General features: G+C 46.0%; 1 protein-coding gene and 1 non-coding gene across 2 annotated transcripts; both read right to left on the bottom strand.

Moving 5' to 3' along the window:
- Window positions 1-42,454: 42,454 nt before the first annotated feature.
- LOC148522967 (FERM domain-containing protein 4B-like) lies at window positions 42,455-109,950 on the bottom strand. Its single transcript, XM_088473434.1, has 6 exons — window positions 109,789-109,950; window positions 90,416-90,481; window positions 85,052-85,146; window positions 76,622-76,714; window positions 45,582-45,666; window positions 42,455-42,550 (listed from the first exon to the last, which is right to left on the bottom strand). Exons 1-6 carry the CDS (start codon window positions 109,948-109,950, stop codon window positions 42,455-42,457), a joined length of 597 nt encoding a protein of 198 aa, XP_088329560.1.
- An 11,605-nt stretch (window positions 109,951-121,555) lies between these two features.
- Window positions 121,556-121,628, bottom strand: TRNAR-CCG (transfer RNA arginine (anticodon CCG)). The gene has a single exon. It is a non-coding gene; the product is annotated as a tRNA-Arg (tRNA).
- Between the last annotated feature and the right edge of the window lie 17,946 nt (window positions 121,629-139,574).

Below are 139,574 nucleotides of genomic sequence, written 5' to 3'. Positions count from 1 at the left end.
GAAGTCCACAGGGATCCTAGTAATGACCAGAGCCATCTAAACTAAATCTCCTGTACAGTAGCACAACAAAGAGCGTCAGCTCTGCTGCCGTGAAGTACCATAGGTATGGCCTGAACAGTTGGCAGTACACTCATGACTTCTTCAGAATTGTTCTAAAAAGGTTATACTATGCCATTAGTCAGCCATAACTGCTTTTCAACGATTATGCCCCCCCTCCCCCAACCCAATCTGTTTGTATATATAAACACAAATTTGATTCCTATATATTATACAGCCCTGGAACTACACGGATGGGTGGGAGGGTGGGTAATATAAATATAAATATATATATATAATTATATATATATATAAAAAAACATAATTTTGATATGATATGCAATAATTTAATGAAAAATTGCTTAACATTCTTATCAGTTACTATGTTTAAAAAGTATGTAAGTAATTTTCTCTTTTCTTTAATTAAACCAAGAAAGAACAAAAAAATGTCTGTTTGTTTCGGAGCAGTTACCATATAGAAATAGCTTTTATATCCACCCAAACATCTTTCAGAAGTTTTAATCACAATGTTAAACTTTGCAGTTTTTATAGATATAAATGTTATCTTGCTTGCCATTAACACTCTATACAAATAAGACATCTTACACAGATATAGTTTACATTTTAATAAAGTTTTTATTTAGAACATTGCAAGATAAAATATACTGCTTGAGGTTTTGTGTGGGATTGATGGATCTACTTGAAAGATGTAGTGTAACATAGAATATGTACCGAAAACATTCTAGATCATCATGAATTACAAACGTAATGATAGTCCCTGGCCTAGCTCACGTCTGTCTGCCATGGACAATACGATGCATCCGCTGTGTTATGTTGTGCCAGGCAATGGGTTATCTCCCCAGCACAAAGGCTGGATTGGAAATCTTATGTGTCAGCTATTTAAAGAAAACATCCCCGTTTCGGGTTCATCTGGATCTATTTCAGTCTCCTCAGCAAAAACTACGTGTTTTTTTTGTTTTGTTTTTTACGCTCTCCTGATTTATACCTGGTTATTTTAGTCTCTGTAACAGATTTCCTGCAGTATCTCAAGTAGCATTCATGGATAAGATTATATTGTCTATCACACGCTCGCTATATAAAAAATGACATGGGGCCCCTGAGTCACGGCTTTCCCCAAGATGTGAACGGACCAGTGCGTTTTGGTTTTGGATCTGTTTTCATCTTTGTATTTTGGTTTTGCAAAACCACCCTCAAGTGCTTTGGATTAAATTTTTTTGTATCTGGATTTTGATTTAAAATAAATTAATAATATTATTATTATTACTACTAATATAAAAAGTTGTTAAAAACAGCTAAAATCCAAAATCCGAAATTCAGATTTAAAATCCGAATTCCGAACCGCGACTCGGATGTATTAGAGTTCACAAAATTCGGGTGGATTCGTATTTCTGGAAAACCGAAGAGCACATCTCTAGTGTGTATACAGTATATGTAAACTGTGTGTCAGGTTGCGGCCTGGGATCGGCCGTTACTCACCACAGTGCCAGCTTCCCCATATCTCCCGGGCGGTCAGACGTCAGGTGCAGCGGCGAGTAAAGCGAGGATTACTCATAGGGTCCGCTAGGACTTTCTTGAGTTACACTGTGACTTGGTTCCTGCAATTACCATCATGGACGCAGCCATGACAGTACATATCACCTAACTACCTTTGTTCCGTGGTAGTGTCGTTAGCTACCAGCTGACATGGTCCTCCAATGGACTGCTAGCTTAGGGTATTTAGCCGGGCTCCGTGCAACAGGAAGTTGCCTGAACAACTTCGCTACTTCAGTGTTGGTTCGCTGTGGTTTCGTTCCAGGCTCCACGTTGGTCCGTGCAGAGTTTATTCGCAGTATCCTCCAGTGTGTCGTCTAGTGTTACCCATGTCCCGAGTGTGTCTAGTGTTACCCATGTCCCGAGTGTGTTTAGTGTTACCCATGTCCCGAGTGTGTTTATTTTTTCTTTGTTTCAGTCTCTCCCTGCTTGTGGCTACTCTATACCCACCCTGTACCAGAGACCAGCACTTTGGACTAGAGCTCAATCTGCGTCTGGATCCCCAGTGCATTTCTAACATATACTTGCATCTGGATCCCCAGTGCACTTTAACCCTACCAGCGTCTGGAGCCCCAGTGCACTTGTAACTTTATCTGTGTCTGGATCCCCAGTGCACCTATAACTTATATCTGCGTCTGGATCCTCAGTGCACTTCTTCGCTACCTGCAACTGTATCAGAGTTATTATACTCTTCCAGCACCTCTCCTGTGTCTTCCTGTGTTTTTGTTTCTTACCCGCTAGTACCGGATACCTGACCAAAGGGCTACGATCTGCTTGCCGGGTGCAGCTAAGCCCGAATTCCAATTGGAGAGGTTACTGGCAAACACATCCCGGTAAGTTAGACTCCGCGCCTTTGGTTAGCTCTCGTCAACATCCGGTGCTATTGGATAAGGAAGTCATATATACAGGCCCCCTGTCTCCTGCTATCTCCATTCCACAGGGCCCAGACTCCAAGCCCTCCGTCTGAGGATCCCAAGAACGTAAGCGTGACACTGTGCTATATGGATGGTGAATATCTAATATTTTTTTTATATAGCATATTTATACCTTAAAGTGATGTAAACTACGATGTGACCGGGCAAGCCAAGAAACAGCCTACTAACATAAAGAATAGCCGAGTGGGACGCGGCATCTGACGTCATCACCAACAGCCGCGGCAGCAAAGAGTCAAGCAAGCCCGGGGAGGACTGTAGCATCAGTCTGAAGAACCCAGACCAGGTAGGGTAAAAGATAGGGAAAGCGAACAGTTATCGATTCTGGCTATAGTCCAACATTAACCAAAGAGTATAAACATCATTGTGCCGCATTATTTTATTTTTGTTTATTTATGCTTATTTTATTATTTTTACGTTTTATTTATTTTTTTAAACATTTTATTGAAACATTTGAAGAATTCACAAGGTTATTAGTGACCAAATAAATTTGAATATATTCGAAACAGACATAACCTCATATATACTATCAAAATAAGGTGAATTTTTATGTTGTTTTTTTTTTTTTAACTTGTTCCCTACATAATACAATATTATCAGCTGAGCTTATTTTTCTTATTATAATTATCTTTTATTACCTTTATTCACTACCCGACTATGTAAATATATCTACTCAATTTAAAGTGGCAATTTCTTACTTCTGTCCATTTACAACCGTTTAAATACAATTTTTACAGCAGATATATTAGTGCTCAATCTACCCATATCATGATTTTATTACTTTTTCATTTTTTTTTTATTTTTTAACGCCAGTAAAAAAGCATGCAGACAACCATGAGGGTGGCATCTATTCATTCCCAACCCTACACCACAGCTCCATTCACTGCAATTAATACAAGGGATTCTATTGAATGCCCTCCATTGACAACCACCCTGCCCCCCACTGCAGGTGTGAGCTTCACATGAAAGGTTTCACTGGCATTTTCAGCAGTGAGTGCTTGGCCTTACATTGTCAATTTCTATCCTGTTTTAATTCTGTAATACTTTTATGGGATGTTCAGATAATGATTGCAATACTGATACCATTTTGTTATTCTACGTTATAGATAAGATACTCAAACACATAGACACTCAAACACCACTTACGCATTACATAGACGACATTTGTGTCCATAGGAATGAATGAAAAAAATGGATGCTCTGTCTGGGTAAGAACAATTGGAGTTTTTGGTCTGTGTGTGCTGAGGTTGTTAGGTTAATCCCCCTTCAGTCCTCAGTAAGTAGTCATGTACTTTGTCAAGTCAATGAGTCACCATGAACTTATCAGTTGTAATATACTGTAGCTGATTATAGTTGTAGTTTATCAGACTGGACACAAAGCATTGCAGACTTCTTATAAGTCATGTGCAACAATCGCATTCACTTAACCAATGTCTAGATACTGGTTAACAGATGATGTATGTGTGGCCCCCCAAGGTCATGTAGTATCTGTGTGCATTACCACTGATTCATTCCAGGAAAAGTTTAGTCAACATTGACCAAAACACTTTACATACCAGTCTAATTGTTCTCACTATCTACAAGCATTAAGTACTTAGTAGAGACATTATCTATGTATTGAGTGATCATTCCAATAATCTTTTTACTGGTGATCTACTCACAACCACCTTTTGTTACTCTACATATCCATCCTGATGCTTTCACACATTGCACCCATTGTGCTAGAAGCGCACGTCTAGGTGTAAAAAAAAAAATATATATATATATTTTTTTAAAAGGCGTTTCTAAATTTTTAATTTATTTATTACCAGTTATTTATATAGCGCACGCATATTCCACAGCGCTTTACAGAGAATATTTGGCCATTCACATCAGTCCCTGCCCCAGCGGAGCTTACATTCTATGTTCCTTATCACATGCTCACACACACTAGGGTTAATTTTTGTGTTGGGAGCCAATTAACCTACCAGTATATTTTTGGAGTGTGGGAGTACCCGAAGGAAACCCACGCAAGCACAGGGAGAATATACAAACTCCGCACAGACAGGGCCGTGGTGGGAATTGAACCCATGACCTCAGTGCTGTGAGGCGGTAATGCTAACCATTACAACGTCTGTGCTCCCCAAATGCAACGTTACCGAGAACAGAATGGCGGGAACTAGCCCATAATAAACCATTCATCCTATTATTTACTGCTCTTTCAGGCCCTCTCTAAAGCAGATAGTGAATTGAGGACCTGATTCACTACGGATCACTATTGCGATCGCAGCTGCGATTACGCACACAGATTTGCTGCGAAAATATGCTAATGAATGCAATAGCAAAAGGTGTCACACTGCCAGCAAAGAGACGCCCCCTACGGCTATCTCGCATCCGTAATACCTTGCAGCCCTGCGTATACATCGGGAACATCGAGTACTGATGGGTCCACATACTTCTAGCCTCCTGGCACGTTAAACAGCCCTTCTATGCCGTGGCGTGACTCAGTAGCGCCAAGCGTCTTTTCTTGCGTCTTTTTACCTTCAAATACGTCTTATTCACACAATAATGCAAATAGATATAATTTTATTCAACAGAAGCTGCTTGTGCTATGTGGCATGCTTATGTTCTGTGTGTGACTGTGGGTGTATCTAAACATGCTAAACACTACGTTACAGTATTACAGAAGCTGACACTGTAACGTAGCATTACACCCGCACTTGCTCAGAGAACACAGGCATGCTGCATATCATTTTATTCAACAGAAGCTGCTTGTGCTATCTATCCACATCGGTGTGCGAATAAGACACATTTGAAGGTAAAAAGACGCACGAAAAAATGCTCAGCCAAGTCACATGGAGCTCACGCGTTGTGTGGCGCGACTTGTAGCGCACGGAGGATAGATGTATGTGGGCACATTTGTAACATTGGCCCCTCACGCACAATTACAACAGGTCTGACCTTACTCAGAAATCGCTAACCTCGTCGCACGCAGTGAGCATGCCGTCGCAGTGGCTAATTTATGCACGCCCATGCAACGGCGTTCAAACGGACAGGCACGCCTGCGCTTCTCCTACCACTCCCCAAACGCCAACGTCCTGTCCCTCGGTCTGCGATGACTTTGTATCTGTGTAGGTGATCGCAGTGCGATCGCAATGCTACCTCACGCATGCTTACTGTGGTGCATACGCAGTACGCACCATCGTCCGATCTGCGTATGCTGTTGCAGTTGAGATCCTTCATGACTCAGGCCCTGAGATTGGAATAAACTGGATTTTTAGGGACTGAGCAAAGGACAAGCTCAATTCAATCTCTGCAGGGTGGAGACTAAACTAAGAATACAAATGAGCATGAGACGGGAAAAATAACCCCTATTTAATCCAAGATAGAAGCCAAAGGGGACCAGCCATTCCCATCCTGGATATTGTAGAGGACCTTAAAATTAAAACTATTTACCAAATCTAAGGGATAAATTCGATTACATGTGAATCCCCGTGCGGCGCGAATATGGTGCATCCTGACCTGCAGATTTTTGTTCACAGCCCCATAAATTGGCCTACAAAAATCCACGAGTCAGAAGGGCGAGATTGGGCCTCACGGCTAATTGAACCGACCTCTAACAATATTTCTCGAAAATTCCAAGATGGCCAACGAGGTCCTGGAATTTTTTTTTCAAAAATCAGTTTGCCGTCTAGAAGTATGTGACATATTGACTTATTTATAGTAGTCTATTCTGAACATCAAAGTTAAAATGAAATAATAAAATGTTCTCAATTTGATTTTCAAAGCATTATTCCCTTGCCAGACGTTCCGTATTTCAAGATAACTACAAATGAGGTGTCAAGTATCGTCGCAAATTATAATTCCCGCTGACTGTACACTTTTATGAGCTCAAAATCTCCTATTAAGTGAGTAATGTGGTTTACTAATGTTGTGTTGTGGGCTGGGCGAGTGCCAGTGGTTTGTTGGCATAAAGGACGAGGAGGTAGAGTTCCCCTCTATAGAAGCATCTGCGTTCCATACAAGGGCTGGCTCTCAGCCAGGTGATAAAGCAATGTATCTGGGTAGGAGGCAGGTTCTCTCCTCTAATTGTGCCTAAAACCAAGATATGTTAGACACTAGTGAAATGACATCATACGCTAAGATATGTATACATAGTGATGTCACCTTAGTGTGTCTGCAATTTTGTACAGGCATCAACAGATAATGGAGGTTTTACTAATGAATTTAAAGTAAATTGATGAATTTTGACAAGACGGTGAACCCCTGGAGAAATGTGGGTGTTTGAAGTGCAGAAAAAAGGATCTGTTATCCAGAATGTTTGGGATTTAAAACATTTCTGGATCAAAGTTTTATCTGGAATTGGGAGCTCCTTGCATATGATCTACTAAAGTCCCCTTCTCAATAAATTGTTTAGCAGAGCTCCTCATAGTTACTGTAGAAGTCTGGCCCTGATTCAGAGCTGAGCGCTCGCTCTGAATCAGGGCCGTCCTTCTCTTTTTTTAGAGTGGCCTCCTGGCCGCTCGCATAGCTGTGGGTGACCACCCACAGCTATAGCGAGCGGCCAAAAAGATGGTTGCGATGGTCAAGACCATTGCGATCATAGGGCTTGCAACGAGACCCTTGTGGTAGGGTCTCGTGGCCACAAGCCCTGGAGTGCTTTCGGCTCTATCAGAGCCGAGAGCACTCCGACTGACATCACTTGTGATATCAGTGGGGCCAGCCCCAGACGGTAGGCGTTCCCATGGGAACGCCTCCGTCTGGGCAGCCACGCCCCCGCCACGCCCACCAAAGGGGGCGTGCTGTCACTCACCATCAACAGCACGCCCCCTTTGTAGCGAGACCTGGAGCGACGGCTTGCCCGTCGCTATCCGGGTCTCGCGCATGCGCACGACGGAGCCGCCTCTGTCGTGCACATGCGCTCTGCCCCAACATCGACCCGCTTGCGAGCGCACAGCGCTCGCGAGCAGGTCTGAATTAGGCCCTCTGTGTGTAGGACAATATCACTGAGCAGCAGCAATTAACTTAACATTCTTTTTCTCTGTACAGACCTGAGTAATATAGTAGCGATATATATTAAACAATAATGATAAATCTATTTTTACAATGGATAGTATCAGTTATCCAGGATTCAAGCAACAGACACAATGCAGAGTAAAATAACATATAGGACCCCTGACAGCAATTTAACTGAGTCATGATGAATTTACATTTCGTGCTCAGCAACGCCAGGGTTATACATCTTGTAAACTGCATTTATAAACAGACAAAACAAAATTTACAATAACTGAAAATCGGTGTGGATTCCTGGAAATATATATATGGTGCAATACTGCATATTTACACACTGGGCTTTGTGGCCTCCCCATAACCGGCTTCTGCAAATTCTTTTGTAAGTTCACCATGAAAAGTGTCAATACAAGAACTCATCGGAGAAGCACCAGGAAGGTGACGGATATTATGTTTTATGCTTACTGTAAAATTGTCATTTCAGACTTGGCCCTCTGATACCACTACAATCCCCACAAAGATAAGGAGGTATGTTTACTGAAGTGCAGGTTTTTATAAGTGGAGTTGTTGCCCATAACAACCAATCAGATTCTACTTCTCATTTATCTAACACCTTCTAGAAGATAATAGCTAGAATCTGATTGGTTGCTGCTATGGGCAACACCTCTACTTCTTTAAACCTGCACTTTAGTTAAATATACCCCCATGGCCTCTTTAGTGTCTGACTGACAATATAGCCAATACAGAGTATGGAGAACATATAAAAATACTGAAAAATCTATTTATTTAAAAAATAAAAAAAACCTACCTCATTAGTACCTCACACCTCACACATAGGAGGGGCAGGGATGATATTCTTCCCTGTATGTTCTCACAGTAGCTGGGGACTGCTGACCTTGGCTGTCACAAAGGTGCTAAATGTGGTTTATAAAACCAGGTTATTATGTACAGAGCTGCAGGGATTTGATGTGTGGCTCCAGGATACCTTCAATTATTCTATTGTAGTGTTATGGGAAGCAGCCCTTTTTATGTGCAGTGACACCTGTACACTCATACAATGGAGCAGTCCCTATCCGCTTTCTAACATTTGACCATGACAGAAAAATGAATGTACACCCGTTGGTGTAGCTGATCTTGCATTATTTTGCAGTGCAGAAAAAAAAAAGCACATGCAACTACGAGAAGGCAGAGTGTGATAGGAGCACTGGAAAAGTTGTGGATGGAATATATGTGTGTCCCAGATTTCTCACATATGTCTTTTAAACCCCCAGGAAAAGTCTGTTCTGCTGAACAGATTGGAATGTCGGCTTTGGTGAAAAGCCGGAATGGGTCCTGGGGGTGTGGATGTGGAGAGGGAGGGCTCCATCCACAGGCCACTCCGGGTGTTGGGCCTTTCAGCCTGGTAGCAGGCTCATTAAGGCTTGCACCTGGGAATGGCTGTTATAAGCTGGATTTAGTTCTGGCTGAGTGTCTGATACCTGGGAGAGCAGGCCCGCAGGTTAGCTTGCTTTGAGACACTGTTGGCTACAAACCAGAAGGTACAGTGGACGGGGATTTGTTTACTGTTCTTTAGTGAGGGAACTTACTGTCTAGTTAGTGCCAAGCCGGGCTAGGGTTTATTTTATGTTTAGTTTCTTTGATTATTGATATTGTACAATAAAAAGTGGCGCCGAGCAGCTTGTATGAAAGTCCACGACTGGAGTGCTATTTCCTGGCTGCTGTGTGTAAGGTGGTGTCCATCTACCCCATCAGAGGGACCCCCTACCCAGTCATGCAGCCCAGCACATAAGCCTGTCAGGAGACGTATCTTTAGCCCCTACTTATAAGGCAGGTGTAAGGCCACATGATCATGATAGTAGCTAATCAATGGTATTTGTGAGCGATTCAGGCTCTCAGAGGCATATGCACCTCAGTTTGCGCACGGATCTGCATATGTGCAAAATTACATTATCTTTCAGAGCTCTTTTCTTTCAAGTAATGTGCGTCCAGTTGTTTATCGGCACCTATTTCCGCTTACTAAGTCATTTACAGCATAAAAGCGTTGGTTGATTACTGCCACCACTGGTGTGGTATATAGTTTGCATGCGTGTGTCGAAGCCGGATGATTGGCTGAGACCAAATCTTGTAAATTAATATCTGGCTACGCCATTTTGTGTCGCCTCTAACGACGCCATTTGCGTCCTCAGTACGATACCATTGTGTACGATGCTATATTTGATTATTAGCGTCATGCGTCTGTTTTGCTACCGCATAATGTTGAAAGTCCAATCAAAACCTATACGCACGTTAGATAATACATATAAAATATATAAGGCGCACAAAGCATAGTTGCGCTGTACATCAAAGCAGATAAGCACAAAACACATAGACGCACAACGCATACTAGTAAGTTTACACAATATTCTCACACTCACACATGCAATCACTTATAATAAGGTTCCCAAGCATTAAGGTTAATATTAGAGGTTTTATTAGCAAATACTTATGTTGTGAAATGTAATGTATATGATATTTAAGGTACATAAGCTAGTAGACATGTCATGTTTGGTACCATTCTAAATCACAGTTTATTTGCAGATCTATGGTTCTATCGTCAAGAAGATCGCATCATGCATCTGCAAGTTATGAATCATAGGAAATTAGTGGTCAGAATGTATATCTGTATGTAGTGTCTTTTGAAAAGTTTAAACCAGTTCTTCGGCGGGAAAACCACATGAAGCAACGTCTGAGGAACTGGGACATACCCCTAGCTGTATGAACTGTCCAATGACCTGCATCGTACCAGAATGTCCTGGAGCAAGACCCAATAGAAATCTGTCGACTAGTTTTTTGTTCTGTAAGGTATATAACCTGAGTACTGATTATAATATGCTGCCATTCTTCTTGGATGACCACAGGCTTCAGGATAGACGACTGTATACTGGGACCAGTGCGCACGCGTATGTATCGGCTTGTACCTTTGTATTTACTTGCTTTTTGCGCTAATTGTCTAGATCACAGCACGTTATACTTTTCATTGAATAATATAACTTTTTGTGCTTTGGAACCACAATTGGATTGGAAAACAATTATTTCTTATGCGACTTGTAGCGCTAAATAGCGACATATAGAGATTTAGTGGTATCAATGCGTGAAAAGGACCTACAGACTCCACCTTGTGTTGTGCTATTTATGAACATAAGAACTACAAATGGTCCGCTGGCTTTTCTTTCACTCCTCAAACAAAACACTGCCCGCATGAGAACTTCATAAGAAACGGAAGGAGAGTACATAGGAAAAGACCCAACCCAATGTCAACTTGACGTGATCAGGAGTATAAAGTCAGTCACTTTTTTTTCTTTTTAGAATTGAGCTGGTGTCATACAGATGAGGGAGGAGAAAAATGAAAAGGTAAGTATTACAAAAGTGAAGAGTATGAGAATGTATGTACAGCGTCAGTAGTAAGTATAGTAATTCCCTCGCCCTAAGTTAATTTCTATATATAGTCATTTCCCCTTCCCTAGTGCAACAGAACAGCAGCTGTTTCCGCTCCCTAAAATTACTTACTCGCATACATTAACTCTGCGTAAGATTCTATGGTACAGGTGGATTTAAATTGTTTTATTGCAGCTCTGGTGTAGTGGGCGCCCTACAGAGCAATTCAATTGTTGCTGGAATGTTGGGCGCGAATAACCGCAGCAGCACACATTTTTGCTCGCACCCTCCTAAGGTGGCAAGCAGAAATGAGCGATAAATCCGTGGTTTGGGCACGCTAACCAGGACTTTAGCCGTTTTAGGCGGCTAAACTCAGTCTAATTGGGCGCGACAAGCATGATAAAAAAAAAACAAAAACAAAAAAACAGCTGAATATCGCCCCGTCATTTATTCAGTTGCTTGGCGTGCAAAAACAATTGAATCACCCCCTAAAAGTGTAGGTCAAGTATATATTTTTGTTTTAGCTAATGCTGTATTGTGTTTTTTTTTTCCTTTTGTATTTAAATAAGCTTATTCAGGTTAGAGCATCTGAAACACATCAACCCAGCTGAACACTTACAGCCGTCTTAGTGAAAGCATGTTGTAAACGCAATGAGATGCATCTAAAAAGTGTTTACGTGTCTTCAGCGTGAACAAGATAACACATTTTATGCTTTGAGCCGTATTCAATTTGAGCGGACCCGACATTTTCGCCTCCCGGACTTTCCGCCTACTTCGCCTGTTTTGTAGGCGAAGAGTATCGCGCTCGTCCCAGCGTATCCCCGTATCAGCCTGACATGGGGGTTAGGTATGGTACCCCCCCGATTTGGCTTGCTGAAGGTATTTGGTGTTTTTATACGGGCTCAATAGCTGCTAAATAGCGTTTCTGTATAAGTGGCTGCAGAATAGTATTCAGAAGTTTTTTGCAGAACATAAGTTAAATTGGGGTACTTGAAAATGGGGGCCAGCATATTTAAAAGTTTCTAAAGTTAAGTTTAAAAAAATCATGAAAAATCCACGTCATCTTGGCCCCATCCCCGCTGTACAATGCCAGTAATCGTGGCTACATACAGCGGCGGGGGGGGCGAAGTCCCCCGCCACCGCAGCTGCTCCACCTCCACCCGGATTACGTGTTTGCATGTTCACGCTCTGGCACCGCCCACTGCAGCTGCTCCACCCCCCCCCGCGCAGTGCCGACAGGGAGGTGGCAGCCCAAAGGTCGGCACGCATGGCTATATGTGTTTACGCTTGTTTAAACATTGGATATACACATTCCATGTTCCATGCAACATCCACTGGTGCCCTCACTCCACGTTCACTGTAATATCCATTCATTCCCTCTCACTATGTTCATTAGACTGCACAGAATTTTCTCTATGTTAGGGACATATAAACATTCTCAGGAAGAGACGAGTGCACTGCAAAACTGGTTCCCCATTTACCCAAATGTTATTTCACACACCACGAGTAGGTCTCCCTCTACAGGTAGGGGAAGAGTATTTCAGAATGTTTTTGTTTAAACACTGATAATTGAGTAAGCAGCGCAGTCTAAAGTTCAAATGGTCACTGGTTATTATATTAGCAGACCAGCCACAATCTATGGGCAGCCATTTTATTTTTTATCAGTCCTCACTTTGACAAGGAAGGAGGTGAATCATTAACAGGCCAGCGTGTGACCTTTATGATCAGTATTTAGTAGTGAGTCTTTCCTAATGGGCCCATTCACCTCATGCCTGACAGTGTTCTGCAAAGCCTAACTTCCCTGAGACCTGCATGTTTGTCAGGTAGAAAGTGAATTAAAGGGTAAATAGAGGTAGAAACTACAATGTAAACCTATGATTGCCATTCCTCGTGCCAGCTATTATACAGCAGCCAGGAGAGAGCAGAGGGAGGGGCGCACAGAGGAGTTCAGAAGACTAAAAGAAAGTTAAATGAGGGCCATTCCGCCATGCGACAGAACGGGACATTTGGATAAATTTTAAATTAAGTCCCATTCAATGAATAAGGTGAATAATGAATCTAGAACTTTCTTTCTTTTATCATAAATTACTTAAAGCTTAAAGTTGATTCTAGTAAAACAAAAGTAAAAAAAAAAATAAAAGAAAAGTTAATAATTGTTGGAAAAAAAAAAAAAATTACAAAACATGTGACGGAACAGAATACAAAATACAGGCAACATAGAAAATCCTTCCGAGGTAACATAACATTAAACTTTTCTAAATTAGACTGTGCTGGGCTCTGATTTTTCCCTGTGCAGGATAAGCAGACCCAATGGTTTAATAATATATTCATCTAAATATTTGTGATTTTGTTCTTTGTACAAAAAACCCCCAATTGTTTTGGTGACTGAGTGGGACATCCAGTGCGATGGAAAGGGACATGTGCAGTTTCGTTGTGCAATGTAGCATGAACGTAAGTCATACAGTTAATTTTATATACATTAGTAGTAAATGTACTAACCTTTTAAACTTCCTCTTGAAATACTGCTATTCGCGTGCACTAATACTGCTTTTCACGTGCATTTGTTTCCAATAGTAGCTAGCGTCAGGATTAGCATTTACAGAAGTACTAATGTTGTCACATATCTCCTCACTGGTATAGGGAACACTGATGTTTTTTTTTTTTTTTTACCAAATCTACCTTGAAAAAGCAGTGATTTTGCTAAATTATTTTTTGTCAGTTTGGTTTCACTTTCTGTGGAATGGACCCCGAGTATAGCAAACTCAGGGGGAGATGTATCCATAGCAACCAATCAGCTAACTAGTTACTATCTGATTGGTTGATATGGGCTACACCTCCACATAGGGTTGGCCATCAGCGGGTTGTCCATCGATGGTCACTATGGATGGTTCCATCAGTGATTACCATCGATGGCAAAGAAACCATAAATGGTGAACAGTCGATGGTTTGCACCCCTGCTAGGGGCACAGTGGACTGCAGGCCAATCATAAACAGGGGCGGGCTAAGCAGTTGCTGCAGGCGGGGCTAATCTCCACCCTGGAAAAAACAAACAAACAACCATCGGGTCCCACTCGGCCATCGATGGCAAAGAACCATTGACTCTCTGCCATTGATGGTAAAGCATCGCCATTTAATCATCAATGCTTGTTAACTATTGATGGTCGATGGCCATCCCTACCTCCATGCTCCACATGTCCTCTTTAGAAGGATTGATACACCTTCCCCTATATCTTCGTCATTAGTGTTCTTCTATATTCTGGATTGTCTCAATCAGGGCCGGCTCCAGGAGTAGCCGCGCCCTGTGCCGGAAGAATGTAAAGCGCTCTATAGTCACGCGCTACAAAGCTGCGTGCATGTCTGAAAATGAGGGTGTGGCCTAATTCCCCTAGTCAACGCCCCTATGTGATGCTATTTGGGGGCGTGACTGCACGGCACGCCTCCCGTGTAACGTCAGGCTGGGGGCGAGCCCAGTACTTCAATACTAGCTGGGCTTCCCCCAGCCTTCTCCTGGCACCGAATGGATGCCACGTACATGCGCACAGCATTCATTCAGCTACTCCAGGGTCCGGGACCACCGCGGCGGTGGGGGTTCCAAACCTCCCAAACAGACCACCTGCGCGACACTTTGTTCCACGGGTGGAACAGCGGGACAGTGCTGTCCTGCTGAAATCAGGATGTTGGGAGGGGTGCCCCCTCTATGGGGTGGCGCCCGTTTGACCGCACTGGTCGAACAGCCCAAGACCCGGCCCTGGTCTTAGTTGTACCCCTTTCAAATTGTACCAGGAACTCAATTTTAATATCATTATAAAAGTCAAGAAGATTTCAAATATAAATGTATCAGTCTTCTCTTCGCTCCACTTCAGAAAGACCACTGGTAATGTATGCGAATGAGAGGGAGGAGTCACTGAATGCATGTTTCTTCATACTAGACATATCAGTAACATTTTCAAATCTTTATTTAAACATTCAAGTACCTTACCAGAAGTAAAGGAAATTAATAAAACCTGAAGATGACAGACAGCTCTAATGCATTCAGTGTCTCGCTGAGCTGATGTATTTTGGGTTGAAACCTAGGAGATGTTATCCTAACCTATTTTTGGATTGTCAGCACACTTTCCCCTACCAGCCCCCTCACCGTCTGCAGATTACTCTCCCTGCACTGCAGACACAACACTAAGTAGCCTGGGGGGGGGAGTGAGAGACTTTGGCAGCTATGCCGACCATTGATAAACCAACACTGAAGATGAACATACAAGAGACAGTGATTAATTACCTACTGTAGTCTCCTCGGGCCTCCTACGAATGAAAAAGAAAAAAAAAGAAGTTAGGAGCGACTCCTGATGAGACAGTAGAGCATGCTTGTGGCTCTCCAGCTGCTGTTGAACTACAAATCCCAGGTTGTCCTGCCAGCCTTGTAGTTCCCCAACAACTGGAGAGACCTATCTTTGCTGTAGAGTCTTGTGTCTGAATTTGTGTTTTATACAAATACTGATATACAACTATCAACCAGCTATTGAGCCTTTGGTTTTTATGTTCTCAGTAGTAGGTACCATCATGTGGTATGTCCAAGCAGACGGGCTGCAGGAGAGATGTATCAAACCTTTGAGAGAGCTACAGTGGAGATGTTGCCCACAGCAGCAACCAATCAGCTTCTGTCATATCTAGCAGCCTATATAAAGACAGTTAGAAGCTGATTGATTGGTTGCTATGGGCAACTTCTCTACTTTATCTCTTTCAAAGGTTTGATACATCTGCCCCTGTGTCTTACATTTGTTATGAATGGAACTGCAGAATCCTATTGAGTCCTTTTTTTAATCCACCATTTGAAAATGATTATAGAAGTGGAGTGTGAGCAGGTGGTCTGCTCAGAGCCATGATTGTGGCTTCTCCTGGAACGTCCCATTCATACACAACCTCTTCATGCAGCCCCACCCCTCATCAATTCAGCTGGGGCTTAGGTATTAACTATGGAGCCCCTGGAACAATAGCTGCACAGAGGGGGGGGTAGAGCTAACAAGCAACATGCGATTGTGCAACTTTAATAACATGGTGCAAAATGCACAAATGTGCTGTAACACATGGCAACCAATCAAATGCGAGCTTTAATTTTCTAAACCAGTGTCCAAAATTTGACAGCTGTAATCTGAATGGTTGTCATGGGTTACATTGCACCATGTTAATAAATGAGATCCATTTTGCTAATACAGAAATCTATAATAAGACAAAAAAAGATAGGTGGTCAGGAACCTAACAAGGGAAATGGAAGACTTATGGGCCCCATACATCAGCGACGGAATGTCGCAATTCCCCGGGCCCCAGACGCGGGGGTCAGTACCAGGCCCACCAAGAGCCGTGCCGGGCCCCGGTAAATAGGGGGCGTTGTCTAATCGCGGGAGATGTGGCCCCGCCCTCTTAGGTTAAAAAAACATCACAGTTTTGCAGCGAAGCGACGCTGCGTGCTGGCGAGGAGGGCGCAGTGAGCCCCCTCAGCCCGGCGTATAGCCAGTGCGATCAGCTTGATCGCTCCCCACCCACAGGCATAAGAGACTGCTGTGGCTGCCACTTAGCAGCCGTGAGCAGTCTCCCAGTGCAGCCCAGCACATAGCAGCGTGTGCTGAGCTGCTGTGATGTAAGAGGGGTGGGGCAGTGCCGGACCTGGGCCCCCACCGGGCCTCTCCAGGAAGCCGGGTAATTAGTACCCGCTCCCCAGGTCAGGGCATCAGTGAAATTCAACATGTTAGATTTCCCTTATTTGCCAACCCCGACCAAAATATGATCAGGATCAGCAAATCTGAGAGTTTTAAAATGAAGAATTTCCCCTATTCCCGGACGGATCGGTGATCATCACGCTACAGCGTCACAGCCGCTGGCACTGTAACGTAGCATTTCGCATGCAGATGCAGCCGCAGTCGCACACTGAATATACACGGCGCATATCATTTTAATCAGCAGAAGCTGCGTGTGCATCCTATTCGTATCGCTGTGCAAATAAGACGCAAATGAAGGCGAAAAGACGCTCAGAGCTACCGGGTCACACTGCACTTAAACATTATGTGTAATGCGACTTGTAGCGCACGGGGGATAGATGTATGTGGACACATCTGTAGTGACATGACACATTATTTTTTCAATGGCAAGAACCTGGATCGAATTTGTTAACCTATGTTAAAAATGTTTTTTAGCGGAGATTCAGCCCAGGTGCAAATGGCAGACAAGTGTAGCAAGCAGAAGTGGAATACTTTCTCACTGAAAAAGAGGCATGTTTGTAGTTAATAACTTTCAATTTTGGGATCTTGGGACAAAATGACTCTCATCTCCACTCATCGCTACAGAGGTTATAGAATATTTATATCCCTAGGCTGCCTCGGAACCTGTACTCTACAGTATGAATGTTTCATAAGCTCTCTGCATTTTACAGGAGGACTGACGGTAATTTTAAACATAGATACATGTCCAGAAGACTCACTTCATCAAGATTATAGGATCTTAGCAGTCAGGAATGGAAAATATGTCACAGGATCTGGGCTGCAAGAAAATCTTATCTACAACATGTTGTATCTTTGAAACGCCCCGCAGGATATTAAACCAATGACACAATCTCAAGATGAAGGCGGACCAGCTCCATTACGTTTGGCCGTAGAGATCACAAGAAAAAAAAAAATCTATAGTGGGTTACTGGCCGAAAAACAAAAAGTTACTTGAAGGTGGAACGCAATACAAATCAGTGTTTATAAGCAGCGGTAGGCCACCTGTGACACCTCAGATGCTGTAAAACTGCACATCCCAGATTGCCCTGCCATGTTTGGCTGTTAAGGCATGCTAAAACTGTAGCAAGGCATGCTGGGATGTGTAGTTCAACAGCAGCATCCGTGCTGCTGGTTGCCTACCTCTGTTTTATTACAGCTTACCAACCTGTTGCTCTGCAGCTGTGGTGGAGGAAACAGTCCCAGAATAAAACTGCCTGGCTTGCTGGGACTTGTAGTTTTTCAACAACTAGTCGGCTGAATGTGTCAGGTAAAACAGCAATATTTTTGGTGGCGATTCATTTTTTATTCTGTTCTGCTTGTAGGCAACAGGAAATTTGCAATCTATATTCTTTGTGATGCTTTCTGTACCAGATCACTGGCTCAGTGACGCAAAAGCTGGAACACAGGCCCTCATTCAGAGCCCCTCGCTATTTGCGGTCGTTCGTTCTAAAACAAGGGGTGGCTATTCAAATAAACCGTTCGCAAATTGCGGTCTGTTCACGCCTCTAAGTCTGAACGAGCGAGCAAAACTTGCGGTTGTAATTTTGAAAAATACGCCCCCTTGCCGCTCGCACCATACGTCATGTCCACTATTTATTAGATTAATCGAGTACATCGAACAGCGTATGAACTGCTCGCTATTCTTGTGGCTGGTTTTTTCAACCGCTATTTTGCGAGCAGTTCTGAGTAAACAAAAACCAAGTGACGTGGTCAATGACGCTGCTGTATTAATTATGCACTCCCTTAAAACGCCCGTTTTGACCTTTAAGCACGCCTGCGTTCGAATTCCACACCCCCGTTTTCAAGCACATTCCCCTGTTACCACCCACATACGCCTCATCCTGTCACTCAAAATAGCAGGCATTCGCAATATAGCGAACAAACGATTTTCGGCCGCACTGACTGGTTCGCGCATGCGTATTAAAATCCGTACGCATGCGCAGATGTGCGAACATCGGTCAGAACGAACGAGCAGCCGCTTACGAGCGGCTCTGAATCAGGGCCACAATACACCATTTGTTGTGCTATCAGGGTACCTGCACACAATTCAATTGTGTGGTTGCATCGTCCAATCTCAGGTGCTGCACATGAGATAGGAGGAAGAGATGTACGACGCGGTGTGATTACTTTAACTATATAATGATATATCGTACCATCATAAAGCGGATAGCGTAGTGTGCATGAAGACATGACACATGGTGTTGTACCACCGCTGTATCAAATGATTGCTGCAGTGTGTATCCAGCTTAAGCTTATTCTACGAGACACAGAGCATCATCTATATCTGCATATTAAAACCAGAATTTGCCTTCCATTCCAATTAAAACTTCTCTCAGCCTGTCACTTTTAATTATACATAAATACTTGCAAAATGTAATGTCCCCCCCTTCGCCTTGAAGACTAAAGTTTAATTAAAGTGACTCCCCAGGGGTGTCAAGGTCAATGTTAACCCAACTTTTGTCAAAACATTTCAAAAACATTTGTAAATTGCACATAATAAAACAAACATATATATATATATATATATATATATATATATATATATATATATATAAACAAACACACACACACATATATAAATGAGATGCTGGTAAACTATAAGACAAGAGAAGCTCTGAATACAAAGTATCAAATAACTTTTGCTGGTTGCAACTATCTTTAGAGACAGATACAGCATGCATAGACTTCTTACCTGGAGAACGAGTGCGGCCAATTTAAAGACGGTCTCACTGTCCACTTGAATCTGCCCCTGTTAACACACAGTAAGGAGAGTAAGCTGAGCCGGTGGGTGAATTGATCACTATGGTGCATGCCTAGCACTGCCGTGTACCTCCAAGTCCAACAACAGACTGTACCATTCTACAGAGCAGCCAGGGGGTGGCCACCAGTCCTAGTGGATGGAATTACATGGAAAGGTGTGAGCCTCTCTGCTCTGCACCTCTACAGGCAGAGTGCTCCCAAAGTCACTGTAAGGGGATGCAGCCTGCAATTATATGTCCATGGAAGGATTCTGCGAGTACATTTAATGTATAATGCAATAGCAGGGTTCTGTTTTGTGTGCCCAGTGTGTGCAGATCTACCCTCAGCAGATGGTCTCGCCCAATGCCCAGAGATAAGGTTGCACAGCAGTGCAGAGGTTACAGCACAGACAACAAGTGCAGGGAGGCACAATGCCAGCTCTTGTGTGTCCAGCCAGGGGCTGTCATGCATACAATGTTTTCCTAAGTCTTATTCAGGGCTGGATAAGCCAGTGGTAACTGCAAACTACAATACAGCAAGATTTATTAACCCTCTGCTGACCATACAAATGCTCAAAGAAGCTGATTACTGATTGTAATCAGCCCCATCAGCATCCAGTCATATATTAGTACTCATTTGTGCATTGTTATATTTTCCTTGATAGATGCTATGGTTTATATATAGTATACAGTAATAAAACAAAGAGGTAAATTTAGCCAGCAAGTCGGCACTTATTAAAACAAATTTAAAACAACATAATTCAAAGCAAAACTGACGCTTTGTATATTTACTAAAGTTATTTTGTTTTCATCTGTCAACCTGAAATGTAAATATTATTAAGAATTCACAATTTCAACATACAAAAATGAAAGCTCAACCATAACATTTCTCTTGCTGACGTTTGGACTGTGTCAATATTTTGCAGGTGTCAACAGTTTAACCATGTTAACATTATGTGGGAGGTTCCCAAACTCCATCCTCAAGGCACCCTAAAGGGCCCCATACACGGTGCGATATGCACCTAGCGATGTGATCCACGAACCGATGGCCGACATATTGAGCAATCTCCACACACAGAGCAATCGGCTGCCTGACCACCCGATATACCTCCCCCCCACATAGACTAGCATGGAACGATATAGCAGCGATATCGTTCCAATCCGTCAGATCGACCGCTGTATCACTCCGTGTGTGGGGCCCTTTACAGGGAATCGGTATGATTTACCGCCGGACACATGCCCAGCGGTTGGAATCCCAACAGCGGCATCCCGGCAGAGGAGGAAATCCCGATCGCCAAAGGTAAGTATATACTAACCTATTTCTACCCCCTAACCCTCCCTTAGGGGTGCCTAACCCTAACCTTCCCCCCAGTGCCTAACCCTATTCCCCTTCTAAGTGACTAAACCTAACCCCTCCTTCCCTGCCGCCTAAACCTAAGTCCCCCGGGTGGGTGCCTAACCCTAAGTCCCCTTGGGGGTGCCTAACGCTAACCGCCCTTCCCCTAGCCTAAACCTAACCTCCCGGGGGGGTACCTAACCCTAAGTCCCGCCCGGGAATCCTAAACCTAACCGTCCCCCCCCCACCGCGGCTATCCGCGCTCTGCGTCCCTTCGATCTGGATGCTGGGTGACAGGCGTCGGCATATCGACGCCTGTGTTTAGACCCTTGCCGGGATATGACAGTCGGTAAGCCGGCTGTCGGGATTAGGTCCGCTGGCTTCCCTAATGCATACCCTTTACAGTCCAGGTTTTAAGGATATCCATGATTTACTTCATTAGTACCTCAGTCAATTTTATTTAACCAACTGTGCTCAACCATGATTATCTCTAAAGCTGAGCTGTTGGGGACCATGTTTGGGAACCTCTGCATTATGGTGTTGACCTTTCGATTGCTTATTAATGCTGCGTACACACGTAGAGATCTGTCAGCGATACGATATCACTGACAGATCGTTATGCACCCTCCTTGGTGTGCTGGGAGATTGATATCGATCATCCAGCACACCACATACTTACCGTCGACTATAGCATCATGGGTGATATCGAGCAAGTTGACAGGCATGCACGGGCGATGGACGTTATAGCTATCGTCCATACGTGCCCACGCATCGCTGGTCGAAGGTAAGTTGGTATGGACCATTTAAAAGGACAATTTGATCAATAACGATATCGTTCAAATCGTCCTTTTGAATCGATACGTGTGTACGCACCATTAGACCTATATATCTCACCAGCTGTTCCTGATTTTAACGAATAGTTTCAGGTTTTCACTACAAATATTTGTCACTTTTTAATTTTTTTTTTTTTATATATATTGACCTAATACTCAGTGTTTGGTATTTCTGCTGTATGTAGGGTACAATTTACAGTATATATTCGGTGGCAAACGCTGGATTTGCAAGGGTGATCTATCTATCTATCTATCTATCTATCTATCTATCTATCTATCTATCTATCTATCTATCTATCTATCTATCATATATGTCACGCACTTACCTTCAGAGAAAAGATGCAAAGCAGCAACTCTTATTGGGGATGAGCCAGGTAAATTGTGTAATCTGGCCCCGCCCCCTCACAGCATAATGCCACATGGGTGTATGGGCATAAATGTCACCCCCGAACTACCCGGCGGCTGTGTATTTGTGTTAGCAGCCAATGAGAGTCAGACAGACAGTTTTTTGTGTCTTTGACTGTTTTTTTTGTGTCTTTGTATTACATATGTAAGGGGCACTGCATACGGGGGATCACTACTGGGGGCACTGCATAGGGGAGACCTCTACTGGGCGAACTGCATAAGGGGGACCACAACTGGGGGCACTGCATAAGGGGGGACCACTACTGGGGGCACTGCATAGGGGGGGACCACTACTGGGGGCACTGCATAGGGGTGGCACTCCTGGGGGCATTGTATAAGGGGCACTACTGGGGGCACTGCATAGGGGGGACCACTACTGGGGGCACTACATAAGGGTGCACTACTGGGGTCACTGTATAAGGGGCACTGTATAAGGGTACACTACTGAGGGCACTGTATAAGAGTGCACTACTGGGGGCACTGTATAAGGGTGCAGGAGCGGGGAATCAGATAAGTGTTTTTGTTTGTTTTTTGTGGAAGCATTGTATAAGGGGCACTGCATAGGGGAGACCACTACTGGGCGAACAGCATAGGGGGGACCACAACTGGGGGCACTGCATAGAGGGGGACCACTACTGGGGGCACTGCATAGGGGGACCACTACTGGGGCACTGCATAGGGGGGGCACTCCTGGGGGCATTGTATAAGGGGCACTACGGGGGCACTGCATAGGGGGAACCACTACTGGGGGTACTGCATAGGGGGCACTACATAAGGGTGCACTACTGGGGTCACTTTATAAGGGTGCACTACTGGGGTCACTATATAAGGGGCATTGCATAAGGGGCACTGTATAAGTGGCACTAACGGGGGCACTGTATAAGGGTGCACTACTGAGGGGCACTGTGTAAGAGTGCACTACTGGGGGCACTAAATAAGGGGCACTACAACAGGGGGCACTGCTACTGTGGACATTGCATAAGGGACACTACTACAGTGGGCACTGCAAGCGGGGCACTACTACTGGGGGCATTAAGGTGCATATGGAAATGAAAGAAATGATCCCAGAGTGACGAGAAACGGTGGCGTGTCATGTTGACACGCCCCCATTTTTCAGTGGCCACGTCCCTTGTGGCATGTGACCACGCCCACTTTTCGCACAGACTTAGGGGGGAGGGGGGGCTTCGTTTTTTAACTTGTCCTGGGCTCCAAATATCCTAGTTACGAATCATGGCATTACGTTGCAAGAGGGCTAGGTTTCTAGGTACTCTGAACCCCCCCTCGTACACCACTGATATTTCTATGTTGTATGTGAAGGCTATTGCATACAGAAGCCATTTTTTCTGGGCTGAAAAAAATACTCATTGGAATGCAACCTATAAATACATTAAAAAGCTACCAGTGCCTATGTCTGGCCAAAGAATCCCACCCTTCAATTTCAATTGGCTGCCAGCCATTACATGACCCCACTAGCACCGCCCACTGATGTCTTGAACCTTGTATGGTTTCCCATTGACGGATTCATACCATCGATGGTAAGGATTGATAGTGACTATTGATGGTTAACCATTGGAGGGGCAATACTAATTGCTGGCCTCGTTTAGAAGGCCTAAATGTTGGAATGTTGGAAACAAAGATATCTGAATAATGATATTCTGAACCGGTTTCCTATGAGTTATTTGTATTTAACGTCTCCGTTTCCTGCTAGCATTTTCTATAATGTCATTATAATGCTTGAATCCTATACTGATGAAGTGAACTTTATTAGTTCACCACGTGCCATTCATTTCAGGAGACAGACTGGCTGATTCAGAGTTGAACGCAAGTCTATTTGCATTGCGTATCTTACGTGGTGTAAACAATCAGAATGCATCTCTACTTGCGACTGAATGGGCGTAACAGTTCTGTGACACGGCATTCTCACATTGGCTAAGTTCGGTTGCCAACACAATGGCGTGCTCTGCAGGAAAAGTGCGGTTACGTATATGGCCTGTTTTCAGATGGATCTTTTGCGCCAAGGCTAAAGCTAGTACAAGTGCGCACGGACAATACTGACGGCTATGAAACCTAGCGTACGTATTGCGGCGTCGAGCCACATATATGCCTTACATCTGCATGCGGGCGAATATCTGCATTTATTTCTGTGCGCACAATGACGCAATTAGGGCCGACTTGCGTTCAACATCTACAAATCAAGGTGGCCCCTTCAATTCTGGCTTTGCTCAGGGGACATCAAGACAATTCCTTCTAATGTAAACTGTCAATGGGTCATATCCTGATTTATCCTGGTGCTGTGGCCTAATGCGGGATGCCAGCAGCGTACGCAATTGCAACTACGTACGCAGATTGGCCGATTGTTCGGTAATGCGCATGCATATGCACCACACTGCAATCGCACTGCGATTCCTCATGCACATAGGAATCCATCGCAGAGTGAGTGACAGGCCATGAGCGTTTGGGGAGTGGTGACGGGGGAGTGGTTGGAGAAACGCAGGCGTGCCTGTCCGTTTGAACGCCGTTGCATGGGCATGCATAAATTAGCCGCTGGGATTGCCTACGCAGCTTGAGAGCCCTCTGAGTGCAAGGAGACTTGCAGATTCTATGGTCAGACCTGCTGCAATTGTGCATGCTGGACCGATGTGTGCGCAGGACTGCGAGGTATTACGGATGTGAGAAGGCAGCAGCGGACGTCTCTATGCTGGCTGAGCTGTGGTAGGCATTTGCATATTTTAGCAACTAAATTGCGTGCGATTATGCAGCTGGGATCGCGGTTGCGATCTAAACGGAATCAGGCCCTGTAACTATAATAATTACTCTCCATCTTTGCTGTAGCGGGTGATGGGCTGCTCCGCTTAAAATAAATGAGAATAGTAATAGCATAATTATTTTACTTGGACTACAACCAAGGATCACAATGTATCTGATGACATTTTCAAAGGGCGCCAGGCATTATGTTGTTAGCCAAATAAAACTTGGGTATAATTTTAGCAAACTCGCTAGGTCACCAGTTAGAGCTTAATTCTAATGGATTTGCCAGACTGGTTTAAGGGGAATTGGAAGAGTAGGGTCAGGTTTTGCAAATACCCCTCTACCCCTGCTGTGAAAAATAAGGTCCAATGCTGGCCACATACAAGCTGATGTCACTTGTGGTCCCAATTCTTAGGGCCCCAGTGATGTCTCTAGTAGACTGATTTGTTATTGCCACTGGAAGACATAGAGGTCTAGTTACTCAGCAGTGTTAGGAGACAGAGGGCCTGATTCAGAGCCGGACGCTCTGACAGAGCGCTCGCTCTGAATCAGGGCCCTCCTCCATGAAAATGGAGCGTCCTCCTGGACGCTCGCATAGCTGTGGGTGACCACCCACAGCTTATGCGAGCGTCCATGATGATGGTCGCGATGGTCAAGACCATCGCGACCATCGGGCTTGCAACGGACACCCTGCGGTAGGGTCTCGCTGCCGCAAGCCCTGGAGTGATTTTGGCTCTATCAGAGCCAAAATCACTCCCACTGACATCACTAGTGATGTCAGTGGGGCCGGCTTCAGACGGTAGGTGTTCCCATGGGAACGCCTCAGTCTGGCAGCCACGCCCCCGGCACGCCCACCAAAGGGGGCATGCTGTCAATCAACATCGACAGCACGCCCCCTTTGGTGCGAGACCCGGAGTGACGGAGAGCCCGTCGCTATCCGGGTCTCGCGCATGCGCAGTGGGGCAACATCGACCCGCTTGCGAGCGTCCTGCGCTCGCGAGCGGGTCTGAATGACCCCAAGAGTGAAAAGTGATAAGGTGCCAGCCAATCAGCTCCTAACTGCCATCTCACAGGCTGTGTTTGAAAAATGACAGTTGGGAGCTGATTGCCTGGCACCTTATCACTTTTCACTGTGTCTCCTAACACTGCTTAGTAACTAGACCCCTGAATCTTGCCGTACTCGCACTGTAAGTGAGCAAGTCGTACGGCTGACGTTCTCCTGGCCCATTAACAGGGTCACCTTCTGACCAGCTTTATCGATATGTCTGATAATGATCCAATTGATATAATTGTAATTGTTATGCGCCATTGAAATTGTTTTTAAACCACGGACTACCGTGATTTATCGCCCACTGTGTTGATATCTGTTTAAACTTGAAACGATAAAAAAGTTAAAAATAGAAAAATTGAAAATGGCTGCAGGGTTCTGCCGTACATACCCTTATACCAATGTAGCAGAATAAAAGAGTTTATTGTTCAAAATAATCTATTAGTATTTGCAGACATGGGGCCTGATTCAGACCCACTCGCGAGCGGCTGTCCGCTCGCAAGTGGGTCGATGTTATGGACTGAGCATGCGCACGATGGAGGGAGCTCCGTCGTGCGCATGCGCCAGACGCGACGAGCGAAGGAAAGTCCTTCGCTCGTTGTGTCCGATCAAAGGGGGCGTGCTGTCAATGTTGATTGACAGCACGCCCCCTTTGGTGGGCGTGCCAGGGGCGTGCCTCCCTGACGGGGGCGTTCCCACGGGAACGCCTCCCGTCAAAAGCCGGCCCACTGACATCATTAGTGATGTCAGTGGGAGTGATTTTGGCTCTGATAGAGCCAAAATCACTCCGGAGCTTGCGGTTGAAAACCTCAACCGCAGGCTCCGGCTCGCAAATTCGATGGTCACGATGGTCTCGACCATCGCGACCATCACAATGCACGCTCGTATAGCCTGTGGGTGGTGACCCACAGCTATACGAGCGTCCAGGAGGACGCTCCATGAAAATGGAGCCCGGCCCTCATTCAGAGCGTGCGCTCTGCTCAGAGCGTACGGCTCTGAATGAGGGCCATGGTTTCTAAAGCCGCCAGTACGAATGCAAATCTGGGATTTTATACGTGGCACAGGGCTTGATTCATAGGTGGATGCAAGTGGTGTTGGTGCTGCGTCTTCGCCCGCAGCGGAGCAGAGGAGTTATGGTAATATTATAGGTGGCGTCTTGTATAATGAGACGCCCACTTCCGAATTCTCTGATCCACTGCCTGCGTTTGGAGACGCAGTATTGTATCACCATTGGCAACATTGCGGTTATCATCGGACATCTGCGCAACTCATAGGTTGCTCAGAATGTCCACCGCAAGTAAGCTGCCGAGGGCTGTGAATCTACGTTGGAAGACGCAGTGCCTGACTTCAGCATGTGACATGCCTGCTTCTTAGGCGCTCTTCTCCATCGCCACCCCCAAATGGCACAGCCTGTCACTTCCCCTGCATTCTGACCAGGGCCGCAGCAGCATCGCTGCACATGTGCACTACGGCGCAGTAAAGAAATCATAGGACAGCTGCCACCGAATCAGCCCAGCTTCTGTGGCTGGATCATGCCCAGAGTTGGCTGTTTGGTGCTCGGATTGTATCACATGATTGCCAATTAGTGTGATTGGATGATTACTTAAGACACCTAGAGATTAGTCTTCATCCAGCTGGAGTTTTACATGCAAATTCCATCCAGCTCTGCACGAGCCACTTGAACCTTAAAAAAGTACTCCCCAAAGTTGGAGTTCATTTACATGAGAACTATGGGCCTGATTCAGACCCGCTCGCAAGCGGGTCGATGGTGGCCCAGTGCGCATGCACGGCGTTTGCAACGTGCATGCGCGAGCCCCGTAGCGAGTGAGACCTTCACTCGCTCTGGAGCTCGCAGCAAAATGGGGTGGCTGTCGATGTTGATCGACGGCTCGCCCCGTTTTGTAGGCGGGTGGGGGGGGTGGCTGAACAAACGGAGGCGTTCACGAAGGAACGCCTGCCATTTGTGGGCGTCCCTACTGACATCACTCGGCATTGCGAGTGCTGATACCCTACCTTAGGGTCTCCTCGCAATGCCGATGGTCGCGATAATTGCGACCATCTCCTGCCCGCTCGCTCTAGCTGTTGGTGGGCTCCCACAGCTTAGCGAGTGGACAGGAAAAAAAACAAAACTCCCCGCCCTGATTCAGAGCGTGCGCTCGCAAATAGCGAGCGGCTCTAAATCAGGCCCAATATGTTATAGATAAATGCTGCTAATGTATTTAAATACAGAGAGCCACAGCCGCATGTAAGTTATAACTGTGTGTTTGTGGGCTGAATACTATGATGTCATACATTACATAGACTATAGAGGCAGACAGCAGTGGTAGGGGATGTAGTTACCATCCTAGACGGTCAAGATGCCAGCGCTTAGAATGCCGGCACCGGAATCCCGACAAGTCAGAATTCGGGCTCCAGGATACTGACGGTAAGCATTAGGGTTAGGCACTAGGGGAGGGTTAGGCTGCAGTGGGGGAGGGTCAGGTTTATGCTGCAGGGGGAGGGTCAGGAGTAGGGTCAGAGGACCTCATTCAGAGTCGGTCGAAGCGGCCGCACGGTCGTACAGAAAAAGGGGCCGGATATTCAAATGATTCCCTCGCAAGTTACGTCCCTAAGTTCGGATCGGTAGTTGGCCGACCAAGGGGAGGAAGCGGTCGGAAGATAAAAAAATACGCCCCCTTCTTGTACGCTTTGTACGTCATCTCTGGGCATATAAGGATTAATTGAGACCATTGGGAACCATCGGCACTGGTCGTAGAGCTTAAGGTTGACCATACCCTCTCTTAAGCTCTACGATCATGTCAGTGTAAAAACCTCCCATGTCACGTGCCATGACGCTACTTTGTTAATTATGCACTCCCATAATCCGTATGCACTCCCATAAAACGCCGTTCGCATAATGAGGCACGCCTGCGTTCGGATCTCCACTCCCCCGTTTTCAAGCACCTTCCCCTGTTACCACCCACAAACGCCTCCATCTGTCACTCAAACTACCGACCTGGCTGTGTTCAAGGAGAGAGAAATTTCTGATCGTAGCGGCTAGTTTGCGCACGCGCATTGTGAACTTTACGCATGCGCAGTATAGTGAACATCGGTGACGTACGACCGTGCGGCTGCTTCGACTGACTCTGAATGAGGTCCAGAGTGCATCGGTGGCGTACGACCGTGCGGCTGCATCGACCGACTCTGAATGAGGTCCAGAGTGCTTACAGTACCTACAGGTGTCAAAGCAGTCGGGGTTCCGGCGTTGGGCTTCTGAGCGCCGGGATCCCGTACCCAACCCAGTGGTAAGATACCAGCAGAGACACATGCAAACGGTGGGGTGCCAGTTGTATAGATGGGTACTATATAGCCTGCATTAGCTGTGTATAGGAGTGCCTATTTGCCCATGAACCCTCTCGCTTTCTACTGCGCCAGACGGTAAAATCTCTCTTTTTATTGTCACAGCAGCTTCTATGACCAGATATTTTAAAACATTACACTTGTACCCATTAGCGAGGTGCATAATGAATACACCATAGATTTTCTGTCTTGACTGACTTGAGTTATGAGGGAGCCGACTTCCAGGGCAGTAAATACAACATCATTACAGTGCAGCAGCTATTACTAGGATATTCATGGGATATTATATCTACACTGAAGTAGTTATCAGAGAAATGGCCTTAAGTGACATTACCGAGCGCAGATCTACAGCACACAGTCATGCAGTAAAAGAGGTTTCTACAATTCCACATTAGTCCTGATTCAGCTTCCTTTCTGTTATAAAAAGACTGAACCGTCAGTGCTGCAGTGATGTCACTGGTACGCAATGATGTCACTGGCAGGGCTGGGTTAAAGACCACATGGGCCTGGGGCTGAAAATGATTGAGGCCTATTGTGAGAAGCGGAGGATGTGTGACCAGTTCTGTGTGGGTGTGACCAGTGCTGTGTGGGTGTGGTCAGTGCTGTGCGGGTGTGGCCAGTATCATGTTGGCGTGTACTCCCCCCTACACTATCAGCTCCAATGTCTCACTAAGGGCGGGATGCATGACGATCCCTGCAAAGGACCGCTCTGTCGGTAAGAGCGGCCCTTTGCGGTGGAGGTACTTCCGGGTCTATGAGCCAGAATTCCCTCCGGCATCCCTTTGCGCATGCGCAGAAGGACACGCGTGCCGCAGGGGTGCTGGGAGGGATCCGGAGAGAAGCCCATAAACTTCTATGGGTAACGCCATCAGGAAGATGGCGTTACCCACCGCAACCAAGTCCATATGAAAAATGCGGTCAAACCTGCATTTTCGGGGTTTAAACGCATTTTTACCCTTGATGCATCACACCCTATATAGGTAAAAAAGTTACATCATTTTTGTGTGGAAAGTAAATATACAATTTTAATACTCATTATTTATGGCCGTTCGTGTGGCCTCATGATGCTGTCATGTTGATGGCCTATTTTTAAGGCCTGGAGCTATAGTCCCATGTCATGTACCCCATTGTTAATCTGGCCCTGGTCACTGGTTCCTAGTAAATTGATAGGCTGCATACTGTTTATAGGTGGTTGTATACTTCAACTTACACTTGTCTATTCTTCTGGAATGTCCGAGACACTCACAAATATCAGTGAGTTCTCCCGGACTCCCAGGAGAGCAGCGCACCCATCCGGATCCCGCCCACCGCCCTATTGAAGATGAAGCAGCGGGACCTCTATGGCGCAAATTGCGTAGAATTGTGGGACTCATAATAAATATTCTGCGTGATGCAGCAAATCACTAGGGCCTCCCCTCCGTGGCGGGGCCGTAGCTAATGGTGCGCGCAAGTGGTGCTGCTGCCCAGGGTGTAAGGTCAAGTGGGTGGCACCATCCCAGCCCTGCTGACACCTCTATTTACATTTGCAGGGTGCTTAGAGAGCCTCCTGAGAGCAACTCATTGCATCCATAGGTCCCAGCCTCTCGGTCCCAGCCTCCTCTTCCATGACATCATCTGTGTGGATGACGGGGGGGGGGGAGTTGAGTCAAGCCCAGGGCGCTTTATTGCCCTGCTATCGGAGCCCATGGCCCTGCATTTGTTTGTTGATACAATCCCCCAATAATAAAGTTTTATATTGCCACAAAATGCGGCGATAAAATGTAATTATCGGGACACATTTTGCAATAATACCACAACAAAACAATGGTGATGCACTAATAAACACATAAATAATATACTATGTGATTCCCGAAATGGCAGAAAAAATTCTCAAGACACCACCGATGTAATATTAATAATCGTTATAGGTGGTGTCTTGAGAATTTTTTCTGCCATTTCGGGAATCACATAGTATATTATTTATCTGATTATTAGTGCACCACCATTGTTTTGCTGTGGTATTTCTATATTAGTAGTGGGCAGACACAAGCCCAGTGGGTGAATTTGCTGCTATTTCTTATAACATTTGATTCATTGAAGAGCGCCCAGTTTTCTTTGTGTCTTTTTATTTTGCAATAATAGTAAATATGCCCCTAAGAGAGAAGTAGAAGGTTGTTGCAGCAGTGTAAGCTTGTCTGAATATATAGGCCCGTATTCAATTAGCTGCCAAAAGTCCTCTGTTTGGGACGCGAGTTCGTGGCATGCGCGTCCCTACGTTTCGCCCTATTCAGTTACAGAACAGGTAAAAACGCAAATAGGTGATTGCATAACAAGCGGAAAGTACTGAATACATTGGGGGAATCAGTCTGTACCCCATAATAAGACGCACTGACACTGGAAATCATTACAGATGTGTACTATTAGCCCTAATATACGTACTTTGTGTCTTTAAGTTGTGTTAAAAGCTTTCAAGACGTATTTTTGTAAAAGTGCTGAAGAATGACAGAAAACAGTATTTTTTGGTTAAAATAAATAGTCCAGTCAAATTTGGGGTACTTGAAAATGGGTGCTAGCATATTATTGTGTCTCTAAAGTGCACTTTTAAAAAATTTCAAAAATCCATCTGCTGCAAGCACCTGCAATCCTAAAAACACCTTCCCCATCCATACAGTCCCCCCAAAAAATAATTTCGCTAGTTTTTAGCCTTCACCCCCCACTTTTTTAATTTTCGCCCCAAAAATGACATGTCTTTCATATGGGTGTTCTGATATTTTTTTTTCTTTTGCTGATTTGTCCTTTGGGGGGGAGGTCCTAAGGGTTCTGAATCAATTCCCCACATTTGCACCCCAAAATAGAGATTTTGCACTTTTTACACCTGCCAATCATTGGAGAAACTTTTCTACCTGATTCAGTGCATTGAGTTTCCGCTTAGGCGAAAACGTCCTGGGATTGAATTCGGAGATAAGATGCAGACAGGTGAAAGGCGGCAATAGGCGAAACTTTTTCGCCGATTTCGGCTTTTCGCGTCTAATTGAATCTGACCCATAGTGGTTTATTACACCCTCTGCATAAAGGATCGCAGCAATGGCCCTTAACTTATAATTCCTCATATTACATTACCGTGTCCCCTATTTTCAATCATTTTTGACACGACTACTCCAGAGGGCCAGTAGCATATATCCCAGAGGGCCAGCACCTGTCCCAAAGGGCCAGCACCTATCCCAGTGGACCAGCTCCTATCCCAGTGGACCAGCTCCTATCCCAGTGAACCAGCACCTGTCCCAGTGGACCAGCACCAATCCCAGTGGACCAGCACCTATCCCAGTGGACCAGCACCTGTCCCAGTGGACCAGCACCTATCCCAGTGGGCGAACCTAATGAGTACAAAGTGACTTCTCAATGGGTAATTCGCGCCCACAAACACACTTTTCTGCATTATAGTCAACTTCCTCCCTATCTCCACCTGGACAGTAGAAAACAAATGAGAATAATATTTCATTAAGAGTTAAACTCTGGTGTCAGCTTCTATTCTTTCTAACAGGAGTTCATGTGAAGTTTACCACACCCATGTAACAATAGGGAATTATTATAGGGTGTGTTAAATCTGTTTTGTGACCTGCAAGAGTAGCAGAATGTGAGCTGTGGGTTCAGCCGGTCTGTCTACATCAGCAATGTACCGGCATGAAGGATAACATGGCAGAGTCAGATCAAGAGACAATACAATGAGCAGGAATCACTGGATCGCAGGAAAAACTTGAATATATAAAAGCTGATTTTTTCTTTTAGAAAGAGAATCCTTATACTTACCCTTTTACCCAGGTCGCAGCTCAGTGTAAAAGGGTCCCTGAAAAATAACCCGGGTCAAGTTACCCAGCAATCCAACCCAGGTAGCTATCAGGGTCAAACCCAGAATGGACCTGGGTAATGGTGCTGTGTAAACGGTGCAACCCAGGTTATCTGACCTGGGTCATGCCTAAAATGAGTTGATTGGTGGTTGTGGAGCAGTCATCTCTCACTTTTTATGACTTCACAAGTTTAGCAGGGCAGACCCAGATTCAGTGTGAATGGGGATGACCTGAGAATAACCCAGAACAATGGTGCCGTGCAAACGGGGTCTGACCTGGGTTGGAAGTTGGAACCATGTCTGAAAACCCAGGTCGGACCCGGGTTTTTGGTGGAAAAGAGGTATAAGGGCCTCATTCAGACCCACTCGCAAGCGGCTGTCCGCTCGCAAGTGGGTCAATGGTGTGCACTGCGCATGCGCACGACGGAGGGAGCTCCGTCGTGCGCATGCGCCAGACGCGACGAGCGAAGGACTTTCCTTCGCTCGTTGTGTCTGATCAAAGGGGGCGTGCTGTCGATGTTGATTGACAGCACGCCCCCTTTGGTGGGCGTGCCGGAGGCGTGCCTCCCAGACGGAGGCGTTCCCAAGGGAACGCCTACCGTCAGAAGCCGGCCCCACTGACATCACTAGTGATGTCAGTGGGAGTGATTTTGGCTCTGATAGAGCCAAAATCACTCCAGGGCTTGTGGTCGAAAACCCAGACCACAGGCTTCTGGTCGCACTGGCGATGGTCAAGACCATCTCGACCATCATCCTGCACGCTCGTATGAGCTGTGGGTGGTGACCCACAGCTATACGAGCGTCCAGGAGGACGCTCCATTTTTATGGAGGACGGCCCTCATTCAGAGCGAGCGCTCTGCTCAGAGCGTCCGGCTCTGAATGAGGGCCTAAGTCTCCTACATATTTCTAGTATTTCTGCACATCTATTTATTTTTCTGTTTTGAATAATATTCTAATATATGTTTTGCACTAATATCACCATCCTAGTGGTTCCTGACTGTGGGAGTCAGCTTAGGACGAAATTGCAAAGCTGCACACAAGCAGCTTTGCAATTACGTCCTTGCTATTACTATTACGTCCAATGCTGAATCAGCCCCTGTGTTGTTTGTTCAGCAATTAGTACATTATTACAAGGAATTCTCAGGCTTTAAAGTCTTCCCAACTTGATGAATTAATATTTTTCATTGCAATATTTTAATAGCTACTTGGTCACGGTACCAATGGGTGTGGTATAGTTTGTCAACAGCTATAATGTCGACAGCATCATGTTGACATGCTCTGAATGTCGACATTCAATATGTCCATAAGTACAAAATGTCGACATAATGTAAAAATTGCCAACATATGGTAAACAACAGGGTTTCCCGTTTACTTTTATCCCTAACCGTAATCTAACCCATGATGCAGATTAACCCTAACATCAGGTGTCGATATTGTGGCCATTGAGATTCACTATGTAAACATTATGTCAGTGGCGACATATCAACATTCAGTCAGACCTTGTCGACATACATTCTTAATGTTGACAAAGCGACTACATACCGTACCAATATGTTTTGTAACAAGCACCTATAGCTCTTACAGCCTATATACAGATAGCCCTCTATTACACTAATACAATTTATAGGTCAATGGTAATTACTTAGGATTGAACGTATATTTGCAAGTACAATTGATCAGTAGCAATTGTAGGCCGAGTGGCATTATATGGTGCAGTTCTTGATATATTTATCCTGCCATACCTTTCACTGGAGCACATGAGAATATCCTTGTTTTATTAAACCATAAACATTCTTTATAGCATCCGCTGTTATCATTACTTTCTCTTTAATGATTCTAAAAGGGCACAGTGTATCTTTATTGCTTGTTAGAGGAAAGAGCTGTATTAGCTATATGGGAAAATGTTGCAAAATCATCACAGTCTAACATGGGTGCTGTAAACCTAGAACTGAAGTTACTCCCTGCCCAGTATCTGCAATCAGCAGGGTCATAATTCTTTAGGGACAATTTAACTGTTGAGTAGATAAAGATCATGCATAGTATTTAGTATTATATGATGTCCTCACTAGGGGCAAATGCAGGATTCTTAGGGAGGGGTTTCCGGTATATACATATATATATATATATATATACACACACACACACACACACACACACACACACACACACACACACACACACACACACACACACACACACACACACACACACACACACACACACACACACACACACACACACACACACACACGTCGTTCAGTGCAGGTACAATCAATCATATGCAAACATGATAAACCTGACGTTACCGTCAGGTTGACCAGCATGTTTGCCCGATGATAGATGTCTAAACTACCAGCGGGTACGTGCATCGCTGGTCATTTTAGAAATTTTTTGCAAAACATTTATGAAGTATTGAACGATATCGTTATCGTTCAATCGCTCAATTAAATAGTCTAGTGGATGGGCACCAATACTTTCAGAATTCAGGAAATCACTGGATAGTTTGCAGCAACATCTTTACACACTCCCTAGGTGCCGGGCTGCTGGGCGGTCGCGCCAGTGAGCCTCCCCCTTTCTAGCTCCCTCTGGAGGGCTGTGATAGCGGCACACTGCCCGGCCTCTCATGATTCAGCTGCCAGCGCTTCCGCGTCAGGTGGTATGAAAGCCACCTGACGCGGAAGCGCTGACAGCTGAATAGGCAGCGCCATTCGTGGGTGGCGCGAGGATGGTGCAAAGATGGAGACAAGCCTGTCTCCATCTCTAAAAAAAATAATTTGATTGGTCAGGAGGGGTTTCTGGGTACTTAGAAACCCCCCCAGTGTGCGCTAGTGCTCACCCTGCTTCTGCCCAATTATCTCTGTGTTCTACTATTTACTACTTCTGCAGACTAAGGCCTGAATCAGCAAGGATCGCAACTGCTAAAGCATATGCAGATGGCCGATTATTGCGCACTGTGCATGCATCGCAGTATGTGTAAGCACCACTGGGATCGCAGTGACTACGCAGCCCCATCGCAGAGTGATTGACAGCAAGCACCGTTTGGGGGTGGTGACAGGGGGGTGGTCGGAGAAACGCAGGCATGCCAGTACGTTTGAACGCTGTTGCAGGGGTGTGCATAAATTAGCCACTGCTATGCCATACGCAGCTTGCGTGCAGGAATGTTAGCAATTTAGTTGTAGGGTCCAACCTGCCTTAAATGTGCGAGTGGCCCCGATGTACTTCGATGTTACCGATGTTTTGTCTGGATTGCAAGGTATTACGGATGTGCGAGAGGGGAAGTGGGCGTCTATATGGTGTCAGTCAGAGTGGTTTGCGATTGCAATTATTAGCATACTTTCGCAGCAGAACCAGCGTGCACGGTTGCTACCACGATCACAACAGCGATCCTTGCTACATCAGGCCCTCTGCGCTTAGAACATTTTGGGGTATATTTGCTAAAGTGAGAGTTTTTAGAAGTGGAGATGTTGCCCATAGCAACCAATCAGATTCTAGCTATTATCTTCTAGAAGGTGCTAGATAACTGTTACGTAGAATCTGATTGGTTGCTATGGGCAACATCTCCTCTTGTAAAAACTCTCACTTTAGTAAATACACCCCTTGGTCTTTTATCTGTATTGCTGAAATGATGGACAATGTAACACTCTGTTATGAAACAACACATTCAATCAGGGGGTCGGGTTTGTTTTGTCGGCATCCATAATGTCAACATGGTGGTAATGGAAACATTTCATGTTGATACTGATGAAATGTCGACACAATTAGAATGTCAACCAAAAATGTTTGTCCCGGCGGTGTGGAGAACACTTACTTGGTAGCAGTTCTGACGGCTCCACCATCTTATCTAGAGGCGGTGAGTAATGCTAAACCCTTACCCTTCCTAACCCCTAACCTTCCCCCTAGTGCATAACCCAAACCCTCCCTTCAATAATGTCGACAACCCAACTGTCAACATTGTGGTGTTGATGTTACGATTGTCGACATTTTGAAAGTCCACATGGTGACTGCATCTCCAATCAGGTACCCGCATAGTATTACCATTGTATAATTCACTAAACAGAGAACTCAAGAGGGTTCAGAGGTGGATAACCAATTAATAATGGGAATGAAGGGGTTAAATTATAAAAGGTTAGGAAAACTTTTACTCTGCAACTCATCCACCCCCAAATGGCTGTAGGGCGCCGTTCCAGACACCCTGCTAGCCAGAAGCAAGGGCCGTAGGGCCCTGCCCTTTGTGCGGCCGCAGTGATCGCAAACCCCTAGCTATGGCCCTGACCTAATTAATAGGTATCTGAAGAGAATACAATGATTTCGCTAATAAATACCAAGGACAAGGCCTTATGGTGCTACACACGGTCAGATTTTTCTTCAGATCTGAACTACAACGATTTAAAAAATCGTTCAATCATTGATATCTGTAGGAAAAACTGACATATCTGACATGCCTGAATGATGGACGATGAACCATGCGCGTTCCCGATGGTCAGATAACGATATCTGACATCTGATATGTTTGCAGTCAGACTTGGACGATTCCATTCATTTTAATGCAATCAAAAATCGTTCAATCGTTCAAATCTGTGGTAAAATCGTTCAAATTGTTCAATCGCTCATCTGACAGATCTGACCATGTTTATGCACCATTATTCATTTTGGCTGAAAGATGGTTTCACCGTGAGCATAGAGGGGAATACTGTGGGTAAGGGTGCTTAGGCTGATTCATTCCTTACCATAGTTTGATTTTGTTTTTAGTAAAAGAAAACAGTGGACCTGATTCAGGCCCGTTTGCTAGCAATCGCTCGCTCGGAGCTAGCGATGTTTTTCAATGTGCGCATGCGTACGCTTCGTATTGCGCGTGCGTGAACTAGTACGAGCGATGGGGAAACTCTCGCTCGCCAAGCATAGACAGCCCAGCTGAATGAGTGACAGGTCAAGCCGTTTGTGGGTGGTAACGGGCAGGGGGAGTGGAGGTGCGAATGCAGGTGTGCCTGAGAATCCGAACGCCGTTTCAGAGGCGTGCATAATTAACAGGCAGCATCATAGGACACGTCACTTGGTTAAAATATACACAGTGCTTGCGGCAGGGTATAGTCAACCTCAAGCGCTGCGATCGCTTCCGATGGTGTTCGATGTACTAATGGTTTCATGCACTTCCAGGAGATGACGTACGCAAGTGGGCGTCTTATGACAGGCTGGTGGGCGTCTACAAGCACAAAGTGATCGCTCGCCAAGACATAGTGGGGCGTGCTTATGACTTGCCCTGCGAGCGGCTGCCTTGACGTTACTTAGCCGAATTTCCATATGCTGGGAGCGAGCGAGCGCATCTAGCGAATGGGTCTGAATCAAGTCCAGTGTCCCAACTACTATGGTGCACTGGGTGGGGTCACTATAGGACTCAGAGTGAGGTGGGGGGAGCCCTGAGATGCTACATTGCGTGCCCCTACCTACCTACGCGGATAAACCCTTTAATAACAGACTGCAAGATCACACACCATGTTACACATCATAATAATAACCAATCATTAGCTGTGAGCAGACTAGTTACAGCTAATCCCATCTAGCTGGTTGCATTGGGCCGCAGACGGCTCCGCCATGCTATCTTTGTCATGTTAGTAAATGATCCATGCTGGCTTGTTTTGCTTTACCACTATTTTCCAGTCTGTTTAGCTGGAAATGAAAAGCACATCCGATGTCAACGTGCACACAGAAGATGACAGAGATCCCATTAAAGAGTTGGATAGGTAAAAAAAAAAGAAAAGTCTAATAAATGTTATGAAGTCTGGCTGATATATTGTCCGTGTACCAGGAAGAAGATGGAACTGTTTACATATTTCTGCTGAGAGATCGCCTAACCTCTCCGAGCAGCTGGGACGCCCTGTGTGCCAGCAATTGCAGGCATGTTTCCATCCTAGGATGAGAACCATCTAATAACGTGAAACATGTAGTAGAAAGTACTGCAGCCAATCAGCTAGCAGCTTTTATCTGTCTCCCTTGCACTTGGCTGTAATCTGTTTATTGATTGGTCACTAGAATATACAGCACATGAGTGTTATGTGATATTAAGTGTAGCCTTTCCCGGGGCAGGGACGATCCGACAAATGGAACGATCGCCTCAGTGGTTAAGGATATATTGAGCGATTTCTCCTACGGTCTGATCGATAATCTCACTCTAGTGATCATTGTTGTTGGGAGAGTTCAGGTGAAATCGTACCTCAGGTCGAATTGTGAACACATTGCTATGTGTGTAGGCATCTTAAGGGGTTGATGTATCAAGCAGTGAAAAGAGGGGAGAAGTGGACCAGTGGAGAAGTTGCCCATAGCAACCAATCAGTTTTTGCATTCTACAAAATTGTAGGTAGGTGACTTTTGGTTGCTATGGGCAACTTCTCCACTAGTGCACTTCTCCATTCTTTTCACTGTTTGATACATCAGCCCCTTAAGATGCCTACACACATAGCAATGTGTTCACAATTCGACCTGAGGTACGATTTCACCTGAACTCTCCCCAGGCAGCTCCCCAGCAGTCGTGATCACGATTTGGAGTAAAAAATTTCCAATCTGACTTAAGATCTATCGTGCATCCAGAGCCGAAATCTCTCTGGGGCTTGCGGCCACGAGACCCTACCACAAGGGTCTCATTGCAAGCTCGATGGTCGCGATGGTCTTGACCATCGTGACCATCAACCTGGCCGCTCGCTATAGCTGTGGGTGGTCACCCACAGCTATGCGAGCGGCCAGGAGGCCGCACAAAACCCCCCCCAAAAAAACGCCCTGATTCAGAGCGAGCGCTCGTTCAGAGCGTCCGGCTCTGAATCAGGCCCTCTGTTCTAAATCTAAACAAAACAAAATAGTAATAATAATACAATAAAAAGTTGGGATCAACCCCTACGTTGTAACCAGCACTAGTGCTTTAAGCCAGGGCTAGTGAAACCATAAATACCCGCAGTGTAGGAGTTCCCCCACCATGATTAAAACTAGGCCTGTCAGTTGTGTCCCCCCACTTCCTTCTAGGGGTACCCAGCCCTATTGCCAATAGAGCTAAGGCTCTTCATGCGCCCATGATGCTGTGGGAGCAGGGTAACAGACAGAGGGGTCAGATTACTAAGCCTTGGATGGAGATAAAGTACCAGCCAATCAGCTCCTAACTGTCATTTTTCAAACACAGCCTGTGACATGGCAGTTAGGAGCTGGTTGGCTGGTACCTTATCTCATTTCTCAATTCACTTTATCTCCATCCAAGGCTTAGTAAATAGACCCCATAAAATCTAGAAAGATTACGCTGTGTTCTTGGAGCACGACAGGTATAAGCATTGCCTGGTGCCCAAAAGAGCTGCCAAGGCATGCTGGCATCCACAAGTGCCTGCATGCTCTGGCACCCGTTTCCTGTGCTAGGGAAAAATGTAAACAAAACAAAAACACACACACACCCCCTAGTTGAATAAAAAATACACTTTAGAATGAAAACACAAACACGGGGGTGCAGAGGAGTTTAGTACTCAGCTCAGTAATACACAGCCTCTGATATTATATATTCATTCCAATAGTGGCTTTACTCGCTCTGTAGGTCTGCTGAGATTGTAGACTGTGAAACTCAGTAATTTAGGAGCCTTTAATGCTGTGGTTTGATGACTATAATTATATTTCAGTAAAGTATGGCCTACGGTATGTTTGTAGATGTTGGATTTCTGTGTTGTAATACGCTCCAGCAATGCAATAGTTATAAAGAGGAGGGGCTAAGCACACCTGAAACAGCACAAGCTGACGGCTGACGGCCGAGTCTACAGTCAGTCAGGACTCAGGAGCGACCTTTCTGCATCTTTTGAATCCTCCTGCCATGCTCGACTGACACCAACGTTCAGAGTGCAGCGCGCCCCTGACGTGCAAACATCATTTATTCAGCCTGGCAAGATCCCAATATCAGAGTAACACATTTGTACACCTGAAAAGAGGGACAAGTCCATCAAATTCCGCCTCCTGGATTTTTCAGCTGATCAGCTAAGATCTCTCCTCCTATTCAGTTGCCTGTCTTTTTATGCTTTTGCAAAGGAGACAAATAGGCTTTCTGCGTGCATGCAAAGCCCCTTCCCATTGAAAAGCAGTGACAGGGCTATTTAGTCTATTACATGCCTTTTTCATGCGTCCACTGATTTGTTTTCAGCTCTTCCCACTTAGAGCCGTATTCAATTAGAGCGGATCCGCGATACTTTTTCGCCTCCCAGACTCTTCACCTACATCGCGTCTTTTGTAGGCGGAAAAGTATCGTGGCCGTCCCTGCTTTACTCCGTATTCAATATGGAGGTACGCGAAAACGGGACCCGGCGAAACTTGAACAGGCGGAAAGTCCTGTCAGATTTGGGGAAATTAGCCTGACACCTCCCACAAGATGCTCTGACATGGGGGTTCACTATGGTACCCCCTGATTTGGCTTGCTGAAGGTATTTGGTGTGTTTTAAACGGGCTCAATAGATGCTAAATAGCGTTTTTCTATACGTGGCGCAGAATAGTATTCAGGAGTATTTTTTCCAGAAAATAAGTTATCCCAGCAAATTCGGGGTACTTGAAAATGGGGGTCAGCATATTTAAAATTTTCTAACGTTAAGTTGAATAAATCGTAAAAAATCCACCTGCCGCAAGCACCTGCAATCAAAAAAACACTTGGGGCATACTTGGGGACCCCCCCAGAGTCAAGTTCGCTAGTTTTTAACTTTGTCCCCCAACATTTTTTTTAAGCCACAAATTCATAGTCATTTTTTGGAAGTGTCCTTAAGTGTTTTTTAAACATTTTTTTTTTACACAGATTACCTTTGGGGGACTGTCTGAAGGCTGCAGGGGGGTTCCCGCAACGTTGCACCCCAAAACCCCAATTCTGCCCTTTTTTCCGCCTGGTATTCGTAGGCGAAACTTTTTCGCCTATTATATTGCATTGACTTTCCGCCTAGGTGGAAAGTCTTCCAAATTGAATACGGAGTAAAACCAAAACAGGCGAAAATGACGTCATCGGTGAAAAGTTTTTGCCAAAAACACACGAGCACGGCTTTTCACTTCAAATTGAATACGGCCCTAAGGCCAATAACAAGACTCAAGAACTGTGGGATTGTGCTGGAGTCCCACACTAATATGCACACAGATATACATGTGTCCATTGTGTATATGTTTTTTTAAACATAGTGCTTATTTTAGTTAAATAGACCAAGCCTATACAACCTGCGGATCTCCAGGTGTTGTGAAACTACAAGTCCCAGCATCCCCTGCAGGCTATCAGCTAGCAGAGCTTGTTGGGACTTGTAGTTTCACAACCCCTGCAGAGCCACAGGTTGCCCAGGCCTGAAATAGCGAAACATTACAGGCTGGCGCGACATAATTTCTGGGATCTGTAGGCGCCATTTCCAAGCTGTAATTGGCAATATTGGCACCGGACATTATAGAACCTTGTTATTCTGAGCTAGGAAATATACAAATGTCTAAAGTCCATTTGACTTTAAGAAGCAAAGAGGCTGAATCTTATTGTGGGGTTATTTTCAGTCCATCTTTGTTTCTGGCAGCTCATGATAAGCATTAGAGAGGCAGAAATTATGATTTATTGCCACATAGTTACCTTCCATCATCAGACACATCTAGGAAGAGTACAGGATTAATCTGAGGATAAACATCCCCACAACGTGCAGAGACACAGTCTCATTCCTCTGCAGTAATCTTTCACAACGTATTACAATGCTGTCTCTGTTACTGGTACCCTTGTCCTTGTGCAGGTGGTGTACAAATTGTACAACGGTGCATTATTATTTATTGGCTAGGGGCCTGACTCACTACGGGTCTCAATTCCGCTTATACGCACGCAACGCAGTTGCTAATATCAGCGGGGATATGTAAATGTTTCCATTCGCAATGCGATCGCAGCCTGACATAAGGACGTCCACTTCCCCTTACTCACATCGGTATACTTTGACAAAATAGCGATACAATCGGTAACCTCAATTAACATCGGACCCAGACGTACACTTGCACAAGCCCTGACCTTACTCAGCCACTCATGCTATGAGACCTCAGGCTGCTTATGGTATCGCACGCCTGCGTTCGACCGCCCCCCCTTCACCCCTTCACCACCCACAAACGGCACTTCCTGTCAATCACTCTGCCATGGGTCTGCGAACACACTGCAAACTCATTCTCGAATGCAGTGACTGGTTCACGCACGCACACTGCGATGCATACACAGTACACAACAATCGTCCGATTGCGTTCATCTTAAGGCCCCCATACATCAGCAATTGATTGCAGCAATCGTGCAATTTGCAATCAATTGTGTATAAATATCTTTCCCTTTTTCAATCGATTGTGGCATCTCTGCAATCTGCAATCGATTGAAAAAGGGAAAGATTGTGTATAAAAATCGACTGCAAATTGCACGATTGCTGATGTATGGGGGCCTTGAGTCTGTAATGAAGCGGGACCTATGTCTGGAACGATTCCTGTGCTGTAAAATGATTTTGGATTTATGAAGGTACAGATTGGAAACTGGAAACGAATGACCTTTTGCACAGTCGCCTAAAAATTCTTAAAAATCTACAGGTACTAATTACTGGGCCCGGCGTTGTTTGATGGGCCCAGCGAGCTGTGGTGGAAGAGGAATTAATGTCCCCCTCTGCGTATTTCCAATTCATTTTTTTCAGAGCGGGCGTGTCCACACCTCACCGATTTGGCCACACCCAGGCCTCCAGAATGTCTCCTCCCACTCTTACAATGAGGCGTATCGGGAACAGCCACCTACTCTATGTACAACGCATCTCCAGTGGCGTGCTACACTTACGTGGGCTCGCCCCTTATTGTAAATAACTTATGCTCGCACACATTTGATCTACCACTCTAGAAGTGGGGGCGGCAAGTTTTCGGGAAGCCCAGTTGTCCGGGAATCAACGGGGGGAGGCTGGGGGGCAACTGTGGTGTGTGGGTGGAAGACTGGGGCCAGCCCAGCAATCAGGTTAGGGTGGAAGAGGGGCCAGCCTGCCAATCAGCAATGAGGGGCGGTTGGAAAAACCGGAAGTGATAGTTGGGTCGGCTAGGTCAGGTGACACTTTAGCGTCACGTGTACCCATGGTCCCCGGCCGCCTGTTATGACGTCATGGCCCTGTCCCACGGTGACAGAAGTCACTCACTCAGTTGTAGCCGATAATCTGTGTCATTGTGAAATGTGCTTTAAATCTCCATACATGACCAAAATCTATGTACAGCCTGTAATGTACCTTCACGGCATTGTAATTGCCATATTATGGGGTTTACGTAATAGTGTGCGGTGCGGCTTTACTGCGCTGGTGGAATCCCCACAAATGTGTCCCTTTTTCTTAATATAGCAACCCTAGATGGCTGGGACCGATGGATCGTGCGTACACACTATTCGATGATCCGCGTCAGAACGATATATCATATGATATATGGCCTGATTCAGACCCACTCGCTAGATGTGGCCGCTCGCTCCCAGTGTATGGAAATTCAGCTAAGTGACGTCAAGGCAGCTGCTCGCACGGCAAGGCATAAGCACGCCCACTATGTCTTGGCGAGCGATCACTTTGTGTTTATAGACGCCCACCAGCCTCTCTTTAGCCGCCCACTAGCGTACGTCATCTCCAGGAAGTTTAAACAACCATTGGTACATCGGGAACTATCGTGGCCGGGCTATGATGAATAATTAAGGGTAGGACTGGGGGCGTGGCCGCACGACTGCGACATCGTGGCCCCACCTCCTCTTCACAATGACGAAGATAACGGCATTGTGAAGCAGGGGGCGGTGCCACGATGACTCGATTCAGTGCGAATTGCGTCACGGCCCTCCCCCGCTGCGGGGGTTTCTAGTTTACTCTGGGCGGTGTTGGGAGGGCTTGCCTGCCTTTCCGGGGGGCCGGGAGTGGCACCCGATATTTGGGAAGCTCCCAGCCAAATCGGGAGGGTAGGCAAGCCTGCAATCAAATTGTACTTAACATTTAACTAGCACCTTCTAGAACATAATAGCTAGAATCTGATTGGTTGCTATGGGCAACATCTCCACTTCGAAAAACTCTCACTTTAGTAAATTTACCCCCTAAGGCCCCCATACACGGTGCGATAAAGCAGCTGATCCGACGGATTGGTGCGATATTGCTGCTATATCGTACCGTTTGTGGGCATGATATCTGATTGATCTGGGGATGCGATGTACGATCCCATGCAGCGCTATACGGGTAGGGGAGGGGGGTGCCGGCATATCGGGTGGTCGGCCACCTGAACGCTCTGTGTGTAGGGACCGCCCGAATGTTGGCCGTTGGATCGCAGGTTGCGGCGTAAGGTGCATGTTGCACAGTGTATGGGCAGCTTAAGAGTTACACATAGAATACACAGTCACATACTGAATAAGAATATAATACTACATTTACATTCTCCATACAGGAAAAGAGAGCTGGTGCCCAGTTTTTAAACAATAGAGACAATAGATGTAGCACTGTGCAATTAGCGAATATTAAACAGGGACAATATTAAAGAGGGACATGTACAAGACCTTTTCGGGGACAAATCTGTAAAACCTGGAACTGTTACGCTGAAATCGGGCACAGGTGTCACCTATATAAATGTGTAAATGCCTTCTGTGAATAATATTTCAAGACACTAATACATTACCTTGATGACACAGGCCTTTGCATTGAGAAAAAACAACTCCACCGTTGTGACTTCCTTCAGAAACGTTATACTTTCAATGTAAAACCTGCAAGACAAAAATAACGAGTTAGCTGATTCCACCATCTCAACTATCCACAAGAACAATCCAAGACTCACTCCTGTTACATATATATATATATATATATATATATATATATATAAATGGCTGATTACAGTGAACATTTGTATGACCATTAAATGGCTCCATGCTGGGTCATTCAATGGGCTTCATCCTTAATGAGTAAAAGTACGGGGTTCTACCCTTGGATGACTTAACTTGTAACTTGAATTGAATACAATACTTTCTACTTTTCTACTTTCTGTGCTTTTCAGACGGTATACAATCGGGAAGCCAGCTGCCTTAATACCGGCAGCTGGCTTCCCGACTGTCATATCCCGGCGAGGGTGAAATGCCGGGCGTCTAGATGTAGATCCCTGACATTTCCCCGATGCCGGGCGCCGCGAGCGGACAGCCGCGGGGGGGGGGGGGGAGGGTTAGGTTTAGGGCACCCGGAGGGGACTTAGGGTTAGGCACCCCCCCCGGGAGGGTTAGGCTAGGGGGAGGGAGGGTTAGGCACCCCTGGGGGGGATTTAGGATTAGGCACCCCCCGGGGGACTTAGGTCTAGGCAACAGGGAAGGGGGGGTTAGGCACATGGAGGGGGGATTAGGGTTAGGCCGTTGGGGGGGGAGGTTAGGCACCCCTAAGGAGGGTTAGGGGGTTAGGTTAGTCAGTACTTACCTATCGACGATCAGGATTTCCAGCGCTGTCGGGCTTCCGCTGCCGGGAACTCTGCTTTGGTCGGCCAGGCACTGCCGGGAATCGAACCGCCAGCCGCATGTCCTTTCAGGCATACTTATATCATCAGGTATAACTATTTATTTTCATTTGTCTTTTGGTCACAATGCAAATCTGGTCTCTGGATATTATTTGCAATATCCTGTGGATTTGCAGAGCTGCTAGGGATTTGGGCTGTCCATCCTGTTGCACAGGGTCTAATAGGAACTCTGGTATTCTCAAGGGACCCCCTAATAGAAATGATGGTAAAAGTTGGGCCGGCCAACACAGTGTAAAGGGTTATATACATCAGGTGGCCGTAAAGTTAATGGTATCTTCAGATCTTATGGGTCCCATACATCTGCAACGGATTGCCGCAATCCTGCGATGCTGCAACCCGGCATTGCAGGATCGCAGAAATCCAACGTGTTGGATTTTGGCAATTTGACGTTCGCGAACAAACAATTATCGCAATCGTCAAATCTGGGACATTTAACATGTCAAATGTCAGTGATCCAGCAACGGATATCAGAACATCGATGGTGGGCGATCGGAAATTTCCGATGGGCGATCAGAAATTTCCGATCACATCCCTGCATCGCGACAGATGTATGGGCACCTTTACTTACTGCAGTTAAGATCTGGCAATCTCTTTAACGAGGCACTGGAAATAGGACGCACGATAGGTCATTAGTAGATCGTTTGTCAAAATGAACACTTTATGCACTATATCGTGTGTCCAGGACTGCCAGAGAGCTGCCGGGGAGTTCAAAGGAATTCGTTAACGGCATTGCATCGTTTGTGAGTCGTTTAGTGTGTGGGCACCATAAAAAACACTTGCTTAATAATATTGTACTGTTTGCCTAAGTCTCTGCTATAAGATATCTCCAGTTAGATGTGATCTAGGTAGAGCAGGAAATGTGGAAATGTAGCAGTGATGCATCTTACTGTGCGTTTGTGTATTGTGAAATGAATTTCACTGTGGTCCCTGGTAGCAACACAAATCATCCAGCCTTGCAGATGATATCTTTTCAATCTATTCTACACATGCAAATTCCAGCAATCATTTTTAGGATTGCTAAATGAAGCCCCAACATCATGGAGTATTACAGAACATGTATGGTTAATCCATTTGCTCTTCCAAACAACAAAATAAATTATCTCATTGATTTCTAATTTCCGTTATGAAAGGTGCAAGGCGTGGTCACATAGATTTAGCTGACAATCTGACTATCAGCAATATTTTGGTTGGGTATCGGGTACCAGACTATTATCCCTGAAAGGCACTACTGAGACACAACAAATACCCCTTTTACACCGGGGCTAAAACCCGGTTAATTGCAGTTTTAACCCGGGTAGCTCCTTGGTGGAAAAGGGGAGAGGGTTGGATCGCCGGGTCAACTGACCCGACAATCCAACCAAGGTAACTTGCAGGGTTTAACACGGGAGTAACCCGTGAAACCCTGCAGTGTGAACGGCGCTCCGGGTCACGATGACCTGGAGTGCGCCGCATGCCGGCCGATTGGTCCAGCTTCAGTGGCGCTTGGAGATGACATCATCTCCAAGCGTCCACTTCAACGCCGGAAAAGCCAGGTCTATGCAGACCCGGCTCCGGTGTGAACGGTGCCGACTCGGGAATATCCTGGGTCGGCGCCGGCTAAATTCCAGGTCTGATCCGGATTGGAACCCTGTTCCAACTCCGGGTCACACCGGGAATTTAGGTGTAAAAGTGGTATTATTGTACCCTAATAGGGGTTCTCCATCAAAGCTTGTACAACAGGAGGAGGGGGGTACAGCTGGCTAAGTCCTGGGCAACAGTGCATAAACCTCCACAACTGCCTGAATGATGGAGACCAAGCTGTCCTCATGAGATGGTGGGACAGACCCCATAAATCAGGACTGGTTTGGCTACGTTATACGGTTATTAAAAAAATAGTAGGTTATGTAGAAAATGTATTTTATTCCACTCATTAAAAATTCTGATATCCCCTAACTGAAAATACAGATGATCTGCAGCTGTTATTTACATTTCTGCTGCCTCTTGATGGAAAAGACTGACATGTATCAAAGTTGCTTATAACATATCTACTTGTGAGCTTGAGATTTTTGGGCATATTTATCACAATCCGCAATTTTAATGCGAATGTGATATTTTTTTGCGTTTACTCACAGTGAAGATAAATATCTTCACGCAAATTTACTAAAGTCCCGTGTCTCCGATAAGAGCCTCTCCTGGCAAACAGCTAGAAGCAGCGTGATAGCGTAACCGCAACACACTGCTTCCTGGCTCCGGGTCCCAGGGGTGTACTACGGATGGCAATCGATGATTCGTAATCATCGATGGTTTATGGCTGATGTTTTTTTTTTTCCTTTTTAAAAGGTGCCCGGACACGGAGCATAGCTCTGCCGACACCTGCGAAGCCACGCCCCCTGGTTCTGATTGGCCCACGGGCCAGTCAGTAATAGAGCAGGGATGACCATCGGTTGGTGAGACATAACCCCTATAGCACTCGCTAAAGGGGTTATGTCCTTCCTCCTTTCAGTATTTAACAAACAGCGCTGAGCTTAGCTTATCGCTGTTTGTCAATGTACCGCTTATGAGCGATACGGTCCCCATTGCGCATACCCCCATTTCGTCCATATTTAATAGGGGCCCCCACAGACCTTAATCCGGCCCTGACTGCTACATCTGAGAGTCATGTCATAAAACTGATTTATATCCAAATGTAAATGAGCCCCAAAGCAGTTAGTATGATCTACGTGTTGAAGAAAACACACTGATACTTTTCAGAAAAGGCCTTATAACCAATGCAGGGTAATGAAACTAATGATCCCATTTGAATGTATATATCTCTGTTTTTTTCTTTTATATATATTCCCACTACGGCCCTAACTGTGTGGAGTTTGTATATTCTCCCTGTGCTTGTGTGGGTTTCCTCTGGGTACTCCGGTTTCCTCCCACACTCCAAAAATATACTGTTAGGTTAATTGGCTCCCCACAAAAATTTACCATAGTGTGTATGTTTGCGAGCATGTGATAGGGAATATAGATTGTAAGCTTCACTGGGGCAGGGATAGATGTGAATGGTAAGATATTCTCTGTAAAGCGCTGCGGAATATGTGTGCGCTATATAAATAACTGGTAATAATAATAATAATAATAATAATTTATAACAGCTATATAGTGGGAGTAAGGTGCAATCAGGGAGATTACTAGACTCTTCGGGGAGTCAGGGAGATTGCTACTATTTCAGGGAGTCTCCCTGACAATAAAGGATACATTTACCAAAATTCGTGTTGGTCCGAGATTGCGATCTCGGTTGAAAAGAACACTTTTTTGCTTATCAGGAATTTACTATAATTAAACTCGGGTGATTTTATCATCTTTTGTTTTGGGGGTTAATGCCGCAAATTCGTCCGTTTTTTTCACTAGAAATGAATACACCATCAGCTCAAATTGGAAGTACTTTTCATTAATTTCAGCCTTTTGGGAATTTACCATTATTCGTTTTGCTATAGTTGGCCATTTTTACAGCCACATCGGGGACTCAATAGAAGTTTCAAATGCACCACCTCCTGAGCTGCGAGTTGCCATCAAACATACACAAATCGGTGTGATTTCTGTATGTTTAATAATGAATAGTGTGTTTTTAAAGGGGGGTGGTTGGAAAAAAAATGACATGGGGTCCACCCCAAAAGCATAACCAGCTCTGGACTGGTCAGCCAGTGCTGGTTCTGAAAATAACGGGGAACAAATCGTGTAGGGTTCCACGTAATTTAGGAACCAGCACCTGGCTGCAGGGCCAGTGCTGGTTTTAAATATAGGGGGGGAAAAATGCATAGGGGTCCCCCTATATATAAAACCAGCACCGGACCCAAACCAACTGGGGAGTAATGCCACAGCTGATCAAATACACCATCAAACAAAACGATCCTGTCAAAACCGGGAGCTTTGTAAATTCCCGATTTTTAAAGTGAATAAAACTGCCGTTTTTGATCGATCTTATCCGAATTCAAAAATGGGACAAATCGGGACCAACACGAATCTTAGTAAATTTACCCCTAAGGGAGAGTTGACAAGTATGCTGTAATATGTATGGGAGCACTACGCATCTTGATTGGCTGAAATGTGAATAAGTGCCATCCATACAGGAATACAGCATCTGGTGGTGAGATTATAAAACTGTAAACGACATGCCATTGACCTCAAAATGTACAATATTTACAACCTAAATACTCGTAGAGCCTCTCTCACACATGTGGGATTACTAAAGTGAGAGTTTTTAGAAGTGGAGATGTTGCTCACAGCAACCTATCAGATTCTAACTATTATCTTCTAGAAGGTGCTAATTAAACGTTAAGTAGAATCTGATTGGTTGCTATGCATTTCTAAAAACTGTCACTTTAGTAAATATACCCCTTATAGTTTTAATCAATAGGAAGAGCTATAGCATATGTTAGTGCAGTCAGTGTTAAAATGTGAATAACTTGAACCACCAATGAGTATTTCACTTTAGACTTCTATGTAATCCGTGGCTGGTCACTCATCAGATTATTCAACGTATTTAAATAAAAAGAAAAGAAACAATTGTGTCACTGTGAATCAGTTTACGTGAAAAAAAAAAGTTGGTTGAATCATTTCACCTGCTTCAAATCAGTGTTGCACTTCTCTTAAACCACTCCTCTAACCCACAAGGGATCACTCTGCACTGGATGAGAACAATTGGTGCCAGTCTGCACCTTTTCTCGCTTTCAGTCTGTAATCTCTTTTCAGTAAAAAAAAATGATTTAACCAGACAGCATGCCTTAAAGAGGCATTGCCTGAAAAATTTATAATGTGTATTTATTTATGTATAAAACATAGCCAATAGAAGATTATAGATGGGATGTATCAAGTATCGTATATACTATGCAATACATTATTATTATTCTCCTTTATTTATATGGCGCCACAAGGGTTCCGCAGCGCCTTATAAACATTGCTGCCAGTGGAGTCATCTACCTTGGTGACACCTGGTGCGGGCGCTCTTGGTCCTTCTGCGCGCCGCAGGCGTGCGATCCCGAAAGGGGGCGTGGCTTTGCGATAATGGGGCATGGTCTCACCCATAAAGTCACGACCCTTATGTGTGCCGATCTTGGGGGCGATACCGCCTCCCGTTCTAGGCACACAGTGGGATTCCCCAGCGCTCCTGCAGCTGCTGGGGCAGCCCACAGTCTCTCCCTGACTCTCTCCGTGTCCTGGCATCATGGTGACACCATCCGATGGGGTGACACCAAAATAGCAGAGCAGCTCTGCTATATTGGTTTCACCCCCTTCGGATGGTGCCACGCAGTGCGGCCCGCACCCTCCTTGTGACGCCAGTGATTGTTGCATAACACTTAAATAAGCAGCATGGTGTCAGCAACCAAGTGTTAGGTGCTGTTGTAAATTAAAGTATAAATAAGGGAATGAGAAGCATGTGAGTGAAGAGGGCAATATTCCTGAGAGCTTACATTGTAAAGGGGAGGGGTCAGACAAACAGGGGTGACACAGATGGACTGGATTGTGAGGAAGGGACATGGGGTAATGGGTTAGGATGAGCGCTGGAAAGCTTTGAGGAAGAAAGGGGTCTTGAGAGCCCATTTGAAGATTAGGAGCCAAGAAGCAAAGTTATCAGGGAAGTTTGAGCTAAGTCCATGGGGACGAAGAAAGGCAGCTACTCGAGGAAGTTGGAAGAGGTGAATGATATGAGCAATTGAATGGAAATAATGAAATGGAGAGTTTAGAAGGTAAGAGTTGGTGAGAGTGACCAGACGATAGAAGTACCCCAACACCAACACTGAGGCAACCCCCAGACCAGGTAGTGTGAAAGAATGTGAGGCCCCTAAAGCAGATAGCTGCAGGAGAAGTGGTGTCAGATGGGTAAATCCAGGATTTGGTGATGGATAGGAGATTCGAGGAGTTCTAGATAAAGCTGTCATGGACTAGGACCAGTTGATTATAGACAGAAATGGCTTTCCAGAGGAGACAGGAGAGAGGGACAGAGTTGGGAGGAGAGAGAAGGAGATTGTTAGGGTTGCTGTAGTTGGTTGAGATTGATTTAGTGCAGGGGGATAAGGATAGTGTGGGTATGTGGTGGGCTTCTGAATGAGTAAGGGTGACTGCTGGTGGTGGACAAGGTGGAGGTTTAGTGTGGTGTGGGTTGAGCAGAGATGTAACTTGGAGAAAAGGGAGGGTGCAGTGCTTAGTAGTTATGGGAGATGCGGTGGAGAGTATTAGATGGAATGAAAGGAGACAGAGCAGAGGAAGGAGGGAGAGGAGAAGGTGGTGGAGACTATGGAGGGAGGAAAGAGATGGGAACTGGTGGTAGAGGAAAGTATTATGTACCTTCTAAGTGATGTGCGGAGCAGAAGAAAAGAGAGACATAGTGTAGATGAGGGAATTGGGAGAGAAAACGCAGGAATAGTGATGAGAGTGAGATACAGGAACAGTACAGTTAAGATGTTAAAAAAATCAGATAAAAGGAAGAACAGTGCTGGTAGATGTAAAGGCACAACTACAATAGTATATAATAAACAAAATTAGTTTGGAGCTGTTAAAGTTGCAGGACTTTAAATTAAGGATAAAGTATTCTTAAAGATGTACAGGTGTTGAACAAGGTAGATACTACAGTGGTATTGACATAAAATGACAGTGGTACAGGAATAATATAAACAGTGTAGAGTCGAAAAACATACATACAAAAATTAAAATGCAGCAAACGAACTGGTAGTCTCTTGCAATGCTGAAGAAGGGTGTTGGCAAAAGGTGTGTCCAGGTTATAATGAAAGCTGGTGGCTGAGTTGCAGGGTATCCAGAAGCTCAGAAGATCCTTTTCAATTGTTTCTGTTGTAAAGAGTTCTTTTTAAATGTTGTCCTCCTGTTTAACTCCTGTCTAACTATTTAAATTCTGCTGTGTAAATAATACCACTTAGAAAAAAAACACTTTGAAATAAAACCTATGCAGCCTGTAACGTAGCATAGCCTGATACATCCCATCCCCTATCGCGTGCATTCCGGCGTTTAATAATTTTCCCATATAGAGCTATCCCGGCAAAGTTCTGACTTCCAGGTTTACGTTCCGGGAGTCCTATTGCTTCCACGCAGCCGTCAGATCCATCTCCGGTGATGGCAACCAGGGCTGTAACTAGGGTGGTGCAACCTGAGCCATGGCACAGGGCACCGTAGAGCAGAGGGCACTGTTTTGGCCTGTCAATTTTCCAGTTTATTATCATTCTCACTTGTAGCTTCTTTTATCTCCAACATTTCCTGGCCTCCCCTATCTCTTCTCTGGCCTTTCCCCATGAGGCCATGGCCCTTTTGCCGGGTGCACTATGTTATGTCCCTATTTGAAAAATGAAGGGGGGGGGGGCACCAATGCTCTTTCTGGCACAGGGCATCAAAAAGTCTAGTTACGGCTCTGATGGCAACACCATCTATAGATTGAGTTGTCTATCATACCAAAGTTTTGCTTTCCAGAGCTTACTGCATACCGGCACATCACAGTGCCATAGAATTCTATGGGGCTTGAAGTGGCCATTTTAATACATATGGGGAACTCTATATACAGATGTGTCCACATACATCTATCCTCTGTGCGCTATAAGTCACGTTACACATAACGTACAGTCAGGTGCATAAATATTGGGACATTGACAAAATTTTCATATTTTGGCCTCTATTCACCACCACAATGGCTTTGAAATGAAACAAACAAGATGTGCTTTAACTGCAGACTTTCAGATTTAATTTGAGGGTAATTACATCCAAATTAGGTGAACGGTGTAGGAATTACAACGGTTTCTATATGTGCCTCCCACTTTTTAAGGGGCCAAAAGTAATGGGACTATCAACTCAAAAGCTATTTCATGGACAGGTGTGGGCTATTCCCTCGTTATTTCATTATCTATTAAGCAGGTAAAAGGTCTGGAGTTGATTCTAGGTGTGACATTTGCATTTGGAATCAGTTGCTGTCAACTCTCAATATGAGATCCAAAGAGGTGTCACTATCAGTGAAGCAAGCCATCATTAGGCTGAAAAATCAAAACAAACCCATCAGAGAGATAGCAAAAACATTAGGTGTGGCCAAATCAACTGTTTGGAACATTCTTAAAAAGAAAGAACGCACCGGAGAGCTCAGCAACACCAAAAGACCCGGAAGAACGCGGAAAACAACTGTGGTGGATGACAAAAGAATTATTTCCCTGGTGAAGAAAAACCCCTTCACAACAGTTGGCCAAATCAAGAACACTCTCCAGGAGGTAGATGTATATGCGTCAACAATCAAGAGAAGACTTCACAAGAGTGAATATAGAGGGTTCACCACAAGATGCAAACCATTGGTGAGCCACAGAAACAGGAAGACCAGATTAGAGTTTGCCAAACAACATCTAAAAAAGCCATTACAGTTCTGGAACAACATCCTATTGACAGATGAGACAAATATCAACTTGTACCAGAGTGATGGGAAGAGAAGAGTATGGAGAAGGAAAGGAACTGCTCATGATCCAAAACATACCACCTCATCAGTGAAGCATCGTGGTGGTAGTGTCATGGCATGGGCATGTATGGCTGCCAATGGAACTGGTTCCCTTGTATTTATTGATGATGTGACTGCTGACAAAAGCAGCAGAATGAATTCTGAAGTGTTTCGGGCAATATTATATGCTCATATTCAGTCAAATGCTTCAGAACTCATTGGACAGCGCTTCACAGTGCAGATGGACAATGACCCGAAGCATACTGCAAAAGCAACCAAAGAGTTTTTTAAGGCTAAAAAGTGGAATTTTATGCAATGGCCAAGTCAATCCCCTGACCTGACTCCGATTGAGCATGCATTTCACTTGATGAAGACAAAACTGAAGGGAAAATGCCCCAAGAACAAGCAGGAACTGAAGACATTTGCAGTAGAGGCCTGGCAGAGCATCACCAGGGATGAAACCCAGCGTCTGGTGATGTCTATGCGTTCCAGACTTCAGGCTGTAATTGCCTGCAAAGGATTTGCAACAAAGTATTAGAAAGTGAAAGTTAGATTTAGGATTACAGCCGCACACAGAATATAGGCATGCCGCATATCATTTTAATCAGCTGCTTGTGTGTTCTATACACATCGCTTTACAAATAAGGCGCATTTAATGGAAAAAGTCATATGAAAAGAAGCTTGGCGCTACCGAATCGCGCCATCACGTCATAGTGCGACTAGAAGGGCTGTTTAACGTGCAAGGAGGCTAGATGTATGTGGACACATCTGTATTAAGCCCTATGTAAGACGCCCATTTTCAGAGGTTTGACTGCATTTATTTTTGCTTGATACATCTCTCCCTATACCAGACAGCTCTGGGCCTGACTCACGGATAGATATCCCGTTTTTTGAGCCGACTGCACGTGTCAAAATCACAAACACCGTGTGCACGCGCATTGTATAGTGAGGGCGATTCAATTGTTTTATCCGCGGCTGCACACATTTTTGCTTGCAGCTCAACTGTTTGGGCAATCAAAGCAGGTACTTAGACAGGGTTAGCTGCTATACATGGCTAAACCCCGTGCTTATGGGCGTGCACACTTGGCACTGGTACCCGAACGGAGCAACTAATGAATTGCTCCGTCGGACGTCCATTACGTTTGAGCATCCAAAAAAACATTTGAATCAACCCCCAATGTGTCCAAACTCGCAAGTAAGTGTTACTTGTGCGAATGGAGACCAGTGTGAAGGAGGCGTTTCTGGGCAGTAACGAGGCAGCGTGCGTCAAGACACCTGGATCGGCTATTTCTGATGGGAGTATCGTGGGCGTTTTTATACAGCTCTGTGCGATTCTTAGTATAGGGGGAAGAGGGAGCCTGTTTCTGCGGGGTCTCTAGCACCTAGCATGGGGCGGGTGCAAGTGCCGATACTTATGATGACGGCTGCGCCTGCGGACACTAGAACAGTGGGCGACATAGGCCTGCACTTTCAGACGCACATATTTGTGACTTGGTTCAGCTTGTCGCATTAGCTTATGAAAGTGCGTACAATGCCGCCACGGCTATAGGAAGAAAGAGGCGGCAGAAGTGTGTCAGCCTATGGGCCTGATTCAGACCCGTTCGCTATCTGCGTACGCTCGCTAGATGCATATGCAAATTTGTCAAAGTGACGCCACGGGAAGCGATCGCTCGCCAAGGCATAAGCACGCCCACCATGTCTTAGCGAGCGGCCACTTTGTTTATGCGTACGCCCAATCGCACAGGCAGAGCCGCCCACCAGCAACACGTCATCTCCAGGAAGTGTATTAAAACTTTGGTACAACGAGCACCATCGGATGCTAACGCAGTGCTTGTGGGAGCTTTACCCTACCGCAAGCATTGCGAGGAAATCAGTGTAAAAAAAAGGCAAGTGACGTGTACTATGTCGCTGCCTGCTAATTATGCACGCCTCTAAAACGTTGTTGAAACACTCAGGCACGCCTGCGTTCTCATCTTCACTCCCCCATTATTAGTGTCCTGTCCCTGTTAACACCCACAAACGGCCTCTCCTGTCACTCATTACCCTGGGCTGCCTTTGCTGGGCGAGCGAGAGGGTTGCGATCGCAGTGTGTAGTTCGCGGACGCGCAGAACAAAGCATGCACATGTGCGTACACAGAACATCGGGCCGCTTGCGAACGCACAGCGCGGGCGAGCGGCCCTATGTGCGGACAACATTATCGCACAAAACGCAATGTTCTGTTTTTTGCTCTTGTCGCTGCAAATGTCTTTTTCTGTTGCACAGTGCTGCAAACTACTGTATACTTAGCATTGTGGCTAATTAGCTGTTCATAAAACCCCCTTGTACACACAGGAACAACACATCAGCTTACTGACATCCAGAGAGGGAATAAGGGAAGGTGCATTGGGAACAGTCAATGTCGTTTCACACTTGAATCGTGCTTCATCAAGACTGAAATGTACACTGGGCGCTAAGCCGATGTTTTGTTCCTATGTTTACAATTGGATTTTATGGATTTGTGGCTGCGTTTAAAAAATGAGATGAATAAAGATTGGAGGATTCTTAAGTGCATGACTGTATATGTGCTATAGTTTGTTCATCTTTGTTTATCACAATAGATATTTATCACCAATTGCTCTAATTTTTTTTTTTTTCACAGAAAATAAGAAGCTGGTAGCCCACCTTTCACTAACAGATTATAATGGGGCTGCAATTACACTCACATTGCATGCAGGGAATTACATTTTGAATGCGATACATGCTAACTGCATGCATAGCGCCATTTATTAACGCCATAAGTCTGTACCATTCCAATTAAAACCGTAAAGGGCATCTCTTCCAATAAAAGCAGTCTTTTGCGGTGTGACGACTTCCGAGTCTATGAATACTTGCCGAAAATCGCCGGCATTTTTACCGTCAGGATTCCACTGCCGGCATTCCGACCATCGGGATGCCGTACCCAACCCCAGATAACATTAATATAGAAACGACGCCGACGGGCAAGATTTGACAACAGTGTCCTCCTTGACTCCTTGGGCACCCCCCCCCCCAGTATCTGACTGCGCAACAAATGTGATATCACGTTGCGGATGTGCCGTACAGAAAGCCCTCTGACCAAAACACCGGGAAGTGGAGCTGTTTTGACCAGGCATCCAGCAGTTGGCTCATTGCCAGAAGTGCCAGGTAGCCAGATCCACCCTGGTGGCCAGTGCCACATGGACGTGTACACCCCCTACGCTATCAGCAAAAATGTCTCCCTAAATATGTATATAGTAGAAAATATAAATATAATATTCATGATTTATTGCCAACCGTGACCAGCTAATTATCATGATGCTGCTATGATGATGAGCCTATTTTTATGTGGAGTCCTCAGAGCTGCCGTACCATCGGCATCAAAACCCCTTAAAATACACATATAACAAAAACCGTCCTGATGTCCCCTCACTCGCATGGTTTATTAAAGCTATAAATAAGGTGGAATCAAGCAGTGTTTTAGGAGAAAAAAATAAACACATTTTATTTAATAAAAGAGGTAGTTCTAAAGGTTACACTCTTTGCTTCCTCCCAGCACACTTGTGCTAGGTACCAGGGCCGTAGAGAGGGTGGTGCGGCCGGTGCCTCCACACAGGGCGGATCCTGCAAGGTCACCAGCTGCTACCTGCCGGGCTCCGGAGATCTGCAGGAAGAGACCTCCTAGAGTGCTACGGGGCAGAGCAGAGCAACTGTAAAGGAATCCCCGCCCTCCACCCGATGGCCGGGTGAACAGGTATGCGCTTAAGGGAAGGAGGGGGCGGGGGGGAGCGAGAAGGGCGGCAGTGCAGCACAGAGCGCACTGACGTCCTGCTACGGCGCAGCTGGGTACACTTGTGCTGGGCACACACTTAAACGACTGATCAGTCAGCAGACCGATCCGCCGCCCGAGCGGCCGATTGATAAGCTATACACACTTCCTAACCGGCCGCTCCATGCATTTAAATTTGCCTGCCCGGTTGTGATGTCAGTGTCGGCGGTCCCTGCAATCAGTGTACGGGCAGTCGGCGGGTTGCTCGTACACACAGCCAGACGTACCGATATATCGGCAAGATATAGCTGCATTGGCTGTGCTGAAGGGCCAATGTGATATGTCTGTGAACTACACTATTCACAGACATATCGGGTGGCACTTGCCATATATTGCTCACCGAACAAACAGCATATATCGTGACTAACATACGGTGGGCTAGTAAATAATGGCCACTGATTTCAAATCAATAAAGCTGAAAAAAGTCAGATTGAAATTTTACTGTTTTTTTTTTCTGCTAGAAATATTAGCTTGATTGTTGATTGTTAGTAAATAACCCTCAGTGTCTCTAGCAGGAAGCAGGCTGAACACTGGGAGCTGAAGGAAGGGGAGCATGGAAAATGAATGGGGCACTTGCACACCCCATTAAAACTAAACTGAATCTTCCCTTTCTGCATACGATCATTTGTCATTTTCTAATCATTAGCATATGGACAAATTGCTGCATTTGTCATCCTTTTTTTTATTTATTTATTTTGCAAATCAGATTAAAGTCATCTTATTACAGTGCCAAAATAACAATCAGACTCTTGAGGGATAAAATTATCTGGATTTCCTCGTTCACTATCATTTATTATCAACCACCAATAAAACAATATTTTTATTGTTACAAAAAGGCCCACCAGGACATTTAAAGTCTATTGTCATGAAATGTGTGGATTTTATACCAGTGGGAAACAATTAGGAGGCTGAGGTTTGTGTTCTGCCTGAGTGTGACACTCCCAGTGGCGGTATTGTTATGTCAATGGCGGAACTGACAGCGTTAAACCGGTGTTCTATAAAGATAAGTGAGTTCCTATGCTTGGGGAGAAGAGTTGCGGTCTAGTAATATAGATTAGAGGTTCAGTCTGGCCTTTTCTGTGCACCATTAGTATAATTAAAGCATAAATAGTAATGTAGCCTCCATATGGTATTAGTAGATAAGATTAAGACTGTCATTTTAATGATATGCTAAAATGAGTCATTATTATTCAAATATGCGAGCAGTTGTTATCTTCTTTGCGCCAATAGGCACCGTAATGTATTGTATTTAATTTCTCTGGTACAGCCAAAACAAAATTTAATAATATAATAAAAATAATATAATATATTTTTAAAAAAAGAGATCAAAGTGTTGTTGAAACTGGATCTATTTATTCATTAACAGTTATTTGATAGCTGCACACATATCCCAATCACGGCAGTGTAATCCCGGCAAGGGATCTAACATAGGCGTCAAAATACTGATGCCTATGTTAATCCCGACACCGGGACCCCGTCAGGACGCCGGACTGATCGTCCAAAGCCGGGGGTAAGTATCCACGTAGCCGGGGATGGGGGGGGGGTTAGGTTTAGGGACCCCCGGGGGGACTTAGGGTTAGGCACTCACCCGGGGAGGGTTAGGGTTAGGCTAGGGGAAGGGGGGGTTAGAGCTAGGCATCCCCGGGGGGAGATTAGGGTTAGGCACTAGGGGGGGGGTTAGGGTTAGGCATCCCTAAAGGAGGGTTAGGGTTGGGGGGGGGGAGGGTTAGGTACTTTACTTACCCCCGTCGGAATCTGCGCTGTTCGGCCTACCAGCGTCAGGATTTCAACCGCCGGGCTCTCGTCCGGCGGTCATTCATACCGATTCCCACATATTATGTAGCGCTTTACAAAGTATATTTCAGACATTCACATTAGTCTCTGTCAGTGGCGTCACAAGGGAGGTGCGGTCCGCACCCGGGTGTCACCCGCCGAGGGGAGCACCAAGGTACAGACTCCCCCTCAGTGACAGGAGCCGGATGCTGCACTGTATAATTAAGTGCAGCACTCGGTTCCTGACACTGTGAGGGAGCCGGCACTGCAAACAGGACAGTCACTCCACCCCTCCGGCACCCCCTTCCCCACTGTTTGCACTTTATTACAGTAACCAAGGGAGTTCGGGCCACACCCCTTTCCTGCATGGCTCCGCCCTTGCATGCAAGGTCACACACCCTTTTTGTTGGCGCGCGGCACAGCCGCACTTACAGCGTCCCTCCCCGCACCAGGCGACACCGCGGGGAGGGACGCCACTGGTCCCTGCCCCAGTGGAGCTTACAATCTATGTGCCTGATTGAGAGTAGTATGCTGCTATGGCCCCCATACACGGTGCGATTTACAAATGATCCAATCTCATTTGCGATTTCCCTTGAATTCCTGAACTCTCCCGGTCAAACGATATTGTGCCCACACACGGAACGATTGTACAAAAGACCCATCGATATAGATGGGTCGTAAATGACGTATCGTCTGTAGCAAACAACCTCACGATGCTGGAATTTAAATAATGGGAGGAAAAGTGACAACATATCGTCCATCGCATCAGTCATCACGCATACACACGAAACGATGTGTGCCAAATCGTGAAAGATAGGTCGATATCTTCCTGCAGGTTCAATTGATCAGCAACGACGATGTACGATGGCGGGGACGCGCTTCGGCATCGTGATCATCCTCACACACAGCACTTTTTGCACGATTGGTCGTTTCAATCGGTTGAAAACGGCCAAATCGTGTAAATAAAAATCGCACCGTGTATGAGGGCCTTTAGATCACCGCTGCATACTTGAACACATCAGCAATGCTAACATATGCTAATGCAGGAGGAGGCCTCTGGTGTAGATAGACGCCTCTTGCATGATCCGCTGCTGCGTCCGAGGAGACTGTGGGAGACCATCGGCCATCTGTGTAACTCTGAGGTTGTCTCACATCCATAGCCGAAGCCAAGGAAATCTGAAACAGAAGACTCTCCCAGACAACGGCCACTCCCCGCCCCCAAAGGGCGGCAGCCTGTCTGGGTATGAGGAACTGCGAGAGATCTCGCAATAGAAGACCGGCGCATGCGCAGTACATTACCTGCACATGTACCGATCTTCTAACATTGGAGCAGTATGCAAACCATCAGGTTTTTTTTTTTTTGTAAGTTAATTAATCTACCGGTATATTTTTGGGGTGTGCAAGGAAACTGGAGCACACCCATGCAAACACCAGCAGATAACAACTTGCTTTTGCCTTTTAAATGATTGCTGCTTTAAAATGGGGATCGGTATGATCCCTACGCTGGAAGACCGGCAGTGAAGATCCTGATAGATAAGTATTTTAACTATTTACTAACCTGACCCCCCCCCTAACTCTAACCCTTCCTTAGGGATGCCTAACCCTAACCTCCCCCCCAGTGCCTAACCCTAACCCCCCGTGTAAGTGTCTAAACCCTAACCCCCCCTTCCCGTAACCTAACCCCCTCCCCCCGCAGCTGTCCGCGCCCCTTACTTTCGACCGGTATGTCGTGCGTCGTGCTCCCGGCATAGGTAAAATGACAGGTTTCGGGATTTAGTCGCCTGTCATTAGACCCCTGCTGGGATTAGGCAGTCGGGAAGCCGGTGGTCGGCATTTCGACCGTCGGCTTCCTGACTGCATCCCTTAAAATGGCACTGCTTCTGAAAACTCATACCCTTTTACATGGCCCCCATAGTGTCTTGGTAGGAATTAAACTCATGACCTCAGTGCTGTGAAGCAGCAATGCTAACCACTAGCGAACTATGGCCCTCATTCAGAGCCGTACGCTCTGAGCAGAGCGCACGCTCTGAATGAGGGCCGGGCTCCATTTTCATGGAGCGTCCTCCTGGACGCTCGTATAGCTGTGGGTCACCACCCACAGGCTATACGAGCGTGCATTTTGATGGCCGCGATGGTCGTGACCATCGCGACCATCGAAATTGCGAGCCGGAGCCTGCGGTTGAGGTTTTCAACCGCAAGCTCCGGAGTGATTTTGGCTCTATCAGAGCTTCTGACGGGAACGCCCCCGTCAGGGAGGCACGCCCCCGGCACGCCCACCAAAGGGGGCGTGCTGTCAATCAACATTGACAGCACGCCCCCTTTGATCGGACACAACGAGCGAAGGAAAGTCCTTCGCTCGTCGTGTCTGGCGCATGCGCACGACGGAGCTCCCTCCGTCGTGCGCATGCTCAGTGCAGACCATCGACCCACTTGCGAGCGGACAGCCGCTCGCGAGTGGGTCTGAATCAGGCCCTATGCTGCCCAATCTGTGCTTTTACTTGTCTGCATTACCCAAACTAGCTCATTTTCTAATACACGTTCTTGCCTCAGACCGGACACACACAGCATTACATCTCTGCTGGAATACCAGGTCTCCCTCTGTCGGCAAGAGAGATCCAGTTGGCGTAATGGTTACTGCCTCACAGCACTGAGGTCTTGGGTTCAAGTCCTACTAAGGTCTTCATTGTGTGGAGTTTGTATTAGGAGAGTAGTAATGTCACTGTTGTAAAACATAACCTTATTTTAGGATAGTAGTGATGTCACTGTTGTAAAATATAACCTTATATTAGGAGAGCAGTAACGTTACTGCTGTAAAATATAACCTTATATTACTAGAGTAGTGACTCACTTTTTAAAGTATTCACTGATGGAGTCCTTCCCCTTCAGTGAAGGTAAAAACCACCTGAATATAAGGATCACCTCCTACAAGAACATCTTTTTATTTGAAAATTGCAGCCAGTGTGTGATAAAGAATGATGGCTGTATGGAGTAGTGTGTCAGGGACCCTCCTGCCTACCTCTCCTACACCAAATTTATACGGTACTTCAGCCTCAACACACGTCTCCACCAGGAGCAGAGAGATGTACTTTGAAAGGGGAAAAAAATGATGTTTACAACAAAATGAACATTTTCTCATACAAGTCATAAAACACCAGGGAGTAAAACACTGAAATTAAAGGTCATATTTCAGCACGATGCGGATATAATGCCTCAGCATTGTCAGAAAACAATTTTATTTAGAAGACAAAGAAATAGCTTAATTTAAAAATCACTTGTCAGAGTAATGTGAGACATGCAAATTGAGTTCTTTCCATTCCTTCTGTGGAAGAGAGAAATTCCATTCAGCGATAAATTGGTTTTCTGTTACATTTCAGACAATCGTATGCGTCTGCCATGACATGTGGATACCTATATCAGTGTATAAACCCATCTGCCCCGTGGCTGTTAGGTAAAATGTATGTGTGTCTGTCTGTACAGTATACATATTTAGTCAGTGAAATACTACTTTAATAATTCACTATTGCTGATTGTAATATCCACATTAATGGTAAATTCACTAAAGTGCGGGTTTACAACAGTGGGGGTCATTCAGACCTGCTCGCGAGCGGCAGGACGCTCGCAAGCGGGTCGATGTTCCCCACTGCGCATGCGCACGATGGAGGGAGCTCCGTCGTGTGCATGAGCGAGACCCGGCGAGCGACGGGCTCATCATCGCTCCGGGTTTCGCACCAAAGGGGGTGTGCTGTCGATGTTGATTGACAGCACGCCCTCTTTGGTGGGCGTGCCGGGGGCGTGCCTGCCAGACGGAGGCGTTCCCATGGGAACGCCTACCGTCTCAAGCCGGCCCCACTGACATCACTAGTGATGTCAGTTGGAGTGATTTTGGCTCTATCAGGGCTTGCGGCAGCGAGACCCTACCGCAGGGTCTCCGTCGCAAGCCCAATGGTCGCGATGGTTAAGACCATCGCGACCATCATCATGGACGCTCGCTATAGCTGTGGGTGGTAACCCACAGCTATGCGAGCGTCCATGAGGACGCTCCTAAAACAGGTAGGAGGGCCCTGATTCAGAGCGAGCGCTCTGGTTAGAGCGGTCAGCTCTGAATCAGGCCCAGTGTTCCTAGTAACCAATTAACTGCTAGCTATCATTTTCGAGAATGTACCAGATAAATGATAGTATGTGTCGACCATATGACACGGTCAATTTAAATCAATGTCGACCTATTAAATTTCGACAATTTGTCCCTGTCGATCTTTAGACCCTGTTGACCTATTGCCAGACGACGTTTATGGTGTTGACCTATAGACTGTTTATCTAGACACTGTAGATCTTCCATCCGGATTCCGTTAATTTACCCCCAGGCACGGATAAGGTCAAAGGTCAAAGCAAACAGAGGAGACTGTCTTTAAGTCCGTAGCATATAAACAGGTTAAAACGTTTAATAAGTTATTCATTGTCCCCACACCCAGTATTATCACAACTTGGCCTTGGACTTTTGTGCACCATGATTTAAAGGAAGTCACCATTTCAGCGCTGGTAATGGCAATTGCCCCAGGCAGTGGCGTAAGTTCATCCTAGATGCCCGGAGGCAAGTTATAAGTTAGTGCCCCCCCCCTCACAGCCGCTGACACTGTAATATAGCAATTCGCATGAAGACAGGCTATAGAAGGCAGCAGCTGATGGTCTGACACGGAGCTCTCCACTAGTGTATGGCGGATTCTCAGGTGCCGTGAAGGGCCATGATGGTACACTCCGGGTATATAGTTACAGACCTAAGTGGGATGAATATGTTGTGGATAATGGAGGAGGTGCCCCTTCAGAGCTGGAGCCCGGCGGCAGGCGCCTCCATTGTCTCCCATAGTTCTGCCCCTGGCCCCAGGGTAACTGAATACACTGGTCAGAGAAAATTTACAGATACGGCTAATTTGATAGCTGTCGTTGAGCACCAGCTGGATGTGTCTCATCTTACTAATTGAGAGTTTAACCACTAAATTAATATCAGCTGAGTTAAGAGTGTATGGTTATGAATTATGCTTGCCTACTGACTCTGACGCCCAGGGCACGAGCCGCGCTCTAACCCCTCTAGTTACTCCACTGCCTCCAATTCCCCAACTGGAAATGCTGACCAGCGGCCATTGATGGTCGTTGATCCGTCGGTGAATCGGTAAAATTCTACATGTTAAAAATCCTCAATTTGCTAATCACGATCATATTTTCATCGTGATCGGCAAACCAGTGAATTGCAACATGTTGTTGGATTTCACTGATGTGCCGACCCAGGCGTCTGGGGATTGGTGAATTGGCGCGATCTGTTGCTAGTGTATGGGGACCTTTACTCTCTCTGCACATTTTACATTTGCCCCATCTGCAATGCAACATGGTCTTCCCAGGAGCACAGTCACTTGCTCTTTATGCTTTGCTTCCAAATTACCCCCAGTGTGTATACAAGTTACAGTACCATATTTTAAAGGAAAAAAAAAATCTTAACTCACTTCTACGAATATTCCTATTAGTGCATGAAAACCCTGAATTCAGCTGGACGCACAATGTGCTATTTGTGTGTTTAACAAACACAATCTTCTGGAAACCCTGTGGCTAAATACATAGGAAACCAAAGACATGATCCCCTCGGCCTGTTATTATCATTTAAACAGTAGAAATGTGTTGCGATGTGCAGGATACAGAATAATGAACAGACGTCTTTATTGTTTGAAACTGCATATGAAGGTCATCTCGGTTTCAATTTCATGTTTAGAAAAGACGGCAATGTATCAGACAGGCACATTCTTGTAGCTCATCTACAACCTGATCCTGCACACTACAGGTAGGGAGACATTTATATTGAGAACTTTTACGGGCAGATTCAATTACAGAATGGCTTCCGGCGGCTTTACGTGTTGTGTTTGAGAGTTGATTCTGCGCACAGTCTATGGCAGTACAGGCAGATAATGTCTACAGTAATGGCCCAATATACACACAATGCCAGCTGCTGGAAGGAGCTCAACACTAATTGAATCTGCCCCTTTGTGTCCTATGGAGCATGTATCAAGTGTTGGGTGCCCTAGACCCTTGCCTAGGCCCACCTCCATATAACGGCATGTAGCCTAGGTTGTACGCCATGTGATCAGCTTTTGGGATGATTATCAGGGTCAGCCCTAGCCATAAAGTGTGTTGGCCCTGCTGGTGCTCTGCTTCAATGCGCTATGGTGCGGATCAAAGATCAGTTTCTGTCCCTCCCCGAAAGCCCATTTATTGCTTCATGCATCCCAACCATCCCAATTTCAATGGGACAGTCCCTACTCCCTAGCTGAGATATTTGTCCTGTTGTCACTGGGGAGTTGGGGAAAGTATGTTCATCCACAGCTACTCAGATCTGTCACTGGTGCACATGGCAGTGAGGGGGACGGGCATGAGACAGGGTGCAACCTAGCACTTTGCACAGCTAGACATGCTGGCACAGCCCCTCAGTGATGCAGACTCGCTCGCTTCGAGATGTGGCCACGCCTCTTGCCCGAGATGCTGACCTCCAATGCAGGGAGGAATTCTGGTGCTCTGCATAGCAGACCAGCAATAAACGGGTGGCCTACGCGCCAACATTGAGTGGCAGCCCTGGAGTTGTGGCCACGTCCATTCTCATGCATGCTTTTCAATTTCCCATCTTCAAATATTGGTAGGAATGTACTTATAACATGTGTAGCTGACATTGGTCAAAATACATCTCTAAATATAATTTCCACTATAAAGTATGCCAGGAAGGTGCAATGAAGAGTAAAGGCGTAAACCTGCAGCCCACCAACTAAGATGGCATAGGAAATCTCCCACCAAAGCGCCTTTTGCCCATTTTGAATCTCATTGGTCCATACAATTAAATCTGATTGTCACATGCCTCAGCGCTAACAGCTCAGAATCACCCAGCTGGTGGGAACGGAATCAGTATGTTTGACTGCTGGACGTGAGCCCGGCGGTTCAAATCCAGAAGCTGGCAACCCGATGGAGGAGATCCCGACAACGGAAGTAAGTTTACTATTCCTAACTCTCTCCCCCCCTAACCCACCTTTAGAGGTGCCTAATCCTAACCTCCCCCCTTAATGCCTAAACCAAACCCCCCTCCCCACACCCTAAACCTTACCCTAACCTCCCCCTTAGTGCCTAAATCTAACCCCCCCTTCCCCTATCCTAACCCTCTCCAGGGGGGTGCCTAACCCTAAGTCCCCCCGGGGGGTCCATAAACCTAACCCCCCCCATCCCCGGCTACGTGGATACTTACCCCCGTCGTTGGACGATCGGTCCGGCATCCTGTCGGAGTTCAGGCGTCGGGATTAACATAGGCGTCGGAATATCGACACCTATGTTAGATCCCTTGCCGGGATTACCTTGTCGGTATTGAGACCAGTGGTCATGCATCCGCCGGTCTCATAACTACATACCGGTGGGGGAACAGGTCACTTTCCATTAATGCAACCATCTACCATTCCGCACTGTATTTATACATTCACGTTTTACAGAATGTACAGTCTGAGAATAGAGATAGAGGACGGGGGGGAGATGTATCAAATAAACCAGATTCTAGCTATCATTTATCCAGCACAGTCTATAAAATGACAGAAGCTGATTGGTTGCTATTGGCAACCTCTCTTTATTTCCCTCTCTTGAAGGTTTGATACATCTCCCCCAGAGTGACTACAATGAATGAATCCTTCTATATGGGAACAAATTCCGATCAGCGAAATGCCGGAATGTGGCTCAACCACAGCACAACTTTCTTATTTATTTTATTTTATAAAAATATATTTCTACCAGTGGCTGATGGCAGATTAAACTGGATCTAAATCTGACAATACCAGTAATACCAGTCTGCTTGTTTAAACAAGATGCCCTTTCCTCTAGTTAGGATATAATTGTATTTAGGAACTGTGCCTATGTAAATGTATTGTGATACTGTGGGCGGATACCAGCAGACTGGCTGTGTGGCAGACGAGTAAGTAGCCCATCAGACCATCATTAGCCTACTCACTTCCATCTATAAAGAGGAAGCGTTAATAAATGCACCTGATTTCCAAAACAATAAGTTTATACGTTATTAAAATCTACTATAGAATTTAGAACCACTTCTGTCAATCAAAACCACCCATATTGCAATGGTAAAATCATGTGCCAACTATATACTGTACTTAGCCTATGCATCTATTGAAAGGGGCAGACATTAGTTGTAATTCATTATTTTTCTGTAGCATTCAAAAATAATTTCCAGATTTTTTTTTTATTATTATGACATATTTACGAAGTACAAGCTAGGAGCAAAATTCTTTCTGGGGAAGAGGTGTGCCTTGATTTGTGCAAGTGTGTCTACTGTAGATTTCATTCAAAGCAGATAGAGTTTTGGAGGAAAATGGCACAATCTGAGGATGAGCAGGCGATTCCTATGCCCAATCAGAGGATTTGGGTGAATTGAGGGTGTATTTTATTTTTTATTTATTTATTAAGTTTCTTATATAGTGCAGCAAATTCCGTTGCGCTTTATAATTTGAATCAAGATTAACATTATACTGGGTTGTAAAAGACATACATACATGACATACATAAGGGTAAGAGGGCCTGCTTGCAAGCTTACAATCTATAGGGAAAAAGGTGTTGATACACAAGGAGAGGTGCTATTGCAAATTGGTCCAGCCCCATTGCAGATGTTCTTAGTGAGCTACATGATCCAGTTACACTGGGAAGTTGGCCTAGGGTTAGGAGGATGTTCAATTGAAGAAAGAGAAGATGTGATAGGTGTTTACTATAAGAAGAGAGTTAGATAGGGAGCTATAAAAGGTTAGGTGGGCGGTCCTGGAATCTGATAAGCTTGTCTAAAGAGGTGAGTTTTCAGAGAATGCTTGAATGTTTGGAAACTAGTGGAAAGTCTTATTGTGCGTGGGAGGGCATTCCACAGGGTGGGTGCAGCCCGAAAAAAGTCCTGTAACCGTGCATGGGAACAAGTAATGCGCGGGGATGAGAGACGCAGATCTTGTGCAGAACGGAGATGTTGGGTTGGAAGATATTTTGAGATAAGTGAAGAGATGTATGTTCATGATGGTGTGGTTTGGTTAATAGCTTTATGTGTGAGTGTAAGTATTTTAAATTGAATACGGTAGAAGACCGGCAGCCAATGGAGGGACTGACAGAGTGGATCAGCAGACACTGAACGTTTGGTGAGAAAGATCAACCTCGCAGCTGCATTCAAAATGGATTGTAGTGGGGAGAGCCTGTTTTTGGGAAGACCAATAAGGAGACTATTGCAATAGTCAATGCGGGAAATTATGAGTGCGTGTATAAGTGTTTTTGCAGTGTCTTGCGTAAGATATGGTCGAATTTTGGCTATGTTTCTTAGATGTATGTAACAGGATTTTGAGACAGATTGAATGTGGGGAACAATAGACAGTTCAGAGTCAAGGATCACACCTAGGCAGCGAGCTTGTGGGGTGGGGTAGATTGTCGAGTTGTCAACAGTAATAGAGATATCAGGTTGGTAACTGCTATTGGCTGGTGGAAATATAATTAATTCTGTTTAGGATATATTAAGTTTGAGGTGGTGAGATGACATCCAAGATGAAATGGCAGAGAGACATTCAGTGACACGGACCAGCACAGATGGTGACAAATCTGGGGAGGATAGGTAAATTTGAGTATCGTCCGCATACAGATGATACTGAAAACCAAAAGAGCTGATTAGTTTGCCAAGAGAGGTGGTATATATTGAGAAAAGCAGAGGACCTAATACTGAACCTTGTGGTACTCCAACTGACAGAGGTAGCGAAGTGGAGGTAGAATCAGAAAAGCGAACAGTGAATGAATGATGCCTTCTAGTGAGACTAGCCATACAAAAGTTTTCAGTTTGCGAGATGATAGAAATCAATGGAATGGAGCGGGTGGAATTTTCTATGCTGGTCTTTGGTGCAGAGAAGTCATAAGTCCAGTTCCTTTTGCACCAGCTAGTAGATTCATCCAAGATTTTTTAATGAGATGCATTTTTCATCTTCAAGTTACATTTATGTGGAAAAACATAGAGCTACATGCACTTTACCCTAATGTATAAAAAAATTCTCCAAACGCAGAGAAGGAATACATTGTGGAGTATGACAACTGCTACAGGCTAAGTAATCCGCCTCTTGAGAAAGCCGCCAAGTGCGGAGAAACGCGTTGAGGACACGGTTGTGTTTTCCGGTGGTGTGACTCCATTCCTAACTGCATGCTGCAGTGCAAAACTTTTGCCTGTCCTTCCTTTCCCCTCCAGCGGCTGACACGCTGGTTGGAATACAGCGGCTTGCCAGGATTCATGTGAGGAACGCAGGTGATTTGCATCATGGGATCAGTGCCGAAGAGGGGTCAGTCCCTGCTCCATTCACCTCTCAAGGAAGCTTTAACGGCCACGGACGCCGCAGACTGCTGACCACCGGAGCGGTTTAGAGAGAGGGAGACCCTGTCGGACACTCGGTCCGTTTCTCTCCTGGGGCATTGGTGGTGGCCACGGAGGCTGCTCACTATTCATCACTGCCGGAGTGGCCTGTCTTATTGGAGGATTGTGAGTACTGTACTATATACATCTATTGCTGCTCTAGTACTGCTCGACCATCAGCATATACTCCACTTGAAGTTTAGCTCACATGTACTGTGCTTTGATACAAATGTTGCTATAACTATCAGTCTGTGGCCCGTTTGTTACACAGTGTCATAATCACTGGGAACATTATTTTTATCATTGGATGTGGAGTCACTACTGTGCACAGTCCTTATCATTTGATCTGGAAAGGGACTTTGGCACCCTGTATTACAGGGGATTGGAGATCATTACCCACCGGCTGCTATATTTATATTTATATCTAATTGTCATTTTGTGTATATGTGTTTTTTATAATATATGTTTTTTAGGATTGTTTCTCTTAGAAACCCCATTTAGGGTTTACTCACATACCATATGTGCATATCAATAAATATTTATTTTTATATTTAATATATTTTTTCTATCTGCTGTGATAAATTAGCGCCGTCTATCTATTGTTTGTTTTTTGGTTTAGATTGTTGGGAGTGTGGCAGACCCCCGATAGGTGCGCGGCTTTTTTTGACCAGCAGTTATAGCACACAGTGCACCCACACTGGCGCCTTAGCTATTATATTAGTTACAGGCTAACTAAGTAATGTCTGGGAAACTATACAGTACGGACAGTAGGTGGTGCTGTATTTTAAGTAGTCACTGAGTAGTCTCTCTTTGCTGTGATAGTCTACTCTCTTCTAGAATCTTTTTGATAATTCTCCATGTTATAAAATGTATATGTACTGGTTACATCCTTCCCTGCGAGTTTGATACTTGAACAAAGAAGCATATTCTGCAATAGTACAAACAGTCCTGATGTCCTTTCAAGTCATGAAATGGTATCCCACCCTCTGTAATTAGAAAGCCGCTTTGTGTTGTATCCCAGAGCAATGTAAGTAAACAAATTTGGCGAATAATATAAACGCAATATTTGAATGCACAAAAGGATAACTAAATGTATTTAGTAAATGTGGTAGGAGGACAAGTGCAAACTAATATGTTAGTCACCTGTGGATGGAAAACCTCTTTAACCTGTATCATTGACCAGTTAATATTATATATATTTTTATTAATATAGCTAAATGTTGACTGCAGCCTCCACTACAAAGTTACACTTAAATAGTATAATATTATTCTCTACACGTCAACATCTTTGACCCAGTTCACAAGGATTTTATAAGCTCATCTTGCTGACTAAGGTCAGCATCATAGCCCGGCAATTGTCAGCTGCTAACACCTAATAGTTGTGTACGACACAGGGAGTGTGTGTGGTAATAGAGCTAACACTCCCTTCCTATGCCAGAAGATAATGTGTTTATAGCGCACCCTGCTGGAAAATAGTGTCGCAAAAAGTAACAATGTTCCTCAATCCCTCTATAATTATTACCTGCGACCTTAGAAGTATTATTAATTTATTATAGAGCAATTTTAAACAAAGCTGTAGCTACCGATCTTTGCTAGTGGGTACACAGGCGTCTTCACTGCTGTACGACTGCAAACGTCTATGTATGGGTCATATCCCGCACTGGACGGGTCTAGACCGTTCCTCTCTATATGTGAAATGGGTGTTTCTATGTGCCAATTGGGCAGCTTTGTGGGCGCACAAAATATATTGTGGGAGTGTAGTTGCGTCCTATTTTGAGTCGCGTATACGCTAAGGGGAGGCCCTTATTTCAGATGGACCTCCCGCAGTCAGCATGGAGCAGGCGTAAGTCCAAATGCTAGTGATGTTGGCTGCAAATGAGAACAGAAAAACAGTGATGAATACACTGGAAGAAATACCTATAGACCCATTAGCATTCTGTTAGCTTATTACCTGCATTGTGAATGCAGCCGCAGTGTGAGGCTCAGAACCAGGCCATCACTATAATTTACTACATTGGTATAGTATGGTAAAAGCCGCAATGTATATCACTGTGCAGACCATTAGGCAGAACACTTGTATTGAGTGAAGGCGTCATAGTCGGTGTGGAAAAAATAGTTGCCGAATGAGCCCATTCACGGAATCGTCCCTATAGCTGCCAAATGAGCTCATTCATAGAATCTGACCCTATAGTTGCCGAATGAGCCCATTCATGGAATCGTCCCTATAGTTGCCGAATGAGCCCATTCACGGAATCGTCCCTATAGCTGCCGAATGAGCTCATTCATAGAATCTGACCCTATAGTTGCCGAATGAGCCCATTCATGGAATCGTCCCTATAGTTGCCGAATGAGCCCATTCACGGAATCGTCCCTATAGCTTCCAAATGAGCTCATTCATAGAATCTGACCCTATAGTTGCCGAATGAGCCCATTCATGGAATCGTCCCTATAGTTGCCGAATGAGCCCATTCACGGAATCGTCCCTATAGCTGCGAAATGAGCTCATTCATAGAATCTGACCCTATAGTTGCCGAATGAGCCCATTCATGGAATCGTCCCCATAGTTGCCGAATGAGCCCATTCACGGAATCGTCCCTATAGCTGCAAAATGAGCTCATTCATAGAATCTGACCCTATAGTTGCCGAATGAGCCCATTCATGGAATCGTCCCTATAGTTGCCGAATGAGCCCATTCACGGAATTGTCCCTATAGCTGCCGAATGAGCCCATTCACGGAATCGTCCCTATAGCTGCCGAATGAGCTCATTCACGGAATCATCCCTATAGCTGCCGAATGAGCTCATTCACGGAATTGTCCCTATAGCTGCCGAATGAGCCCATTCATGGAATCGTCCCTATAGTTGGTGAATAAGCCCATTCATGGAATCGTCCCTATAGTTGCCGAATGAGCCCATTCATGGATTCGTCCCTGTCTGCCATGATGCAAGGTGGAAACTGCTCTCGGGTAGCAAAACTCTCGGGAGTATCTGAGACTGCGGATTACTTCCCTTCCATCCACAGTTCTTTCTCGGCTGGATATTTTGGGGCTGATTAAAAGCTGGGTACACACTATACGATCCGTCGCACGATATATCGTTCCGTATCGAATCGGAATGATAGATCGTACAGATCGTGCAGTAGGTACGCCCAATCCATTGTTCGCAGATGAGATGATGCAAGGAACGACACATTGCTTCAACATGCAGCATGTAACGATACACCGCGTCGTCGTACACCGGATGGTGCAGTGTGTACGGGGCGCGATGTACAGTTACATTGCATGGTTCTGTCGCTGGGTGTACACATCGTATAGTGGGCCTGACTGAGAGATGTACTGAAAATGCAATCACAGCTACGATTTCGCATGGAACGCAGCTGCGGAAATATGCTTATGTTTCTAAAGCTTACCCGAGCATAGGGAAGCCCGATGTTGCTTTCTCATATCCGTCCGACAATGTACAATAGTGTAGACATCGGTAACATCGATGAAGATCAGGCAACCATGCAGCCAGTCTGACCACCAGCCGCAAACACTGCATCTCTCATGGCACACACAGAGCTCTCATGCAGCAAAGGAGATCGCAATGGCTAACTTATGCACACCCATGAAATGGCGTTTAAATGGTCAGACAGGCCCCTCTCTGCGCGTTACTTCTCCCAAACGCTGATTACCTGTCACTCACTTTGTGAGTGGTTCCTGTGTATGACAGTAAGCAGGGCGGCGTTCGCACATGTGCATTAGCAAACAATCGCTCTTTGGCACTGTGGGCCTGATTCAGACCCGCTCGCAAGCGCTTGAGCGCTCGCAAGCGGCTCGATGGTGGGCTCTGCGCACGCGAAGCGTCCGCACTGCGTGTGCGCAAGCCCCGGAACGAGAGAGAAATTTTCTCACTCCGTGGCTCACTACAAAAGGGGCGGCTGGCAATGTTGATCGACAGCTCGCCCCGTTTTGTAGGCGTGGCGGGGGGGTGGCTTCACAAACTGAGGCGTTCCCAAGCGAACGCCTGCCGTTTGTGCGCGGCCCCACTGACATCACCAGTGATGTGAGTGGGAGAGCTCCCGGCTCTCTATTAGAGCCGGAAGCTCTCTGGGGCTTGCGACCACGAGACCCTACCACAAGGGTCTCGTCACAAGCCCGATGGTCGCGATGGTCTTGACCATCGCGACCATCATCCTGGCCGCGAGCAATAGCTGTGGGTGGTCACCCACAGCTATGTGAGCGGCCAGGAGGCCGCAACAACAAAAAAAAGCCCTGATTCAGAGCGAGCACTCTTTCAGAGCGTCCGGCTCTGAATCCGGGCCTGTGTCCGTCTCTAAATAACAACCCAGTGTTTATCCATCTTTAGAGTTGGAAGCAACGCTAGGAAAAGGAGTAACTTTGCACCCGGACGAACTTTGCAGCATAGCAAGGAATGCAAAGTGTGTCTGCATGCGGGGGAAAATACTGGCTGCTGTTGCATGTAGCCCACAAATGCTGGACAGCTATATTACGTATTACACTGCACAAGAGTTTAGCTAAGATATGCCCCTGTCAATGCTAAATCTCTCTGCATATTTTACACCTGACCACCTGCAACATGGTTTAGCCAAGGTCCAAATTGGCTCCTTTCTTTTTGCTTAGCTCCCAACTTTGAATCAGCACCTGTGATTCTTATACAGTCTCTGCAGGGAGTACACCAAGATACAAAGAAAAATCACAGGGTACTTCCTCCTACAGTTATTGATTGAGAAGCATGTCGGCGACAATGGGCCTGATTCAGACCCACTCGCGAGCGGCTGTCCGCTCGCAAGTGGGTCGATGGTCTGCACTGAGCATGCGCACGACGGAGGGAGCTCCGTCGTGCGCATGCGCCAGACACGACGAGCGAAGGACTTTCCTTTGCTCGTTGTGTCCGATCAAAGGGGGCGTGCTGTCAATGTTGATTGACAGCACGCCCCCTTTGGTGGGCGTGCCGGGGGCGTGCCTCCCTGACGGGGGCGTTCCCACGGGAACGCCTCCCGTCAGAAGCCGGCCCACTGACATCACTAGTGATGTCAGTGGGAGTGATTTTGGCTCTGATAGAGCCAAAATCACTCCGGAGCTTGCGGTTGAAAACCTCAACCGCAGGCTCCGGCTCGCAATTTTGATGGTCGCGATGGTCACGACCATCGCGGCCATCAAAATGCACGCTCGTATAGCCTGTGGGTGGTGACCCACAGCTATACGAGCGTCCAGGAGGACGCTCCATGAAAATGGAGCCCGGCCCTCATGCAGAGCGTGCGCTCTGCTCAGAGCGTACGGCTCTGAATGAGGGCCAATAAGCGCATAAAAGGAAGGTATAGGGGGAGGCAGGGTACTCATCTCCCCTTTAGCTCCAATATTTTTGCTTTAAGTCACCTCACTCCTTGCATACTGGCTAAAGGGGAAAACGGTGGCTGGCATTGGATAAACTAGGGATAGGAAGGAATGTGGAAATAAGGTCAGGTTGTAAGCTTCACTGGCAATGTGACAGCAGCAACAACCCTGTGCGAAGAACACAACAGCGACACCTGCAGGCACAAAATGGTATTTTCTTTTCCATTTTTTTTTTTTTTTTTACTATTTGTTTTGAATAATACAACAGTATATACAAATATACGTGGTTTAGAAATGTTCCCATGGCTCTAACATTTGTTTGCCTCAACTCATATAAACAGGAAAAGAGAGGTGACTTACCTTACAACAAAATAAAGTGTTACCGGGCCAGATTTTTTTGGCAAATCATGGTCAAGCACTCTCTGTTCTAACTGCAGCCAGGCATATTGACCTCTGTAAGAGAAACAAGATGGACGCATGAACTTTCATTAAATACCGCACGATGGTCTTACAGGAGCCTCATATCAGTAATCTGTGCTTTGTTAGTGTTTAGATTCCCGGATTGGCGACATGCTGGCCTAGCCCCTCCCATCTCAAACTTGTCTACTCATAGACACAAAGGAGTTGGCTGAGCTGAAATACTCAGTGCTGCTAGTGGCATCCTAAAGCTGTGATTGGCTGCAGGTTCTTCAAGCTCGTCCTACTTTATTTAGCGAGCATTAATGTGTCCCCAGTTTTGAAGCATGAGCACAATGGTTGCACCTAAAACTTATAATCAGGTTACAGAATGCAATGTAAGGGGTCAATTAATCTGCCATCACAACGGCATTGTAACGTCGGCAATTGCACCCTAAATTGCCACCAATCTTAGACTCAAATTGTGCATTTTAGTTTGCAGCCCCTAAATATGTGATGTAAAGGCCACAGTAAGTGCAGCCGGTGTGCAAACTGGATATTCAGCATTGCACCTAATTGAATTGCACCCAAAATGTACTTAAGTATCCCAACAACACTTAAGGTGCATACACACACAACGATTTTTTGAACGATTATCATTAACGATATCGTTTATCGTTCAATCGTTGTAAAAATCGTTCACTTTCTGAGTTAAAACGATGAACGATTATCGTTCATGCACGTTCACTTTTGTAGTTTGTAGTTCAGTCAGACTCACCAACTGAAGGATTTTCATTAAGGGAATATGCAAAAATCGTTTGTAGTTCAAAAAAATCGTTAATTATACTTAAAAAAATCTGACAGATAATCTGACAGAAAATCGTTCATAAAATCGTTCAGAAAATCGTTGGTAACAAAATCGTTGTGTGTGTATGCAGCTTAATTATTAGTGCGTCCTTTCCCAAAATCTATCCCTTAATTAATTTAATCTCATAGAGCAAAACAATTAGCATAAAACACAAATGGGACCTTTCATGAACCATAAGTCTGTCAAGGAGAACCTAATTGAACATATGATAATATTTTTTTGAATCCAAATCAAAAGCGTATCTGATTTTTTTTTTTCCACAAAACATTTTTTTTTTTTGTTCTGGCTTAATCATGTCAACATTTATTTATTTATCATACTTATTTATCATAAATATATTTATCATAATCATCTGTACGACCGTTCTAAATAGCATTATTTTACACAACTTAAAAAAATGGGGCCTGACTCTGCACGTCATTAGGCCCATCCTTTCGCGTCACTTTAGCCATGCCCCCTCCATACAGACTCGTGATTCCCGGTATTATCTCCCATTTTGCCCACTTCACTAGTCAGTGGGCGTGATGCGGAAGATAAACCCACGCTTCCAGGGGTGTGGGAGACTACCCGAAAAAAGGCTGTGAACACTTGGAGGAATGAAATTTAATCCAAAAGACTCTGCGATTTTATCCATCATCTCTAAGATTTGCCTATAAATTCCCGTCAGACCGGCACAGTGCCTACCTACTAGCTACATCACTAAAATGTCAGATTTTTAGTCATAATAAATCCCGGACAAATATTGCTTTGTTACTTAAACCCACAAAAGGCTGTGTCGATTTCATTTGAAGCGGAAAGAAAGTTAAGCTTGGGCTTCATCAGGAAGTAAAAATGTTTTATGCTGTGCCCTATCAGATCCGCCAAGACATATTGCAGGCACAGGTGGCGTGCTATAGGTGAGCATGTTCAAGCCCTCTTGGGCAAACAAATTAACTGTGACGCCTTCTCCTCTATTTCCATGGCTGGCACGGGTCCCCCAGACAAGTCCGGGCCTGGGTATTCAGTACCCGCCACCCCCATCTCAGAACCCATGGCCCCCTTCTGATTTAACATACAATCATATTAAGTAGCCCTCAGTTACCGATAAGTGAAGCAGAATCCAGTGATCCGAATAATCCACTCTGTTTGCCCTCTTTCTTCGGGATGTAGTCTGGAAGCCGGCGGTCTAAATGCAGACAGACTGCTTTATCCCAACTAGGGACGAATGACAGGCGTCTAAATGTAGACGCCTGTCATTTGCCCGATGTCGGGAGACCGGCGCCCAGCATCCCGATCGAGCGGATGCCGGGCGCAGCAGCGAACAGCCGCGCGGGGGTGGGATTAAGTTTAGGGCTCCCGGGGGGATTTAGGGTTAAGCCCACCCCCCCTGGGAGGTTAGGGTTAGGCTAGGGGGAGGGAGGGTTAGGGTTAGGCACCCCCGGGGGGAGGTTAGGGTTAGGCACCCCCCCGGGGGACTTAGGTTTAGGCAGCGGGGAAGGGGGGGTTAGGTTTAGGCACTTAGAGGGGTGGTTAGGGTTAGGCACAGGGGGGAGATTAGGGTTAGACACCCCTAAGGAGGGTTAGGGTTAGGGGGGTTAGGTTAGTAAATACTTACCTTTAGAACGATCGGGATTTCCTCCTTTGTCGGGCAGCCGCTGTCGGGAATTGAGGTAATACATATCACCCCCCCTTTCTTCAATGGTGCCAACAATATTCATTTTCCAGGGATAAGTCAAGTGCTGTAATAGCAGCAAATGATAACGTAACACAAAGCTAAACTTCCTGCCTGAAAACCCCACCCTATAGCGATGCCTAACACACCGCCACGTACACCGCCACGTACACCGCCACGTACAGGCTACTGCTATTTGTATTAAAAATATGATCACTTAGGCACAAATTGTTCTGTGAGCGCATAATAATCACTTACAGTTTTGTTTATCAAGAGTAAAATCTTTCCTAAAACAATAATGCTGTGTACTGTATAGGGAAGATAACCTAAACCAGTCCCTACTCGTTTTTTCCCCCCTGCATATCTGTAGCAATGGCAGGAAACGCGGCTGGCACAATGTATGAGCACACGGGCATTAGAATCGGCCCAGGCACCCTGCTCTCATTAATTTGTGTTAATTAATTTATTGAAAAAAAAAAAAAAAAGTGATTATGGAGTCGTTATTTTCCATATGACCTAGCTTCCAATTGATTCATCATACTCCGTTCTATTCATAGAGACCAGAATATCAAGCTTGTTAAAAATTAATAGAGGTCTGGTAGATTTCACGGAGTCGGCGGCATGGAGCTGTACTGGGAACAGGGTAAAAGATTCTACAGTCTAACATAAGTAATTTTCTCAGAAGTTAATGAGATTCTTGTTAACCATATTTTTCCCCCTTGTTGTAATTATTACTTTTTCTTTGCTTAATTGATTGAAGACATTACTTATTTTAGTATCTACAGCCATAACTAGAGGTTCCCCAGCGCATACTTGCCGACTATCTGGCTGCCCCTTCCGGGAGGGAGCAGCCAGATCGGCATTACTGGGGGGGCGTGGCCAGCAAACGGGGGCGGGGGCAGCCAGATGACACGTTTTGTGGGCGGAGCGAGGGCGGAGCCACGTGAGCGCATCATTTCGGCCCCGCTACACACTGCCAATATTACAGGCAGTGTGATGCAGGGGGCGGTGCCAAAATGACACGAATCACGTCACCGCCCCCCTTCGCTGCCGGGGTTTTTTCAAACAATTGGGGTGGGCCAGGAGGGGTCGGCGGCAGCAGGGAGACTTGCCTGCCTTCCCGGGAGGTCGGGAGCAGCACCCGATTTTCGGGAGGCTCCCGACCAAATCGGGAGGGTAGGTAAGTATGCCCCAGCGATGCCCGCGCCTAGGCCACAGGGATGCCTCAGTGGTTCCAGTATTTGGCTTGCAGGTTTCCTGGAACAACACCCTGCAATGCCCTAGGTGCACCGCTCCCTGCTCCCGGCCCCCTCTTCTGTGACATCATAACGTAACATATGCTGGGGGTGGAGGGGCCAGGCCAGGAAGCAGAAGTTCCTTGATAAGGTCCTGTCTGTATCTAAAATTATATACTAGATACTGGTTTAATTATAAACTGTATATTAGAACTAAAATGTAAAAAAAAAAATCTTAATAAGTAAGTTTCACCCAGAGCTATCTGATTAAGATTTAGGGGTCTATTCATGATGTTAATTAACATTCTAACTCGCTGCGGACGCCGGATGCAATTCATCATTGCTCCAGCGCAGAGACAGCTGATGCAAAAATAAGCTGTCCCGGCGAGCGGCATCACTGCTCCGAAAGGTCACGTATGCACACAAGAGCCCTAACGTCCGGCAGAAGGAGCCAGACAGGGGCGGAGCGACCGAAAGGGTTATGAGCCTGGATCGGGAGCAAATGCCATCTGAAGAATGGTATATTTACTAATGGGCGCAATTCTGGCGGAATGGCCCGCTGTCCCCATACACTAGTATTGGGACAGAATTCATCAAGCTCCGAAAATACATTCTTTTCGGAGCTTTATGAATTGTCCCCATACTAGTGTATGGGGACAGCGGACAATTCCGCCAGAATTGCGCCCATTAGTAAATATACCAGGGGTTCCCAAACTCGGTCCTCAAGGCATCCTAATAGTCCTGGTTTTCAGGATATGCACACTTAAGCACAGGTGACTAATTAAAACCTGGACTGTTAGGGTGCCTCGTGGACCGAGTTTGGGAACCCCTAAAATATACCCTTTGGACTTATCATGGGGGGCATGGATTGAGAAAATGTTTTGGTGTCATAAATATCTGAATATGATGAGAAAGGTAGAATAAAATTATGGAAATAAAATTTTCAGAGGTCCCGGAGTAAGGTCAGGGATGGGGTACTGGCCTATTCCACTCAAACATGTCTTGTTTTACAGCAGGGATGGGGAACCTCAGGCCCGGGGGCCGTATAAGGCCTGCGGAGTCATTTGGTCTGGCCCTTGGAGCTTTTTTTCTGCTAGCCTCATCTGGTTAGCAGGGTGCCTAGAATGACACCCTGCAGCCAGAATCTATGCAGCAGTGCAGCCAGGAGTGTCCTGAGGATGCTTCAGATGGTCACTCCGCTGCCCTTACAGCTCCCATTGCTGTAATCACCGGCGATTGTAACATCACACGGAGGGGACGTGGCCTGCACCCGGCCCGCGAATATTGTTATATATATCAAAATGTTCCTCGGTAGAAGAAAAGGTTCCCCATCCTTGTTTTACACAGACGTGGACATATTTGTTGGTACCCTTACAGCTCATTGAAACAAAGCTTCATTTCTCCTGAATATTTCTCTAATTAGCCTCACACACATCTTCCATCTTCCAATCAGTCATTCATCCTATTTAGACAGAACCTTGTTCAGTGTGGACCACAGAAAGCAAATGAGAAAGTTGTCTGAGGAGAACAGAAAGAACATTATAGACGAGCATGTTACAGGTAAAGGCTATAAGACCATCTCAGAGCAGCTTGATGTTCCTGTGACTACAGTTGCAAATACTATTAAGAAATTAAATTCCATGGGACTGTAGCCAACCTCCCTGGACGTGGCTCGAAGAGGAAAATTGACCACAGATTAAACGGGATGCAGTTTATAGACTGGCGGACTAAATGCCGCCGGTCTATATCCCGACACGAGAAACTTGATGGGGGACTTTAGATAGGCGTCAAAATACAGCCGCTTTCTGAATCCTGACGCCAGAACACCAAAGGACGACAGCCCGAAGGAGGTAAGACCGGGGCATCCTTAGCGTTAGCCCCATGGGAGGAAGGGGGGGGGGGGAGGGTTAGGTTTAGGGAGTGTAGCGGGGTTAGGATTAGGTTTTGGGGGGGAAGGCTAGGGTTAGGCACCCTTAGGGTGGAGGGTTAGGCACCCCCGGGGGTAGGTTAGGGTTAGGCACCCCCCCGTGAGGGTTAGGTTTAGGGTGTGGGAAGGGGGGATGTAGGTTTAGGCACCCCCGGGGGACGACGACTTAGGGTTAGGCACCACCCTGGAGTTTTAGGGTTAGGCACCCCTAAGGGAGGTTTAGGGTTAGGTGGGGGACATGAAAGGGTTAGGGTACTTACCAGCCTGGCGTCGGATCTCCTGCTGTTAGGCTTCTCATGTCGGAATTTGAACCGCCGGCTAAACAGCCACCGGTATTACATACTGATTCCGATCAAACAGAAGGAAGGAGTTAATGGTAGAAAAAATGCAAAGGAAAACGACCTATTCTGAAGTGGCCTTCTATGAGCTCTGATCTGAATCCTATGGAACATCTATGGAAAGAACTGAAACGTGCAGTCTGGAGAAGGCACCCATCAAACCTGAGACAGCTGGAGCAGTTTGCTCTGGATGAATGGGCCAAGTTACCTGCTGGCAGGCACAGAAGTCTTATTGAGAGCTACAGAAATAGCTGACTGCAGTGATTGTCTCTAAAGGTTGTGTAACAAAATGTTAGGTTAATGGTCCCATCATTTTCCTCCAAGCCATTCGATTGTTTTAATATTTATAATATTCATTTGCATCAAAAAATCAAAGTCGGATTGGACTAAACAATGATGGACGCCAATTACTTTTGTCACTTTCAAAATATTTCAGAGAAAAATGTGGGTTCTCCTTTTTTTCGTTGAAGAGTACCAATAAATTTGTCCACGTCTGTATTATCACAAGAATATACAATGGCTCATTCTATTTCAATACTGTGATATTAAGGCTGGTGCCGGTATCCAATTAGCCCCAGTAAATTACCACAGCTAATTACCACGCCCGGGGCTATCCAATTACCCCCGATGAAGGCACTTATCAGGGATTTTGCCTCGCCTGCCTCAGGCAGGTGAAACCGAATCCATGATAAGAAGCCATTTTCTCCCGATTGAGGCAGTGAAAATACATAGGTCCACGACTTCTTGCGGATCCTATATGTTGTTGTGAGAAAAACAAAATATTTTTGGATGTAAGAAACGGGGTTTAATTGGATACCACGAAAAAAAGATTTGTAAAAAAGACCCGAAAATCGGCACCGAAAACTTACTAATTTTTTTTGCAGGTAATTGGATACCGGCCTATGGGCCTCATTCAGACCCGCTCGCAAGCGCTGAGCGCTCGCAAGTGGGTCGATGTTGAGGCGTGCGCAAGCCCCGGGGCTCACTACAAAAGGGGCGGCTGTCGATGGTGATCAACAGCTCGCACCGTTTTGTAGGCGGGATGGGGTGGGGTGGCTAGCCAAACGGAGGCGTTCCCGAAGGAACGCCTGCCGTTTGGGGGCAGCCCCCCTGACATCACTTGTGATGTCAGTGGTGAGCTTCCGGCTCTATTAGAGCTGAAAGCTCACTGGGGCTTGCGGCAGATGAGCCCTTACCACAAGGTTCTCGTCGCAAGCCCTGATGGTCGCGATAGTCTTGACCATCGCGACCATCAACCTGGCCGCTTGCTAAAGCTGTGGGTGGTCACCCACAGCTAAGCGAGCGGCCAGGAGGCCGGTGCTTTACAGAGAAGCGGCCGCCCTCATTCAGAGCGAGCGCTCGCATTTTGCTAGCGGCTCTGAATGAGGTCCTATGTGCAGTAAACAGTTCCAGGACAATTATATTTAACAAATTATAATGGATACTAAAATATAGATATCACTGTGATCACGGCAGCTGCTCTATGTACAAACAAAAGCATAAAACATTAGCAGTATAATATAGGAAGTAATCAAAAGTACATTGTGGCATTAACAGATGTGGCTCCATATTTATCAAAATTGTAAAACAAAATTTCACATCATTGTTAACTATCCACCGTCTGGTCTGTTAACTCAAGAGAAAGAGACGTCTATTAAGCTTTTTTTATTAAATAAATAAATATCTAAGGATACGTCCCTGGAGTGCCTACTTTTTTTGACAAGATATATATATATATATATTACTCCGATGCAGGAAACGGCACTCGTTTTTTTTACGTTGGGGTATGGATGAATTTTATTGACCCAAATCGCTGTCCACCCTGCAGGATCCAATGTGGTACGTTCCATGAGAGTTTAACCACTCAGGAGGTACAGTACTTTAGCCTGACGGTAACCCTAATTGCTGTATTTCCTGACATAACAGTGGAGACAACTTCAAAATCTGTTGGTCTTCCTGTGATTGAAGATATACATAATTTTAGAGTGGATACAGGAACAGTAAAATAATACAGGAGTATACTACCATGTCATTGAAATGCATGTATCCCTACACCGCCATCTACAGGTGCCACCAATTAAGCCCCACAGTTAGTGGGGGAGTGGTGATAGCTAAGCACAGGGAGAAGTCAGTGACTCCGGTTCCTGCCATATGTTAACATTATTCTGTAACCACTGCAACAGCGCCATCTACATGCAAACTAAATGAGAAGTGTCGGTTTTACATATACGCTGTTGTGATAGTTATTTTATATAACCTTATGCACAGTTATTTTTCATACAAAAGAGGGCTTGATTTACTATTTAGGCTACATTGTATTTTACTTATATTTTTCAATGGAACTAACACAACATTTTGAGTCAGCGGCTACTTACGTATCATTCAAGAACGAGATCCCAAAATATTCCTTTTCTTTCAGATTGAAGTGCGAAGCCACGAGGTCCAGCAGCTCACGCGACAACAGTTTGGGCTGTTTTGGCAAAAAGAAAATTATATACATATTTAAAATGCTATTAGAAAAATAATAGTCAGTCCAGACAGATAGGGGCCCCGAAACTGTGGTATAACCAAAGGTTCATGGGTTCAGGAGCAAATTCTGCCCCCTGTCTGCAATATAAATATATTGTTTCTCCTACTACTGATAGAACATTCAGGGTTCCATTTCTTCTGATCCTCTGTTTCGCAGAGGAATACAATTTAAAGAAGCACTTTCTGCTGATCGGATCCTTCCCATCACGCCCCGCGGCGCATGTGCAGAAGGACACCAGAGAGACTTCTGGGTGTTAAACCCGGAAGTCCCTCTGTACTACGGTATGTACCTGAAAACAGGGGGGATGTACCACATCGCGGAAGCGATGCTTAGTACATCCCACCCTTAGTACTTTTTAAAGTGACCGTATATATTAGTCAGCCCTCCGTCTTTGCTTGCAAGGGCGTAACTAGAACTTTGTGGGCCACATAGCAAGATCTTAAAAGCCCCCCTCCCCAGGTAAACACCCCCCCCCCCACAAACATTAGCCCCAACACAGAGCCCATTCATTCATGTTATGCCAGACAGAGCCCATTCAGGTTATTCCACACAGTAGTACCCCTTATACACATTATACCAAGCAGTAGTAGTGCCCCTTATACATTATGCCACACAGTAATGCCCTTTACACTACACAGTAATGCCCCTTACACATTATCCCATGCAGTAATACCCTTTACAGATTATGCCACATAGTAGTAGTGCCCCATGTAACACATTATTTCACACAATAGTAGTGCCCCTTACACATTTTGGCCCCTCACCAAGCAACTCAACTCATTGTCCCTCCAGCTGCCTCTTGCCTCCCCCTGTGTGCAATCAGCAGCCAGCAGGTGTGGACTGCCAGCTACTTACAGCTGGCGCATCGGCGGGCAGCGGCAGACATGGACAGACAGCACCGGCGCAATTTGAATCTGGCGCCGGTCGCAAGCCAATCAGGTCTCGTGGACTGGCAGCCAATCAGGAGACGCCACTGCTGATAGGCTGCCGGTCCGCGAGCTCTGATTGCCGCGCGACCCACGGTGCTGTCTCTCCATGTCTGCCTGCCGGTGTGCCAGCTGTAATCAGCTGGTGGGCCGACATCAAATCCACACCGCTTACACCAAGGCCCCGTTTGGTGGCCCTGGCTGGACCGGCCCACCTTGTGTTTGTGACTGGGTACAGGGGCAGAGCAGGCCACAGAGGTAGCTGGAGCACCAAAGCAGCCGCACTACTTGCACCCAGGGTAGGTACGCCACTGTTTGCATGCATGGCGAAGATGATGTAAACAAATAAAGGCTGCAGGTGTACTTCAGGGTCTAGTCTTCACCCGGGCAATTCCGGGTATCCCAGCCAGTATAAAATTAAATGATTTCACCTAATTACTGATTCTAATGATTACTGTTTAATCCAGTTAGGAACTAATAGCCATTTTAATTTACTAGGTAGTATACAATTCACTTATGAAGATGGTTAACACTTGACATGTAATTCTTTAAGAATTTTTATAATAACGCAGTTATAATGGAGAGCCCCATTACATATGATAAATTATACAGTTGTGTTATAGAGCAGCTTATAATGGTATACATCTGTCAAACAAATTGAAATCCAATTGAAATGATTTTGCCCTCATGAGCCATGGTTAATTCTGTCCTGCAATATGGGTCTATTTTTTTATTTGAAAACACTCAGGGGTCTAGTTACTAAGCAGTGTTAGGAGACAGAGTGAAAAGTGATAAGGTGATTGGCTGGTACCTTATCACTTTTCATTCTGTCTCCTAACACTGCTTAGTAAATAGACCCCTTAGAACCAGCAATTCCATATTCACAAAAAATAAATGTTTGTAAATATAAATGAAAAGGCTGGGTAAAAAGATCCATTTTACGTAGTAGTTTTAAATCAACTAAAATAGCCATTAATTACCCCCCAAATTGTTAATCTGGCAAACAGTTATTTTATTTCTAAATTAAGGAAAATGTGTAAATTTTGCGCATTGAAAAAATGCACTTTGCTCTGTAAATATCAGAGCTTTACTCATTCAATGGACCATTCATTTCAATGGTATCTCCAGTTGTGAGCTGCTAGTTGAAACCCCATTAAATTGAGCTCTTTAATAATTCTGGAATTCTTCAGCATTGTTAATCGTCAAAGCAGGGAGTCCCTGGGACTGCCCTCTGCACCAGCCCATCACAAGCGGCCAGTGTGATTGGCTCACGGCAAAGGGGAGTCACAAGGAATCTTTTCTTAGACTTTTTAGTAGTGGGTAGCACTAGCATGCAGCCATGACATTTTTTTGGAGTAACCCCCTCACTGGAATATAATAACTCAAGACAGAAGTAGAACATAATTTTATTTCCCTTTGGACTACAGCAATAATATTTTTTATTCAATTCTGTTTTAAACATGTTATTCAAATTAAACTTTATTTTGAAAATCATATTTATCTTCCTAGTTTACTCTTTTGGTACAATCGACAAGGGTCTTAGGGGACCTTGGCTTTTCCATTACGCTGCAAAATTAGAGGTTTCAGTGGGCTTGTAATGTATATTTAGTTTTTCTATTTTTAATTTCAATGGCGATTTCACTCTATTAGATTCGGTATATTGCTGTAAAGCCCGAATTTAAATCACTCTTTGGGGAATATCCAATTGCGGACGGGCTTTTTAAAAAACCCAGAGGCGCTGGGTTTTTTCCGCAGGCACAGGGTTTTGTTATTCAATTAAGGGACTGAAAATGGGACGCAGTGATATCTATAGAAATCACCACGTCTATTTCTCGCTCCTCCAAAGCAAGTCTGATTTTTCCTTAAGATCGTTAATTTTAGGAAAAATCAGCGGGACTTAATTACTCACCTTCCAATGTGGCGTCTACTGCTTCCAGCGTCGGGAGCCGGGTCTCCTGCAGCAAGGTGAGTATGTGAGTGTGTGTGAGTGTTTATGAGTGAGTGCAGAAATGTGTGTGTGTGAGTGACCCCCGGTGTTTGTGACCCCCCCCCCCCTCCAGAAGTGAGTGTAACCCCCTATAGCTGGCGCAGAGAGAACTACATCTCCCAGCAGCCCTTGCGCCTCTCAGTAGCCCCCAGAGCCTCCCAGCAGCCCCCGAGACTCCCAGCAGCTCCCTCCCCAGTGACAAGATGGAGGGGAAGCCACCAGAAAGCCGCAGAGGCCCCTGGGTTGGTAAGTGTCATATTTTTTTGACGCGCTGCAGGGTTTTCAACTCTGAAAAACTCTGCGCCCCCTTTTTTTAAAATTGGATACCGCGGGTATCGGGAGCACGCATACCCGCGATAATCCAAAATTGGGCGTGAGGTTTTTTACCTCGCTAAACCTCACGCCTGATTGAATATGACATATCTTAAAATACATTTTAATCCAATAAGATTAACTGCGTTTATCTATTCCCCTCATAATTCTGCGATGAAGCGGGTATCCCTACGCTGCAACCCTTGCCCTGCGATTAAGAGGGTATCCCTAAGCTGCAACCCTTACCCTGCGATTAAGAGGGTATCCCTACGCTGCAACCCTTACCCTGCGATTAAGAGGGTATCCCTACGCTGCAACCCTTACCCTGCGATTAAGAGGGTATCCCTACGCTGCAACCCTTACTATTAGGAGCCGGGCTACGCATTTATGTCATAACAAAGAAGCAGCTGTACACAGTGCCAGCGTTTTTGCTGTCTGCATTGGCCGCGCCATTTTTCTGAATATATAAAGGAAAGATGGTGCCACCTTAATCAGATACAGGCTCTTCCGCATGGATTATCTCGCGGGTGTAGGGTGTGCGGTGCACAACCTGCACCCATTATACATAGGCCACTGTGGGCAGTATGATGGCATAGTGGTCATGAGTTCAATTCTCACACATGGCTTTTCAGTGTGGAGTTTGCATGTTCTCCCCGTGTTTGCGTGGGTTTTCCACCCAAACTCCAAAAACATACTGGCAGGTTAATTGGACACAGATGACGTACATTTGTATGTTAGGTCATAGCATTGTAAGCTCCAACAGTGCAGGGACTCATATGAATGACTTACTGTATATTCTCTGTACAGCTCTGCGTAAATTGCTGGCGCGATATAACTTAATGGTAATAACCAGCAACTGCTGCCGCCGCTGAAAACCACCTGCCCGGCTTCTACTGTCCGGGTCCTGGTGTCTGCGCAATCAATCCGACAGGCCGCGCAAGCGCATATCACCAGCTTCCAAAGGGCTGCGTCGTCTGCAGCCCCAAGGAGCTGGGTAGGGCTGGCAGAAGGCAGAGAAGCCGCTCTCTGCTGATAGCAGCCCAGACTGGCAGTCCCCAGGGGACTGGGCACGCCTGTCGTTTATGTGACCCAGGTAGTGTTTCCAATGGGAAGCCACTGCCAGTCACAGTGTACTGACTACACGGACTGCGCTCCCTACACTCAGGTGGCGGTTTTTAGGGGGGGGGTGCAAAATCTGCCACTGAAATAACATATAGTTAGTTTTAGGTGTTGTTTTGATTTATGGGACATTTTATATATGAATGATGTACTGTAGATTTTCTGTACAGCGCTGCGTAAATTGGTGGCGCTATATAAACTATGATGAAAACATATAGCTAGTTTTAGGGGAATCGGTATGGTTCAAATCCCGGCAGCGGCAGCCCAACAGAGGAGGAAATCCCGATCGTCCCCGGGTAAGTATAAACTAACCTAATTTTACCCCCTAACCTTCTTTTAGGGTGCCTAACCCTAACCTCCCCCCTGTGCCTAACCCTAATCCTTCCTCTAAGTGCCTAAACCTAACCCCCCCTTCCCCGCCGCCTAAACCTAAGTCCCCCAGGGGGGTGCCTAACCCTAACCCTCCCTCCCCCTAGCCTAACCCTAACCTCCCCCCGAGGGTGCCTAACCCTAATCCTCCCTCCCCCTAGCCTAACCCTAACCTCCTGGGGGGGGGGGTGCCGAACCCTAAGTCCCCCCATGGGAGCCCTAAACCTAACCCTTCCCCCCCAGGCGCCCATCTCCCAGTGTCGGTAAAATGACAGGCGTCTAGATTTAGACGCCTGTCATTTAACCCTCGCCGGGATTAAGTAGTCTAGACGCCGGTGGTCGGGATTCCGTCCGCCGGCTTCATGAACGTATACCGTTTTAGGTGTTGTTTTGATTTATGAGACATTTTATAAATTAAATTATTTGGACAAACAAACAGGAATAGAAGTAAATTTATTTCTGCTCTAACATATACATAGATGTAATAAATTCATACCTGGACGAGTAGTTCCAGCTTGCGGTCATCTAACAGGTGGACCTTGCAATGGCGGCCTTCTGCCATCTGCCGAGACAAAAAGCAGATTATACAAACCGTCTTCTCAATGACATTCAGTACAATATATATCTGCGTGACTAGACAGCTTGTCCTATTTAATTCAGCAATTGTGCAGCATTGTAATTCCTTTGCTTTATGCCTTCAAATAAGTTCACACCAACCTACACATCTGTTAATGCCTGTAAGAAAGAATCCTAACGACATGCATATCTAATTGGCTGGTACAAGGTTCGGGGATCCCCTGAGTTATCCTGCAAATATGTCTGATTTCTGTCCTTTGATCTCTTTATGTAAGGATGTTGTAATGTGCATTTCTCTCATTTTACTGCACAACTAAAAACTCTTCCTATTTTGCAGACAATAAAGAATAATGAATTACAACTGAGTGATAGGAGCTTATGTGAGTAAAGAGAACAACATGAGATATGGGAGCTGTAAATGCCTGAGTCAGTCTGTCCACATCTGTCAGGATCAGACAGAAATGAGACAACAATGAGCGTTAGATGCCGATAAGCAGATGACCTTTCAGCTCTATGGCAGGTTCTCTTCTGATTCCAACAGGTCCTCACTAGGGATGTGCGCCGGACCATTTTTGCCGGATTTGGATTTGGTTCTAATTCGTCGTCCGGCTTTGGATTTGCCAAACTGCGGTGACTGGCTTTGGATTTGGATTTTTTTACAAAAATTGACAAAAAAAGCTAAAATCACATAAATTGGTCTTTTTTTTCTTCCTAGAGTATTATTAAGCTCAATAACATTAATTTCCAGTAAATTTAGACCATATCACAGCTTATAATATTGTTTTCAACATTATTGGCCAAAGGTTGCAGTGAGCTGACTGGTTACTAAGCGACAGAGCAGCGGCACAACGACACAGACACCACAGTATAAAGCACATCTATGACACATTGCCACACAGCAGTGGCAGAAATGAAAAGTAGTGCACCCACCCAGTGGGTACGGCCAGCAGAGTCACAGTACTTGTTTACATAGTGGGCTACGGCCCAAGGAGTCACAGTGCACAATCTTATTCACATTACACCGCACATAGGGCCTGATTCACATTACACCATAAAGTAGTGTCTCTTATTTATGTTACGACACACAGTAGTGCCCCTTTTACACAATGCCCACAGTAGTGCCCCTTTTACACAATGCCCACAGTAGTGCCCCTTTTACACAATGCCCACAGTAGCGGTGTCCCTTACACAATGCCCCCAGCAGTGGTGCCCCTTATGCAGTCCCCTTAGTAGTAGGGTCCCCTATGTAGTGCCCCCAGTAGAATGCCCCCCAGTAGTATGCCCCCCATTAGCAGGCCCCCCCAGTAGTATGCCCCCCATTAGCATGCCACCCAGTAGTATGCCCCCCATTAGCAGGCCCCCCCAGTAGTATGCCCCCCATTAGCAGGCCACCCAGTAGTATGCCCCCCATTAGCAGGCCCCCCCAGTAGTATGCCCCCCATTAGCAGGCCCCCCCAGTAGTATGCCCCCCATTAGCATGCCACCCAGTAGTATGCCCCCCCAGTAGTATGGCCCCCCAGTAGTATGGCCCCCCAGTAGTATGGCCCCCCAGTAGTATGCCCCCCCCAGTAGTAGGCTGCCCCAGTAGCAGGCCCCCCCAGTAGTAGGCTGCCCCAGTATTAGCCCCCCCTGTAGTATGCCCCCCCTGTAGTAGTAAGCCCCCCCCAGTAGTATGCCCCCCCAGTAGTAGTATGCCTCCCCCAGTATGGCCCCCCCAGTAGTATGGCCCCTCAGTAGTATGGCCCCCCCAGTAGTAGACCCCCCGAGCAGCAGACCACCCCCCAGTAGTAAGCCCCCCCAGTAGTATAGCCCCTCAGTAGTATGGACCCCCAGTAGCAGACCCCCCCTAGTAGCAGACCCCCCCCAGTAGTATAGCCCCCTCCAGTAGTATAGCCACCCCCAGTAGCAGACCCCCCCAGTAGTATAGCCCCCCCAGTAGCAGGCCCCCCCAGTAGCAGGCCCCCCCAGTAGCAGGCCCCCCAGTAGTATGGACCCCCAGTAGCAGACACCCCAGTAGCGTCCCAGGCCCTTGCACAAGTAAAAAACAAACAAACAAAAAAAAACTTACCTGTATCCCCGCTCCCGCGCCGTCCGCTCTGCTGTCACACGCTGAGGAGGGAGCCGGAAGACGGAGCTCATGTGTGAGCTCCAGCCGGCTCCCTCCGTGCAGCAGCCAATGAGAGTCTGTGTGACTCTCATTGGCTGCTGTAACAAACACACAGCTGCCGCTGGCGGCTGTGTGTTTGTATCTGTGTAGGGCAGAGCGCTATCACAGCGCTCTGCCCTACACAATAGGAGCCCTGATGTCGGATTCTCTAGTGAAAATCTGACATCAGGCGGCCGCCGTTCGGCCCCGAACGGGGATCCGAGTCAGGCGGGGAACACCCGAACAGGGTTCGGGTGGACTTGGATCCCCAATGTTCGGAGCGGTTCGGATTCCACAGAATCCGAACCGCTCATCTCTAGTCCTCATTAATATTTGCCAGCTCAGCAGATCTCAGGACCCAATGCAACAAGACAATGACATGTAAATAGAAAAATAAAATGGGCAAGGTCAGGAAGCACCCCGCCCCCTCCCAACTCAGGTCTCCAGAGCTGGTAAACATTACAGACTTTAGTAAATCACCACTGTAGTGAGAGATTTCAGATATATGCCACATGCTATTTTCCTTATTAGCGTGTGCCTTAAAAGTTTATACTGGGCAGGTGTAATTATTATTATTATCATTTATTTATATGGCGCCACACGTGTTCCGCAGCGCCTTACAAAATATATAAACAAATACGTGACTAAAGACTTACAGTACAATACACTACAACGCAGGACAAGGACATGGATAATATACATTGCTACATTAGCAACAGCAACACCCACATAAGCAACAGAGCTTAGGCAACCAAGTGTTAGGTGCCCTAGAGGGGAGTAAGAAGTAGATGAAAGTAATGAGAAGCACAAGAGGGTAGAGGGCCCTGCTCATAAGAGCTTACATTCTAAAGGAATTGTACTCTGTATATACAAAGCTTGCCTACATCTATACCAAACTTTCAGGAAGTCCTTCTAGACTAGCAGACTATAAGGCCACCTCCCCAGATCCTTATTCCTTTTTTTTTTATTGGATGAGGCCTTTATGACGCGTTTCACATCATCAGGCCCTGCCAACGGGGAACATGATTGCAAGGTTTTTGATTTGGTGTTTAGGGGCCTATTCATCAACATTAAAATAATGGTTTTAAGGACATTTTCCTTAATTACCGTTATTTTAGTATTCATTAACACACTTAACACAGGAGATATCACTGATATCTCCTGGTTAAGTCCGCCTGCGTTCATTTCTACACTCCCCATATATTAGTACATTAGTATGGGGATGTAGAAATTAGGCTATTCATCAAATTTTGAAAATTATGTATTTTCAGAATTTGGTGGTGTGACTATACGCCACTCTCAGGTGGTGTACAGAGGGTTACACTTACCTGCTATCAGCTGGGCAGATTCTCCTCCGGCTCACTCCGTCACTCCCTGGTCCCTCCTCCAGCTCCGGCTGCTGCGCTGACTGTGTTCTCCCGGCAGAACACAGTACAGTTTAAAAAAAAATATATATATATATATTTTTTTATTATTTTTAATTTTAACTTTACTGTTTTCTCCTCTTCAGATGGGAGGTCAGGATCCGCGGCTGCAGCGGCCAGGTAGGTGAGCGGAGGGGGGAGGGGTTGCGTGGGAATTACCACAGCTGTAATCAGTGCTGCGCATGCGGCGCTTTTGTGACCGAAACAGCGCATGCGCAGCACTGATTACAGCTGCGGTAAGGTAGAGTACATAGGGAAAAGTACCTTTTTCCCGAAAAGCTGTCATCGCAAAAATGACAGCTTTTCGGAATATATACTGATGGAGAGGAGGAATGATGAATTCCTCCGGTAATTAGGTAGAACTCCATGCCAGTTCTAAACCTAATTACCTCCATTGAGTTTTTAGTTATGATGAATAGGCCCCATAGTCATAATTGGTGACTTCTATAAAAGGTTCGTGCAAGAGGCTCCCGGAGTGGGCAACCCTCTCCGATAGGCGTGAAGGGTGCCGTCCTGCTGTTTAAAGCTGCCATTTGCGCTAGTTAACAGTTGGGGGCGGGGCTATCCAATCATTTTGTCCCCAATCTTCAAAACTGCTATTTACAGCATTTTACAGTGGGGGCGTGGCTAGGACAGCGCAATTCAATGTAAATCGCATCATCCGACCTCTGGGCCTCCCACTTTATTGTCAGCAGCAGACTGGACAACTATCGGGAGGCCAGGAGAATCACCCCAAATTTGGGACTTGACTGGGCCTTCTGGAACAGTTGGAAAGTATGGGTATAGTTGTCCACTTTTTAGGGAATCGGTGTGATCTTAAAAATAAAAATGAACTTTCCTTCAAATTATAATTATATATATATATATATATATATATATATATATATATAGTGTAGCAAGGTGGTGTCACTCTCCGGTCTTTAGCACAAAATCTACATCACGTCTTTGCTGGTCAACGTTTCGAGTTTATAGGCAAACTCATCATCATGTCAAGATGACGAGTTTCTTGAAACTCGAAACGTTGACCAGCAAAGACATGATGTAGATTTTGTGCTAAAGACCGGAGAGTGACACCACCTTGCTACGCTATTTAACAAATTTTGTGAGGACCACGGTGAACATTACACTGCAGAACCGTATATACAGTATATATTGTAGATATATATATATATATATATAATTATATATATATATCTAAGTATATTTTGTTTATTTATTCATTTCTTTTTTTAAATACAGATCCTGTCTATAATACATTGTGGCAGGGAGACAATCCATTACAAACCTATGTCCCAGTGCTGAGGGCTCCACTGTCAGATCTCATAGCTGAAAACATGACAAGCTCATGTTTTAACTCCCATCCGATGAATAGCGATAGCAACCAGGCTGCCGAAACTGCGCAGTAGCCTGAATTATTTATGGTTACCAGACAAAAGAAGAAAAGATTGCCTTCTCGCCACCAGGATCAACACTGTCTAGTCTTCACTGTCACACTGACAGCATCAAAACAGACAGTGTCAGATCTCATAGAGCGGGGAGATGAACAGAAATGTCCTAACTCCCAATGAGGATTACTAAGAAGAAATTTTATAGAACTAAGTATCAATAGAAGTATATTAAACATATATCAAATATGTCAATGTTCACATAGGAAAGACTTATAAATTTAGTAGTCATATTTTTGTAATGACATGGTCAAAGGTAAGTTTTCTTTGGGAATATAAAATCAACAAGGCTAAGTAAAAAGAGTGGCTTGGGATAAATCTGCTGGACAATGCAGCAGCCAGGACTTAACGAGGATGGTGCAATCCAAACAAGTATCTTCCCTGGGGTTCAATGGGGTCTAATCAGGCTCTGGGAATCACAGTTTTATACGATCCAGAGGGGGCGATTCAATTGTTGCGTGGGAGGTGATAATTAATGAGCACCCAGTTTTGCAATTGAATTGTTCTGGGCACTCATTAATTATCGCCCTCTTCACGCCCTATTAGAACGGGTTTGGCCGTGTAAAACGGCTAAACCCATCCAAACTCCTAGTTATGGCGCCCTAACCACGGGTTTCTCGGATATTTTTGCTCGCACCCTCCTGAGGGTTTGAGCAGAAATGCCGGCGGCGGCTGCTGTCCTGCCCAGACGGAGTGATAGAATTGCTCCATTTGTCGACTTAAAAAAATAACCGTCGGTTAAACAATTGAATTGCCCCCCAGAGTTAGAACTATTGTGAGTGCAGGGCGCGCAACCGCTATATGGCCTGGTGGTTGGGGGGGGGGGGGGGGCAAAAAATGTCATGCGCCCTCCCATCACCCTCTGAAATGCAGTGTTACGTCTCTATGGGTGTCACTATTATAGCTGTCTCTTGTAAATGTATAAAAGTTATTTATTGAACACATTACATATTGTGACATAAAATGTGGCTTCTACAAAATCTCTAAACTATACGGTCTCAGCAGGGAAGAGTATGTGCTTACGTTTCATACTATGCATATGCAGTACATAACAATCGGCCGTCTGCGTGTGTAATCGCAGTTGCAATGCACAATAAATCAGGCCCACAGTCCACTCTGATGGTTGTCTAATGCGCTGCGGCATCGGATCACTCTGCCTGAACATTGTTTATCTGAGTAACCGTCACATGATCAAGCTATCGGTGAAACGACCATCCAGTGTCCTGGAAGCTCTCTCTGGGCCTGATTCAGACCCGCTCGCAAGCGCTATGCGGGTCGATGGTGGCCCAGTGCGCATGCGCACGACGGAGCCGGCTCCATCGTGCGCATGCGCAAGACCCGGATAGCGACGGGCAAACAGTCGCTCCGAGTCTCGTACCAAAGGGGGCGTGCTGTCGATGTTGAGTGACAGCACGACCCCTTTGGTGGGCGGGCCGGTGTCAGTGGGAGTGCTTTCGGCTCTGGTAGAGCCGAAAGCACTCTAGGGCTTGCGGCAACGAGACCCTACCACAAGGGTCTCGTCGCAAGCCCGATGGTCGCGATGGTCTTGACCATCGCGACCATCTTCCTGGCCGCTCGCTATAGCTGTGGGTGGTCACCCACAGCTATGCGAGCGGCCAGGAGGCCGCTCTGAAATACAAGAAGGACGGCCCTGATTCAGAGCGAGCGCTCTGTCAGAGCGTCCGGCTCTGAATCAGGCCCTCTGTGCACAGGGATTCTCCAACACCCACTACCTCTACGGGCCCTGACCTCACAGATATTCCCTCAGCAACACTTTAATTGGTGGTCCCCACGGTGAGCTGTCCTGTGCTGCAGCTGCAACAGGGCATACAGCCGTGCCTCCCCTCTCATTTCACCTTCACTACTGTGTATGACGGGAGACAGCAGAGGCAGTGACTTACTGTATAAGTGCCCCACACCTTTACTATATTATAAGGCAAAATGTTCATATCTATCATAATACTGTCAAATACAACAATGGTTTAAACATATATGGGAGAAATGTATATCTAATAAGAATCTCATTTAAGCTATCAACCTGATTACATTTAATATTGTTTTCAGCAGTGCATATTCTGTTTGTGTTAAAATGAGATTGAGTTTTATACTTTGACTAAATATTCTTTAAACATGCTCATTAAGCAATTCATTTGCTAATAGTGTTTTCAGCAGTGCAAACCTGGCTTGTGCAGAGTATTATTATACTTTGACTTCAAACTGCATGTTTTTTTTTTTCTTGACCCTGTGAAACAGATTATTTATTTCATCATAGTGAGTGGGTGTCCTTTATTTTAAGCTAAGTGTTCTTTTGACTTTTCTATTTCCCTATATTTCTTTTCACTTATATTTTCGCTTCCTTTTACAAATCTCTTATATTGTCAGAATACTCTGACAGTAAGAGAGTCTTAATGGTTTAACCTTTTAAGGGCAATCCCCCCAGGGTTACACTGAGATCCATGTTGCTATTTAAATGATTGAATTAACTCAAACTGATAACCAACCAGGACATTTTGTCCTCTTTGTCTCTTTGGACCTTAATCAGCAATGCACGTATGGTCGGGAATCTGCGAAGGTGCCTGTCCCGTACTGCGCACGGAGGCGTGTCGCCGCTGTTGGAGGGGATGGAAGAGACCAGGATCCCTGTCGGCTGATGGAGATTTCCTGGCCTCTTTGTTGTAACTGCGGTGGCGGCGTGCATGGCCCCATGGATCACTTAGCCGGCCGATGTTATTGCAGTTATCGGATAAGAAATGCAGCAGGAGGTGGTGTGGTGCCTCCTGTTGCATTACCATATTTGCAAGGACGGAATTGCAAAGCTGCTTGCAAGCAGCTTTACAATTCCGTCCTAAACTCAATAAGGCCCTTAGTTTGTATGTCATAAGTGTGATGTAGGTCTAAACGTTTGTAGATAAACTAATAACTAATGATAAACTAATAACATTTAATGTAATAGACCTCTTAAATGTTAGTGTGCCCCACTTTAGAAGTACTTTGCCCATATGTGTTCCTCTTTCCACAATTGTTTTACTTCTGAGAGCAACCCCATTACCTTATGTACTTTTAGTACCTCTATAAGGCACACTTGCCTACCCTCCCGGAAAGGCCAGGAGGCTCCCAAAAATCGTGTGGGGTCTATTCTCTAAGCCTTGGATCAGGGCCGGATTAAGGTCTGTGGGGGCCCCTGGGCAACAAACTTGTGGGGGCCCCTATCAGTGATCCAAGTGTATATATGTAAATATATATATATATATATATATTATACACATGTGTATAATGTATATATATTATACACATACATATACACACACACATTTACATATATACACTTGGATCCCTGATATTACACACACACACACACTGTGCCCCCACCAGCAGCACCACACTTTAAATAGAAAAAAAATACATTAATTGACTCACCCTCCAGGGCCGAGGCAATAACACAGCAGCAGCCAGTGACCCGAGGCTAGTGAAGGGGATTTATGCTCTTCCAAGGCAGCAGCTCCTGTCTTGCATGCACCTCCGCGGGCTTCCGACGCGGCTGTTGATGGGGTGGGCTGGCGTGTGGCTGCCCAGCGTGACCTCTGATGTCACGCCTGCATTGCCGTACAGCCCCACTACACAACCTGCCCGCCGGCCGGAGCAGCGCCGCGCTCTGAGTCCAAGTGCTCAGTGAGCGCTGCCCAGCTACAGTAACAGAGGACCGCAGCGGAGACAGCTAAATGCTGTACTCCGCCGGTCATGGTAGTAGTGGTGGCAGGGGACAGGGTGTGGGGGGCCCCTATGTGTGGGGGGCCCGGGACAACTGCCCCTGTCGCCCTGCCTATAATCCGGCCCTGCCTTGGATACAGATAAAGTGAACGGAGATAAAGAACCAACCAATCAGCTCCTGTCATTTTTCAAACACAGCCTGTAGAGTGACTGGTTGGTTGGGACTTTGGGCCTGATTCAGACCCGCTCACTATCTGCGTACGCTCGCTGGTTGCGTATGCAAATCTGTCAAAGTGACCCCACGGGAAGCGAACGCTCGTCAAGGCATCAGCACGCCCACCATGTCTTAGTGAGCAGCCACTTTGTCTGAGCGTACACCCAATCGCACAGGCAGAGCCGCCCACCAGCACACGTCATCTCCAGGAATTGTATTAAAACATTGGTACATCGAGCACCATCGGATGCTAACGCAGTGCGTGCGGTTGCTTTACCCTACCACAAGCATTGCAGGGTAATCAGTGTAAAAAAAAAGGTAAGTGACATGTACTATGACGCTGCCTGTTAATTATGCACGCCTCCAAAACGGCGTTGATACACTCAGGCACGCCTGCGTTCGCATCTCCAACCCCCCGTTATTAGTGTCCTGCCCCTGATACCACCCACAAACGGCCTCTCCTGTCACTCATTACCCTGGGCTGCCTTTGCTAGGAGAGCAAGAGGGTTGCAATCGCAGTGTGTAGTTCGCGCACGCGCAGAACGAAGCATGCGCGTACACAGAACATCGGGCCACTTGCGAACACACAACTCGAGCAAGCGGCTCTGAATCAGGCCCTTTATCTCCGTTCACTTTATCTCCATCCAAGGCTTAGTAAATAGACCCCCTAGTCAGCAACTTAAATATAACTAAAAAGAAAAAAAAATGATAACTAAGGGCAGTGAATAAAAGATGCTGCAAGGCTTCGGGGGTTTATAATTACACATCATCATGATCGCTGCAATGCAAGCCATTTTGAAGTGGGACTTTTGTTTTCCGTCCTGCCTGTCTCATTAGGCAGTTATTGTTTTTTCAGGCAATAAAATGGATTTTGGCAGACTGAAAATTTCATACAGCGTCCAGATCAAAGACCGTCGTCTCGGCCTGGTAAATGAGTTCCCAGTGTGACAAAAATACTGCTAAGTCCGTTACAAGATTAACAAAAAGAATTAACAAGCCTCCTGTAGACCGACAATTACACACAACATGCGCAGCTGAGTATTACAGACATCATTCCTCAAAGGGGAAATATATATATATGACCAATTTGCACTCTGACGCTGTATTATGTTTGTAAATGATTTGGCACTGTAAGAACGACACCACATCATTAGCTTGCTATGTTATCATATGTATCATTATATTATTAATATTATAAGTCTGTAACAAGAGCCCCTAAATCCCCACCTTTCAATTGATAAAAAAAAACAGTTGCAAAGACCAATTTAAACTGCAACTTGGTTTTCAATTGCAGACACTGCACAAGATACAAAGTAACATTACACTACATATAGGGCTGATTCAGATGTGAACGCAAAGCTGATATTGACGCAGATTGAGCGATTGTTAGCCATTGCGCACGGGCAGCGACTCAATTGCTAATACGCTCACTCATAGGATTTACTTTCAAAATGCGTGACAGGATGTCAGCATTTGGGGGAGGTAACGGGGGGTGGTTAGAAAAAAGCAGGCATGACGGTAGAACTTGAACGCGGTTTTCTGGGCGTGCGTGAATTAGCCACAGTGTTCATGTTCGCAGCAGGAGAGCCCTCTGCGTGTCTGGAGACCCGCTGTGTCTGTGGCACCTTAGACTTACTCAGGAGGCTGAAGGTGGTCTGATCTGCAATCAGTGTTTCTGGTTTTGAACGTCAGCGGCGGAAGAGCGCTGCTCTGAATCAGGGCGTTTTTTATTTTTTTGTGCGGCCTCCTGGCCGCTCGCATAGCTGTGGGTGACCACCCAAAGCTATAGCGAGCGGCCATGATGATTGTGGTAGGGTCTCGTGGCCGCAAGCCCCAGAGAGCTTTCGGCTCTAACAGAGCCGAAAGCTCTCCACTGACATCACTTGTGATGTCAGTGGGGCCGCCCCCAAACGACAGGCGTTCTCATGGGAACGCCTCCATTTGGGCAGCCACCCCCCCCCCGGCCGCCCACCAAAGGGGGTGAGCTGTCACTCAATCGACAGCTCGCCCCCTTTGTTGCGAGACCCGGACCGACTGAGTGCCCGTCGCTATCCAGGTCTCGCGCATGCGCACGCCGGCGCCGTCGTGCGCATGCGCTCTGGCCCACCATCGACCCGTTTACGAGCGCTCAGTGCTTGCGACCGTTTCTGAATCAGGCCCGCAGTGGGTGGTATTTAATTGTTATAGCGTGCCCATCTGCCGTCTAAAGTGACGGGAGATCGCGAGGTGCTATTCAATTGTTGCTGTTTTTCGCGTCCAAAGTGGTCGGGTTTAGCCGCGTAAAATGGCTACCCCCGACCAAAGTGCTGGGCGCGATCACTAAAAGTGCTGTTTGGGCGCTCAACAGGTCACTTTTCGCCCATTTCAGCTCGCATCCCCCTGGGGTTGCGAGCTGAGATGGTGCGCTGGCAGCTGATTGTGCCCGACAGGAGCAATAACAACTGAATAGCTCCTGTCGGGCACGTAAAGGGGCAAAACAATTGAATACCGCCCAGTGAAAAAACATTCAGTACACGAATGCGGTCATTGATCAGTACATAAAAAAGTGAAACGCATAACTGGGGCACAGAAGTAGTTACAAAAAGGACAACTGCAAAAAAAATATAGCTCAAAACCTTACATAATCACACTAGTTCTAATACGAAATCCTGTACAAAGGATATAAGTCTAGAATAAGTCAGTGTCTTCCTCAGCGTGCCCTTCTGTACCTCTCACTCGCTGAAAAGTTATATATTTAAACCCAAACCAGTTGCTAATGATTAGCATGGGACAGCATTATAGCATGTGGTAGCTGAGATATAAAGAGGGACTTACCTTACAATTAGACCACACAAATCAAATGATGCAAATCATTACAGAAAACACAATAGTAATAAACACATTCCTATAAATACTGCACGGTGGAAGTAGGAGCAGAGCGAGCCCCGTCTCCTTCCGTTGCCGTGCAATCTTAAGGAAATGACATCCATGGTTTAGAAACAAAAGCCTTCTAAATTTGAGTCAACAGAGTTCTGCATTGTCAGTACTGTGTTGAAAATAGCAGGTTTTTCCACTATGTACTTTATAATTATTATTATTATCATTTATTTATATGGCGCCACAAATGTTCCGCAGCGCCTTACAAAGAACATAAACAAGTTGTAGACAAGCGACTTACAGAACAATACAATACAGGACCAGGACATGGATAATATATATTGCTACATTAGTGACCATAACACCCAGATAAGCAACAGAACATAAGCAGCCAAGTGTTAGGTGCCCTAGTGGGGAGTAAGAAGTAGATGAAACTAAAGTAGAGCCTGAAACCAAGATGCGGCTGCATCGCCTGCTCACATACAAACGCAGATCTCCGCCTGTAGTCGGTTGCATCTATGCGGCCTGCCGCACCTATCAATGATGCACTCAGGGGGGTTTCCGAGTACCCAGAAACCACCTCTGATAGACAGTTGTTTTTTTTTCTGAGACAGAGACAGCTTTGTTACAATTTCAGACCACAGGACAACCCATACTTGCCTACACTCCCTGAATGTCCGGGAGGTTCCCGAGGTTTCCGAAAGTCGGGTGGAGAGTTTCCTGCACCCTCCTCCACTGCCCGCACCTCCCCTCCAGCCGTTTGTAACCCCCCACTGAACACGTAGTTGACCGGCGGGTGGGTGCGGTCAGTGATGTGCGGTGAGGTGAGGCAGAGCCTTTCTTATCATACTTAGGTATACTCCAGAGTTTTGACTATAAATATGTAAAGAAAATATAATAAATATCTTTGTATTATTCTAATCAATTTATAGTCAAAACTCTGGAGTAGAAAGTGTATGGCAGGTGAGGCACTGCCTCCCCTGTCTACCGTTTCCGCACATCCCTGATCAAAACACACTAAATTTCCAGCACTATCTACAGCTGCACCTTTGTATAATGCCCACATGAGCCCTCGGGTTTATATATGTATCTTTAATGCTGGCTCTGATACTAGCCAGTGCCTCCCCAGCCATTTAACTCACCGCACGTCACTGGGTGGGGTGTGATGACACATTGCCCGGCCCCCGCTATACATTGCCTGTTTTATCGTCACTGTATAGCGGAGGGCGGGGCCATGATGACGCAATCGTGCCGCTACTCTCCCGGCCACCGCACGCTCTTTCTGCCGACCTGGCTGCCCCCTCCCTGTGGAGGAGGCAGCAAAGTTGGTAAGTGTGGGGCAGCCCCGTTCCACAGTCAATTTGCATATTACCTATGGAACACTAGCATGACACACAAGACAGAGAGGGAGGGGCAATATTGTGAATTCCGTGTTAGTAACTGTACATTGCAATTACAATTTACCAAACACATATAAAATTAAAGTTTAATATTTCAAATGCACAAGACAAGCACACTTACACACACCAACGTTATTCAATATGGAAATGTCAAATCAGCTTTCCATATTATTGCCTGAACTATTATAGGAGCCTGCGCACATTTTATAAGACACCTAGTTAACATGAAAATGTAATTTAGCATAATATTGCTCGCTACAATATCCATTTTAAATGGCAGTGGAAGATCTACTTGTCTGTATGCAGGAAAACTAGGCCAGATAGTATTGCTCAAGGCTTCCGGTCATAGAATTTTATGTATTAAACACGATAATTGAATTGGCAGAACCTCGCGGTAACTAATATAGTGTTAAAACAATACACTTGGGCAACTCCTGTCCGCAGCAAATCTTGATGACTAAGTGGCTGGGAACACCGCTTGGTGTTGTTTGAATAGAACCCTCTGTTAACATTTGGCAAAGTTATGAGAGGAGGAAATGAGCAGCGATATTTCAGATGGATTAGACAGTTTGTGATTGTTAATTAAAAAAAAAAAAATGAGAAAGAAAATATAGAAGTAATAACACTCCGTTAATGTTTAGTAGTTCAGCAGCGGATTTGAGGAAAGCAGAAGAGATTTTTTCTAGAAAATAATAGAAGTTGGATACATGAAGTTAATTTCATATAGAAACAAGGGCAACAGTTTTCTTTTAGGGATAGATATTTTAGCAGATTCTCCCTCCACCCCACCACCACAACAACCATAGTATTTTTTGGCAGAGCCACATGGCCGGCGGTTCGAATCCCGACAGCGGAAGCCCGGCAGGGGTGAAGATCCCGAACGTCCAAAGGTAAGTATAAATTAACCTAATTCTGCCCCCTAACCCTCCTTTAGGGGTGCCTAACCCTAACCTATCCCCAAAAGGCCTAACCATAACCCCGCAGCCTAACCCTAAGTCTCCCAGGGGTGCCTAACCCTAACCTGCCAGGGGGGTGCCTAACCCTAAGTCCCCCCCCGGGAGCCCCTAACCTAACCCTCCCCCCCCCATGCCGGCTGTCCACGCCCGGCGCCCGGCTTACCTTTGATCGGTAAGCCGGGTGTCAGGCTCCTGGCATACAGTAGGTCTAATGACAGGCATTGGGATTTCAACGCCTGTCTTTAGACACTTGCCGGTATTAGACAGTCGGGATGCCGACGGTCGGCAGTTAGAGCGTTGGCATCCAGACTGCATACCGCCAGGGGAACCCTTTCACCGGGTCCATTATCTGTGAGGGTGACTCAATTAAAATACTTACCCAGCCTACAGTCCCTCGCTGTCTCTATGAAGACCATATGACAGCATTCTGCCATCTGATTAGTGGATAGTTTCAGCCATTCTCAGTGGTTAATAGGTTTTGATTGGTGAATGGCTCAGACATACCCAGTAACTATGCAAATACTGCAGAACTCACCCCGAAACTGAGAAGCTGCTCTGATTGTGCTAAAACACAATGCTCCTGATTGAATGCTTTGTGGGTAGAGGGGTTGATTGAAGAGAGAGGGGTGTTTATTATTTTTGATAGTTGATTTGCATGTAACTTTTTTTCCTACTTTTCTGATTGAGTTTGTTGCTCAGACTGAACTGATATTGTATGCAATTTGAGTGACAATTTCTCTATTACCACAGTACTGCTAAATGTTATCTTGTCTGTGTCTTGGCGCAGAATACATATATGTTTAAACGTTTACTGTAGCCAACCAGCATACCTTACTATACAGAAGCATCCTAATTGATTAGCTTTTCTTTTGGAACATGTACATAGGCCTTGCTTCCAAATATTCTAACCTGCTATAGCACAGCCTATTTTCTGTTGTTTTGTTCATGCTGAGTGTTCTCCATAATGTTTTCAGAGATTGGTACATCAACTTCTACAGCTGTCAAACCGTAACGCAGGTGTCCTAAGGCGAGCTCTGGGTGGACAAAAGCCTCCCGTGGAGCTGTCTAAAGATGGCGTTACCCACATTCCAGGGCTTGGTGCATATGGAAATGCGGCCAAATCTCCGAAAACTATGGTTTTCGGAGTTCTGACAGCATTTCACCCTTTTAGTACATCCCACCCAAAATCTGTTGTAAGAGCTGTGTCACTGCAGCACATTTTGTAACAAATTTCTAGAGCTGTTTACTGCCATAATACATTGTTTTCTACAAACTACTTTACTCGCAAAGTTTAATAGCAGCCACTGGCAAGCACTGATATACACACTTCCATTGTGCAGTACATTCCATTCCAACAGGAGGCTAAAATGATTTAATAAACACAGTGTACGAATGGGAATGCCTGGGGAATCACTGAATAAATTGTCCTGTATCCTCAGCTTGAATGAAAGTTAAAGAGATGTAGGTAATTACAGCCATTTATATTATTCAAGCCATCATTTTGCTGTCTCTCTGTTTAAACCCTCTAGTGATTAAAAATGTGTCCACTCCCCAGTGTCACAATCTAATTCATGGTCTTTCTGGCCTCTGTAGACGTGCACAGGAGAGGATAGTCCACTTATATTTCCAAAAAGTTGATGAGAATAAAAACTTCAGTAATCTACAAGAGAACTTCTACATAAAAGCAGAAGAATCACTTGAAAAGAATCTCTAAGCAAGACGGATGTATGAACTTTGGGCCTGATTCATTACCGATCGCAACTGCGATTGCGCACGCAATCGGGTGATTGTTGTGTTCTGTGCATGTGTATGCACCGCAGTACGCATGCGCAAACCGGCCACTGCGATCAGGACTGCGGTCGCAGTGACTATGCATACCCATCGCAGAGTGATTGACAGGAAGTGCCGTTTGTGGGTGGTGATGGGGGGGGGGTGGTCGGCAAAACGTAGGCGTGTCAGTGCAGTTGAAGGCCGTTGCATGGGCGTGCATAAATTATCCACTGCGATGCCATACGCAGCTTGTGTACTCATAGCGTGATAAAAGGTTAACGATTCCTGAGTAAGGTCAGAGCTTGTGCAAGTGTGCGTGAGGCTGCGATGGTACTCTATGTTACCGATGGTTTCGCAGTCTTGCTAAGTATTACAGATGTGTGTAAGGTAAGGTGGGCGTCCTTATGTTGTGCTGTGCCGACATAGCAATCGCAATGGATTAGCATACTATCGCAGTGAGACTACGTGCGTAATCGCTATTGCGATCGGTAATGAATGAGGCCCTTTGTTTTCTATAGAGATGCATTTGACACCACAATCTTTCTGTCCCAATGTGGAAGGAGCCTCTCATTGCTGTTCTATGCTGCTGTGGGACCCTGCTCCTTCCACTGTATAACTCTCAGTCTGCTCGGGATGTACTAAGCATCGCATCCGCAGTGCTGTACATTCTGCCAATTATCAGGTACAGACCGGCGATAATATCGCCTGTATGTACCTAGAAAATTGCAAAGGACATCTCTCCCGGTAAGAGCTGTGCTTTGTGAATGCGATAGAGGGACTTCAGGGCTCATAACCCAAAAGTCCCTCTGGTATCTTTCTGCGCATGTGCAGAATGACGCGTGCCCTTCAGAGGGTGCTGAGTGGATCCCATTGGATCCCTCTCAGGGGGCGTTGAGAATAGAATAGGTGTAATACCATCATCGGGTCGTTTTACCGCATTTTTTAGCTTAATACATCCCACCTTCTGTGGCTTCCTGCTGTCTCCATTTCTCTCCTCACATCATGTCACTGCCCTTGTCACTTATATCCCTGTTCTCACTAACACATCACTCATCTCCTGATATACTCTGTGCTGTTGGGCACCTGTTCCTTCCATTATATAGCTCTTAGTCTGTGGCTTCCTGCTGCCTCCAATTCCCTACTCACATCATGAAAATAGCCCTGTCCTTATTAACACAATCACACATCTCCTGATATACTCTGTGCTGCTGGGCACCCGTTCCTTCCATTATATAACTCTCAGTCTGTGGCTTCCTGCTGCCTCCAATTCCCTACTCACATCATGATAAGAGCCCTGTCCTCAATAACACAATCACACATCTCCTGATATACTCTGTGCTGCTGGGCACCTGTTCCTTCCATTATATAACTCTCAGTCTGTGGCTTTCTGCTGCCTCCAATTCCCTACTCACATCATGATAATAGCCCTGTCCTTAATAACACAATCACACATCTCCTGATATACTCTGTGCTGCTGGGCACCTGTTCCTTCCATTATATAACTCTCAGTCTGTGGCTTCCTGCTGCCTCCAATTCCCTACTCACATCATGATAATAGCCCTGTCCTCAATAACACAATCACACAACTGGACAGGTCATCGTGCCCCAAAAGGTCAGCGCACACAACACAACAATATCTGATTGGATACAGGTTGTACTATGACCAATTCCATCTTCCAACTTAAGGCATCTCAGACAAGTTGAAGCAGAAAACTGATTGCAAATAGGACAGTACTCAGATTATAGTTAAAAAAAAACACCCTAACACTATAACTTCAGCATAAACTTTAGCATAAATAAATGTGTATATGTTTTTATACACATAGGCCACAAATGGTATAACATGGGTGTCAAAGTAGCACTTAATAAACTGTGATTTGCAGTCCCTGACTATCAGAGCGGGCAGTCTAGTGTGTAGCCCACAGTTCACCAAGCACAACACCCCTCACCCTTTTCTCCATCATACTATTATGTGCACAGAGCACCCGGTCTCTCCTCTGCCCGTCTCTCACAGGACCTCTGTCCTTACCCTCAGACTGACAGCCCAAACAATCAGCGGGTACATGTCTTGTAACAGTACATGCACAGCTACCAATGCTGGGAGCTTAGCAAACACCCTTTCCCTGCCACATTCCAGACATGAGGAGACACAAGGACTGATGGGCACAGACTGCCATCAAAACAGTTCTTCAATGTGGGAGTTTGACAGCATTGCCCAATGCCCATCAATGCTAAAACCATGTGATTGTGATACTATGAGGCTGCTATAGGTAAATTAGATCAAACTTAACGGACAGTGGACCTGATTCAGAGCCACTCGCTAGATGCGATCGCTCGCATCCAGCGTATGCAAATTTGTCAAAGTGACGCCATGGGAAGCGCTCGCTCGCCAAGGCATAAGCACACCCACTTTGGCGGTGCGAGCGATCGCTCTGTGTATGCAGACACCCACTAGCATATGTAGAGACGCCCACTAGCGCACGTCATCTCCAGGATGTGTTTTAAAACATTGGTACATCGAGTACCATCGGATGTGATCGCAGCGCTTGTGGTTGCCTTACCCTACCGCAAGCACTGCGAGGACTTCAGTGTAAAACCAGGCATGCGACGTGTACTGTGATGCTGCCTGTACTTATGCACGCCTTAAAAACGGCGTGGAAACACCCAGGTACGCCTGTGTTCGCACCTCCACACCCCCGTTATTAGTGTCCTGCCCATTACCACCCACAAACGGCCTCTCCTGTCACTCATTTCACTGGGCTGTCTTTGCTGGGCGAGCGAGCGGGCTGCGATCGCACAAAGTAGTTTGCGCACGCACAGAACGAAGCGTGCACTTGCACGTGCGCATACCATCGGGCTGTTTGCGAGCGCACAACACTTGCGAGCGGCTCTGAATCAGGTCCAGTGTTTTATTTTAAAGGCTTTGTAGATTTTTTTCTAATATACATAGTATGCACTGTAAATTTAGCCGATACCTGCCAATCACACATTAGCTGTGACAATCTACTGTAAGTTCGGTAACGGTTTCAACAAAATAAAAGAAACTAAAAGATAGGAGATTATCTCATTTCTATTTCTATTATACCTATTAATGCACAGTATAATCACCATGTATCTTTATGCTGGACATAATTCTCAGTATCGGTTTTGTTCTGCTGTAACTGCACAGTACCACTTCTGTTCTGTACCCTCAGCATCTGCTAAATAAAACAACGTTAAAGTCTAGATGCCAAGCTGCAGAGTATACCTGAAATGAAATATGAAAATCTTGCCAACTGTGCCAGGAGCAGGAAACCTTACTACTCAAACTGTGCCCACTCCGACTAATGCACACATTGATTCGCGGCTGTAGTGACACTGTGAAGACTGTTTACCTGGTACACCTCCCTCAGCCCGCACCACGACCTCAGCATCTGTTGGCACGTCCTGGCTCTGTGGGTGTACCACCTCCTCAGCGTGGACACAGACAGGTTCCACATAAAGCGACTCCCATTGCACAGCATGTCCTCTACTCCGCACATGAAGACCGAAGCCATAGCTCAGGAGAGATCTACTCCCCTCTAATGCACAGCTTGGTCCGGCAGCCGGCGAGACAGCAGCTTTACACTGTGCACAGTGGAAAGAAAAAAAAAAAGGTAGAGTGTAGCACAAAATCCAGGGTCAATTAAACAAACTCGTCTTTCAGTCAGCTTCCTGGGCAGGATCCAAACACTGCTGGAAGTCAGGCCAACGGCTGTAACGGCTCAGCCCTTATTACCCACAGCATCCAGGTCTGTCCCTCGCAGCGTGTCTCCAAATAGTTGAATTAAAACAGTAGTTTAAAAAAAAATATATATATATATATATTTTTTTTTTTTTTTTTTAAACAAAATGAAGCAAGTTTTGCCAAAACTGCGAACCGTCCAAAGATCTTGTCTTGTACGATGATATCGTCAATGTCTTAACGACTACTTTGTCTGGCTCCGAGGACAGCACAGATGGGCGATTGCCATTTGGCTTGTAGGTTGGGCATTGCCTTCAGATGGGAACTGTGAGAATCTGCAGCAACTGGTGGTAAACTGGGCCACAGAGAGACATCGACCTAGAAGTGTATTATCTGGGCTAGAGACGAAGGCAAAGATTACCGCTTGATTAAGAGAAAAGCAATCTGGTCTAAGGATAAAAGTCACGTAATGGCATTAATGAAGAGCTCACTCGCAGAGACGGAGATGAATCACACAAGCTGTAAACACTTGCATAATGGCCCTCTGGGGAGAATACTTGAAAGGAGCCTGTGTTGTTATGGTGAAAGTGAGGCTTTCGGATGGGCCCCGGAGGACCACAGCAGTTCACCTCGTTCCTCTCTGTATTAAGAGCTTGAGAGAGAGCTAGCGGGAAGCTGGAAAACTGAGGAAGTCTCTCAGTGAAATTTTAAGGTGTCTCCAAGGATGAGTATTTCCTAAACTTTTTGGAAGTAAAGAAACTTACGAGTATTTCTGTGTCTCCCTCTGCAAAGTATGGAGAAAGCAAAAACTGTACTTACATTTAATAGCATCATGTCCTATAGATTGTAAGCTTGCGAGCAGGGCCCTCTTACCTCTCTGTGGGGCCCATTTATCAATGATCGCATTGCAAAAGCCTATAAATCTGTTTTTTTTTTTAAGTTATTTTTGTATTTGTCTAATGTAGATATTAAGGGGCATATACAATTGGGCGCGAGGTTTAGCGAGTTAAAAACCTTGCGCCCAATTCCGGAATGCCGCGGGTATGCACGCTCCTGCTACCCGCGGTATTCAATTAAAAAAATAGTGGTTGCGGGGTTTTCAGCCCTGAAAACCCTGCGCCGCGTAAAAACAAAACAAAAAAAACCACCTACCTGGCAGGGGGTCTCCGCGGCTCCCAGTGGCTTCCCCTCTCTCTTCTTACTGGAGAGGGGGCTGCTGGGAGTCCTGGGGGCTGATGGGAGGAGCAGGGGCTGCTGGGAGATGTAGTCTCCCAGCACACTCACTCATACACACACTCACTCATACACACTTACATACAGCACACACACTGACATATTCACCCTGCTGCAGAAGAGCCGGCTCCTGACGCTGGATGCAGAAGAAGATGCAGAAGACAGCGCTGAGGAAGGTGAGTAATTACGGACTAATTAAGTGAATTGGATACTTCCAGTTGCTTAATTAGTCCTCGGGGGGGGGGTGCCGTGGGGGTGTCAGAGCAAGTCCCTGTGATTTTTCCTAAAATCATCGATTTTAGGAAAAATCACGCTTGCTCAAGAGGTGCGTGAAAAAAAACCTCCTGGTGCGTGTTTTTTAAAAAACCATGCACCTAAGAGAATAGCAAAAAACCCGCACCTGCAGGAAAAACCTCGCAGGTGCGGGTTTTTTTATATTCTCGCACAAAATTGAATATGCCCCTAAAGGGATTGATGTATAAAAGTATCATAGTTATAGGACTGTCCTACAACTACACAGATGGCTACAATGACAGTGTTTAGTGCTGAGTAAGGAAATCGGTTTAGGCTAGAGTGCCACAAGTAGGCAGTGTAAGGGGCATTACCAGTTATACTAGTAAGTTACATCATCTTTGAGTGGAGATAACCATTAAGTTCAAAGGAATTTACTTATACTAGTCTTCTATAACGCTTCAACTCCAATGCTGACTATGAGACACTATATAAATATAAGCATTTATTTGCATATATGTTGAATATATAAATATCCAGCTCCTACACCACTATTATCCTAACAGATATAAATGAGAAGAAGAATTTGTCTTTTCATCTAAAATGTAAATGATTTCCAGAGCCGACTTGAATTGTAATAAATATGTCAGCGTGATTTACAATTTTCTGTTTCAAATTTATAGCCATGAATATATAATCTATATAGAGAAGTAGGAAGGAGACGCTGGATTCAATTACACAAATAATTGTTATTGCTCTGTTTTTATAGGCACTGTGTAAAATGTTCAATATAATACATATTACTCACGCAGGTACAGTATAAGCAGGTACAGTATAAGCTGGTACAGTATAAGCAGGTACAGTATAAGCAGGTACAGTATAAGCAGGTACAGTATAAGCTGGTACAGTATAAGCAGGTACAGTTGCAGCTTGATGGGGTTGCTGATTTTTTTTCCACAACTGGGAACAATTTTTAGGGCCAGAAACTTTCAGCTTTCAGGGGTCTATTTATCAAGCAAGGTTTCTCCTGCGTTCCCTGTATCAATTTATTACTCTACAAAATCAAAAACATGGCTACATCTCAGGATGGCGTTATGCTTAGTGAGGTGCACTGAGGTCAATGGCTGGAGATGCACACATGGAGATGGGTCTGAGTGCTGGGAGCCTGTCTCACCCCCTACTCACTGTAACTCTCCCCTCACTACACTAAGGGGTCTATTTACTAAGCAGTGTTAGGAGACAGAGTGAAAAGTGACAAGAATGATAAAGTGCCAGCCAATCAGCTCCCAACTGTCATCTCACAGGATGTGTTTGAAAAATGACAATTGGGAGCTGATTGGCTGGCACCTTATCACTTTCTTGTCACTTTTCACTCTGTCTCCTAATACTGCTTAGTAAATAGACCCCTAAGCCTCAGTGTCCATTGCTTCTCCTGCCTGCATCACTGTGTCTTCTCTTGCTGATGCTGACTGATCAAACACGGCAGTGCACTTCCTGGTCACATGACACATCCAAGGTGTCCATCAGTGCTTAAGACATGCCCTCCCATACTCAGAGCATGCCTCTATTAGCTCTCTTTCTGTGCAGCTTACTGCCCATGATGTGGCCCCGCCCCCAGCTCTGCAAGCAGTGTCTGACTATACAGAAGCGAGGCTGAGCTGTTGCTGCCTCATCTCTTGTCTCCCTGCTGTCCCAGGGAGCTCCACAAAGCTGGTGAGTGTTAACTATAAAAATGAAACAAAGAAGATGTTTATAAGTTATATTTGTATTATTGCAATAATTTTTATATAAAATCTCAGGAGTATGACAGGGGAGCAGGGGAGTATCTATAATGGGTGCAGGGAGTGCGGGGCACACGGGCCCCTGGGTCCAGGGGAGGCCCGCACTGCACCCTTATTCAGGCCCGCCAGGAGCCGCGGCGGGCCCGGGTAACAGGGGGCATGGCCTAATCGCGGGAGGTGTGGCCACGCCCCCTTCCCCCCCCAAAAAAAAACAGTTTTGCAGCTGGGGGGGTGCGCTCTGAGCCCCCTCAGCCCGGCTCAAAGCCAGGGGTGGTGCAGTCAGTGTGATCACCCCCCCCCCCACAGGCATAGAAGGCTGCTGTGCCACGAGCAGTCTCCCACTGCAGCTCAGCACACGCTGTGTGCTGGGCTGCAGGGAGGGTGGCGCCGGAGGGCCCCTCAGGAAGCCCGGGCCCGGGTAATCTGTACCTGCTCCCCCCCCCTCTCGGCGCCCCTGCCCATATTATCTAATACTTACCTCTCCGAGGTCCCGCGTCGGGTGTCTCAGCCCTGAACAAAACACGGGAAAATGTACGCCGGGACCATTTTTCCGGCATTTTGCGCATACGCAGTGAGGAAATCACGACCTGCACAGTATACTCTGGGCACAGACTAGTGCTCAGAGTCTACTGATGCTGCGGTCGGCGGCCAGACGCGTCAGTCTGCTGCCGGCCGCGGGGGAGAGAGGAGGAGGCCCCCAGACAGGGAACACACACGGGCCCCCTCCTCTCTTAGTACGCCCCTGCAGTGGAGCCTCTGTCTTCCCTGCAAGCACGTCCCTAGTTACGCTAACTTACATGTCCGCACTCTCCTGGAGATTCTGTTATGTCTGTGCAAACTTTTTGCAACATGGCCGGAGGATTTCGCCGTCAGTGTAACGTTAACTGCAAAATGTGAAACTAAATCGTAGGTGGGGGTTTTTTTTTGCACTACCTCTACGGCGGTTCAATTGTCATACATTGCGGCGCAAACATATTCTGTATCGCTGCAGTAAGCCAGTGATTCCCAACCTCGGTCCTCAAGGCACACTAACAGTCCTGGTTTTAGTGATAACCATGATTGTGCACAGATGGTTTAATCAAAATAACTGAGGCACTAATTAAGTCACTTGTGCTCAAGTATGGCTATCCCTAAAACCTGGACTGTTAGTGTGCCTTGAGGACCGTGGTTGGGAACCCCTGCAGTAAGCGGTGACACAGAATACATGTTAGCACAGAAGACTGATAAATAGATTCATTTACAATCTGCAATCGAAAGACTGAGGTTTGTAAATGGTCCTCCGGCTCACACCCCTCCTCAGCTGGCAATCTAAAAAGGCATAATAAATTGATTTATTGGTAATGTATTACGGAGCCTGAAGGGCCCTCAGGAGGGGCAGCACATGAATCAGACCTGGGGCATGCAGCACATGCAGGAATTATGGAGACCAACAACTTAGTTCTCCATTTCATGGTTTGTGTCCAAAGACAATATTTTCATCAAGTCTCCATTATTACTTTGTAGATAACGACCCTTTATCACACCTGCTTTGCTGACGTTGTCGTATTTCCAAACCACTAAGTTTGCTGATACATCAGTTGAACATCAGTTTGCTGCCAAGTCTTGAAAGAGGATGTCACGACCCTAATACAAAGGGAAACGGCAATTTAATGGACATTGTCTAGGTAGTAGGTAATGTATCATTTGAAAAGAAAAGAAATCTCTTAGATCAGCATTAACCATTCTGGGTCGGGCAAAGCTTTTCATTACAATTTAGGGCTGGCTGAGTTTGAAAGCCCAATATGGACAGTTAGTAATGTAATATTGTTTATTTTCAGATGTATAAAAAAATTAAAAAATAAAGTGCAAAACATATGAAATCTCAATTGTCATAATCAATAATCAGGTAGCGGCATACAATATATACTGACAGCATTCACGTGTGGATAATAATTTTTCCTGTAATAGTGTGTGCATGGAATTGAATGAGTTAAAGACACTGGGCCTGATTCAGAGCCGCACGCTATTTGCGCAATTGCGAGCGGGTCTGAATCAGGACCACTGTCTTATTATTGATAATCCCTGACCTGACCAATTATATCATACCACAGCTGTTATTTTTTTGAAAGTGGATTATCACACCTTGATTAGATTGACTGCATAGTAGAGACGGAAATCGGAAGCCGATGGTTGCAACCATCGATGTTTCCAATTTGATGGAAGTACTTTTCACATCAAATAGAATGTAAGCTCTTACGAGCAGGGCCCTCTACCCTCTTGTGCTCCTCCCTACTTTAGTTTCATCTACTTCTTACTCACCACTAGGGCACCTAACACTTGGTTGCTTATGCTCTGTTGCTTATCTGGGTGTTATGGTCGCTAATGTAGCAATATATATTATCCATGTCCTGAGCCTGTATTGTATTGTTCTATAAGTCGATTGTCTACAATTTGTTTATGTACTTTGTAAGGCGCTGCGGGAACACTTGTGGCGCCATACAAATAAATGATGATGATAATAATAAATATTGGGAATTTGATGGTTGCCAGCCATCGGATGCAGTTTTCTATGCCCATCCGATGGCTGGCTGGCTAAAGCATACCTCCCAACTATCCCGCAGCGGGAAATTAGATGCTGTGCGCCAGAGACGTGCGGTGAGGTCAATGGCTGGGGAGGCACACATGCCAGTTTTTATATCAAAACTCTGGAGCAGGACAGGGAATATGATAGGGGAGGGAGTATAACAGGGGCCGCCCCTGACTGCATGTCCATCCATTAATAGAAGACAACGGGATACAATATATAGTTAGAGGCCATTTACAAATTTTGGGGTTGTATCAAGCAGTATAAAACTGATTGATTGCTAAGGGAAACTGCTCCATATAACCACTTCTCCACTCTGTACACCTCCCCCTTAATCTTAATAAAACTCTAAAGGTGCGTATCCACTAGCAGATAGTGGAACGACAGTACGATTACAACGTTGTAATCGTACAGTCGTTCCTCTTCCCTTGCAGTGCCTACACTGAGCGATATGTCTATGCATTGGGAGATGCGAAAAAGTATCACCATTGAATAGGTGGCGAGAACAAGTGCAGAATTGGGTTTTGGGGTGTAGACTTCGAAAAACCACCCTGCACCCCTTGGACAGTCCCCAAAAGTTATTCTGTGTCAAAAAAAAAATTAAAAAAGGACCACAGGACACCCCAAGAAAGGTTGCGGCAGGTGGATTTTTCACAATTTTTAAAACTTCACATTAGCCACTTTAAAATATGCTTGTACCCATTTTCATGTACCCCAAATTTGATGGGACTACTTATTTTGTCCCCCAAAAAGTTGCTAAATGCTATTCTTCACCACTTTCCCAAAGACACTATACAGCATCTATTGAGACCGTTTAAAGACCCCACATACCTTTAGCAGGGCTATTCGGGGGTACCCAAGGTGATCCCCCATGTCAGAGCATCTTTTGGGGGGTGTCAGGCTGATTTCCCCTAAAATGACAGGACTTTTCGCAGATTTCCTTTTCGCCGGGTCCCGTTTTCGCCAAAATTAAATTGAATACGGGGAATCGCAGGGACGAGCGCGATAAGTTTTCACTTGCAAAACGATGACGGCGAAAAGTCCGGCAACTGACTATGCCTAAAATTGAATATGGCCCTATGTATGCCTACTAGACACTATGCAGTATGCACCAATGGCATGGCCCTTTTAGTGTGAGGTCATGCCCCCTTTTCTGGAGGACTGCGCCTCTCTTACCAAAGGGATACAACTCAGTGAATTTTTATACGTGTCTTCTCAATTTACCGCAACATATTCATTTCTGGTAAAATACTTTTAAGATATGTCCTGCTGTCATGTTATACTCAACATGTATTCCCTCTGTGTGACTAGTCCCCGCTTGAATACAGGTGCTAGCATTTCAAAATCTAAAAAGGTGTAATTGTTCTTTACAATCCAAGATGTTTGTCCTGATCCATTGAAGCCAGTGCATACAAATACATGTTGCCTCTTCATAGCATTCAAGAGTAACACTATAAAAGTGTAATATAAATGGTACTTATAAATTATAGATTTTTGTCTTTAATTTTTTTTTAAAACACAAACACACACACACACACATACACATACACATACACATATATATATATATATATACATATATACATATACACACACACTAAAGGAGAACCCCATACAGGCTTCAGTTTTAACAGAAAAGGCCCCCATACATCAGAGATGGATTGCAGCAATCGTGCAATTTGCAATCGATTGTGTATAAAAATCTGCAATGTATGGGCTTCACAGATCGCAGATTGCAACCAAAAAGTGATTGGAATTGTTTACTCAGATTGTCCAACATGTTGGATTTCACAGATCGATTGGGGCTGTAGATTGCTAGTGTATGGACATGATCAGCAGATTTGCAGACCGTTTCTAGCAAAATGATGGGCCTTTCAAGATTGCCAGATCTGTGTTTGCTGCAATCGATCTGCAAATCACTGAAAAAGATCTGTAGTGTATGGGCGCAAATTGCTCGATTGGGAAATCCTAAGATCGGGCAATAAATCTTCAAATTGTTCAATTGTAGTTTTCAGATTGCTTATGTATGGGGGCCTTAACCCCTCTTTCGTCTGCCAAACTAGAGGCAAAAATCTCACGCTCAGGAATAAAAAAAAAAACCCAAAAAACATTTCCCTGTTCCGCAGCAATGTCAGCCTCATAAAAAGTGAAATTAATAATAGGGTGTTAGTAAGCCTGAGATATAAAATTGCCCTAAAAGTTGCAGCTGGTGACTGGACCATCGCAGAATTGCCAGCCCATGATTACTGAGTTAATGAGTAGAACCTGTTAATGGAATACCATTTACTGACATATAAAAAGTATGTCTCTAATCCATCTGCACAGATTAAAACAGTACGAATAGGAATACAAAGTACAATACGTGATGTACTGTATTGAGAACTAGGGGTCTATTCAGCAAGAGTGCCGATGTTGCCCAGAATATTATCGGGCAACATCGTCACAAGTTTTTATCAATTATGATCATTTATTGCTGATATTCAGCAGGGACAGCGGTTACGGTTATAACGCTGTTCCCCGCTGTCCCTGCGATGTCACAGAAGGCATTGTTATCGGGATTCCGAAAACAATACCTTCTCTTTGTTCTTCTGCGCACGCTCAGTCATGTGCTCGGGAATAGTTTCCGTCCCTGCTTGCGGTGACCGCCGACGGGGTAAGTGCATCTCCAGCCTGTCCAAATTAAATTACATTGTATACAGGCTTTATACTAGCCTGTATACATGTATATTTATGTGCTTTTATATTTAACATTTATATATAAATGTTAAATATAATCGCACATAAATATACATGTATACAGGCTAGTATAGAGCCTGTATACACATGTCAATCACTTTCGGTAGATTTAATATGCTCTAGTTGGACTTACCTGTCGCAGATCACCGGAAAGCAGGGACGGAGACTGGGCGGACTTACAAAATGCTGCAGGGACTTATGGGAAAATTTCCCTCTGTCCCTGCAGTTTTCGGGAAATTGTAAGTATTTTCATCATATAACGCTATTCTGAGATGGCGTTATATAAAATACATCTTTTTCGAGTGATTTAACACTTTTTGCTTTGCAGAATAGCAATAAGCGTTAAAGCACTGTAGAGATCAATGGCTGATCCCTACAGTGCTGATCAATGGCTGATCCCTACAGTGCGGTACTCTGCGAGATGGGAATTAATGGAGAAGAAAATTGGTTACGGTACCTTCTCCATTATCCCATTGCTGTATAGGGGATTTGCATAAAAAAATACGGAAATCATAGTTTCCATATTTTTTATGTAACAAAATCATTACTGAATAGATCCCCTTATGAGGACAGGTTGAGCCAAATTGCATTTCTTATGACTAAATTAATACAAGTATTTATCTTTTTTTTTTTTAACTTAAAGACACATTACTTTAACTGGGATCTGTCATCTGTGACTAGAGAAGGACTCTGGAGTAGTCGAGAGTCGAACTTTGCTTTGCTTGGCACCAGCCACTGATCCATGGGCACACCCTTGCATAAGTGATGGTATTAACGTCAGTTATTCCAAGGCAGAAAATGAAGTCAGTCTCTACTACTGTTCCAGGAACTTGTTAGAACTGCAGACAGAACAGATTCCCTTTATAGTTATACACACAGTGCAAGGTGCTCCCACTACAGCACGACGGAGGTCATCAATTAAGTGCCAGTGTGCATGCAATTAATTAGCTGCATCGTACGTATGTGCTAATCCTCATTACTCTGACAAATAGTGTAGAAAGAGATGCATTAATCTTCTTGGTAGCGCTGGACATATTTTAGCATTGCAGCATCTACATTTGTGAATATATGCTAAATATACTTTCAGAGTAACACACACAAAATAAAACAATGATATATTAGAAATGACAGTAATCTAATTTAATATACCGATTTTAATATTTTTATTATACATATCTGAACAGTTTTGTTGCTCATTGCCACCTGCCATATTTATGAGAAAGTCTGTTTCACTATTCAGCTCCATGACTTGGAGAACGGCCATGTTAGCCAGAGCAGACGTTTAGTTATTATAGGATTCTCCCTACTTTCTGTATATACGGCGCCATATCATATTCAATTGTCGGCAATATACGGTTGTGATGTGTAGCTGCGCAGATGACGGATAATTACAGGAGAGCAATATTACACTTTTTACTGTCCTATGGGGAAGCAAGTGGAATTATCAAGGCTGAAGTTGTAAGCGTTCCCACAAATGAGTGAAATGCAGCCATATTTCACTATGCCAAAATAGCCAAACATCAGACATTGGAGAGACAATTGCTGCTGCTACAATGACAGTAAAATAGCTCCCGACCTCCCGGGAAGGCAGGCAATTCTCCCGGCTGCCGCCCACCCCTCCTATCCCCCCCACAGTAACCCCTGCAACCCCAGCAGCGGGGGGGGGGGGGGTGTGACGCGATTCGCGTCATTTTGGCCCCGCCCCCTGCTTCACAATGCCTATTTTATCGGCATTGTGTAGCGGGGCCAAACTGATGCAATCGCGTGACCCCGCCACGCCCACAAATGCTGTCACCCGCCCGGCCATTCCCCCTTGTCCCGGCCACGCCCCCCATCCTGCCGATTTCTCCCAGAGTGAACTCCTCCCTCCCAGAAGGAGCAGCCAGAAAGTCGGCAGGTATGACCTAACCCCCCCCTTCCCTGGGCTAGCCGCACATACTTACCCGGATCCATCGTTGTGATTCCGTCGGTCGAGATGCCGACACCGGTAACCTGATCCGCTTCGGGATAGCGGCGGCTGCATTTTGCGGGGCGGCAGGATTCTGGTGTCGGTATATCGACAGCCGGCATACCCACTACATTCCGTAAAATACTGTTTCATGTTTGTAGTGATTTAAAGGAATCGCGCTATTTACAGTAGTTGTTGTGTAATTTTACATATATTGAATTGATTTTGATTACTTGATAAGAAAAACATGTGCACAATGTAAATAAAAGATCAAAATATAAAGTGACTGATGTCAGCTTATAGTCCTGATTTCTGTTATGCCTGAGACAGCAACGAGTTGTGTTTTGGGAGCAAATAGTAAAAGTTGTAGGGAGGCGGCCAAATGTGGATGTAGCCAGAACTTTGAGGTAATGTTTTTACTTTTGACTACATGCCAGTTTTGTCATAGACAACAAGCCCAAGAAATGTTGATTAAAGTATCCGCACAAATAAACATCAAAAAGCAAAAATGGGGCATGCGCTTATATATAAGACAGGTGACCATGTAGGTGCATTAGTGCGTAAATATTACACAAAATCTTCGTATTTTTATTGATTCAAAACTGACCCCCAAAGAATGCAATACATGAAACTGTATAGACAGCAATAGCAACAGTGACATCATCAAAGGCAACCATAAATTACAGTAATAATCCCTTAATAATCTCAAAAACACCCAATGAATGTCTCACCAATAATAGAATTGTTTTTACTTTCAGTAGCCTAAAGGATATGAATGTGTCCATCCTACGGACAAATTTTTTTCATTGTTATATATTTCCAATTACTTACATTTTGTTCACACTATTAATTCTTTCACCATGAAAGAGCTGTGTAACTGATATTTAATTGTACAATTACATTACATTTCACAGTTAACAAAGTATTTTGTCTTCATATAAAAACACGACCCAGATGGGACTTGAACCCACAATCTCCAGCTCCGGAGGCTGACGCCTTATCCATTAGGCCACTGGGCCAATAGACAGCCCTGCTCCCCAGGTTGTTTTGTTACAGCTTATCTCTCCAGGCTTCTCAAATACTTTGCATTCCTTTCCTCTCCCAGAGAGGAGTCTCTGTATAAATCATAATTACAGCATGAAATTTACAGCTACACTACCACTAGGTAAAATATTTAACCACGATACATCTCCCCCGAGCAAACAAATGAAGATAAGTATTTGTGAAGGGTGTGTGTGAGTGGAAGGACCAACCACAAGCCATAATCTCTATAATAAAGCTTGTGATTGGTCCTCCTGCTTACCCCTCCCTTTCTGCAAGCAGAATGGAGGGGGGATAAGGAAAATGGCTGCATGGACTCTGGTGAATGGAGGAAGGATAGGTAAAATGGCTGCATGGCCCTCTGCGGGACTTTGGTAAATGGAGGAGGCATAGGGAAAATGTTTGCATGCAGCCACCTGTGGGGCTCCAGTTAGGGGCAGAGGTGCCTTATACCCATTTCATACTTAAGCCCAACATCTGGGTTTTTGCGTGTGAACACACATCAACCCAGGTCTGGAGTAAGTCTGAAAGTTGCAACCCGGGTTGGCAGTCACATTTCAGCGACCCTGCTCGCTAGCAGTGTTTTCCCGTGGCTTTACAACCCAGGTCGACGACCCGGCTCGAGTGTTAAAGGTCACGCATAAATCAAACTGATTGGCCAGGGACAGGGTGACGACCCGGCAATAACCTGGGTTGTCCCCTTTAACGTGAAAGGGGTACCCCAGCTTCAACCCGTGCTCGGTGTCCTGGGTCCGAGCCGGGTTGAAGCTGGGATTTTATATCTGAAAGCGGTATAAGTAAAGCTTTTTGTTTTGTTTTAATTACCATCAATTTCTACAGCTGAAATCCCAACCAATGGACAACTCTCTGTTCCTGAAAACAAGCTCCCAAATATTTTGTTATTAGTTTAGTTATGGCTCCCTCATGTAGGCCGTGCTCCCACAATAAGTACCAACACATCCATGATAGAGTGGATCCCTAGTGGTGGACAGAAAAACTAAAAGAGATAGTCCAAAAAGGTCCATACAAGTTCTTCACATGCTAAAAGGTCTATAGTGGGATCCCCCATTAATCTAGGAGAAACTTGTTCTTATTTTAACATCTAACACCAGTTGGAGTGAAGAGGCCCAGCTAGCGGTAGCAGTAAGGATATCCTCCCTTTGATCACATTGGAAGAACATCCCTGAGGACCACCACACTGGCCATCAGAGCCACCCCAGCAGTCAAGGCTAGAGGTTGCATGTGAGGAATGAATCATGTAAATTGTCAGAAGATCTAGTGTGACCACACCGATGAACTGGGCGCAAAGATGGAAAAAAACTCACTCAGTGTTCAACACTGAAGAAACAGCAAAAGGAAAATCAGCAGAAGAGGGTCATGAGCTTACCCCAGGGGGTGAGATGGGCACAGTATCATTCTTCTGCCTATGCTGTGAAGTTATTGTTTAAAAGTACTGAAAAAGCACTGAAATATTAATCTTTTTCCATATTCTCCTCCTCGTTGGTTAATTGTGGGGTCCACAAAATTCCACATTTAGGGCCCGATGCAGAGTCGCTCGCTGCAGGCGTATTTTGTTTTTTTTTCTCCAGCCCGCTCGCAAAGCTGTGGGTGACCACCCACAGCTTGAGCGAGCGGCCTGGAGTCCATCGCGATTATCGCGTCCATCGGGCCCTGTGGTACAGTCTCAGCTCCCGCAAGCTCGAGTGGACTTCCTGCTCTAATAGAGCAGAAGGAGTCCACTACTGACATCACTAGTGATGTCAGTAGGACCGCCCACAAACGACAGGCGTTCCTAAGGGAACGCCTGTGTTTGTGCAGCCACCCCCCCTCCCCGCCTACAAAATGGGGCGAGCTGTCACTCACCATCGACAGCCACCCCATCTTGTAGCGAGACCGGTAGTGACTGAGCTGCAGGCGACCGGATGCGGTGCATGCGCAGTGGGGGACCATCGACCCGCTTGCGAGCGCTGTGCGTTTGCGAGCGGGTCTGAATCAGGCCCTTAGACCTCTTAATTAATATGTCTAAAATACTGGTCATTTGACCCACAATAATGTCATGACCCATACCAAAAAGAGGACATCGGGGCCAACTTTATGTAAAGTCACCGTTATAGCAGTAGCAGTGCCACAGCAGGGTGAAATTCCGCCCTCTGCCGCCCTGACACCCTAAGGATGCTCAGGGGGCCCTCTAGGCTGCAGGGTGCAGTTACAGGTGCACTGCAAGTCAAATGCTGGTTCCACGGGGAAGTAACGCTGTCACCCGTTGGGCCCTGCGTCCTGGGTGTCGGCACTGCTTGCACTTCCCTAGTGACGGCCCTGATTAGTAGTTTTATATAAACTGGTTTGTAACGCTGTCACCCGTTGGGCCCTGCGTCCTGGGTGTCGGCACTGCTTGCACTTCCCTAGTGACGGCCCTGATTAGTAGTTTTATATAAACTGGTTTACCTGAACATTATAATTTTCGTTTGTAAGATTTGTACATGCACATAATCCTCCCTCCACCTGCATGTAACAGTCGTGGATGCTCCAGGAATACGATAAGAGGCGCTATGAGTACTAAATATGCTAAAAAAGCTCAGTACACATACAATGAAAATACATTACAGTGAATGGGCAGGGAGTGCAGATAATAAGTATTCAAGCCAATAGGAGCTGGTTAAATGCAAACTGAACTGAACCAGACGTAGAGTTCACACTAAGGGCTCTATTTATTAACATTATTTTTACTAAAATATAGTGAAAAGGGGTGTTTTCACACCCTTTTCACATTATTTTAGTTTCACCTGTAGTTACTATAGGGCAATTGGAGTATAATTAGTAAAATTCTACTCCAACCCCTAGTATCACTTATTTTTAGTAAAGCAGATCACATTTCCCATAATTGTAATGGGAAATGTGATCCGACCATAGTTACTAAAAATAAATTGTAAAAAAATATAGGGGGAAGCCCTGTGATAATAACGCCACCTGGAGGTGGCGTTATCCAGGGTCTCCCCAGGTTACCGGGCTCCCACTCTGCTCTAACGGGGAGAGCAGAGGCGGGAGCCGGTACCAGTAATCAGCTATGTGGTCTAAATAGACCACAAGCTGATTGCTGTAAAAAAAAATGAAACATTTTTTTTTTACTTACCTGACTCCAGGGACCGGTGATCGGGCCTCCGGAGATGGCTCCTCTCCGGTCAGCTGGTCTCCCACAGTGCACTGCTGCCCGGTCATCAGGTGATCGGGCCCCAGTGCAGTGTGGGAGATCACCTGATCGGGAAGCCCGTAGAAGATCACCGGAGGCCAGGAGGATGCAGGTAAGTGTAATGAAGGGAGGGGGGGGTCGCGGGGCGGGCTTAGTGCCGGGGGGCGGGGCATAGCGTCGGTGGGGGGTAGCAGCGACGGTGGGTCGGCGCATGCGCGGGCTTAGTCGCTGTATTTTTTCCGAAAATACCGCGACTAGAGTGCGGATGGGATCCGCAGGGACAGAGCTTTATCGCAAGCTCTGTCCCTGCAAGGGATTTATAGTAAATCCCTGTGATATTGCCTGAATTCGCAATGCGAATTCACTCGGTAATATCACACTACAATCCGCATTCAATATGCGGATTGTAGTAAATAGAGCCCTAATACCCCTTTTACACCAATTGAAAAATCCTGTGAACGCACATCAACCCGGGATTTTAGTCGGTGTAAACGGATCAACTCGGGTCCAGTGACCCAGGGATCCGCCTTGGCTAGCTTGCAGGGTTGAGCACGGGTCGTTCTTGTGTCACCCTGCAATGTAAACGGCGCAGCCCAGGTCACGATGACCCTGGTCGCTCCGCGTGCCACCTGATTGGCTGGCTTCAGATGCTTCAGTAATCTCCAAGCGTCCACTGCCGGGCCGACCAGAGCGGAGCAGCACACCCCACCCGGCCTTCCTGCCTCCAGACCGCTGCAGAGTAAGGTAAGTAGGTCGCGGAGGGGGAGGGAAATAAGCGCTGCTCATCTGCGCCTGAGAGCCGGGTCAGTGCTGACCCGGGTCCGGTGTGAATGGTGCCGACCCGGGCTATGGGGGGCTGTCCCGGGTCTGATCCGGGTTGGAAACGTGTTCCAAATCCTGGGTCAGACCCGGGACTTTGGTGTAAAAGCGGTATTAGGGGGGAGATGTTCTACGTCTTGGAGAGAGATAAAGTGGAGAGAGATAAAGTGCCAACCAATCAGCTCCTCACTGTCACTTTACAGGCTGTGTTTGAAATATGACAGTTGGTACTTTAGTGCTCAGGAAGCATGCAGGGTTTATTTGGTTAGGATGCTGTTTGGAATTGTACCCATGACCCCAGCAGTGTGAGGAAGAGAGCCATTAACCCTTAAAAGTGAAAAACTGCAACGTCAACTCTCTATGGAATTATGCCCCAGCCTTTGTGCGCAGTTTTATGAGGGGAGTAGATGCAGGGGCATCTTGAGAGAGGAGGGGGCCCGCGTGCACTCCCCGTGCGGGGCCCCCTCCTCTCTCTACCCGGTGGTCGGCAGCCGACTGACGCGGCTGGACAGCCACGGGAGCCTTCGTAGATTCCCGGAGTGTGCCCGGAGTCTACTGCGCAGAACGCCGGGAAAATGGCCACGGCGGCCATTTTCCAGCGTTCTGTGCATGCGCAGCAGACTCTGGGCACTAGAGTGTGCCCGGAGTCGACTGCGCATGCACAGAACACTGGAAAATTGCCCGCGGCGGCCATTTTCCGGTGTTCTGAGCAGCACTGACAACCGACGCGGGACCACGGACAGGTGACTTTGAAATAATATGGGTGCAGGTTGTGCGGTGCGACCCGGGGGCCCGTGTGCCCCGCACACACTGCACCCATATAGATACACCCCTGAGTAGATGGATCAGTGGGCAAAAGTGGTGGAAACTGCTGAGGCACAAAAGTATGTACCTACAGTAAATACATTTAAAATAAAAAATTAATAATTACAATATCCTCAAAACAAAATGGCAGCACTTGCACAAAAATAATCAACAGTAGTAAAAAAAAAAAGTGCAATATACTGTATGCTGCTAAATACAGTGATAAGTCTGTGGCTGCTTTCAGATGTGAGCCCACTGGCTGCCAGGACCTGACGCCAGCCCTGGTGGAATTGATTTAAATCCAGCACTAAGATCAAGATGCTCACCTCTCACCTCAACCTGCACCTCATCCGATTTCCCTCCTCCCTTCCTATGGCTTACCTCCCATCCTTTTCCTGTCTGTGGTGACCTCCCTGTGCTGCCCAGTCACTGAGCAGGTGGCAACACTGGTGCAGGATAAGGAAGTGGGAATATATTTCCTCTATAAGGTTACAGGCGGATTGCTGCCAGGGATAACACGTCGGGTGACTGATACCAATTTATTACGCAACAGAGGTAGGAAACCTCGACAAAACATCTGAGGTACTGTGAAATTTGTAACAATTGGAAGTTTTGAAAAATTACAGTTAGGAGATTGGAGGGGACTTATCTATCTCCATTTTATCTCTCTCGTATGACGGGTACACTAGACCAGTGGTAGCCAACTCTGGTCCTCGAGAGCTACCAACAGTGCATGTTTTCCAGGTCTCCTCACAGAATCGCCAGTGAAATAATTAGCTGCACATGTGGATCTTTTCAAATGTGTCAGTGAGTAATGAATACACCTGTGTACCAGCTAGGTGGTCTAGAAAACGTGACCTGTTTGTAGCTCTCGAGGACCAAGGTTGGCTACCCCTGCACTAGACGATATGTCGTCTGTTGCGGCGAATCGGACGACATGTCGTCAACATCGGCCAATGTGTACCTGCTATTTCGTTGATGCCGAATGCAGCATGGCCCCCGCTGTAGCTCCGTCATTCCTGGCATCGGCAAGTGTGTATGCACTTACCGATGCCAGCACCCCGCCGGGTTCCTCCGCACGCAACAATGGCGCTGGGTTCACATCACTTATACCCCTTTTACACCAGACCTAAAACCCAGGTTATTGCAGGGTTTAACACAGGAATGACCCGTGAAACCCTGCAGTGTAAACGGCGCGATCCGGGTCACGATGACCTGGAGTGTGCCGCATGCTGGCTGACTGGCCGGCTTCACTGGCGCTTGGAGATGACATCATCTCCAAGCGTCCACTTCCACACCGGAAAAGCCGGGTCACTGCAGACCCGGCTCCGGTGTGAACGGCGCCGACTCGGGAATATCCTGGGTCGGCGCCGGCTAAATATCGGATCTGATCTGGTTTGGAACCCTGTTTCAACTTTTGGGTCAGACCCGGAATTTAGGTATAAAAGCGCTATAAGGGCCTGATTCAGAGCCGTACGCTATTTGCGGACGTTCGTTCTGAAAAAGGGGCCGGCTATTTAAATGAAGTGCTCGCTCTTTGCGGTCTGTTGGAGTCTCTAAGTCTGAACGAGCGAACAAAACCTGCGGCCACTATTTTGAGAAAAACGCCCCCCTGGCTGCTCGCATCATACGTCATCTCCGCTATTTATTAATCGAATACATCGAAGGGCGTATGAACTGCTCGCTATTCTTGTAGTAGCATTTTCCTACCGCAATCATGCGAGCAGTTCTGGCTAAAAGACAACCAAGTGACGTGGTCAATGACGCTGCTTTGGTAATTATACACTCCCATTAAACGCCCGTTTTGACCGTTTGGCACGCCTATGTTCGGATTTCCACTCCCCGTTTTCAAGCACCTTCCCCTGTTACCACCCACAAACGCCTCATCCTGTCACTCAAATTAGCAGGCATTCGCTATTTTGCGAGCACATGAATTTTCGACCGCACTGACTGGTTCGCGCATGCGTATTACGAACCGTACGCATGCGCAGTTGTGAGAACATCGCTCGGAATGAACGAGCGGCCGCTTACGAGCGGCTCTGAATCAGGCTTTAAGTGTGTACCCAGCTTAAGGCTTAATGAATAGCCCCTACCCTACACTGATGGATCTGTTAACAATGTTCACTGCCTGCAGATACAGCAAGTACTAAACACTGTTCTGCTATATGTTTATACAGTACGTAATGTAATGCATGTCTGGCATGCTCTGTTTCAGAACATTCTATTTTAGACTGTTTTCGGTCTGCACTGCGCACACTTTTATGCGTAAAGTAAAACTTTTTTTTTTTCACAAAGGAAAAAATAGTACATTAAAAATAAACACACTACATGTTATATTACTACCTGTACCTGCAATAACAGGGTAACCACCATAAAAACAGGAGTTTATCCAAACCCAGTATACTTAGCATTATATGTGTCCGTGTAATAATAACAAGAACATCTCTGGATGGCATTCTGCAAGCTCAGAATCAGCTGAGGAATCTGCTGCAGAGAAGACACGCTCGGAATGCCTCATAAATCTGCATATGCGCACTCTGCAGAATACAGAGCCCTGTCCTTGAATCATAATGAGAAAACATTATCCAAGATGTAGTGAGCTTAATGGACACTCAACTTCATTTGCCTGGGGCTTCATTAGTAACCAATGGGATCTAATTATTCAATAAATAGCTTACATTTCCCCACGACTGTGCTGAAATGCCATTTGCTCTAGTGCTATGCCACTATATACTGCCACTGTTGTTCTATTCTGTATACTTACTTACGGTACCACTATACATTATTATGGCAGCACAGACGGTGTAATGGTTAGCGTTACTGCCTCACAGCACTGAGGTCGTGGGTTCGATTCCCACCACGGCCCTAACTGTGTGGAGTTTGTATATTCTCCCTGTGCTTGCGTGGGTTTCCTCCGGGTACTCCGGTTTCCTCCCACACTCCAAAAATATACTGGTAGGTTAATTGGCTCCAAAACCTAAAAAAAAATTAACCCTAGTGTGTGAGCATGTGATAGGGAACATAGATTGTAAGCTCCACTGGGGCAGGGACTGATGTGAAAGGCCAACTATTCTCTGTAAAGCGCTGCGGAATATGTGTGCGCTATATAAATAACTGGTAATAAATAATTATGTGGCACAATTTGCTGTCCTGTACAATTAATTACTACTATAGTTATAAGTCCACTAATTCTGTGGGCTAATGAACACTGCCCTGTTATAGAATATGCTGACCCAGAGGCGTCACTAGGGTTGGTGTCACCTGGTGTTGTAGCTCATGGTGTCACCCCCCACCCCCCCCACATGGGCCTTGTATCACACCACACGGAATCCTTAGTGCTGTTTTTGTACTATCACTAAATATATGTTAAATCAATGGGCAGCAAGAGTTTCCATTTGCAGATGGACAAACACTCGCATTACCTCTATGGAATGCCCCTTATTCAATCCCCCCAGTAGTAGTGCCCCTTATGCAATGCCCTCTGTAGATGTGCCCAATATGCAATGCCCCCTGTAGTAGTGCCCCTTTATGCAATGCCCTCTGTAGATGTGCCCAATCACTGGGCCGCAGTGCACTATGGGAGACCAGCTGACCGGAGGGGAGTCATCACCGGAGGCCCAATCACCGGTCCCTGGAGTCAGGTAAGTAAATTTTTTTTTACTATTTTTTTTTCTTTTTTTTACAGTAATCAGCTTGCGGTCTGTTTAGACCACACAGCTGATTACTGGGACCGACTCCCGGCTCTGCTCTGCCTGTTAGAGCAGGGCAGGAGGCCGGTAACCGGGGGAGACCCTGGATAACGCCACCTCCAGGTGGCGTTATTATCACAGGGCTTTCCCCAATATTTTTTTACATTTTATTTTTAGTAACTCTGGTCGGATCACATTTCCCATTAGAGTTATGGGAAATGCAATCTGATTACTAAAAATAAGTGATACTTGGGGGTTGGAGTAGAATTTTACGAGTTCTACTCCAATTGCCCTGTAATAACTATAGGTGATACTAAAAACACCCCTTTTCACTTTATTTTAGTCAAAATAATGTTAATAAATAGAGCCCTAAATCACCTCAGCAATTCAACATTGCTCCAGTACAGAAACAGCTGATGCGAAGATCACCCTATCAATGCAGAGAAAATTAGCACTGCAGAGTCTGACTCGGCAGTGCTAGTGCGCATGCGTGAACTGGGTTTCACGAATGCGCACAAAAAAACAGGCAGTCGGATAACCATCTGGCCGCATTCCGATACCTGATAGATTGGATCGTAAGCAAGCTGTTGCTGCCTATGTGGTCGCTACAGTGAGCTTCCTGCAAGCTCAGAAGAGACGGGAGAGCAGGGACCAAATCAATAGGAGCTGCTGGACCAAGGACCGGCTACTGAGTCCCATACGCTACATCAGGGGTTGACCACATGCCACACTTCCTCTGCCGTGGATCTACACATGCCAGCATGCTCTGCCACGTCACATGTTGCTGTGAAAGGCATGCTGAGATGTGTAGTTCCACGGCAAATGGGGTGCCTCACACTACCTTCCCCTGCGTTACTGACATAACGTTTGTTCGTCTGCTGATGAGCCGAGGGAAGTCACGTCATAGCTGATTTAAATACAAACGCCCATAAGCGAGATGTGTACGATAAACTATCGGCAGATATCAGGCAGAGGTCCCCACACACTGCACTTTATGAATAATAGTACCAAAACGGCCGATACAGTGTGTGCAGCACATGCTATGTCAGAACCGATCCGACAGGCAGCTTACCTGTCATTTTATAGACTGTTCTTGACAAATGATAGCTTGTAGCCGATTGATTACAACGTCTCTACTTTATTCTGGAGGGGGCTGCCAGAATGTCGGTAAATATGCTTAAGATCATCTGTAGAAAATGCTTTCACACTTATTTTTCAGTTGCTGTGCTGTGCTGTACTAAAAATAAAATAACTGCTGTAAAGGTTTTTTAACACTGATTATTACTGGTCTCAAGGGTGATATAAGTGATGTTGGAATGTGATGTTATATGATGGATGAACATTCTACAGAAAGCGGCATTACGGTCAGCTGGGAATTTGACTAATGGCAGCTAGGTGGCGCTGTTTCCCTTATGGAAATGACATTAACCAAACCTGGTTCAGTAAAAAAAAAAAAAAAAAAAATCCAAAGGTGAACCAATATTTGCCTTAACTTTAAGAGCAATAGCAAATAAAGCTTTATAACAACACCATTATTTGTCTTTAGCCTGTTAATACTTACATTTATTTAGTATCATGTGTTTTTTTTTCATTTGAAAATGTAAAACACTTTCAGTCCTATTGGGAGAATAGCGCTATATAAATTAAATTTTTATTATTATTGAATTCTTGATTACTGGGATTGCAAGCAGTAGAATTTATCACAAGCCTCTACCTTTAGTTGTCAAAAAGTTGAGGTCTATTTATCGAGCCTTAAATCAGGCTGTTTCTGCGGGATCGGTATGAAATACCGCCGGTTCAAATCCCGATGCCGGAAGACCGGCAACTGAAGATCCCGACAGGTATGTATTTTAACTATAACTAAACTTACACCCCCCTAACACTCCCTTAGGGGTGCCTAACCCTAACCCCCCCTGTAAGTGCCTAAACCTAACCCCCCCTGTAAGTGCCTAAACCTAACCCCCCCCCGTAAGTGCCTAAACCTAACCCCCCATTCCCCGCAGCCTAAACCTAAGTTTCCCGGGGGGGGGGGTGCCTAACCCTAACCTCCCCCCGGGGGTGCCTGAACCTTAACCCCCACCTTCCGCTTGCCTAACCCTCCCGGGGGGGTGCCTAACCCTAAGTCCCCCCGGGAGCCCCTAACCTAACCCTCCCCCCGTGCGGCTGTCCGCACCCGCCGCCTGGCTTATTTTCGTTCGGTATACCGGGTGTCGGCTCCCAGTGTAGATAAAATGACAGGCGTCAGGATTTCGACGCCTGTCATTAGACCCCTGCCGGGATTAGCCAGTCGGGAAGCCGGCGGTCTGCATTTTGGCCGTTGGCTTCCTGACTGCATCCCATTTCTGCATGGTATAGGCCAATCTAAATAATGTGGGAACAACAGGCTAAAGCTAGGTGCACACCTCTACCATCGTCTGACAGACCTCCGATTCCCGACCCGTTTGTGAAATATTCTGAGAGTGTTTTATTGGAAGAAAACAGATCGCAACCTAAGATGGTCTCATGGGCGTCCTAATTTTATCAAATGCGATGGTACAATGCTGGACATACCACCTTTGTGGGCGCGCACAACTAAGGGGTCTATTTACTAAGCCTCGGATGGAGAGAAAGTGGGCGGAGATAGAGTACCAGCCAATCAGCTCCTAACTGCCATTTGAAACATGCCCTGTCACATGACAGTTAGGAGCTGATTGTCTGGTACCTTATCTCCGTTCACTTTATCTTCATCTAAGGCTTAGTAAATAGTCCTGTCTAGGCCTTTATGTAGGCGAATCTTCTAGTTTCTCTCAAAAACAAGAAGAATTTTTGTGTATTTTTTATTTTGCCTATATTCAGAGTTGTACGCAATTCTTTGGATAAGGATGCCAAAATATTCTAATGCCGAGGGAGGCATCTGAAGGCTAAAGACACCCACTGCCGGCATTGCAGATCCAAGTGCTGTGTCCAAAGACACAGTATCAGATCATCATCGGGCAGCCATCTGAGCAAGCCTAAGCTTACTCAAAATGGCCACCGGAGCTCCTCTGCCAGGGCCAGGAAACCTGCATTGGAAGGTCTGGCCTCGACAGGCTCGCATTTTGTAAAGCAGTCACCACCGCCGCCCCCAAACAGCTGCCGTATGTCAATGATGCTGCAGCTTAGGGGGCACTGTGAGCGATCTTGCAGACACTGGTCGCCACATGCACGGTATGGAACCTGCACACGGGTTGTTCGCCCACCATTGGGTTTGTGTAAAACTCTGAATCATAATGTAGATAAGGATTTCTATAAAGCAATTATCAGCCTCTGTACAACACTACAAGATCCATTATGGCTACACAGGAAACAGATATGGTTCTACAAACATGTACAGTAGGTTTATGTCAGTCATATATGAGAATTCCAACAATAAATCACATGTAAGCTTCCCGGACCTGTTTACACAATGTATTGCTGACATGGTCATATATGCCTGACCTATACATTTATAGGTTTATGTGCTGTTCAGTCCAGCCCTTTTCCAACCCAGTATTTTATCTCTATATATCTCCTCTATGTATCTATATAATAAGCGAGAAAGTGTGTCTGTCTGGAATCGGATGGATGGGATGCAGGCAGTCAAAACACAGACGCTGGCATCCCAATCGTGTAGAATTCCGATGGGCCGGTGAGTACTCTAACCCTCCCCCTCCAACCCTCCCTTAGTGGTGCCTAACCCTAACCTCTCCCGGTGGTCCCTAACCATAAACTCCCCCCGGTGGTGCCTATCCCTAACCCATCCTTCCCGCAACCTAAACCTAACTCTCCCGGTGGGGTGCCTAACCATAACCTCCCCAGAGTGGTGCCTTAACCCTAACCCCCCTCCCCGTTGCCTAACCCTAACCGTCCCCAGGGGGGTGCCTAATCCCTAATCTCCCACCGGGTGGCCTAAACCTAACCCTCCCCCCGTGGCTAATACCTAACAGTGCCCGTTTACCTTCGTTCGGGATGGCGACTGTAGGGATTTCGGCGTCAGGATAAAGATAGGCGTCGGGAATTCAACACCTATCTTTAGTCCCGTGTCAGGCTTCTGACGTCGGGATTCCGGCCGCCAGTAATGTGACTGCATCTCGTCTGTCTGTTTGTCCTTTTTGCACGCCCAGAGTTTTGTACCTAGCTCCACCACATTTGGCATGGTGGTGTAGTTTGACCAGGATTAGGTTTTTACCTAGGTTTGAATATCGTCAGGGCCACGCACTGTCACACAATCCCATAAAACCAAGATACTCTTAAATTACACAGGTTCTAGGGCTGAGGGACTGACTTCATACACACACTGCCACACTCTGGCAGTCTCATGAGCAGTTCAGCAATGGATACATTCCACTCGATACATTCAGACTGTGGCAGACAGCATAATCAATTCACAAGTCTTTGTTCCTGGAAAAGCTTAGCATAAGGAGATTACAAACTGCAGGGGAGATTGATCACTGGCACACAGTCCCACTGTGGGCGGGCCCTCTTCTGTCTGGGCACAGGACTCCAGTCCCGGTATTCCTTCAGGTTCTCCGTTAGCTGATGGAGATTTCCTGGCCTCTTTTACTCATCTGCGGCAGCCGGTTTGCGTGATCACATGGTCACTCAGCCGGCCGAAGGGATCGCAGATGATCCGATCAGTAATTCATGCAGGTGTAACGCCTCCAGCTGCATTACCATATTACACCTATCGCAGCTGCTAACATGTTAGCAGCTGTGATCTGCAGGGATTTCTGAAACTCAAGTGATATTGGAAGCTATACTGATTTCTGTTCTGTAAGTCAGTCTGCTCCTGATATACCCCATTCCGAAAAGTTTGAGAATACGCCTGCCTACACTGTCATTTACTCCTAATGTGCACAGTAATCCAGATTATATGCGAGGACAATGTAAAAACAATGAAGGCTGCAAGTGTACTTCAGGTCCAGTGTTCAACCCGAGCAATGCCGAGTATCCCAGCAAGTATAAAATAAAGTCCCCAGTTTAGGGGTCTGTCTGTTCGTTCGGGCTAATCTCTTGAACCACTGGTTGGATTTTGATGGGATTTCCACTATTCTATACAGCATGGGTCAAGGAAGGTTTAGGTGTATGAACCATACATCTGTGATAAAAGGGAGCCGAGCAGTAATGATTTTAGTGAAGCAAGTCACAGAAAAAAACTATTCTGCTGTGTGAGTGATTAACTGCTGCTGCAGGGGCAAGGGCTGTGCTTTGATTTGCTCTCTGAGGCAGTGAGAGCCAATCAGAGACAGCAATGTGCCCTGTTGTGTAGCAGCAGCCTATAGAGGCGAGGGAGTCAGGGACTGAGCAGGGTCATGCCTGAGGCAGACAAAGAGTGAGATACAGCTTCCAACTAACCCACGAAGATGCCCTGATGCAGATACGGTAGCCAGGAAGGAGCCAGGGGAGGTATAGCTATCAGGAATTTTATAAAATCAAACAACCATTGGAACACCATTGAAAGATTTTCATTCGATGGTGGCAAACATCGGACAGCCAACATAAAATGGTAAAAACACTGTCATCGGAACAAAAACATTGATGGTTAGTAACCATCAGTTTCCGATGTCCATCCCTATGCTGAACCTGCACTCCTCCACTGTGAAGTGCTCCCTCCTCAGTGTGATGTTACTGCTCAGCCACACGCCCTCGGTGAACAAGAGGCACCTCCCATTGAAGTCAGTGCTTTTCTCGGACAGGAGCACCACAGCGAGGAAGCTCAACAGGAATCCCATAATATACAGGGTACATTGTGCAAAGAGGACATTGCTCATCGCCATGTTCAGCAGCTGGTGAGGGGTGCGCATGGAGGCTGCAGAAATATCCATAGGTGCCCTAGGGACATGCTACTGATAATGCTTATGGTAGCTGCAGTGCAAATCTCTCATCCATGACCCTCCTGCCCTTCCCAGCATATGCCAGTGGACGGGACCAAGTCGTCTGCAGGGCAGCAGCGGGGTAAGGGGCGGGGGTTGTGGTCACATTGGTGAGATACAGGGGGCAGGAGTGAGAAGCAGGGGTTGTAGTAAGATGCAGAGGCCTGTGCTGAGAAGCAGGAGGCTGTTGTGAGATGCAGGGGACTGTTGTGAGATGCAGGGGACTGTGGTGACATGGCGTAGGTCGTTATGAGATGCAGGGGACTGTGGCCAGATGCAGAAGACTGTGGTGACATGGCGTAGGTCGTTATGATATGCAGGGGCCTGTGGTGAGATGCAGAGGACTGTGGTGACATGGCGTAGGTCGTTATGAGATGCAGGGGACTGTGGTGAGATGCAGGGGACTGTGGTGACATGGCGTAGGTCGTTATGAGATGTAGGGGACTGTGGTGGGATGCAGTGGACTGTGGTGACATGGCGTAGGTTGTTATGAGATGCAGGGGACTGTGGTGAGATGCAGGGGACTGTGGTGACATGGCGTAGGTCGTTATGAGATGCAGGGGACTGTGGTGACATGGCGTAGGTCGTTATGAGATGCAGGGGACTGTGTTGAGATGCAGAGGACTGTGGTGACATGGCGTAGGTTCTTATGAGATGCAGGGGACTGTGGTGACATGGCGTAGGTCGTTATGAGATGCAGGGGACTGTGGTAAGATGCAGGGGACTGTGGTGAGATGCAGGAGACTGTGGTGGCATGGCGTAAGTCGTTATGAGATGCAGGGGACTGTGGTGAGATGCAGGGGACTGTGGTGACATGGCGTAAGTCGTTATGAGATGAAAGGGACTGTGGGGAGATGCAGGGGGCTGTGGTGACATGGCGTAGGTCGTTATGAGATGCAGGGGACTGTGGTGAGCTGCAGGGGACTGTGGTGACATGACGTAGGCCGTTATGAGATGCAGGGGGCTGTGGCAAGATTAAATTGCTCCCGTACAAAGCTGGGGCGGGTCGCTATTGTTTACATATAGCAGCAGCGTAGCCAGATATCTGCAGAGTGTGTGCTTTTCAGCAGATGGTATGAAGAGATGCGGATCGCGGATCAGAAGATAGATTGTACAGGTGAGTACGCATGTACAGGTGAGTACGCATGTACAGGTGAGTACGCATGAATCTGCATGTTAATCGGGACTTTCGTCTGTAAATGTAATTGCAGTAAGAAACGCATCTGAAGTATGATTGTACAAGTGTGTGCCTAGCTTATTGAAGGAGATATCAGAGGTATCTACTGTGTTATGCAAACTAATTTAATACCACATAATCCTCAACGGTGATTGCAGAGTAAAGCGTTTTATCAAGCTGAGTAGTGCTTAACTTGTCTCCGATCACTAACACCCCTGAGAATGGCAAAACTACCACAGAAGAGGGATATTCTGATCATTCATCTACCCAATGTGTCTGTGAACATGCGTAAACCTGCATGCATTACTGATCTGAGCTGCGTCCTTGGACGCAGCATTTGATCATCTGTGTGTCCGTCGGCCGGCTAAGTGACCCCTGGGGTCACACAAGATGGCCGTCTCAAGATGCTCAAAAGAAGCCAGGAAATCTCCGTCAGCCGATGGAGATCCTGGCCTCTGTGCTCCCCCCCAACAGTGGCGTCACGCCTCCGTTGAGGCCGTCGCCGCCCCCTATCTGCCCAAAAACGGCAGCAGTCTGTCAACCGCTGACAGTCTGCTGCCGGACTCCGTGCGAGACCGCAGACCCGTCCCTGCGCATGCACAGATTCCCGAACATCAGGAACGTGCGATCAGCAGGCCCCATGTACCTCATGCCTCAGTGATATAATTAGTCCCTAGTGAAAACTCTTGCCTGAACACTGGTTTAGCCCTCAAAATAGCTGCCTAGTCCCTGAGTAGATCGACTACACCGGAAGAGGGAATGTAGTTCTGTGGCCGGCCGCCGCAAGGCCGCCGGTCACAATCTCGACGGCAGAATGCCGGCTAGGGATTTATGACAGGCATAGAGATACCGATGCCTGTCATAATCCAGACGCCGGAATCCAGGACGTCCTATTAGCCGTGCGGGGGAGGGGAGGGTTAGGTTAGGGGTCTCCGTGGGGGACTTAGGGTTAGGCACCCCCCTGGAGGGCTAAGCTAGGGGAAGGGGGTTAGGGTTAGGCACCCCCGGGGGTAGGTTAGGGTCAGGCACTCCCCCCGGTAGGGTTAGGTTTAGGTAGCTGGTAGGAGGGGTTAGGTTTAGGGAGCGGGGAGAGGGGGTTAGGTTTAGGCACCCCTGTGGGGAGGTTAGGGTTAGGCACTAGCAGGGAAGGTTAGGGTTAGGCACACCTAAAGGAGGGTTATGGTTAGGGAGGGGAGAGGGGAGGGTTAGCGTTACTTACCTCCGCTGTGGGAATTTAAACAGCCGCCGGCTTTACAATCCCATTCCCTGGAAGAATGGTATATATTACTATATTAAATCCTGGGAATGTAGGCTTGTGCAGTTTGAAAAATATGTGTCACTACGTCCAACATAACACTTACAAGAAAAAAGATTTGCATGTGAAGTGAATACACTAAATTATGAAATCACAGCGATGAGCCCAATCGCTATATTAGCACATGTTGCTGGGTTGCTGCATAGCTCCTTAGGCAATTGCTTACTCACAGCTGTTGGGTAAATCCCGGGCCCTCTCCTGGAGACAGCTGGTCGGCTGAGCTACAAGAACTCCTGGGAATCACTAGCACACAGAAGAGACTAAAGAGCGAAGCCGAGACATTGATTTATTGTAACATACAATTCATGTCCTGCTATACACATCCTCAGGAACCAAGACAGCTATAAGCATTATTTGACAGTCTATATAGTTTATAGGGAACAAGATATCAAAATACGTTGCATTCAAAACCATCTGATCGTCTAAAATTTATTTTAATACACCTGCGTCATTAAAAGGATCTTGATAAATGTGACAATAGGCTCTTTGCTCTAATAGATTTGGACCCAGGGACACTGAAGGAGGGATGTACTAAGCATTGCATTAGCGATGCGGTACATTCCCCCTGACATGGGCTCATTACCGCGGTATGTACCAAGAATTTTGCAAAGGACAGCTCTCCCGATAAGAGCTGTCCTTTGTGATGCTGCCGGGCAGAGGGACTTCCAAGTTTAACACCCAGAAGTCCCCCTGGCGTCGTTCTGCGCATGCGCAGAAGGCTGCCAGCCGCGGGGGCTCATGGGAGGGATCCGATTGGAGTCCCGATAAGAAGCTCATAAGCTTCTATTACGTAACCCATCGGGACGAAGCACCGGAATGCATCGAATTGGACGGCAGATATGAACCACTTGGCCATCTAGTCTGCCCTTAGTAGATTCGGGAAATGCGGTAAAACCCCCAAAAACTAAATTTTCGGGGATTTTACTGCATTTTTACCTTTAGTACATCCCGCCCTGAGAGAGGTATAGGGGCCCAGGCCTGCTAAAGACATATATAGCATCTATTTAGGGGCCTGAAATGCGAAATGTGGCCATGATATGGCCATGCCCCTTCCATACCAGGG

Source organism: Taudactylus pleione, unplaced genomic scaffold (genome assembly GCF_031769625.1).
Source record: "Taudactylus pleione unplaced genomic scaffold, aTauple2 ptg000135l, whole genome shotgun sequence".
Lineage (NCBI taxonomy): Eukaryota > Metazoa > Chordata > Amphibia > Anura > Myobatrachidae > Taudactylus > Taudactylus pleione.
Note: the sequence above shows the minus strand (reverse complement) of the source record. Positions and strands in the feature narration are given on the sequence as shown.

Bases quoted from the DNA above. Each gene is read 5' to 3' on its own strand.
- LOC148522967 (XM_088473434.1), bottom strand. From the start codon at position 109,950: ATGGCTTCGGTCTTCATGTGCGGAGTAGAGGACATGCTGTGCAATGGG. The intron at 90,482-109,788 runs GTAAACAGTCTT...TTGTCTCGGCAG, and splicing joins GGCTGAGGGAGGTGTACCAG to ATGGCAGAAGGCCGCCATTG. The intron at 85,147-90,415 runs GTATGAATTTAT...TTGCCAAAACAG, and splicing joins AGCTGGAACTACTCGTCCAG to CCCAAACTGTTGTCGCGTGA.